This window comes from Pseudorasbora parva, chromosome 21 (assembly GCF_024679245.1).
Source record: "Pseudorasbora parva isolate DD20220531a chromosome 21, ASM2467924v1, whole genome shotgun sequence".
Lineage (NCBI taxonomy): Eukaryota > Metazoa > Chordata > Actinopteri > Cypriniformes > Gobionidae > Pseudorasbora > Pseudorasbora parva.
In genome coordinates this window covers 15,398,148-15,510,306 of record NC_090192.1, presented here as the reverse complement: position 1 = coordinate 15,510,306, position 112,159 = coordinate 15,398,148, and the positions used below count along the sequence as shown (strand labels likewise).

Sequence of the window (112,159 nt, the reverse complement as noted above, 5' to 3'; positions counted from 1 at the left end):
CTGCCCCAGCCCCAAACCTAACCATCACAGGAAACATCTGCATTTTTACATTCTAAAAAAAAAGCATCCTGTATGATAAGCATTTTGAAAAGAGGAGAAATGGCCAATGTCCTCATATTTCCCCCTCTGCTTGTAATACCTGTCATACCCATGTCATTATACACATTTGTGTCCTCATATGTCACACAAAACACAAACACACACACACACACACAATTAGGCTACTAGTATGTTTAATATGCGCTAAAATTGTTTATTACTAGAAACCAAGTTTATGCAATGTTAGGTTCACAATAAATAAAATCTGTCATATTTGAATACTGTGTGTGTTACATCTTTTTATATAACATTAATATCATGCTGAGACAAGTGCCACTGAGAAACTCTGCTTCTTCATACATTGGTACAACATACCATACGTGCCATACCATATATGTGCGCTAGAGCGCCCTCTAGTGCATTGAGATATAAAGTGCATCACATATTCCTCCCCACATAATGTTGTAGTACCCAGTTCGATAGCAATGTTAAATACAGTTAACAAAAACAAAAGGTGTATTTTTTTCTTCTTTTTCTTTACTCTTCTATATATATATTTCCTAACACAATACTTCTATTAATACCAGAAATATAGAACAAATGTGATTGAACATTACAGCATTAGATTAACTATTGTGTTTACTCTCTTAAACCAACTAGTACCATAGCTGTCAAAGCGTATTCAACTTATGGGCTGAACCGTACTGGGGGCTTAATTGTACGTTCAGGGTATCTTTTTGTAGTTTCTTTGCGTGGAGAACCTAACACCTCCACCATTTCGATTGGGGATGAAACCACAGGCTGTACCGACCCAGTCTGGACTGGTTCGGAATTCGGAAGGGATACTACTTCTGGCACGGAATGTTGACAAGGATCTGCCTCACTAACATCCTTGACCTCTGGTCCCAGTTCATCTCCATTGTCACAGTCAGTTAGGCGTGCCAACATCTGCTAAACATGACGCCTCCAGTGAACTGAAAGTCCCACATCCACAGTGTATGACACAGGGCCAGTCTTTGCTGAAACAACCCCAGATGTCCACTTCTTTCCCTTCCGATAATCACGCACCAGTACTTTGTCACCCACAGCAAAAGTTCTTTCTTTAGCATTCACTTGGCGTCGCTGACACTGTTTACTTTGTGCCTTTTCAACCACAGAGGCAACGTTAGACTTCAACATGTCTAAGCGAGCTCGCAATCTGCGATGCAGAAACAACATGGCTGGCGATTCCTTTGTGGTAGCGTGTGGGGTGTTTCGGTACGCCAGAAGAAAGGTGTCCAGCCTTTGTTGGATCGAAGTTGACCCCTTAGAACAACGCAGTGCACGCTTGAATGTTTGAACCAAGCGCTCCGCCAGGCCGTTTGTAGCTGGGTGAAAGGGTGCTGAACGTGTGTGTGTCACTCCGTTAGCCTTGAGACATGTCTGGAACTCATCCGAAGTGAACTGAGGCCCATTGTCGCTCACAAGCACTTCTAGAAGTCCATAACGACTAAACAGTCCCCTCAGTGCCTATATGGTTCTGGTAGATGTAGTCGATTCCATCACACACACCTCAGGCCATTTGGAGTGAGCATCCACTTTGGAGTAAGTCCACATGTATGCCTCTGGCCAGTTCCACGGGTGTAATGGTGATGGACCAGGAGCTTTTTGTGTCTGCTGGCATGAGTGACAGGTTTTTGACAATTGTTCAATTTGAGCATCAATACCAGGCCACCAGACATAACTACGTGCCACTGCCTTCATCCTTACGACCCCCAGATGTCCTGAGTGCAACTCTGCCAGTACCCTGGATCTCAGCTTCAACCCCACATAAGACAACCCTGTTGCATCGTCAGCTCATCTTTTCTGTAAACATATGGGGCAAGCACATTGTTCGAATCTGTGACTTGTGGAAAACGTCCAGTCGCCACCAACTCCATTACCTGGGACATAGTGGAGTCAGATCTGGTTTCCTTACAAACATCTGAACACAGCACTGGCAAGGAATCAAGAAGCTTTATTTGAAGCAACTCCACTGAATCCTGTTTGACTTGGGATGAGGTAGGCAGGGGTAGTCGTGATAACCCATCTGCATTGCAGTGGTGTGCACCATCTTTATACTGGATATCATAATCGTAGGCTGCCAGCAACAAAGCCCAGCGCTGCATCCGAGCTGCAGCCATAGATGGAATCGCTTTTGTTGGACTGAAGATTGTTGTCAGCGGACGGTGGTCTGTAAGCAACGTGAACTTTCGGCCGTACAAATATTGGTAGAATTTCCTTACACCAAAGACTATCCCAAGGGCCTCCCTTTCAATTTGAGGATAGTTTTGCTCTGCTTTACTAAGGGACCTCGAGGCAAAGGCTATTGGCTTTTCCTGCCCATCCCGGAGTATGTGTGAGATGACGGCTCCCACACCGTATGGCAATGCATCACAGGCCAGTCTGATTGGTAACTGTGGATCATAATGTGTCAAAACTCGCTGCGACAACAACAACTCTTTCGCCTTATCGAATGCAGCCTCGCACTCGTGAGACCACAGCCACTGCTTCCCTTTGCACAGAAGAGCATTGATGGGTGCTAACACTGATGCAAGGTTGGGGATAAATCGACTATAATAGTTTATAAGTCCCAGAAATAAACGGAGCTGACTGACATCCTTCGGGGCAGGGGCATCCACGATTGCCCTGACCTTTTCTGGTGACTTATGAAGACCCTGAGCATCTATGCTGTGTCCCAAATTCTCCAGCGAATCTTTAAAGAATTCACATTTCTCACGTTGGACACATAGCCCAAATTCATTCAGACGACTGAGGACTACGTCGACATTCTTGAGCTGTTGCTCGTCATTCAACCCAGTCACTAATATATCGTCCAAATAGCAATGAACATTGGGAAGACCCTGTAAAATCTGATCCATGGCCCTTTGGAAAATTGCAGGGGCCGAAGCAATGCCGAATGGTAAACGATTGTAACAGAACAGCCCTTTTGACGTAGTGATTGTGAGACACTTACGTGAGCTTTCTGTCACCGGAACTTGTAGGTATGCATTTGAGAGATCCAACTTAGTGAAACGCTGGCCCCCTGCTAACGATGCGAATAAATCCTCTATTCGTAGAATTGGGTAACGTTCCACACACAAAGCCGGATTCACTGTCACCTTAAAATCTCCACAAATTCTCAGGTCTCCATTCCTTTTTACCACAGGCACGATCGTCGTGGCCCACTCGCTGCAAGTCACAGGGGAAATGAATCCTAATTCCAGTAGGCGCTTTATTTCAGCCTCCACCTTCGGTTTCAAGGCATATGGAACATTGCGTGCTTGACAAAATCGTGGCTGAAACTGTGGTTTGAGTGATTCAGTGGCTTCGATACCTTTTAGTAAGCCCAGTTCCTATCTGAAGACATTTTTGTATCTTGCTAATACTGTCTCAAGTGTATCCTTTCTCACACTCTTAATTTCACGCCAGTTCAGCCTGATTTTCTTGAGCCACTCTCTGCCGAATAGTGGTGGAGCAGTACCTTCCACAACATAAAGTGGTAATTTCACTTTTTGTTTGTTCATTTTCACTTTGACCTCTATGACCCCAAGTGGAGACACCAACTCTCCAGTATAGGTTTTTAGAATTACGTCAGTTGTGCACTCGATGAGTCTTTCACATTCATTTGATGCACTTTCTTTTTCTGTTGGAAATTTTTCATACTCTTTGGCTTTAACTTTTTGCTTTCAGTAGTGTGTTTCCCTTTAATCCTACACAATCCACACTACCACAATTGTGGCACTGCAGTTCTTTGTAATGGCAGTCTTTCTCATTATGGTTTGTTCTTCCACAACGATAAAATTTGTAACCGTCTTTCTCTTGCAAAGACAGTGTGTTCACTTTCAAAGAGCCACTTAACTGTTGCGATTCCCTTGTCGCTGTTTCCATGGACACTGCAATCTCCACTGCCTTTTGGAACATGAGCGCTGCTTCCGTCAGCAGCCGTTTCTGCACAGATTCCATTTTCAGTTCGCACACAAAGCGATCTCTTAAAGCATCCTGCAGATGCGTCACAAATTCACAGTGTTCGCTCAGCCTTTTTAAAACTGCGACATACTGTGCTACTGTTTCTGTATTCTGTTGACAGCAGTTATGAAACCGTACTCGGTTACTTTCGTAACCTCGGTTCCCTGAGAGAGAGGAACGAGTATTACGTATGGGAAAAACTCCTTTTCTCGAGAATGTGAAGCAAAACTTTTAATAAAGGTATCTATGTAAAGCGCAGTGAGCTGCACGGCCATAGCCCAGCGCGAGGAGCGCTCTGATTGGCCGGGCTGCGGCAACTGCAGGAACCTATGGTGAGGCGGCTGAGAGGAACGAACCAATGGGGGGCGTTCCAGAAGCCCGCTGAAAAAGGTGCTTATATTTGCATACAGGAGGCTATATAAGACCCTAATTCGCCATAGGTGTCAGGTTTTAAGATCGACTGAAGCGATACCTGAGAAGCATAAACACGGCACGGAACGTAATACTCGTTCCTCTCTCTCAGGGAACCGAGGTTACGAAAGTAACCGAGTACGTTCCCTTTCGAGAGAGGTTCCTCGTATTACGTATGGGAACACAATGTAAAGCGCCGTGTGTGCTGACTGACCCAGTATACCCAAAGCACATGTTATAAACCCCCGAGACACCGACAGAGGCGGCTTATAAGGGGAATGAAGAACCGGAAGAGTCGGTTCGTTTGAACAGCTGATCGGACATAGTCGGATCTTATGATGAATGAATAGTGCTTAAGGACTAATGTGTACAGGCCAAAATGTAAGGCAATCTGTTTGCCAGGGTCAAGATAGAGCCTAGATGGAGAGAAGCCCTGCTTGTAGAGCTGGAACCTCCAACTTGTAGAATCTGATAAAAGTGGACGGAGAGGCCCAGCCTGCCGCCGCACAGATATCTTCCAAAGAAATGTCACACGACCAAGCCCAAGATGAGGCCATGCCTCTAGAGGAATGGGCTTAAATGCCTGTAGGACAGGTTAGGTCCTGGACCTATATGCTAGTGGGACTGCATCCACTATCCAGTGTGAGAGACTGTTTCATGACAGCACAAACTTTAGTGCGGCCACCGAAGCAATGAAGAGCTGATCCGACTGCCTGAAGGGGGCGGAGCGCTCTAGATACAATCTCAATGCTCTGACTGAGCAGAATAGGTTTGCGTCTTATTCTCTCTGAGACGCGGGTTAAGCAGTGCAAAGACCTGCATACTGAAGGGGTTGATAGCACTTTCAGCATAAAACCATGCCTCGGTTTGAGCACAACCTTGAAGTTGCTGGACCCAAACTCAAGACAGGAAGGGCTCACGGAGAGTGCAGGTAAGCCACCCACTCGGTTAACCGAGGCCACAGCCAGCAGAAAAACGGTTTTGAGTGATATGTGCTTCAAGCTCGTGTTCTGAAGTGGTTAGGAGGGGGAACCCTTCACGGCCTCCAAAACCATGGCGAGGTCCCAAATAGGGACCGAGGTAGGGGCAAGGCGGGCTGAATCTCCTGGCCCCTTTAAGAAAACACACAATAAGATCACTTTTCCCTAGTGAATATGCCGCGATCGGAGCGTGGCTAGCTGCTATGGCGGAGACACACACCCCGAGTATGGAGGGGGGACGACCCGCATCCATTAGCTCTTGGAGAAAGCGAGCGGTTCCGCCAGTTCGCATGAGTGTGCGTCGATGTTTCGCGTAGCACATTGGTTAGAAAACCACTGACCACTTCAAAGCAGAGCTGCCAGATAGCAGGGGCTCTAGCTTCCGAAATAGTGTTCATAACTTGTCAGAGAGGTTCCCGGATACCGTTGATGGGCCATACGTGGAGGGCCCACAGCTTGGGATTGGGATGCCAGACCTTCCCTTTCATTGGCAGAATAGGCATGGGGCTGTGTCTGACAGCTGAAACAGTATGGAGAACCATGTGCGGTTCTTCCAAAGTGGGGCTATTAAAAAGCACAGGCTGCAGCTGGATCGCGATCGGAGGGAACATATAGAGGGAGTCTGGGCCAACATGGGCCAGGGCATCCCTGCGTTTGCAGAAAAAATATTGGGCAGCGTGTGCTGTGCGAGCTGAATTGTTTGCGGGTAAAGGGACCATCCCCCTGGGGACATGGGTCCTCTGGATAACATGTCCGGACCCTGATTCAGAATACCTGGCACGTAAGCCGCCCTTAGGGAGCTCAGATTGTGCTCTGCCCATAAAAGGAGATGCTTAGCCATGCAGTGAACAGAGTCTGATCTCGGCTGCCCTAGCGATTTTATGTACATTATCAAGACGTGGTGGTTCTTATGCCGTAAGTCTTGAGTCTATGACAATGACTGTACTGATAAGCCTGCCCCTCGAAGGCGAATCTCAAGAATGGCCTGTAGTGGGGGTGGGGGGTTATCGTAACGTGAAGTATGCGTTTTTCAGATCTATTGAGAAAACCCAATCCCCGGGGCGAATGTGCGCGAGGATTTGTTTCACCGTCAGCACCTTGAAACGAGCGTGTCATAAGTGCTTTGTTCAGATGCCTGGAAAATGGGCCTGAGACCGCCACCCATTTTCGGCATGAGGAATTAGCGACAGTAAAAACCTGACTCGCTAGCGTCGGGTGTACTGTTTTCGCCGCTCTCTCCTTTAACAGTCTCAATGCCTCAGCGAGAAGCACGTGACTGACACTGCTTCTTACAGAGGGCTCGACCACGGCTTGAATCGCGGGGTCTGCGAGCAAAACTGTAGCGAGAACCTCGTTTTATATGTTCAACACCCAATATTATATACCAGGAATGGCCTGCCAGGCCTGGGTTCGTAAAGCCAGGGGTTGAATTAGATTCGGGGGCTGGCCGCTTAGTAATAGGGGCCTGTTAGCCGGGTTGCTTGTGCTGTAACACTGCTTGTAACACTGTGGGGATAGTGTTAGTTTTGGCGGTGCAGGCTTTGCAGTGGGCGCACGCCTCACATTTATATTGTGTGTGCGAGAGTGAACTTTGTGAAAAGTGCTTGGGTGCAGGAGTGCAGACTGTAAAGTGGGCACATTTCCTACATAGAAAGCTCTTTTGTGTGTAGTGTAAACAATGTGCAGTGGCGCACAACCTACGTAGAATACCCACGGTGCAAACCAGTGAGCAAATCCACAGGGGTAAACGCACACAGCATTAGTGTGCAGACGAGCGTGTTTAACACAGGCTAGTTGACTGCAATATTTCATCTCCAGTCACTTAACTTAAGGGAACTGGGAGAATGTAAGGAAGTGCGGGTGGTATGTGAGCCATTCCACAATGCCGTTATGCTCTAGTCTAGACTGAAAGCACGCATGCAGACAAGCGTGTTTGACCACAGGCTAGTTGACTGCAATAAGGCTAGTTGACTTTATATGGTGTAATCCGGCCGCGGCGGGATTTATTTGTGATTTTGTGAGGCTGAATTAACAGTGCTTATGTAGGGGTGCACACTGTGTAGTGGACACTTTGTCTACAGTGTAAAAACCTTTCCAGCCGCCTGAATAAAGGGGACTGGAAGTGATAGAGTGAAAAAAAGGGCTTAGCTTGGCAGCCATTTTCCGACGCCCTTATGCTCTGACAGTGAGCGCGTGCTATGACGTAAGCCGCGCTCTAGTCAGCAACGCGCTGTGGAAGGGGCGCGCGCTATCATGACAAGGCAGCCATTACAACTTCCTTGGCAGTAAGCGCGCGCTGCAGCGACATTGTTCTTGACATACCCAACAGCCCGAGCTCGCTCGTCTAACTTACTCTAGTATTCTCTGTCCGCAGCGCTTCAGCACGGCGGCGGTAGAATGAGCACGGCGAGAGCTTCGGCTCGAGTTTGTTTATTCACTCTAGTATTCTCTGTCCGCGGCGACAGCGCGACTGAACGAGAATTGGAAGCGTGAGGAAAAACTCTGTCCGCGGCGCTTCTAGCACGGCGAGAGCTTCGGCTCGAGTTAGTTTATTCACTCTAGTATTCTCTGTCCGCGGCGATAGAGCGACAGGACGAGAGAATTGGAAGCGTGAGGTAAAACTCTGTCCGCGGCGCTTCTAGCACGGCGAGAGCTTCGGCTCGAGTTAGTTAATTCACTCTAGTATTCTCTGTCCGCGGCGATAGAGCGACAGGACGAGAGAATTGGAAACGTGAGGTAAAACTCTGTCCGCGGCGCTTCTAGCACGGCGAGAGCTTCGGCTCGAGTTTGTTTATTCACTCTAGCATTCTCTGTCCGCGGCGATAGAACGACAGGACGAGAGAATTGGAAGCGTGAGGTAAAACTCTGTCCGCGGCGCTTCTAGCACGGCGAGAGCTTCGGCTCGAGTTTGTTTATTCACTCTAGTATTCTCTGTCCGCGGCGATAGAGCGACAGGACGAGAGAATTGGAAGCGTGAGGTAAAACTCTGTCCGCGGCGCTTCTAGCACGGCGAGAGCTTCGGCTCGAGTTTGTTTATTCACTCTAGTATTCTCTGTCCGCGGCGATAGAGCGACAGGACGAGAGAATTGGAAGCGTGAGGAAAAACTCTGTCCGCGGCGCTTCTAGCACGGCGAGAGCTTCGGCTCGAGTTTGTTTATTCACTCTAGCATTCTCTGTCCGCGGCGATAGAGCGACAGGACGAGAGAATTGGAAGCGTGAGGTAAAACTCTGTCCGCGGCGCTTCTAGCACGGCGAGAGCTTCGGCTCGAGTTTGTTTATTCACTCTAGCATTCTCTGTCCGCGGCGATAGAGCGACAGGACGAGAGAATTGGAAGCGTGAGGTAAAACTCTGTCCGCGGCGCTTCTAGCACGGCGAGAGCTTCGGCTCGAGTTTGTTTATTCACTCTAGCATTCTCTGTCCGCGGCGATAGAGCGACAGGACGAGAGAATTGGAAGCGTGAGGAAAAACTCTGTCCGCGGCGCTTCTAGCACGGCGAGAGCTTCGGCTCGAGTTTGTTTATTCACTCTAGTATTCTCTGTCCGCGGCGATATCGCGACTGAACTAGAGAAGAGGAAGACTGAGGAAAAACTCCGTCTGTCCGCGGCGCCTCCTCAGCGCGACGGTATAGTGACGAGAGCTTCGGCTCGAGTTCGCCTATTCACTCTAGTATTCTCTGTCCGCGGCTGTAGCGCGACGGAATGAGAGAAGAGTGGGAACAACTCTGTGGCAGCGGCGGAAGAAGAGCCGCGGCGGTGGCAGAGTGAAGAGAGCTTCGGCTTGAGTGTGCTCATGTCCTCTAACATTCTCTCTTTCCGCGGCGCTATTCAGCGCGACGGGACGAGAGCAGAGGGAGAGTGAGAAGAGCTCCGTCTTTCCGCGGCGCTTAACGACGCGGTGGAACGAGAGAGTCCTCGAGTAGAACAAGCCTGTAAGCTCTAGAAGTGGCGTTGCAGCGGCAACACACACACAAACACATATAACACTCAACATAGACACAGTTTAAAGGATATATAACGCCGGATGGCGTAGCTGGAACGGCAGAGAAGGCGGAGAGGGAGTCCGTCGTCCTCAGCTGCAGGTTCCGCTGGTGCCTTTTCAACGGCGGTGCTTCTTCCGGAGACCAGCGAAGGTATCGCTGAAGGAGATAAAATCTGACACCTATGGCGAATTAGGGTCTTATATAGCCTCCTGTATGCAAATATAAGCACCTTTTTCGGCGGGCTTCTGGAACGCCCCCCATTGGTTCGTTCCTCTCAGCCGCCTCACCATAGGTTCCTGCAGTTGCCGCAGCCCGGCCAATCAGAGCGCTCCTCGCGCTGGGCTATGGCCGTGCAGCTCACTGCGCTTTACATAGATACCTTTATTAAAAGTTTTGCTTCACATTCTCGAGAAAAGGAGTTTTTCCCATACGTAATACGAGGAACCTCTCTCGAAAGGGAACTAAATCTCTCTGCAATCACGATCGGTTTCGGAGAGAAGTGTTCTTTCAAAATAGTCACAATGTCATCGTATCATGTGCACCCGGGTTATCCGGAGCAATTAAGCTTCGCAGCAAACCGTATGTAGATGAACCCATTACACTTAGCAACACCGCCACTCGTTTCTCGTCTGCAATGTCATTTGCTGAAACAAAGTGTTCAAACCTTTCCACGTAGGTAGCCCACTGTTCGGCTGACTCATCAAAGGCATCCATATGACCGATAAACACAGCCATTTTGTCGGTTGTTGCAAGGTCTCTACTATTGTCAGATCTGCCGTATTCAGTAGCCAGTTGTCCCCTGTCGCATTAGATCATGAGTCCGACATAAATAGTCCTCGTCGCCAATATGTTACATTCTTATCTTTTTATATAACATTAATAACACGCTGAGACAAGTGCCATGATAACTCTCGTATTCTTTTTACTGAGGAACTCTGCTTCTTCATACATTGGTACAACATATAAGGGGTGCTCTTGAGCGCCCTCTAGTGCATTGAGATATAAAGTGCATATATCACAGTGTGAATTTGGTCTCTTCTATGAAATTTGCTATAAAATTGTAAACATAAAAAGTAAATATAAAAGTCAAAAATAAATCTAAAGAGACGTATAATATCGCAGCCAGGGCTAGTAATGCTACTGCTAATTAAGGTTGATATCTCTGCAGCACTATAACTTGACATTTTTTAATGACATCATCGCCCTTATTTCTTCTCATTCTTTTGATGCGTGTAGGTCATTTTTTGGATATTTTTACCTCAATTTTTACACATAAAAAAAAAAAAAAACCTTTCCACAGAACACCGTAGATCCAAAGTTTGGATGATTTTACAGACTCGGATCTTTGAATCTCCTTCAGCAAAATGAACGAATTAATAATTTTGAGTTGAATCATGCGAGTTGAGCTAACGTTATAGAGATATAACGTTACTCTAGCGAATATTACTGAAATATGCCAAACGAAAAATTAGAAAAGAGCAAATAATAAGCTACCTTTGTACGTTAACTGACAGGAGGCAGACGTGACGTTCTTCTCAGAAGTCAACCATGCAAAAAAAACTTTCCACAGAACACCGTAGTAGATACAACGTTTGGATCATTTTACAGACTCGGATCTTTGAATTGTCGTGTGAGGTGCAGCAGGTGAGAGTGATCGGTGATGAGTAATCAGTGACCACGCCTCCAACAACACCACACAACACAGACAGAATGAGACAGTGAATTCATGAACTGTGACAGTTCCCCTCCCCCTAAGAGCGCCTACCTGTCGATTGAAATCATCGGGGTTGGGGTTGGGGTTGGGGGGGGAGAGCTGGCGGATTAATGTGGGACTGAAAAACAGGTTTTAATTTAGAGACATGAAAGGCGGGATGAATCCTCCCGTACGCTGGAGGTAGTTTGAGGCGAACTGTCACTGGGCTAATGATCTTAGTGACAGGAAACGGGCCAATGAATTTGGGAGCGAGCTTATTACTTACGGAACGCAACAGAATGTTCTTGGTAGAAAGCCACACTTTTTGACCCACAACGTAAACGGGAGGCTTAGATCGGTGGCGATCGGCTTGGGCCTTGGTGCGTCTACCTACGTGGAGTAGAGTCTCACAGGCTCTATTCCATGTGTGACGACACCTCTGGACGAAGGCGTGTACGAAGGGGACCGCGACTTCGGATTCCAGACTGGAAAAATAGGTGGCTGGTACCCTAAACTACACTTAAATGGAGAGAGGCCCGTGGCCGACACTGGTAACGAGTTGTGAGCTTACTCAACCCAAGAAATCAGTTGGCTCTAAGAGGAAGGGTTCTTGGCAGCAATACATCGTAACACTCGGTCAAGATCTTGGTTGGCTCGTTCAGTTTGACCATTGCTCTGGGGATGGAAACCCAAAGACAGACTAACTGTCGCCCCCAGTAATTTACAGAAATCACGCAAAAATTTGGATACAAATTGGGGCCCCCTGTCGGAAACCACGTCTGTCGGAAGGCCATGTAAGCGAAAGACATGGTCTACGACAGCCACCGCTGTCTCCTTAGCGGAAGGTAATTTAGGCAAGGGAATAAAATGAACCATTTTCGAGAACCGGTCCACGATGGTCAAAACGACCGTCTTGCCCTGAGAGGGCGGGAGGGCGGTAAAAAAATCTAGAGCGATATGGGACCAGGGTCTCTGAGGAACAGACAGCGGTTGGAGTAACCTATCTGAGGAGCGATTGGAAGTCTTACCCATGGCGCAAACTGAACAAGGCAAAACAAATTCCCGGATGTCACGAGCCATACCAGGCCATCAAAACCGTTCCTGTACCAAAAATGTGGTTCTATTGACTCCCGGATGGCAAGCTACATCGGAGCTATGACCCCATCGAATTACATTGGACCGAACTCCCTCTGGCACAAATTAACGATTTGGTGGGGCACCGGGCGGAGGCGTTAACCCTTCTAAGGCCGATTTAACCTTTGATTCGACCTCCAATGTGAGTGACGAGACAATAAGTCTCTCAGGAAAAATGCACTCGGGAGTAGACCGGCGTTTCGGAGTGGTCAAAAACGTGAGATAAAGCATCAGGTTTGATGTTCTTGGAACCCGGGCAGTACGATAGAGTAAAATCAAAACGTCCGAAAAAAAGAGCCCACCGAGCCTGCCTATATTTGAGTCTTTTGCAGATCTGATATATTCCAGATTCTTATGGTCAGTCCAAACAATAAAAGGAACCCCTGCTCCCTCTAACCAATGATGCCATTCCTCCAATGCAAGCTTAACTGCCAACAGTTCCCTGTTACCAATGTCGTAGTTACATTCGGCTGGCGATAAACGGTGAGACAAAAACACGCACGGATGAATCTTGTCGTCCGAGGGAGAGCGCTGGGAAAGAACCGCTCCTACCCCCACCTCTGAAGCGTCCACCTCCACCACAAACTGACGTGATGGATCAGGGGCGATGAGAATGGGAGCCAGAACAAAGCAGCTCTTGAGGTTGGTAAATGCAGTCTGGCTGCATGGAAAGCGCATTTCTCCGCCTTGACAAAAAGCCCATTCGCTAGCAACCTCTGGTGCACTAGTTGAACGTGCTGGACATGTTCCTGGAGAGACGAAGAAACTATCAAAATGTCATCCAGGTAGACATAAATGAACTGATCAACCATGTCTCCCAGTACATCGTTGACTAGTGCTTGGAAGACTGCTGGGGAGATGGACAGCCCGAAAGGCATGACCAAGTATTCAAAGTGCCCCCTGGGGGTATTAAAAGCAGTCTTCCATTCATCCCCCTCTCTTATGCGGACCAAATGATAGGCATTACGTAAATTCAGTTTTGTGAATATGGATGCTCCCTGCAACCTCTCAAAGGCTGAAGACATCAACGGCAAAGGTTAAGTATTCTTTACCGTGATGTTGTTCAGCCCTCGGTAATCAATGCAAGGTCGCAGGGACCCATCCTTCTTACCCACAAAAAATAACCCCGCCCCCGCCGGAGAAGAAGAGGGGCGGATGAACTTGGAGGCAAACAAATCAGAAATATATTTCTCCATGGCCTCACTTTCTGAAATAGAAAGTGAGTAAAGCTTGCCCTTAGGCGGAGATGAACCTGGCATAAGATCTATAGCACAGTCATAGGGACAATGAGGAGGAAGAGATGCAGTCCTGGACTTACTGAACACCTCCTTCAGGTCGAGGTACTCCTTGGGCACGTTAGACAAATTCACAGCCTCCTCCTGTAACACAGAACTAGACACAGACGTACGAGCAGACACAAGACAAGAGGCATAGCACTGATTACTCAAAGCCGATACTGAACCGAGAGCCCACAGTCAACAGTCAACCCTGGGGTTGTGCTTGACCAACCAGGGTTGACCGAGGATGACAGGCATGAGGGGTGTGTCAGTGATGTAGAAAGTGATAGTCTCAGTGTGATTCCCCGTGATCGTGAGTGTGACAGGGTCGGTGGTGTGGGTGATGGTGGGAAGTGTCTGTCCATTCAGGGCGTGTACTGCAATGGGAGTGTTGAGGGGGTGCGTAGGAATCTGGAGTTGGGTGGTCAGTGCACGGTCCATAAAATTACCCTCCGCTCCAGAGTCCAAAAACACCTTGCAGCTGTGTGACCGGTCTGCCCATTGCACTCTTCCCGGCAAGAGAGTTGCGGACAAGGATTTCCTCAGCGACGCTCCATCCGACAGTAGCCTCCTCTCTACTGCCGGGCTTGATCTTTTAACGGATAATTACTGAGGAAATGCCCCGCCGCACCACAGTACATGCACCGTCCCTCTGCTCTCCGGCGCTCTCTCTCCTGCCGGGAAAGCCGAGCACGACTCACCTGCATGGGCTTGGTCTCGCTGGGTGGGCTGACCGTGTCTCTCGCCGACGGTTGGAAAGGCTCAGGAGACTCTCTGACAAGGGTGCGCCGGTCTCGCATCTCCAATCTGGAGTCCACCCGTAGCGCTAAGTCCATGAGGTCGTCAAGGTGATGGGGAAGTTCCAGGGTAGATTCCTCGTTTGACACGATCAGCCAGCCCATGCAGGAATCTGTCCCACTGCGCCTCTTCGTTCCACTTACTCTCAGTGGACAATGTTCTAAACTGGATCATGTAATCCGACACCGAGTCCTTGCCATGGCGTAATTCTGAGAGCTGGCGGGCCGCTTCCCGACCCGTAGCGGCACAGTCGAAGACCCGTCTGAGTTCCGCTGAGAGTGCTCGGAACGAAGAGCAGCAATGATGGTCGTTCTCCCACACCGCCGTTCCCCAGACCGCCGCACGGCCAGACAGTAGGTCGATCACCTTGACAGTAGGTTGAGCGCAACCTTGGCTCTCTCCGTGGCAAACGTAAGTGGCTGGAGTGAAAAGAACAGAGAACAGCGAGTCAAGAAAGGTCTGCATAACTCAGGCTCACCCACGTATCTCACTGGTGTGGGGATGCGTGGTTCCAGATGGTTAGGGCCGGTGGCTGGGTTGGGGGAAATGGATGGCGGGTGGGCGCAGTGGGCGATGTTAGCTGTTTGATTTGTGTCGTGAGCTCGGACACCTGCTTCACTAGTGCCTGCATGGCCCGGGCGTTGGCGGTGACATGCTCCTCCTGCCGCTCAATCCGCTGACTGTGGGCAGTCAAATACTCCTGTAACTCGACCAGTTTCGCTGGATCCATCTTTGGTCAGATCATTCTGTTGTGTGCGCTGGGAAAGAAAGAACAGCAAGATCTAATAGTGAAATACAATGGTTTATTTCTCTCAAGGACGTAGTAAATAACAGTAACCTCAAGATAGGCAGGTAGATCAGTCTCAGGGGATCACAAGGGCAGTGAGGCAGCACAGTCCGTGCCGGGGAACTGGCAGGCACAGATGGTCCGTAAGCAGGGAGGCAAGGGCAGACGAGGTCGGGCGGAACCGGAAGCGGAGTGAAGCAATCCCACGAAGAAACACGAACACACAGGAAACCCACAGGACACACTGCAACGATCTGACACAAGACTGAGTGAGACACAGGAATATATGGGCCCGGTAATGAGGTGCAGCAGGTGAGAGTGATCAGTGATGAGTAATCATCCAACAACACCACACAACAAAGACAGAATGAGACAGTGAATTCATGAACCGTGACATGAATCTCCTTCAGCAAAATGAACGAATTCTAATCATTTTGAGTTTAATCATGCGAGTTGAGTTAACGTCATAGAGATAACGCTACTCTAACTAATGTTACTGAAATATACCAAACAAAAAATTGAAAATATCTCGTACCTTGTACGCCACCCGGATGTGGTAACTTTTCCCGTATGGATTGAGTAAGACGCCGCTTCACTGCAGTCAATTCATGGTGTTTTTTTTTAAAAAGTGTTAAGTCGGGGTTGATGTCACTGAAATATACCAAACGAAACAATCACCACTCACTCATATCACCAGTATTAATATATCCATCGACTTATATATTTCATGTTAACGTTTCATACCTGAGATGTGTTCCTTCTTCCAAAAATGTTCTGGTGCAGTGGCCGCGCCACAGTCACTGTGCTGCTCAATTTAAAAATTCAAATAGTAACGTTAGCAATCCCACAATGCAATGCAGTGGCTGTAAAATAATGCTTTTACAGTATAATTACAACAAAAATACAGCACTATCCATAAATTTCCCATAATGCATTTGCATTTACATTAAAAAAATGAAATACAATATGTTGTTGTAAAATTTACAGTAAAAAATACATCAATTGCTAACAGTGTAGAGCATAAATTATACCTGTAAAATTATAAAGCTCAAAGTTCAATGCCAAGCGAGATATTTTATTTAACAGAAGTTCCCTTTCAAAGCCTACAGCGAACGGCCGGTTTGGACTACACCTTTGCACTTCCTGGCAGGAATGACGTCACTAGAACCGTTTGTTGACTAACCCTCCGCCCACAAGAACACGCAAAATAGGGGGCGAGGTCTTGTTGCTCTCCCACGTGGAGAAGAGCGCGCATTCAGTGCTTGCATCTCTCCGTTATGCTAAGAGGCGGGACCTTTCCGGGCAAAGTGCGCTAAGCTGCTGTCCAATCACAACACGGGAAGCGCTGGCCCAATCAGAACTCTTTACGTAATTCTAAAGGAGGGACTTCATAGAACAAGTAAATCATCAGGCCGTTTTTAGGACAGAGAAAACAGCTCTGTACAGATAAGTAAATTTTGTGAAAAATACTACATGAACTCATGTTATATTGCACACTGTAAACATAATCAAAGCTTCGAAAACACGCGAAGAACGGTTTGAAAACAAGGTTTGAAAACAAATGCGGAAGAGAAGACAAAATCTATTTTCGATGCGTCAAGAGATTCTAACTAACTAACTAACTAACTGATGTCACATGTGGACTACTTTGATGATGTTTTTATTCCCTTGCTGGACATATACAGTATAGTGTGCATACAGTTGCATACTCTCTCGGACTAAATATAAAATATTTTAAACTGTGTTCTGAAGATGAAGGGAGGTCTTGCGGGTGTGGAACAACATTAGGGTGAGTCATTAATGACATACATTTCATTTTTGGGTGAACAAACCCTTTAAGTTAAGCACTTTCTGTCCCTCGACTTACAGTCAATGCAATTACCACTTTGACACTTCAAAAATAATAAAGAGATCAGAAAACCAGATTTAGTCCAAAATTCAAAGTCCAAAAATTGGTTTAGTCCAAAATTCTGAACAGACTCGACTGCTCTGTGATGTATAGATTAATGTAGACTTTTATTCACATATAAACATTAATCAACTAACATAGAAGAAAAAGAGAACTTACTAAACTGCTTGATTAATTTCGACTAGTTTTATGGTGCCTTTATGAAGTTTTTGAAGTGTCAAAGTGGTAGTTGCGTAGCTGGGAATGAAGGGACAGAAATCTCTCAGATTTCATCAATAATAATTTCATTTGTGTTTCAAAGATGAAATAAAGTACAGGTTTAGAACATTAGTTTGAGTAATTAACAGAATGAAATGTTTTGGGTCAACTAACCCTTTAATAAAAGAATGTGTCTTTGGTGTGATTACACCTGTACTTGAATTGTTTACTTGTGTGCCACCCAAGATGAATGCTAATGCCAGGTGTGTGTGGACGGCGCTACTCTGACTATACTGAACAAAGTGATTCCTGAGAGATATGGTTGTCATTATGCTATGTAACTATTTGATGATGAACTTTTTTTTTATTTATTTTTTTTAGATTTTTGGTGAGAAGACCTCAGCTAATTCCTGGAACAGCTTCTCCCAAGACCTTCAAGGACCTGATTGATGAAATCTGCTGTGAAAGAGGATGAAACCAATGATTCAGGTTCGACTATAGTTCAGAATTAGATTATCTGCATTTTTTTGCTGAAGTTGTCACTTCTGTTATTTAGAATGGTGCAACAATCAATTCATCTCCTACTTCATTTGATTCTACCATCAACAAAAGACTGTAAGAGACCTGGAAAGATGTCCTCATGTCAAGCTGTAAAACACCTTGTCATCAAAAAGTTAAATTTGGACATTTGTCACTACCTATTGTCTGACTCAAAATATTGCCATTTAGCTTGATTGTATAGTGAAAAACTAATTTAATGACAATTGAAGAGAATACTTTGAGTGTTATTTTTTGTCTTTGATCTTTAGGCAGAGACTAACATATGAGAACACCTTTACTGAACTGAAGAGACCACACAGCCATACCAGCCATACCCCGCTGATGGGATGAAGAGGTGGATGCCACACAACTGTCGACAAGAAGCTTTCTGCAGTCTTGTTCAAATCTAACTGTCATGTTTGTTAATTTCAAGGCAAATTTGATGATTTTACACGTTTAATTAACTTTTATTTTATTTCTATGCAACACCTCATGAATGTGATTGACTTATTGACCTTTACACTATGAAGTAGCCCCTTTGCCCATTTGTTAAATAAACTTTGGATTTATACATCTGTCTGAAGATTCTTGATTTCATGTCTGATCTTGTACATTAACACCATATAATAGTGTACATTTTTTTGCACTGAACAGAATACTTTATTAATAACACTAGTAGTGTAATCCAACGGAATAAAATCAACACCAAGGGTGTTAAACACCCTGTAGTGTAAAATTTAAACAACAATTGTAAGTGTAACACTACACTCACAGTGTACATTTTCTACACTGTAAGGTGCTAGATTAAAGCCCTATTCTGACTGGATTAGTTTAACATGGGGACGTGGGGGTAAAGTAATTATTACCAGAGGTTCTCTGTGATTTTAGATCCCGTCCGAATGTGCCATCTCGGTAATCATTACGGAGAATGTCAGTAAAGATTACCGAGACTTTTACCTTCTGTAAAAAGGTCTGGAAAAATGACCTCGGGTAATACTAATCCCGTTCGAATAGACCTGCTGTAAAAATGTATGGTAAAATTCCGTCATTTTCTGTTTAAAAGTTAAAAAAGAGCACTTTTTGCGACCATGGAGGCGCTTGAAGCATTCGGTTGCGTTGTAGGTGGTGGGACAAATCTGTGGAAAATGTCCAGTATTTTCCGCATATCATTTAAAGCAAAAAGAGGATCAAAAGCACTTATTAGAGGCACAACACATTTTAGCTCTAGGAAAGTGTCTATTACCAACATAATCCAATCATAATCGTTAGACTGGACCTAACTGTTATTAAAACACATATATATTGGAGACGGAGTTCAGACTGGCGCTCAGGTTGTGTGTTTGCTCACGTTATAACGGTAACGTCATACACAAATGACGTCAAGGAGGTGCGTAAAGCGAGTTACTCCTCCCACTTCTGCTAGTTTTACTGAGATGTCTTATCCCGTGCGAATTGGCCATTAATATTACAGACGTCCTGAGGTAAAATGACTTTACCCCCATGTCCCCATGTTAAACTAATCCAGTCCGAATAGGGCTTAACACTGTAAATTCAACACTAAAAACAGTGTACTTTTTACACTATCTAGATTGGGACCATATATGATCCGAAGGAGTGTTAAAATGTACACTTTATGTGTTCATTTGACACTGCGTTTTTTACTGTGTGCCCGCGATAAATCACACGCTAAAATTATTTCATGAATGGGCTAATGAAACAGGCTAAAGTGCCTTTAAAGATACAATAATGATTGCCTATACACCCAACCCTGTTCCCTAGACTTACCCATGCAAGAAAAATTCTGCATTTTTACATTTTCAAAAAAAACCAGCACTTAGTATGTTTCATTGTTGTTACGATCCTCCCTTCTAGTCTAGGGGCAGGAAAGGAGGGTAACAAAAAGTTGCGGGGAGAGGATGAGAGAACTGCCATCTCCAGGTCCCAGAGCAGACACACACGGCTCAATGACACCAGTTTCAAGATAACAAGATTTATTAAATTAACAATGAGCATTAACAAACAGGACTTAAGGAGGGGAGATGCCAAAACAACAGCCAAAACAACAAACAAAACAGTCTTACTCAAGATTAAGGATAACTTACCTACCAAAAAGGAATAAAAGAAAATACAGAAACAATTACCTAACTCTCTTACTACACCAAAAACAGGAGAATAGGTGGGTCTTAAAGCAAAAGGCTTCCACCTCCCTACAGTGAGAAAATTAAGGAAAACAAAAGTAGATTCTGATGTTCACAGACAGCTCACATTGATTTACACTGCTCAGATTGAGTTAAGGTTTAGGAGTGCAAATATTAGCTGTAACACATAACAGCTCACTTTGCTGTACTGGTTATACACAACTTAGCTGAGACACTTCACAGCTCTTTACCTGACACTACAGGCAAAACACTACACCAGGGGTTTTCAAATCATTCCTGGAGCCTCCCCAGCACTGCACATTTTGGATGTCTCCCTTATTAGACACACCCAGCTCAGGTCATGGAGTACTAAACTAATCAGCAGATGAGTTAATCCAGCTGTGTTCAATAAGACACCCATCCATCATATACAGCACCTTTTACTATACAGAAGCCTAACCCTTTAAGAATCTGAAATCAGATTGGAAAAGTAGTGCAAGTAAACATATTGAGATGCATTTCTTAGGGGGCTGCATATTTAACACAGCTGTATTAACTCATCAGCTGATTAGTTTAGTACTCCATGACCTGAGCTGGGTGTGTCCAATAAGGGAGATATCCAAAATGTGCAGTGCTGGGGAGGCTCCAGGAATGGTTTGAAAACCCCTGCTATACACCATATAAGCACACAACAGCACTGGGCTCAGCAGATGGCAGTCCCTCCCGCAGAGGAAAAACCTCAGTCTCTCTCGCTGACTGGAAATCTCTGGGTTCCTTTGTTCTCCACTTAACGATCTGGAACAGGATTCAGGTGACACTCATGAGCCTGTCAAGCAGACAGTGGGAGGAGCAAGAACAACAGAACAAGCACAGAAAATAGAATCCACACAAATTAAGAAAATAAATCCCTACGTCCCTGTGGACGTAAAACCCCCAATATTAAGATTTTTTTTCTTGCCATTTCACAAAATACAGAGAAAAATAAATAAATACTACAAGCTAGCTCACAGGTATAACATAACATGCCACATTCTTTTCTTAGTACACGAGCAACAGATTGTGAGGCAAGTGAAGTTAAGGGGCTTTGTGAATATAGGAAGGACCACGCTACTTTCATAATTCAATCAAAGAATCACAATATCTAAAATCCTACCAAGAGGAATTTGCAGATTGGTCAAAAGCTGCACATTACACACTGACATGTCTTGACTTATTAAGTGGCCAATAGGTGCATTTGCAGGTACAAGTTTCTGGACATGAAACTGGCACAGTAAATAAGATCATGTCACAACAATTAGAGAAATCACATGGCTTACATTTCAGGAGTATCACACCTCTATTGATGAAACAAGCATTTCTTCCATAAGGCAGTTGTTCACAGGATACTGCTGCATCAGAACATGGCAGATGGGAAAAGGCAGTCACCTGTACTCCACTTAAAGGTGCTTTACCAATGTAAAGTTTAAGTGGGATTTCTCACATTAGTTGATTCACTCATTACAGGCTTAATAGTCTGTGCACATCTCAGATTCAAAAGGGGCCTGCCACAGTGAATCCGCAAGGTCAACAACATTTCTGAACTCGTTTACTTTTAGTTGTCTCTTCTGCATGCACAGGCGATGCAGATGAAGCGTTACCAACAGGACTGTCGTTCACCACAATAGGTCGGGGAAAAACCTGGTCACCTACGAGATCATTCCCCCAGTACCAGCCCATCTCCTTCAAACGGCAACTGGGAACACACAGCAAGGTTAACTACACCGGCCACAAGGTCTGACTTTAAGTGTACCTGATGAAGAGGAACACGATCACACCCCATCTCTATAGCAAGTAACATGTCAGATCCTGTATAGGTATTCTGCGAGAAGGGAAGTAACTCTTTCAGGATTAAGGACTGTTCTGAACCAGTATCTCGTAAGATCACAACAAATTGATGCTCAACGTCAGACAAAGATACAGTACCAGCAAAAATGTAAGGTTGCATGGACTTAGTGCTAATGAAAGTGTGTACAAAAACAACTTTATTTGAGAAAACAGCAACATACTTTTCCCAAGCTTGGCATTCTACAACCAAGTGATCTGGGTCAAGGCAATAAAAACAAGCATGTCCATCTCTCCCACCTGAAGTAAACTTGCCCTCTCCATTACCTTTGGAAATACACAGGGTTCACGTTACAAATCTCCCAGCTCAGCACTTTTATTGGCAGGGAAAATTTTACATTTCAGTGCGTCAGGACACATCTGACAACACAGCTGCATCTGATAACGAAGTTTCCCCTCTTTTCCCCATTTAAATGAACACTCGCAAAGACAAATTTTAAAATCCTCCAGCAAGAACAACTGCCACTGCTAAAAAGGTAGTGACCTTACTGGAGAGTCAATTTCTCAACAACACTTTTCTCTGGCCACTCCACAGATGTCTGTCCTGCTGTTTTCGCACTTTAAAAATATCAAAAGATTGCTCAATCAGTAACGACACGCAAATCAAACTTTACCAGTCAAACTGTAGGAGCAAGGCCCTATGGTGGGAGAAAGGGTAAATGGAAGTCAACCTCCATTTCTGTCACCACAGAGACTTCCCTCCCCACGCAAGAACGAAAACAGCAAAAACAGACCCTTAGAGAGAAAAGAGAAATTGTACTCACCGCAACAAATTAATAGTTTGAAAAAAAAAACGAACGGACGAGCCCCCACTTGTTACGATCATCCCTTCTAGTCTAGGGGCAGGAAAGGAGGGTAACAAAGAGTTGCGGGGAGAGGATGAGAGAACTGCCATCTCCAGGTCCCAGAGCAGACACACACGGCTCAATGACACCAGTTTCAAGATAACAAGATTTATTAAATTAACAATGAGCATTAACAAACAGGACTTAAGGAAGGGAGATGCCAAAACAACAAACAAAACAGTCTTACTCAAGATTAAGGATAACTTACCTACCAAAAAGGAATAAAAGAAAATATAGAAACAATTACCTAACTCCCTTACTACACCAAAAACAGGAGAAAAGGTGGGTCTTAAAGCAAAAGGCTTCCACCTCCCTACAGTGAGAAAATTAAGGAAAACAAAAGTAGATGCTGATGTTCACAGACAGCTCACATTGATTTACACTGCTCAGATTAAGTTAAGGTTTAGGAGTGCAAATATTAGCTGTAATACATAGCAGCTCACTTTGCTATACTGGTTATACACAACTTAGCTGAGACACTTCACAGCTCTTTACCTGACACTAGTGATGTTATGTATGACACTGAAGCTTCGATGCGCGTATTGCGTATGTGAGACCATTTCAAGTGAAGCTCCGTATCGGGGTGTGTATTGGTTTCCAAGAGTCACGTGATCGATGACAAATGAAGCCTCACTTTCTTTCCAATCACGTGCGCATTTCGCTTTGCGTCTCAAGCCCCGTTCACACCGCCAGCGACACGCAGCGACAAAGCGACATGATCCCATTCATTTCAATGGAGCGCTGGCGACTTCCGGCGACACGAGCGACAGTGACCATTGGCGACAGAATGTGGGCGTGTCAAGCGACACGAGACACGCGACAAAAGTTCAGAAATTTCAACTTTATGCAAACGAGAAGCGATTTTCGCGAGCGACAACCAATAGGAGTGAAGTCAGTGGAGTGCACGTGATCCGTCTGCTTTACTGCTGCTACTGCGGTGTCCGGAGGAGTTGTTGATATTAGCTTTTAGCAAGCCCCCTGTTCTTTATAATATGTCTCTGTGTAGCCTACATACAGAGACACATTTAAAAAAGGATGCATGGAAAAACGTGTCTGGGATTGTGGGGATATAAAGTAAGTTTTGACTAAACTGCATGCAATATGGTCTACCTATTACAGTACAGTGTATTCTAATAACTTGCTCTGTTCTGCAAAACACTAGTAATAAAAACGGTACTATAGTACAAATATATTTAATGACGTTTATATGCAACCCGTAGTGGGAACGCCCATTAGCGACATGAATCTCTGGCGCTGGCGACATGCAGTGACAAAATCGCTGGCGGTGTGAACGGGGCTTCAGAAGGTTCGAAATCCAGATCGAGTTGTCGGCTCAGTCAGTCTGATTGATGTATTTGCAAAAAGAGTGCTGTACTTTAAAAGTTAATCAATAAATGTCATTTAGATAACCAAAATGTATTTGTCCCTATTTATTTATTTGTCTCTTTTTTTTTTTGTTGGTAAAACGATTGCTTTTTTTAGGTAATTCGGTGTTAGTGTTTGTATTTAGAGTACGTTAATTGAAAAGAAAAGAGTAATGGCATTTCCCTATCTGGGTATATTTTGAGTTTATAGCTTTCAATGTGTGTATGCTTTACAAAATAAATACATGGGGAACTACTGTTTAAGAGAAGAAATAGACTCTGTAAAACAGCTTTTATGTCTTAATAAAAATAATTCAAAACTTTATCACTTTTCTGTCATTCACTGTACACAAGCATTATCATTCCTAAGTGTCATAAGCACATTTAATGATCATATCACACTATGGCCTTATTCGTTATGTGTGTGTGGAGAGAATATGCCTAGGCTACATTAGATCTTGAATCACATATAAAGCTCATATATTTTATTGTCACACTTTAATTGGTAAATTAATTTATTTAATGGACAAATTAAACACAAACATGTAAGGCTTTTATTTGTACACATAGCATTGAAACGGTGGAGTGTGTTGTGATTGCTTTATCGGACAGAGCTTCGATCTTCCACAGGCTTCTGCCCGCTTTATTTTAAATAAGCACCAGATAGCGCTGTTCTTGACACTCGCGACGCTTCAAATCTTTTCCCGAAACAGTCAGGGTAACGCCTCACTGCTTCATGAGGCTTCATTTCCCCATCCCTACCTGACACTACAGGCAAAACACTATTCACCATATAAGCACACAACAGCACTGGGATCAGCAGATGGTAGTCCCTCCCGCAGAGGAAAAACCTCAGTCTCTCTCGCTGACTGGAAATCTCTGGGTTCCTTTGTTCTCCACTTAACGATCTGGAACAGGATTCAGGTGACACTCATGAGCCTGTCAAGCAGACAGTGGGAGGAGCAAGAACAACAGAACAAGCACAGAAAATAGAATCCACACAAATTAAGAAAATAAATCCCTACGTCCCTACGTAACAACTGTGGACACACACACACACACACACACACACACACACACACACACACACACACACACACACACACACACACACACACACACACACACACACACACACACACACACATAATGGTTTGTTTAAAGGTGCACTATGCAACTTTCCGACCACTGAAGGGCGCCTATTTTAAACAAAGGCGTAGTTTGGTGACGAATAGTGTGAGCCCAGTATCTTGGGACATGTGATCTTCACCTCACAGCCAGTGGAAAATAGGACTCGGACAGAAATCATGTTCATGGATTCGGTTATTAACGTTACTGTAGTATGAAGCAGAGCAGGACCGAGTATTGTGGAGCTGAGCACGGCTGCTGGAGCGATTGTTAAACAAACACATGGCTCGCGAGCACCAGGACTTTTATTATGACGGGACACACTTCTGCTTTTTCCAGTCATGATTATAAGGTAAAACAGCTCTGTTGATCATATAAGATTTAAGTGTGTTTAAAATTTATGTTATCACGTTCCTCTGTGGTTTCGCTCGGCGCTGCTGTGACATGTTCACACTGCTAAGAGAAAAGCGCTTCGGCAGAATAAAACCGAGGGTAACGCAGATATGACGCAATTGACAGGCGACTCGCTCAAACGCTATGCTGAAACATCCCAGTCCTTAGTTAAAATAGCAATTTTCAGTTGAGTACTTAATATATTAATTACTCAACTGAAAAAAATATATAACACTAGCCTAGTGGTTGTTGGATATTTTTTCGCTAAAATACAAAAAATATTTTAGAATACAATAATCTAAAATTATTAATTAGATTATTGTTATCTAAAAATACAATAATCTACGCTTATTGCACCTTTAAGCTTAGACATTCACGCGGAATCACACAACGTATACACATGGATAGCTCAAAATGCGTACAGATAATACGCCACTTGGCTTTAGAAAGTGCCGTGTGTATGTTTACGCAAAGTCATGATGTCATGTTGGAAGATGCTAGATCTTATTTTGAAGCTTCTGTTTGAAAAAAACTAACTAGCGAATGTTGAACATATTAATCAGGATGTTGAGAGCTAGCAGTTTAGCAGAAGAGGTGAAGAAGAATAAGGGAGTGTTCCAGTCTGCAAAAACAGTAACCCCCACCAGCACGATAATGCCCATTTGTGGCCGCAGTTGGATGATATTGCACTTTTTAACCGCCTGCTGCGCCTCACGATTTAGAAGAAGCACTCTGAGCACATGAAGTTGAAAATGAATCAACAACTTAGCGGAAAAACGCTCCAATCAATTATCCAATCAAATGACTGGAGGGGTGGTCTTCCGTTGTGGTGACTGTTACTTTGATTAGACTGACAGGACAGCTGTTTCAGGGGTTTCCTAGTAACAGAGCACTGCTTATTCTAAATTAAAAAACTCCAACCAAAAAAGGCAGTGCTTGCGCCTCGCGTTTTGAACCTGAAAAATGCGTGCTGTGTGAAATCAAATGTGGGAGCACAGAAATCAAATGTGGGAGCAATTACCGTATACCAAATATAAGACAAGGTTTTGTGTCCTAAAAATAGGCTGAAAAGTAGGGGGGTCGTCTTATATTTGCGATATATACAAAATGACATCTATTAAAGGGTCATGAAACCCCAAAACACTTTTTTTTTGATGTAAACAGATATGTATAGGCTGCACATCATTGAAAACACTAAGGGTACTCATTAATGGTATTCATATGTGAAAATAGTTATTTTTGCATTTTTCAGAGCGATTTCTGTCTTCCGGTTTGAAAAGCTTAGTCGGAGCAACGTCACAAATGCTGACGTCGGCACGGCCTTTTCGGCCCATGTATGGGCTTGCTGGGCACATGCTGACGTCGACCGCTCCGAGCGATTCTTGATATATATTCATGACATGAAGCTCATTCAGTCCAATCCCTGCGCTGTAGTATGCATACAAGATAATTTAGTTAATATGCATGAGACAGTCACTTCTGTCAGGCTCGTCTTACATCATTATTGTAGAGATATGGTGGGGAAGTTTTGGAAGCAGCGTGCGGAAAAGTCACGGAGGAAAGCTAGGCGTTGTGCTGATACGAAGTAACGTAAAGGGCGCCGAGCGAGCTGTAACCGGTGCCGTCTGTGGAAGCCTTTGCTACAAAGGCTCGGTAAAGTAAAATTCACCTGAGGAATCGCAAGCCGAACCTGCAAGCGTTGACTATCTATGTCAGGAGTGCAAAATAACCGATCTGTAATCTCTAGGCTAATGAACAAAAGCCACGTCCTCTACGTTTTATTTGTCGTCACAGCCATGCACTAAACCGCATGTGTTCGGGCTCTTAGTGAAACAGCGTGCTGCATATTTGGACAAATATAGATTTAGCTGCCGAGTGATAGACAGCGCGGATCGTCACGGCAACCCAGCGCGCGTCGCTCTGCTTCAGATGCGCGGTCGAGACTAGCCTCAAACACCTTCGCTTTTACCCCGATCTAGAATTACACATCTCTGTCATATCGCATGTTGGGTGGTTCACGTTCTCTTATCACGTCGGCGCGTTGTTCATCTTGCCAAACAGCGTGCATATTTGGACAAATATAGTTTTATCACGTTTGCAAAATATTTCGTCATGCAGAATAACATTTATTTTCATTTCTCACTGAATTATATGCTGGTTTGAACTTTGAAGAGCTGAATGATTTGCGATCTCTGCTGCACGCCACTCATAGCTCTCTCATTCGCTGTACTCATCCCTCATTTAATCTCACTGTGGTAAACAATGCCAACGGGAACCAAGAACATGTCTCAGAACCACTGTAACTGCTGCTGTTGGTATCGCTAGTCTTAATGCACCTACTGACACTCCCCTATTTATGCAAACTTTCCCTCTTTCCACACAATACCATCCCACCTTTTCACAGTCGACCACTCCCCTTTTAACAAGCTTTTTCAAATTGAAGGTGTGAAAAAACACCGCTGCAGCAGGGGGGTTTCATGACCCTTTAAACTGACGATAACAAGGTCACGCTGTTGACGCTCGCGCAGCCTCTCGAGGATAAATCACAACGCATGAACGCCGCTCACACAGAGAAACTGTGCTAAACTTTCAAAATGTTGTTTTTATATTTATAACATGTAATACAATTAAACAACATCACTCAATCAAAAGAGTGTTTTACTGAATACCATCACAACTGAAAATTCGACACTGATTTCATATGACAGTTCCATAAACAAATTAACATTAAGTCACTTACATTTTAGATGCAGTATTGAGTGTTTTTGTTCTATTTCAGCAGTGAAAATAGTTCCAAACAAAATTCTAAGCAACAAAGTCACAAACAGCTTAACGTCTCACAGCAACAGTGTGCGTTACTGAATGATTCAGTGTTTGAATTAATCGATTAAATCAAAGATTCAATAACTTGTTCGTAAATGACTGACTCAATCTTGAATTAATCAGCCGTTTTAATGAATCGTTTGGATGAATCGACTCAATGACTCACTCATTAAGACTCACCAGCTGCCACCTACTGGTGGTTTATTTTTCATGGTTAAACATAGTTTCTAAAATGTCTTATTTATCCAAAAATGCAAATCTCATAACATTATTTAATGCAGTTGTCATTTTTCAGTGTAAATTAGTTAATTTTATTGGTAACAGCCTAGTGTCTTATTTTAATTGAATGTATAGATCAAATTTAAGAATATAAAATAAGATTAAGGGTAAAAATACCCTTAATACTTTAAAAAAGGTAAACATATCACAAATATGCAGTTTTCAATATGCCAAAGCTGACTGAACACTGGTGAGAATATTGCTTCAGAATAAATTATATTTACAACACAAATATATATATATATATATATATATATATATATATATATATATATATATTATTATTATTTTATTTTTATTTTTTTCGAACAATCACATTTTTTACTTGACAAGTGAAAGACCGATTTACTTATCCGAAGGACAAGCACATTAACATGCTTAATGTTGAGCCCTGTAATGAATGGTGTTTAAAAATCCAATCCTATTCATTACGAGTAGAATTTTCAACAACAAAAAAATTCTGTTGAAAACCAGATTTTTTCCACAAAAATCTCTTTCCCCCCAAAAAATAAATCTGAAAAATGGGGGGTTGTCTTATATTCGGGTATACGGTATTAGAAAATGGAAGACATACAAGACCACTGATAATCTCCCTTGATCTGGGGCTCAAGATCTTACCCCGTAGGGTCAAAATTATCACAAGAAAGGTGAGCAAAAATCCCAGAACCACACAGGGGTCTGCAGAGAGCTAGGACCAAAGTAGCAAAGGCTACCATCTCAGTAACACACTATGCTGCTATGGACTCAAACATCATGCTTAGGGGCTGTTTTCTGCAAAGAGACCAGTACGACTGATCCGTGTAAAGGAAAGAATGAATGGGGCCATGTACCGTGAGATTTTGAATAAATACCTCCTTCCATCAGCAAGGGCATTGAAGATGAAATGTGGCTGGGTCTTTCAGCATGACAATGATCCCAAACACACCACCTGGGCAATCAAGGAGTTGCTTTGTAAGAAGCATTTCAAGGTCCTGGAGTGGTCTAGCAAGTCTCCAGATCTCAACCCCATATTAAATCTTTGGAAGGAGTTGAAAACAGCCCCAGAACATCACTGCTCTAGAGGAGATCTGCATGGAGAAATGGGCCAAACTACCAGAAATAATGTGTAAAAACCTTGTGGTGACTTACAGAAAACGTTTGACCTCTGTCATTGCCAATAAAGGGTAAATAACAAAGTATTCAGTAGGGTGTCCCTGACTAATGATTTACACATTCGAATCAGAATTTTTTTTTAATCTCTCTACAGTCGACTGATAGTCAAATCATGGGTGAATGGGTTGGTAGGGGCACGACACTATCAGCAGGAGGGTAAAACTATTTTTATTTTCCTTTACACGCTGCACACAGCAACAACTTTTAATAAAGCGACCAAAACTGCCTGCCAACTGACAGACGAACTGACAATGACTTTCTTATTTAGGTTTAAATAAAAAGTAATCTGGTGGATAAACATTCATAAACCGTTTTCTCATGTTAAAACCGCGATCGAAATACAGAACATCACACAAATATATAAAAGAACATTTCAATAAATAAACCTAAAAAAAGTCTGCCTAGCGAGGAAAAGTACACTTCGAGTGCGTTTACATGCACGTTCTTAAGCCAATTGTGCCTAATTTTAAAAAAAAAGGACCTATATATATGTGTGTGTGTGTTTGTAAATTATTGGCTTCATCACTATGTTTCCTCTCCGCACCTAAGCTGGTGTGTAGTGTGTTCTGGCTCAATATGGCTGCTGTCCTATCATCCAGGTGGATGCTGCACATTGGTGGTGGTTGAGGAAATTCTCCCCTTCTATATGTAAAGCGCTTTGAGTGCCTAAAAGCGCTATATACAAGTGCTGCTCATATAATTAGAATATCATCAAAAAGTTTATTTATTTCACTAATTCCAGTCAAAAAGTGAAACTTGTATATTATATTCATTCATTACACAAATACTGATATATTTCAAATGTTTATTTATTTTAATTTTGATTTTTATAACTATCAACTAAGGCAAATTCCAAATTTTGTATCTCAGAAAATATGAATATTGTGAGAAGATTTAATATTGAAAACACCTAGTGCCACACTCTAATCAGCTAATTAACTCAAAACACCTGGAAAGGCCTTTAAATGGTCTCCCAGTCTAGTTCTGTAGGCTACACAATTATGGGGAAGACTGTTGACTTGACAGTTATCCAAAAGACGACCATTGACACCTTGCACAAGGAGGGCAATACACAAAAGGTCATTGCAAAAGAGGCTGGCTGTTCACAGAGGTCTGTATCCAAGCACATTAATAGAGAGGCAAAGGGAAGGAACAGATGTGGTAGAAAAAAGTGTACAAGCAATAGGGATAACGGCACCCTGGAGAGGATTGGGAAACAAAACCCATTCAAAAATTTAAGGGAGATTCACAAAGAGTGGACTGCAGCTGGAGTCAGTGCTTCAAAAACCACTACGCACAGACGTATGCAATATATGGGTTTCAGCTGTCACATTCCTTATCTCGAGCCACTCTTGAACAGACAGCATCAGAAGCGTTTTGCCTGGGCTAAAGACAAAAAGGACTGGACTGCTGCTGAGTGGTCCAAAGTTATGTTCTCTGATGAAAGTACATTTTGCATTTCCATTGGAAATTAGGGTCCCAGAGTCTGGAGGAAGAGAGGAGAAGCACACAATCCACGTTGCTTGAGGTCCAGTGTAAAGTTTACACAGTCAGTGATGGTTTGGGGTGCCATGTCATCTTCTGGTGTTGTTCCATGGTATCCCTGTTCTTAATTGGCCATCGAACACGCCTGACCTTAACCCCATAGAAAATTTTGTTGGCCAAGATTGCTAAAAATCCTTTCTTTGTATTGGTCTTAAGTAATATTCTAATTTTCTGAGATACTAAATTTGGGTTTTTTTTTTGTTGTCAGTTATAATCATCAAAATTAGTAAATAAACATTTGAAATATATCAGTCTGTGTGTAACGAATGAATATAATATACAAGTATCACTTTTTGAATGGAATTAGTGAAATAAAGCAACTTTTTGATGATATTCTAATTATATGATAAGCACCTGTAAATGTAACAAATTAATCAAATTAATTATTTCACAAATGTTTGTAGAAGCAGTCTGTGTGCCTAGAGCCCCTTTCACACTGCACGTCGGACCTGCAATATTCCCGGAACATTGCCGGGTCGCCTTCTGTGTGAAAACGGGACCGTTACGGGTTGTGTGTGAAAGCGCACATATTATGTTGTGAAATGCTGTTTCATGCATTCTGAGCTTTTTACACTGTTAAAGACTTGGATTCCCATCCTAAACATAGACAAAGTTTCAAAAGCTAAGTTGGACGTTTGATGGAGTATTTCTGTTTTAAAAATTCTCCTTCCGGTTTCTCACAAGTTTCGGAGAGTTTTTTTCGAGTATGGGTCCGCTTGACGTCCCGGAAGGGTGCGCGTGCGCGTGACTGAGGCGAAAGAGCAAATGCACGCCCATAAACACTGCTCTCAGGTGCAGATCCAGTCGTCCGTGCAACACTTCTGTCACACCGCGCTTCAATTTATTCCTATGGGTGATGTCAAGCGACTTAAACGTTTCAGCACAGCATTCTGGGAAGGCAGCGCCGCATTTGAACCGATGCATTTGAACCGATGCATTTGAACGCAGAAATGACGGGAAGTGGCACAACATCACGCTTCAGTCACGTCGCAAAAGTGGATCTCCACAGTCACTTCACGAAATCAACAGTTACCAAAGAAGTGTGTTTATGATGGAGCGGTGACGATAAAGGTTCACGGTCGTGCTTTAGAAGCAGGCGGTGAGTTAAACTGCTTCAAATGTCTATGTTGTTGGCAATCGTCGCATAAGTAAACATCAGTAAACTTACAGATCGTATAACGTTAGTTAATTTATCAATGGAGCATGCGATCTATGGTGTGTGTTTAAATACATTTGTTTAGCTGACCACTATAGGTATCAGTTTGTTTATTGTAAAACCACCCAAACATAAACCTAGCGTTCTCACAAAGCGTGCTTCGTCAGTCAAATGCGCTAACGGTTGTTCTATGTATAACGTTACACTAGTCTGACGTGCAAAACCCTTTTTCTTGCTACTGCTAAGGTTTAGTCGCATACAATAGTCCATAAACCAAATCATGTCCTCATAAACTGCAAGTAAACCCACACAAATGTTGACAGGGCACTAAATACAGTACATACCACAGAGACGGACGTCCTGCTGTTGTTGCTTCCCCTGTTCAATTTATTTCAGCCTCCGGATCTGATTCTGGATCATATATGTAGTTGAATCTGATTTCTCCACGCTTGAGGACGTCACCGCTTTGTGTGTGCTCGGCATTCTTTAGCTCCGCCCACACGATACGCCTCCAGCCACTCGTTTTTTTTTTTCCGGAAAGACTCGGTACAGCCTATCTTTCTTTTATAAATATAATAAAACTAAAGACTTTTCGGAGATATGAAGGATGCAATACTACTCTATACGTACTCAAGATTGACATGAGATTGACTGAAACTGAGTGTTTCACCCCCCCTTTAAGACCTATCAGAATCATCTGCCGGTGCCGGCTGGTAACTCCTGCTTGACAGTGTGTGCCTCCTGCGCTAACTGCAAATCCCTTTCACTGCTCGGATTTTGATTTCGCTAAATCGGTTTGGGCGGATGCAAACAACGTGATTATTATTGCAACATTCAGCCATGCAAAAAAGCATGTACTTGATCTCCCTGAGGGAAGACATGATTAAAAAAGTGAAGTCGTCTTTCACTTGTAAGTTAATGCAGATAAACAAATATTTTATATCAAAGGGATACTTCAGCACTGGGAAGATGAATATGTACTTGGTCAATAAAATGGCTCATTAATGTAGTAGAAATGTGAAATTATTTTTGAATTTGGTGCTTTCTAGACTGAGAAAAGACAGAAAATGTATTTTTGTCTCATGGGGATGAAAGACAACAATTCCCAGAATGCTTCGCTGCCCTACGGGGCCACTCCCAAAACCACAGCTACTGAATGACTGTGACTGGATCACTTTTCCACCATGTTCATTTTCATAAAATCAGTCTAGTTAGAAAACACACACTACAATTAAAAACTGAATGTGTCTGTTCAATATAAGGCAATTAGTCGAATATAGCCTAATCAAGGGTTTCTCCTGATACAAAGCCGTATGTTAATCGGTGTTCATCAACTCATTATTCAAACTTTTAATTGAAAAATATGAATTTTCATTTATTCATACATGGTTGCAATAACATTAAAACAAAATGTAAGAGCCATTGTTTAAAAATAGTTTTTATTGGATGAAATTTAACTGCATATACTGAAAATGTACATTGTGTGGTACAGTACAAATATGTTAATAATAATAATAATAATAATAAATTTTATTTATAATGCACTTTATATTAAACAAAATCTCAAAGTGCTAGAGTGAGTTGAGTGTACCTTATTATTATATCCTTTATTTTCCTATAAAGAAACACAAATGTCTCTTATTTTATTTTCCAGAAGTTGGCAACACTATACACAACTCAATGATATAAAGCTAATAGGCCTACTGTCATAAATACATATACTGAAAGAAGGATTCTAATAAAAAATGAAATAAACGTTATAGTTTTCTAGTGTCTTAAAATAATTATTTTGTGGATGAGGATATAAAAAGGAGGAGGAATTTATCTTTCTGATCCACACTCCATACCAGTGAGTGGCGGTAATGCACCATTTCGGTGTTTGTCAAACGCCATTAGAAGAAGTAAGCCGTCGCATCGCAAATTACGTCACGTCCTCTACTAACAGTAAACAGGAGGAGAACGCTAATGAAAGGTACTTTTATTAATATAAATCAAATAATGGTTGCACCTAGGTATTCAACAAAATGAGTTATAAAACTGGTTTTGCAAAGTGGCGAAATAAGCGGCTCTATTAGCTAACTTTAACTAATAAACTTTGGTTGAGCTTCGATGCTATTTGTAACGTTATTGGTTGTAATACGTTTGGTTGTAACGTTATTGTATGGAGCTGCTATGAAGTCAATTGAGAAATTAGACAGAATACAACATAGAATGTTACAAATATGTCAAGGAATAATGAAAACAACCCAATAGATGTAGTATTAGTGGAAACCAATGAAATTCAATTTTGGATTGCGAAGAAATTAACACAGGCTACAACTGTATGAAACTGTTTGGAATTAAAAAATTAGAAATAGCCCAAGAACTAGTGTGCCAAATCGTCGATGGTGGAATTAACAATATCAGTAACGTAGTGTAGTACCAAAAAATGCATCAAAAACATTTTTGATTTATATATGCTATGCATTCCATTAATTTTGTGAATTGTTAAGTTACATCAGGGCTTGAAGAAATATAGAGCTGAGTATTGTCAGCTTAACAACAATCCTAGTACTAAGCCTTGAGGTACTCCATATTGAATTTGTGATCAATATGGCATCACTTAATTTAATGCTACGAACTGATAACAGTCAGATAAGTATGATTTGAAAGTTGTAGAAAACAAACAATCAATTGTGAGTTTTACTTTATCATTGTCAGAACTTGATAAACACTTGTCAACCAGATGGACATTTCACAAATTACCATGCGTACGAGTTAAAAATTAAAAACACGGACAACAGTTAAAGGTTAAAACGGTTGTAAAGACAATAAATAAATAATAAAAAATAAATAAAATGGTCAGATCAACAATAGTGGTCTGAAATAAAAATAAAACATCCTTCAGTTTACAGTCTACATACATGTACCATCTTAATTAGAACACCTCTCCTTCATTTCTTTCTCAAACACGTTCATAACCTCAAATTTAATCATTATTCCCTGATTTTGAATCAGGAACCTTCTTGTTAAACCCATTTTCACTCATCATACCCTTCCACAGATTTACACATACTCAAACCTTATTGTCAAACTTACTATTTCCATCAAACCCAGTTTTCTCTCATCATATTTAACTCAAATGAACATATACAATAATAATAACCAAAGATAAGAACAAAGGTAAATTAAAACATTTATAAAAAGAATAAACAGATAAGATTTACAGACATACAGTGGCACAGTGCTCATTCAGTAAATGCACAGCTTCAGATGAGTTTTGAGTCTAGATTTAAATGTGGCTACTGTTGGAGCACATCTGATCTGTTCAGGAAGCTGGTTCCAACAATGGTTGGCATAATAGCTAAAAGCAGACTCCTTGCTTTGAGTGAACTCTTGTATTTCTAACTGACTTTATCCTGATGATTTGAGTGATCTGTTGGGTTTGTATTTAATCAGCATATCTGTGATGTATTGAGGTCCTAACTCATTGAGTGATTTATAAACAAGTAGTAGTACTTTAAAATACGACCCTAAATGTAACTGGAAGCCAGTGTTAAGACCTGAGGACTGGTGTGATATGGTCATATTTTCTGGTTCTGCTCAGAATCCTGGCTGCAGCGTTCTGTATGAGCTGAAGCTGTGTAATGGTCTTTTTGGGAAGGCTGGTGAGAAGGCCATTACAATAGTCAACCCTACTGGTGATGAAAGCATGAACGAGTTTCTCTAAATCTTGCCTGGAAACAAAGCATCTAATTCTTGCAATATTTTTCAGATGATAGTATGCTGATTTAGTTATTGCTTTGACATGACTACTGAAGCTCAGGTCTGACTATAAAATCACACCAAGATTTCTGACTTGATTTTTTGTTATTAGACCTTTAGCCTCAAGTTCACTGAGAATTTCATCGTTGTTTACAAATATAGGGATTTCAGTTGTTTAACTAAAGATAGTTTTGGCACATCCAGTTGTTAACTTCATCAATGCATTTGCACAGGGAGTCAATGGGGCTATAGTCATTAGGTGATAGTGCTAAGTAGATCTGAGTGTTGTCAGCATAGCTGTGGTAAGCAATTCTGTTCATTTTCATTATTTGGCTCAATGGCAGCATATACAGGTTGAACAGAAGTGGTGCAAGAATTGACCCTTGTGGGACTCTGCATGTCATGGATGTCCTATTCTCACATAACAGCCTCTCCCTTCTAAGTATGACTTGAACCATTTGAGGACCATCCCAGATAGCCCAACCCAGTTTTCCAGCCTGTCTAGAAGTATGGTCAACAGTGTCGAATGCAGCACTGAGGTCCAGTAATATGCACCTCACAACTGTGGTAAAATGTAATTACAGTCAACCCAAAATTTATTCAGACACCTTCAAAAATATTTGTACATTAACACAGTTTATTCGCTACAGCTTATAACTGGTAATAAAATATGACAGAACTTAAGAATTAAACTGTATCAGAGCAAAATTAATCTTGATAATACCTGATAGCTTTGATAGAAAGGTATGAAATGGATTACAATCAACCAATCAGCTGACAGCTGTTAAAATTTAAGTACACAATAACAAATAAATAATACCAATTTTGGTCAACCAATTACCAATCAATGCTTAATTTTGTTCAGTCTGGTGTAAAAGGTTGGATTAGCAATTAAAGAAAAAAACTTAAGCAAAATATGGTCAGGTCAAAGTGTCTGAATAATTTTTTTTCCCCACATTTTTGTCAGTTTTTAATTTTTTACGTATAATATATCGGTTTACTTTATCCTCACTTACATAAATTACCTATAGTGTTCTGCACCCTCTAGTAAAAAAATATTTCTGGTGTCTTAATAATTTTTGGTTTGACTGGTATTTGTATGAAAAACTGTAGTGTAAATACATTTAGTTTATTAATACATGTCACTGGATCTCCCTGTGCTGGTCGTGTGATCAAGACTAATCAGTGAGTAAGCGCATTCTGCTCTAAGCTTTAGCTGCGCTGCCGTTTAAGCCAAACGGATAAATAGGGCTCAAGTGAGTAGCTCTGTTTAGTTCCGCACAAACATTATATAAAACATTTATCAAATGTGTCATTGTTTTATTGAGGGAAATTATAATTATTATTATAGTAATATAAATTATATTATTATTAATCACAAATTATATTGTGATAATAATTGTCGTTATCATTTTATCGCCCAGCCCTAATTTGTCAATATAAACTGATGGTTCTATATATGGCATTACAACAAGTGAATGTGAGAGAGATGTTTTAAGAATTAAATTTAGAAAAACTTCTAAACTTAATTGTTCTTATTTTTTGATACATGGACAATGTAGTGTTAAACGGAAAGGAAGTAACATAAAAAAAATTGATAAATTAAAAAAAAAAAATGTAGTTGAAAAATTAAGTTACATTTCATTGATCTATATAAATGGCTGGATTCTTCATAACAAGTGAATCCTCCGTGGGGGTTAATTATTCACTACAGAAATTGAAAGTAAAAATTAACCGAGTTTAAGGCATCTGACACTGCATTAAAGTGGTGATGAATTAAGATATCAACTTTCTCTTGAGCTTTTGATGTATAAAAGATCATGGTAATATATGAATACCCTGGCCCAGAAACAAGGCTCTCAAATCAATGACATATTAGACCAGTGAAACGCCACCTCTATGCGTATGCTGCTTCTGTAGCCCCACCCACCAACTCGTGGAGCTAAACTGATCGCGTTACCGAGTAATAAACACGCTGAAGATAGCAATATAATCGTTTGTAAACAAGACACAGGTCGACACTGGATTTGCAGACATATTGAGATTAAAACACAGCAAGTAAACACATTCTGCTCTAAGTAGGGATGCTCATTTCATTTAATTTTCCTGACCGACAACCGATGCTCATTAATTGTTACTAAAAAATGCCTACTGGCTTGCAGAAAGGTACAGAAATATAATAAAGTAATCAAATGTAAGATGACAGCATATTTAACTGTTTCAATTAAAGATTAATCCTTATTAAACTTACAAAAGCTATTCAAAAAAGATCAGCGAGTGATGGCCTTATCTTTTGTTTGACATTAAACAGACAGCAGTAAAGGCTACTGCCCCTTTAAGACCTAATGCAGGGAAGGCATATATACAGACTACAGGTCCTTTTAAAAAAAATAGCATATTGTGATAAAGTTAATTATTTTCCATAATGTAATGATAAAAAATTAGATTCATTGCACACCAACTGAATTATTTCAGGTCTTTTATTGTTTTAATACTGATTATTTTGGCATACAGCTCATGAAAACCCCAAATTCCTCATCTCAAAAAATTATCATATTTCATCCGAACAATAAAAGAAAAGTGTTTTTAATACAAAAAAAAGTCAACCTTCAAATAATTATGTTCAGTTATGCACTCAATACTTGGTCGGGAATCCTTTTGCAGAAATGACTGCTTCAATGCGGCGTGGCATGGAGGCAATCAGCCTGTGGCACTGCTGAGGTGTTATGGAGGCCCAGGATGCTTCGATAGCAGCCTTAAGCTCATCCAGAGTGTTGGGTCTTGCGTCTCTCAACTTTCTCTTCACAATATCCCACAGATTCTCTATGGGGTTCAGGTCAGGAGAGTTGGCAGGCCAATTGAGCACAGTAATACCATGTTGAGCAAACCATTTACCAGTGGTTTTGGCACTGTGAGCAGGTGCCAGGTCATGCTGAAAAACAAAATCTTCATCTCCATAAAGCTTTTCAGCAGATGGAAGCATGAAGTGCTCCAAAATCTTCTGATAGCTAGCTGCATTGACCCTTCCCTTGATAAAACACAGTGGACCAACACCAGCAGCTGACATGGCACCCCAGACCATCACTGACTGTGGGTATTTGACACTGGACTTCAGGCATTTTGGCATTTCCTTCCTTCCTTCTTCCTCCAGACTCTGGTACCTTGATTTCAGAATGACATGCAAAATTTGCTTTCATCCAAAAAAAGTACTTTGGACCACTGAGCAACAATCCAGTGTTGCTTCTCTGTAGCCCAAAGTGGCTTGACCTGGGGAATGCGGCACCTGTAGCCCATTTCCTGCACACGCCTGTGCACAGTGACTCTGGATGTTTCTACTCCAGACTCAGTCCACTGCTTCCGCAGGTCCCCCAAGGTCTGGAATCGGTCCTTCTCCACAATCTTCATCAGGGTCCGGTCACCTCTTCTCGTTGTGCAGCGTTTTTTGCCACACTTTTTCCTTCCCACAGACCTCCCACTGCCTTGATACAGCACTCTGGCAACAGCCTATTCGTTCAGAAATGTCTTTCTGTGTCTTACCCTCTCGCTTGAGGGTGTCAATGATGGCCTTCTGGACAGCAGTCAGGTCGGCAGTCTTACCCATGATTGCGGTTTTGAGTAATGAACCTGGCTGGGAGTTTTTAAAAGCCTCAGGAATCTTTTGCAGGTGTTTAGAGTTTATTAGTTGATTCAGATGATTAGGTTAATAGCTCGTTTAGAGAACCTTTTCATGATATGCTAATTTTTTGAGATTTTGGGTTTTCATGAGCTTTATGCCAAAATCATCAGTATTAAAACAATAAAAGACCTGAAATATTTTAGTTGGTCTGCAATGAATCTAAAATATATGAAAGTTAAATTTTTATCATTACATTATGGAAAATAATGAATTTTATTACAATATGCAAATTGCAAATTTGCAATTATGCAATTTTTTTGAGAAGGACCTGTTAGGATAACTATCAAGGTGGACATGTTGACATTTTTGCAGCGTTTGAGGCAGTCGCCTGTCAATTGCGTCATATCTGTGTTACCCCTCAGTTTTATTTGGCAGAAGCGCTTTTCTCTTAGCAGTGTGAACAAGTCACAGCAGCGCCGAGCGAACGCACAGAGTAACGTCATAACATCATTTTAAATACACTTAAATGTATCTAATATGATAAACAAAGCTGCTTTACCTTATAATCATAACCGGAAATGCAGATGTGCGGGCACCTGCTGACTGTGTCCCGTCCCATCATAATAAAAGTCTTGGTGCTGGTGGTGATCCGTGTGTTTGTGTAACAATCACTCCAGCAGCCATGCTCAGCTCCACAACACTCGGCCCTTCTCTTCTTTACACTACAATAACATTAATAACCGCATCCATGAACATGATTTCTACCTGTGTGATGACAGCGAAAATGACTGGTCATACTCAAACATATGGCAGCACTAGCATGCATTGAACAAAGTTTACAAAGAGGTGAAACAGTATGCTATTTTTATTTACCCGCCACGGTGGCCAGTAGGAGAAGTGAGTTTACCCGCCACAACTCAGAATCACCCGCATTTGGCTGGTGGCGGGTGCTAGTTTCCATCCCTGTTCAGTTGGCAGTTTTGGATTCAGCCTTGCAATCTTAGCTGTGCTCTCACAACCCCCCTCAAACAGTGCCGTGCTGCACCATGTTCCGAAGCAACATATACCGGTATTGCGGTAACATCAAAATTGATATCATAACAAAAAGAAATACCGGTATTCGGTATGAACTGCATACCGCCCAGCACTACCTTATTTGTTGGTTCATTGCAATTTGGGATCAGACTCCAGTGTTTCCCACAGATTCAAAAGCAATGTGCGGTGGTGGAGGTGAGGGCCGGGGAGGGGGGATTTGTTCCAAAATCAAATGGATTGGGGGGGGGGGGGGGTTCACATTTTTCACAATTTCACATTTAAAGAAATCTAGTATTTGACCATGTCTAAAATGTATTCAAATTAGAGTGCGGATCAGGCCGCATTTTTCTGTCCGAGCCCGGCCCGCGTCCGACAGAGCAGTAACCGAACCCGACCCGAGCCCGACAGGCATTAAAATATTTATGTCCGAGCCCGACAGTTAAAATCTATTTTTTTTCCTCATATACTAATGACACGTACGTTTGTTTGTGTGGAAAGCCCGCTTTTATTAAGTAACTGTAGGAAGGCATTCTGAAATATTTACAGACGAGCACATCAGCACGCGCATGGGGCATCAAACGTTACACAGAGCCCAATCAAATAGCCAACTGAAATTAAACGAACAAAGGTCTGCTAAAAATGGCCCTAGCTAACAGAACAAAACATTAACGTAACACAACTGAAATGCTTATTGAAATGAAAGTCATCTTACCAATTCTCTCAAATTGTATGGTTCCTAAACTGCTTCAGCCTTGATTGGACAGCTCATCCTGTTCATTCAGAACCCATTCCTTATCACAGATGTCGGGGAGTTCTCAAAGGAAGTCAATCAATCAATCAATCAATCAATCAATCAATCAATCAATCAATCAATCAATCAATCAATCAACTTTATATATATATATATATATAAATAGCACCTTTACAATCACAGTTGTGTCAAAGCAGCTTCACAGTGTCAAACAGGATAATACTGCATCAAAATACAGTCATTCTGGAGAAAACAGTGATGTTATCAGCTTATTTTAATTGATCATATAGCGACAAACAATGTTGGCAGATCTGTATTGTAGGTTATAGAATTAATTAACCTAATTCACACATTTTATCTTTATAACTAGTTGAATAAATTGATCATAATTTTAGTGTCCCCAACTGAGCAAGCCAAGCCAAAGGCGACAGTGGCAAGGAACCAAAACTCCATCGGGGCATGATGGAGAAAAATAAACCTTGTCACACTGCTCTTCAAGTTGGAAAATGATGGGCCTCTCCAGATGCAACTGGTCGATCTCCAAGCAGATCTGGCCTTGAAAGAGCATTTTGGAAAAACTGATCCTGCCACTTTCTGGCTTAAAATGGTCTCAGAGACCGCTTTCCCAGTTCTCAGGAAAGTAGCCTTGTATATCTTTACCATGTTTGGCTCCACATACAACTGTGAGGCAGCTTTCTCCACAATGAACATTATTAAAAACAAATATCGATCCAGGCTCACCAATGAGCACCTACACATGTGTTTGAGAATGGCCCTGACACCCTTCTCACTAAGCAAGAGAAAGTGTGGAAGTTGGATATAAAAGGGAAAGAAGGAGAAAAGGTGTGAAAGCTGTTCAATTATTAATGTGTTGAGATTGTGTATTTTAAAATGTGTTTAAACTTAAGATGTGAAAGCGAGTTAACAGAAAAATAAAAGGGAAACTCAAGCTATCATTTTTATTTGATTTTTCTAAAATTAAGCACTTTATTTTGAGATGCACTTTTTTCAAAAGCCTCCCTGTTGTGCTTTATTTATTTATAATTTATTTTTAAATGCAGCTTTTATTTTATTTAAATTGATCATTTATTATTAGAGTACTTATTATTTCCCTACAGCTCAATAAATAAACAGACAATAAATATTGTTGAAATATTATTAAATTCATTTTATTTGACAGTCGTCTCTTGACTAGGCTACTTACATATTTTCATACAACTACTAGGCTCTGGCACTGAATGACAAGTTAGTCATTGTGATGTTGCAGACCTTTGGTTGCTTAATTTTTTTCTAACTCAATACCCCTGCTGTAGATCGTGTTACTTTCTACTGGGTGTCAGATAACAACACTGGACTAGTTAACATATTGTTCTTCACACATCTGAAATGTTAAACTGTTAAAATAAGCGGCTTATAAGAATACTGCATAGATGCACTACACGTCTATATCTTGTTTTAAACTTCTCAATGTGGACAGAGCAAGGGGGTAATCTAGCACTCGGAAAGCATTCCACCCATAGAGGCGACCATTGCTAACCAAGCCATCATCTGCTGTTTGGATCTCATTGACTCTTGAGTCACTTTGACAGTGAATAACTTTACATCTGAGGCGTTTAAAGACTCCGTTTGTCCATTGTTTATTTCTAAAGAAACACGACAATGCATAAAGGCTCCATTGCCTTGTATCTTACACTATCACCATGTAAAAGCCCGATTTTGTTGTTGTTGTTAAAATAGGCTAACGATTGCGTCATAACAAACGCGACTCTGTCGCACAGTTGAGAAATTACCGTATAGACAGGAGGAGACGCTCAGAAGCAATCTTTTACTGTCTATGAGACAGTCAGGGGGACGTAGAGACATAAAGTCCGATAAAGTGAAGGGAGAAGCCCATAGTGAGACAAAAGCAAAGGGGACAAAACATTTAAACAACGTTATTCAGATTTTACTTCCCACAACTACTAGAAGACCTACAGCTGTCAGACAGGTTGCTCACGTCACATCTACGTCGTCAAGCTCAGTCTGAGTCTGCGCAGTTCGCTCAGCCATCAGGAAGTGAGTGCTTCTAATTTACCTCACTTTCCGCCGTTGAAGTCTATGGGAACACTGTCCATTTCTTTTATATATGGGATGGAGGCACGGAGCGCGGCGCGCTGTGAGCATGTGACTCCGTGTTGCTTCAAGCGCATCATCCTGCGCACGTGATGCGCATACGCGCTTTGTGCCACTCTATATTATAATCCTTTTGTGCTATGAAAGCCTTATTAATAGCCTTTCTTCTTCTGCCGTATCTATATGTTGCCGCCTCATTAAAAATATGCACTATACATTTAAAATAAATGTAATTTCTTAGTATATAGGCCCTATTTCTATAAATATGTTTACTCGTTGTTTTTCATGAATACATTTTGTGTAACATTTTACCAGATTTACAGTTACACTTATTCACTTTTGTGGTTGCCTTTATTTTCCCCCCACTAAATGTTTAGATTTTATACAATTATTGTGCACTCGTGATTTTGTAACTTTAGCTGCTGAATTATTCACTAATCAAATTTATTCACCATCTATAGTAGTGGGCTATTTTTGTCATAGATTGTGATTTTTATATATATATATATATATATATATATATATATATATATATATATATATATATATATATATATATATATATATATATATATATATATATATATATTATTTGTTGTGTTTCCTTATAATGAAGTCTGTATTTAGTTGATTGTGTCTAACTCACAAAAGAGTGATTTTCAATTCAACACAGTAAGGTTTAGAAATTCTACATAGAATTTTTAAACAAAACTGCATTGGTATTGGATTGGTGTATGAAATGTCCTACGTAGGTCTGGGGTGGGACAAGTGTTAAATGTGTTAATAATGTTATTTTTCATTGTTATTAATTAATCAAAATACATTTTTCAATCTATTTTAACGAAAAATTACTTAAAAATTGTAAAGAATTCAAAAATGTTTTGAATGTTGTACCTCAGATTTGTGAAATGTTCACCTGTTTGGCAAGTGTTTGTCATGTAATTTAAAACCACAGTATAAGTTCATGAAAAATTGTAAGCTCCTAGTGACTCGATTCTGAAAATTCTTATAAAGATGGGCATTTCCTCTTAAAATTAAAGAAAAAATAAAGAAGAAAGTAATTTAGAAATCTTCTTAACCCTTAAAAGAGGTCATAAGGTTCAACATTGGTAGAAGTATGGACGAGGACTTTTAAGAGGCTGAAGAGTTTCTTTAGCAGCGGATAAAATGGGTGAATCTCGGAAGAGAAAGAAAATGTGTTGCACACAATGCAAGAGTGAATTAATAAGACACTACACATTAGATTATTAGACAGATCACTGTGTGACTGCACAGAAATGCCATAGCACCAGAAATGGAAGTAATCACTGCATTAATGTCTGTCACAACCTTCTATAAGCAAAGTCCTAACTGTAATGCACAAATACTGTATTGCCAGTATTGATGTACAGGTCCTTCTAAAAAAATTAGCATATTGTGGTAAAGTTCATTATTTTCATTAGTTTCATTATTTTCCATTATGTAATGATAAAAATTAAACTTTCATATATTTTAGATTCATTGCACACCAACTGAAATATTCCAGGTCTTTTATTGTTTTAATATTGATGATTTTGGCATACAGCTCATGAAAACCCCAAATTCCTATCTCAAAAGATTAGCATATCATGAAAAGGTTCTCTAAACGAGCTATTAACCTAATCATCTGAATCAACTAATTAACTCTAAACACCTGCAAAGATTCCTGAGGCTGTTAAAAACTCCCAGCCTGGTTTATTACTCAGAACCGCAATCATGGGTAAGACTGCCGACCTGACTGCTGTCCAGAAGGCCATCATTGACACCCTCAGGCGAGAGCGTAAGACACAGAAAGAAATTTCTAAACGAATAGGCTGTTCCCAGAGTGTGACAGAAAACGCTGCACAACGAGAAGAGGTGACCGGACCCTGAGGAAGATTGTGGAGAAGGACCGATTCCAGACCTTGGGGGACCTGCGGAAGCATTGGACTGAGTCTGGAGTAGAAACATCCAGAGCCACCGTATGTTGGTCCAAAGTACTTTTTTCGGATGAAAGCAAATTTTGCATGTCATTTGGAAATCAAGGTGCCAGAGTCTGGAGGAAGACTGGGGAGAAGGAAATGCCAAAATGCCTGAAGTCCAGTGTCAAGTACCCACAGTCAGTGATGGTCTGGGGTGCCATGTCAGCTGCTGGTGTTGGTCCACTGTTTTTTACCAAGGGCAGGGTCAATGCAGCTAGCTATCAGGAGATTTTGGAGCACTTCATGCTTCCATCTGCTGAAAAGCTTTATGGAGATGAAGATTTTGTTTTTCAGCACGACCTGGCACCTGCTCACAGTGCCAAAACCACTGGTAAATGGTTTGCTGCCCATGGTATTACTGTGCTCAATTGGCCTGCCAACTCTCCTGACCTGAACCCCATAGAGAATCTGTGGGATATTGTGAAGAAAAAGTTGAGAGTCGCAAGACCCAACACTCTGGATGAGCTTAAGGCTGCTATCGAAGCATCCTGGGCCTCCATAACACCTCAGCAGTGCCACAGGCTGATTGCCTCCATGCCATGCCGCATTGAAGCAGTCATTTCTGCAAAAGGATTCCTGACCAAGTATTGAGTGCATAACTGAACATAATTATTTGAAGGTTAACTTTTTTCGATAAAAAACACTTTTCTTTTATTGGTCGGATTAAATATGCTAATTTTTGGAGATATGAATTTTTGGTTTTCATGAGCTGTATGCCAAAATCATCGGTACTAAAACAATAAAAGACCTGAAATATTTTACTTGATGTGCAATGAATCTAAAATATATGAAAGTTGAAGTTTTATCATTACATTATTGGAAATAATGAACTTTATCACAATATGCAATTTTTTTGAGAAGGACTTGTATAGATGTGTGTGTGTGTGTGTGTGTGTTATGTTTCCTACAGCAGCATGGAGGGTTTGAAGTTTTCTAGTAACACCATGCAAGTGAGTTTTGTTTGTCAGCGCTGCAGTCAACCACTGAAGCTCGACACCTCCTTCAACGTCTTGGACAGAATGACTATCCATGAGCTCACCGGTATGACCATACAACACTACACCACTTTAAACTGGTCTCTTTACACCTTAAGAGAAAAATTTAGTTATTGCATTAAGAAGTAGAATAAGTTTGACTTGTCTTTTTTATTCAGCTCCATTAGTGACAGTAACAGCGAATAAACAGTCGAATAGCAGTGAGAGCAGCAGCTTCCCTGAGGTGAATACATGACACCAGCAAGCTTTCTTTGTGATCTTGCTGGCTCTTTAGTGTACAGGCACTCTTCCATACACACATAGAATGGGGTGGAATGCAGCGGTTGCTTTGGTAATGAAAAATATTGACTGCTTATTAAAAACATCCTGAATCTGAGATTATTACTATATTTGTCTTTGAAAGGTGCCCTAGAATGATTTGAAACAATATGTTAAATTGTTCTCTGATATCTACATAGACAGTATGTGGCTTATTTAAGGGCAAAAATTGTCCAGATACAGTTTTACAGGTCCATTTACAACCCTATAAATTGTCCCTAGGATATAATGCTCTGTTTTTGCCTTATTTAGAAGTCATGAATATTAATGTTGAGCTCTGCTCTGATTGGCTTATTTCAGCAGCTCACAGCAGTTCAGCTGTTCAGCGAAGGGGCTCGTGAGTCCTGACCATCCTGACAGAACACAGACCGACTGAATGACACTTTAAGCAAAACATCTCAAATGGAGATTGATAAAATGCAGCACTGGTTTATTGGTGTTTTCAGTAATTTCAGTAATTTAAATCCCCCTAACAGAGTTTTTCTCTGAAAAGAATACATTCGTTGTTTTACTTAAACATGTCCTCTCTCTCTCGTGTGCAGATGATCTGAAAACACCAATAAACAAGTAAGCAGCATTTCAGCAATCTCCATTTGCGATGTTCTGCTTAGTGTCATTCATTATTTTAATCCTAATTTAGTTTTGGAGTTCCCAACAACAGGTTTAGATGCATCAAAGGTCAAGGAACAGTTTAAAATGATCATAATATACATTGCACCAGTCTTGTGCACAATTCAGAATTGAATTGAATTCGAATTAATGTCAAAAACAGAATCTAGAATTACAATTCAAATTTGAATTAAAGGAAATAAAAATACAAATTAAAATATATATATATATATATAATATTAAAATCATATTCATGTCCATCTTGCCATAGCAGATTCCTCTGCACCTGTTGAGGAGAATCTTGCAGCAAAGCTCTTCAGACCAGAACAGTGCAGACTCAATGATAAAACAAGGTGCTACTGAGAATTAGATGCAACATTCTTTCTCAGTGAGTTTTGCATTGGAATGAATGATAACTGCATTTACAACTACTAATGAAAATAACATTGGGACAAAACTAATTAAACAATATTGATGGGGGGTAATCAGAATTTAATCATTATCTATATTTTAGAACAAAATGTATGCAGGGTTGAGGAGTGACTACACTTAAAATTAATCATGGGTCTAATAAGGTTAAATAAGGGAAATAAGGTTACCTTATTTTAAGAGAATTAGCCCAAGTGTGCCATTTCATTTAGAGACACCATTGCTAGATCCCAGCATGCTTTGCATATGGCTGGAAATGGAGAGTTAATATTGAAATTAAGTGTTATTTAATGTGTTTTTGAGTGAAGGGAAACATTTGTTAATGTTTAACATAAGTTATGTTTGAAAAAAAAAAAAGGTTTCTGTTTTTTGACGTTTTGACTGTTAACCATTGTGCAGAAGAGTAAAGCTTATGGTTAGGTTGTGATGTAAAAAACTGCAAGTACTATAAATATGAAGCCTTTCGCTCTGTTCAATGGGCAATAACTTTGCCAATTCTAGTAGTGCAATCACGATTTTGTGCTTTTCTAGCAGCATACAGTCTATTTAGTTAGTTCACGCAAAAATTTTAATTGCAATTAATGACTCACTAATGTCGTTCCACAGCCGTAAGACCTCCGTTCATCTTTAGAACACAGTTTAAGATATTGATGTTTAGTCTGGGAGCTTTCTGTCTCTCCATTGAAAATGTACGGTATACTGTCCCTTTCCAGAAGGTAATAAAATCATCATCAAAGTAGTCTATATGTGACATCAGTGGGAATCTAAAATACATTTTGGTCTCAAAATAACAAAAACTAAGACTTTATTCAGCATTGTCTCTTCCATGTTTGTTTTCAGTCCACGTTCGTGACTGCGCAGTGACACTGCTGACATGTTATCTTTTACGCGCAAGCTTCATTTATAGTCTGAGGGAGAATGTGCAGTTGCGAACGTGGATTGAAAACAAACACAGAAGAAAAGACAATGTTGAATAAAGTCGTATTTTTTATTTATTTATTATTTTTTGTTATTACCAAAATGTATTTTCAATGCTTCAAGATATTCTAACTAACCCAGAGATTTCACTTTGATTGTTTTTTTATTACCTTTCTGGTCCTTCTGGAATGGGACAGTATACCGTACATGTGTTCTCTTTCATAGGTTCACTCGACGCTGTGTAGTGACACAATAGGGTGAATGCCCTCTGGGTGTGCCGATTGTCTGAAGCCGTTACAGAATCACGCCAATTCATTGGCTGATGGCGCAGTGCCGCCCCCCCCCTCGCTCAACACTTTGAGCCTATACTAGCGCGTGTGCCATCTCATCTCCAGATTATTTTGCCTTTACGAAGCGGTAGCATCGCTCCCTTCGTGTGATTCTTCTGGCCCAAAAACAATCCTGGATTTTACGAGCACACTCAACCTTCGTCACTTCAGCGACAACAGATAGCGGAACTTGTTCTCCTCTTTGTGAAGTGCGATGGAGTTTCGTCGTTGTCCCCTGCCATGCACTCGCTTATTTCGAGTGATGACCATGTCACTTCGAAATGTAGATTTTGCTAGAATCTCCTACTCAAAACCCTCCATTCGAGGCTCGCACTTTTTGAGAAGGAGTCATCCACTCCCCCGAGAGGCCTCGCTCTGATCTGCGGCCTGGGGTTCGGATGTAGAGTGCAAGCAGACGGGCCTTCCCATCTCTATCCCTCCCTCTTCCGAGCACGTGCGTTTACGAGTATGTACACGACTATATGATGCCTAGCGAAAGCATTCGATGCAGTCTCTTTCGGTCTAGATGATGTCGTGCTTACCACGGCATCTGACTCCGAGGATTTTGGGCCTGTTTCCCTCGACAACGCTCTCCCGCCTAGCGGCCAGGAGGCGCGGTCTTCTGCGGCCTATTCAGAGCTTATAGACGTGCTTTTGCGCGCCACAGAGAAGCTCACGATCGACTGGCCAGACGAACCCCAGGAGTCTCAAACTTCTAAACTCGATGAGAGGTTTTTGAGTGCCGCTAACGCTCGCCCAGCGTGGAGAAAGCTACCGTTCTTCAGTGATCTACATCAAGGGATCTCCAGATCCTGGAAGCAGCCATTCTCCGCCCACTTTACTAACGCGGCAGCCGTTGAATTCACCAAACTCGTTGGTTCAGTGGAGCATGGTTACTCTGCCGTTCCGGCAGTCAAGGATACGCTGGCCTTGCATCTTTCTCCTTCCTCGGCCGCCACGTGGAAGTCGGGTCCTCTCCTCCTGTCCTTGCAGGACCACTTCCGCTTTGATCGGAAAGTCCTTCATTGCGGCTGGTCTGGCCCTTCACACGATGGCCATTCTCCAAGCCTATCAAGCGGACATCTTGAAGGACATGGATGAGGGCGGCGGCGTCACGCCCGCAGCTGTTAAAGAGCTCCGCAGGGCCACGGATTTGGACTAAACACACTGCGCGCGCCATTGGACGCTCGATCGCTTAAGCCAGGGGTGTCAAACTCAGTTCCTGAAGGGCCACAGCCCTGCAGAGTTTAGCTTTAACCCTAATTAAACACACCTGATCCAGATAATCAAGTCCTTCAGGCTTATTTGAAATCTAGAGGTATGTGTGTTGGAACAGAGTTGGAGCTAAACTATGCAGGGCTGTGGCCCTCCAGGAATTGAGTTTGATACCCTTGGCTTAAGCGGTCCAGAAGCAGACCCCCTGCTCCGGCTCCCCAGAGTCATTCCTGACCCTCTGATCAGAAAAAGGAGAGCAGCGTCCGATGTATGGGGCTGGGTCAGACCGCACAAACGTTTCTGCCCGCCCCTCGGTTGCTCCCTGAGTCAAGTCCCATCACATTTGCCACCCAGCGCGTCTCGATGTGCGGTGTTGACTCACCCCTTTGCAGTTTGCACCTCCGGCGTTAGAGAAAGGAGACGTTTTAGACCTTCTCCCTTGACATCCGTCGAGCCTAACCGCGGCTGCCGGTTCTATGGGAGACACAGTCGGTTTTCTTCAAGGGACGGCCAACCTTCATTCTTCTACCCAGGTCAGTGAAGTTCTCAGTCCGCATCCGGATGCCAAGGGCTCTCCGTTGCGGCCAGATATGCCCCTTACCGAGGTCCAGCCCATCACCTCAGCAATACAGGTATGCACATTGCACCTCACCACTCTGCTTCCTCTGTCTCACTTCTTTCACAAGTGGAAGCGTCTGCCAGGGGTGTCGCCATGGGTAGTTCACACGATTCTGTTAGGCTACACTCTTCAGTTTTACCGCAACACCCCCCGTTTCAACGGGATCTTCCAAACTGTGGTAAACAGCGCCTCAGAGGCCTCTGTGCTACAGCAGGAGATATCTTCCCTCCTTTTCTAAGAAGCGATAGAAGAAATTCCATCTACGAACGTAGGACAGGGGTTTTTCAGCTGTTACTTCCTGGTTCTGAAGAAGGACGGCGGTTTGTGGCCTATTCTAGACCTGCGTCGTTTAAACTTTTCCCTCATCAGAGGGCGATTCAAGATGCTTAGACTGAGGTCTATCTTGGCCCAGGTTCTTGCAAGGGACTAGTTCGTTTTTTATTGACCTGAAGAATGCATATTTTCATATTCAGGTAGTTCGATGACACAGGAAGTTCCTCAGGTTTGCATTCAGGGGAAAGGGCTTTCAGTACAAAGTACTCCCCTTTGGTCTTGCCCTAGCGCCAAGATTGTTTACGAAGTGTATGGACGCTGCGCTGGCCCCGCTGAGGCTCATGGGAGTCCATATACTGAATTATCTGGACGATTGGCTCCTTCTGGCTCAGTCCAGGGAGCTGGCGAACTGCCACACATGAGACAGGTCTGCTTCACGTGAGACAGTTCCATCGGTGGATGAAGTTTGCGGGGGTTCGATCAATGGGATCACCCTATCGCCTAGTGTCGCAAAGTTGTTCTCAAGCTCTCTGTGTGGGGAGACCCTCTTTTTCTTCAAAGAGGGGTCAACATGGGGGTTGTCTTCCATCGTCAGATGATTACAACGGACACCTCTCTCACAGGTTGAGGTGCAGTGTTGCAGTCCGGCCAGCATGCAGAGTTTGGACAGCAGAGGCTCTAGCCTGGCACATAAACTGTCTAGAGCTGAGAGCGGTCTTCCTGGGCCTTTGGTATTTTCTTCCCCTCCTCATAGGGCACCATGTCATTGTCAGGACAGACAACATGCAGTGGTGTCTTATGTAAATCACCAGGGAGGATCGCTATCGCGCACCCTGGACAGCCATGAACGTCACCTTCTCCTATGGACTCAGGACAAGTTCCTGTCCCTCAGGGCGATCCATGTTCCTGGGATCCTGAACCTCGCAGCAGGCTTTCTATCGAGGCAGAAACTTAGGTCAGGGGAATGGATGCTGAACCCGCTTACTGTAGCCCAGATTTGGGAGAGGTTCGGCAGGGCGGAGGTGGACCTCTTCACATCGGAGGAGTTTTCCCAATGCCCGCTTTAGTTCTCCCTGAGCCCTCCAACGCCGCTGGGACTGGATGCAATCACTCATCCTTGGCCAAGGCTGAAACTTTATGCATTTTCGCCCATCAAGTTGATTTCGGCGGTCCTTCACAGGGTGCGACAGAGCGGTCTCTCTATCCTGCTGGTGGCACCATTCTGGCCATCCCAGATATGGTTTTCAGACCTGTTGTCCCAGCTTCAGGGCAGGATCTTGCATACTCGTCCAGAAATTTGGATGCTGTGGGTGTGACCAATAAGGGGCTGCCCACCATGAGTGTTGGTCTTCTTGCAGAAGTTCAGGAGACCATTGATAATGCTAGAGATTGATAATCCCTCTACTAGAAAGCTCTATTCCTCAAAGTGGGGAGTGTTTTGGACGTGGTGCTCGGCTTGTGCAGTGAATCCAGTGAACTGCCCTGTTGGCTCCGTACTGGAGTTCTTACAAGAGAAGTTTGCGACCGGCATGGAGGCGACTACACTTTGGTGTATATAGCTGCCATGGCTGCTCATAGGGAGATGGACAAGTTTCCTTTGGGGAAACATAGATTGTTTTCATCCTTCATTAGAGGAGTCAGGCGCCTGAGACCAGTATGCCCCCCTAGTGTTCCTCTCTGGGACTTGTCAGTTGTCCTGGAAGGATTGTCGAAGGCTCCCTTCGAGCCTTTGGAGTCAGCACCAGTTCGGATTGAGATGTTTCAACTGTAATTCCTCACCATCAGCATTAACAAGTGTGTGTCCGTCAACAAAACTGTGTGTGTGTTTCTAATTTATTGCGTTGGGGCGGGATAAACGGTTGTCTTTTTTAAACTCCCTCTGCACGGCATGCATGTAATTGGATAGCGCTACAACCAACCAGAGCAACGAAGTTGAATTAATGAATGTAAGCAGAGCTAGTTTACACGCCATATCCGGTCGGCAAAACTCTGAACACATCTTCCTTTCTGCCATGCTTTGTTCTTTTCTCAGAGAAAAGCTTAACTCCAAGTCTTCCAGAGTCGCGGTCAAAGCTGATTTGAAAGACCGCCGTTCGCCAGTTTCTGTGTTTACTAGAAGCACGAAAGGGCAATTCGGCTATCATTATGTTAAGCCCCGCCCACCGACTCTATACACGATGTGATTGGCCCGACCAGAGCTTGGCTTTTACAGCTCAGAAGTGTATTGAGAGTTGCTAGACGACACTTGCGGCAGATTAGATTTGCTGCCGCTAGGGTGCGTCTAGATTTCTAGGCTAACATTACACACTACATGAAAGGTAATTTTCAAAAATACATTAGTGGTGCTTGCTTGCAAACAATTACTGCTTTATATTTTAATTATCATTAAAACCGTATTTGATTATGAAATTTGAAGGAAAAAAAAAAACTATTGGAAAAACTGTTCATGAACACATTCTTATTAGGTGAACTAAATTAGCTTTACATATACTTGTTTACTTGTTTAGTACACTTAACCTACATTTTAAAATCTTTTTTGAATATGGTACCACTTTTTATAGATCCTAAAACTCCTATGAATCCAGCTGTTTAGTTCAAATTTTCTGAAAAGACATGATCACTTTGTGATGAACAGTTTGAATTTAGGCCTTTAGAGTTTCTGAAGCATTATAGCGACAGTTGTGTAGCTTCCAATGGAGCTCAGATATAATCAAAATCTTCATTTGTTTTGAAGAGGAACAAAAGTCTTATGGGTTTGGAGTGACATCAGGGTCAGTAAATGATTACATTTTTGGGTGAACTATCCCTTAAACAAAGTTAGCAACCATCTTACGCATGCGCTGCATGCAGCGTAGATTTCGTTATTGTGTGAAAACATCACGGAAGGCAGAGTGGTAAGATAAATTACCGGTATAAGCTGTATTCAGAAAAGTTTTGATGGCATTTGTTAACATGTACTTGTTTAATTAGTGAGGGCATACATTTTATTAGCATAACATCTTAATTTGAATATGGTTTAACCACTAACACTGAGCACTACTCAGTGTTAGTGGTTAAACCATGTGGTTGTAGTGGTTGTAGCGCTATTGACCCTGGCTACTGACCCTGTAGCCCAACTCTCTGTGGTCCCGTGGCACTTCTAAAAATCCCATGGCACTTCTCGTAGAGTATGTCCTGGCAAAATTCCCCCGATTGGCCCTTACCAATCATGGCCTCCTAATAATCCCCATCCACTGAATTGGCTCTATCACCCTCTCTCCTCTCCACCTATCACTGGTGTGTGGTGAGTGCTCTGGCACCATTGTACTTTGGCTGCTGTCGCATCATCTAAGTGGATGCTGCACACTGGTGGTGGTTGAGGAGAGACCCCTGACATGAGTGTAAAGCGCTTTGGGTCTACAGTAGTATATGAAAGCGCTATATAAATGCCTCATTCATTCATTCATTCATTCATTCATTCATTCATTCATTCATTCATTCATTCATTCAAACTGAAAGAGACCCCTCCCCCATCACCTAATCACTGGGTGCATAGTTATTAAGCATGTTGACATCATCCCAAAAAGGTCAACCCGTCCTTTCTCTTAGCTTAAGATTCCTTTTTATTCCTTAGTAAAAGGTGGTCTCTGCACCTTTGTGAATAGGTTTTAAGAGGAAACTCTTACCTAAGAACTTTTGCTATTTAGGGGAAGTCTTAGTGGTAAGATAAAATATCTTAATGCAGCATGTAGCAGACACTCGATTAGTTTTTACTTTCATTTTCTATAGCAAATAATTGACAGGGATTTGAGACTTTTTCACTGGCGTACCTCCTATGTAAAGTTTCATGGTTTAAAATAGAAAGATGTCCAACATTTTTCTTTATCACCAGTTGCAAAATGACATCATATCTCATTTTCTGTGATAGTAAAAGTTAATATTAAAGAGCATATTGCAGGTTAGAGACTCCAGTGAGTCAGTGTATAGAAAATAATGTAGGACCTAGATTTTCTTTAAAATATACTTGTAAATACGCTAATAAGGCTTTTTGAGTCGTTTTTGTGAGGATTTTACTTCCGCATCTAAAAATGCGCAAACCGGAAGTGACATAACGAAAGGGAGTGCGGTGACTTTCAACCATAGGAAAACAATGGATTGCAATGGCAGTTCGGACGCTGAAGAAATTATAAATGTTTATTAATACTCATATGGCAGACCACAGCCATGCAATTATGACACACAATAAGGGACTGCCCAGGATTAGACAGAACAACGATCAGAAGAGAGGATTTGAATTGTTGTGTGAGGAGAAACAGTGGAAAACATAGCAGGTGAGAGAGTTGGCTCATAACATTATACGCTAACACTGTGCTCAGATTACAATCTTTGTACTATACTTTGCAGATAATTATCATGTATCAGGCAATCGCAAAGCTGGTATTGGTCATCTAGGAGTATTGATACCAATAACAGAAACAAATAATAAGTTCAGACCATCTGGCTTAAGTCACACTCGCCGTCCATATTAGACGTTAAAGCCGGGCGCGGGGCGTAACGTTACCCGGTGCTGTTTTTGCTGACATAATGTTACGAGCTCGCGGACAATGTTTTTCCCTAGCGTGGACATTGTGGATGCTCTTATGGTCGTGGCTCGCAGCATGTGAGGAAAAACACAACGAGCCGAGCACGTTTCTCGCACCTCCCTCTCACGATATTTCTCACGATATATATTTTTTAAACATACAAATTAAAAAAATTTGGGAGTCGGCTTGATTTTCACCAGCATGGCTGTCCCCTATTGCCAAATCATGCACAACAATGTCACAGGCTAGATCTATGAGTATTATGCTATAGCTCAGTTGCTGCAACCATACAGTGCCTTTTTACACACATACATACGCTTTACGCATACATGTGCGCTCTCACTCCCTCTCTGGTTGTTTCTGTTGAAAAGGCTGCTGTTCTATGCTTTTCAACAAATCATTTGCACATAAGTAATGTTTTCTATCTACAGCTAGCAGGAACATTGAGTCTCTGTTTTGAGTCTCCAGTCTCTGTTTAACGTGAACGCTCATGTGTAACGTTACCCGGTGTTCGCCCGGATCGCCTCAGTTATGGTGCTCAGTTCACGCGGACGGATCCGCGACCGGCCGTCACACTCTGCCGCGGCCGAGCCACAGACAGTATAACGTGTTATTGTGATCCTTTATTCACTCATTCTGTGTTATGGGTTTATTTTGTGCCGATTCACCATCGATAGTGTGAGGATGTATGACGTTTTGAGTATGTATTTGAGTGAACGATGTATACATGGCTTGAATAAAATATGCATACATTATCAGCACATAATTCCTGACTTTTTTTTTTAAAGTGTGAGACTATGCATTTGTGTTTATGCAGCCTACATTCTTTGTATTAATAAATGTTGAAATTGATTCATGTAAAAACAATAACCAAGAAGCATTGCGTGTGAGTATTTAATCATTTAATATTATCCTTTAACTACATGAGTATTGCACTGTTAAACTTCATCATATTGCTGATAATCCGCGGTGTAAAATGAACACACACACACACACACACACACACACCACCGGGTGTGTCAAAGCAGATGCAGAAGTGAAGTACCGTCTCTTCACCTGCACAAAACGCCACAATGCAGCTTTTCTAAAAAAAATTAGGTAGGAAACCTGTGGACTCAATGTCCTGACAGGCTGGACACAATAATTTTCCATGACAATGATACATTTAAATAGATAAACTACCGAAAATACACTGATTACTACAGAATACCAACCTATTCTGCACTGAGCCAATGCAGAGCTTGGGAGACGACTCCCTGTCGTGACGTAATATGACGCGATGTTGAGAAAAACAGCGGTTTTTACAAACAGCCAACGAAACGGCTACTTTATCTGCTAAATTTATGCTCTTATGTCTTTTAAAAACATTTTAAATCCTGCATTACCTTTTCATATGGCATTTTCATACAAGGTTATATGTTTATCTCAATTTTTTAACCTGCAATATGCTCTTTAAATAAATGAGTAAATAAGTAAATTAATAAAAGAGATTTCAGATTTCTCTTAGACTATGCTATGGTGTAGACTATGCTACACGCATGTGGAGTGGAAGACGTGGGTAATGCACCACGAACTGGAGTTAAGCAAGAGTTTACTAAATTTCCGTTTGTTTGATAGCTGCTGAACTCCCTCTTTTCATTCCTTTTTTGTGGATGCATTAAAGATGAAATGGTTTAAGTTCAGTTTTCTTGCAGGTGCAGTGAGGGGAAAAAATACTGTGTTTAGGGCGATCTGCTTGTAGCTCTGGACCGTAAGCAACGAGGCAAGGGACAGTGAGAGCGGGCCGGTGGCGAGTGATAATGAGCGACAGCTGCCCGCCACACCGGTCTCGTCTCACGGCGGAGTGACAGGATAAAAGGAGGAGCGAAGACAGTGGAAGACGAGAGAGGACCAGGCCTGGATTTTGTTTTGTTTACGCATTGTTGTGTGTGTGCGGGCAGTCATCTGTGAGGGGCTGCCCGCATTTTATTATGTGTGTGCGGGCAGTTGTCCGTGAGGGGCTGCCCGCGTTACTTTCGTTTTGTTTATTGTTTGGAATTAAAGTTGTTAAACGTTCGCCAGTTCCCGCCTCCTTCCTTGCCATCTACGAACTGTGTTACACTCTGCTTTAACTGTGCAATACCCTCCTGAGGGGTAACCAAAATTTCTGACAGAAATTCATCCGGCCATCTTATTGCCGGTTGGGAGAGGTTAATGGCCTCTCAATTCTCCCTGTACACTGCACAAAAACCAACACGCAACAAAAGACGCGGGACATTTGCCCTGATTCAAAAGAGTCCTATGATTCAGAAATTGGCTCGAAATCAGACGAAAATCTCAAAGTGTATGTCCGGTTTAAGAGAAGCCACTGCGCGTCAATTTCTGATATTAGCAGAATTTCAGTTGAGGAAAAAATTGATTGCAGTGGTTACCATAGCAACCGCCTAGCCAACCACCCAGGAAAAAAAAATATTTTTAAAATATATTAAACTTGTCAAACTAACATCAATGTTTGTTTACAATCTTCACTTTTCTAGTTTTCTGATTTAATATTACCAAAAGATGTGATCTTAAATCTGAAATAATGTGATCTATTCAATTCAGAATTATGTAAACGTGTGTGTTGTTTTAGGAGACCTTTTTGGAGAGCAAACAGGATGGTGTGGCTCGGAAATACATCCCACCTGCAAGGTATGATGACCCTGATGACACCTGTTTTTACACTTCACATGTTCCGGACAAAGCTGCATAATTAACCGTTAAAAGATTACGATCTTGATCCAAACAGTATTGTTTCCCATTGGTATGACATACTTGTTGAGGTAGGCAGCAGTGGTGGAAAGAGTACTGAAAAAGCATACTTAAGTAGAAGTACTTTTACTTGTCAAAAAATGTAGTTCAAGTGGAGTAAAAGTACCTGTCCTAAATACTACTCAAAATAGGAGTAAAAAGAATCCATTTTAAAAGTACTCAATAGTAGCGAGTAGTGAGTATTATCCTATTAATGTTATTTCACCTTATACCCTGCCAGTTAAAATGTAGCTTACTCTTTAATGGATGATTCTCAGTAAGAACAAAAAAACATGAGATCAGTAATTCAATATTTCTTTGACTAGGCTAATTTATTTTTACTTTTGACTGCTAGCACAAAATACAGCAATGTAATATTTGAGAAATCATCCAATAATCTGGTAACATTTATGACAACCATTCTGTAGAGGTTTTTGCGGTTTATTAAAAAAGGTTGCAAAGCGTTGTACATTTACGATTTTACAATTAAAAAAGCAGAGTTTTTTTTATTTTCAAGATGCATACTGCTTTAATTTCAGTGGATGTTTTCTCTGTAAAAAGAATACACTTAAGAAATCTGAATCGAGTAACTCACAATTTTCACCACTGATTATTTTTTACTTGCAATTAAAAAATAAACCTTATTTAAATATAAATCTGTTGTTTTTATTAAAGTTATTTGCTAAAGGCCTATACATGGACTACACTTTTAAATCGCCATGTGAGAACACATTAAAATATGCACTTCAATATGTGAAGTATATTCAATATGTTAACATGTTAAACGAAATCGATGTAAGGTACAAAAATCTAGCAGTGACGATCGGTTAATGAACTTTGAAGCCTGGCAAACAATCAAGCTAATTAAGTGTTTCCAGCAGTTGGCACTGCAAGCTTGTGCAGCACTATCAGAATACGTACAATTTGTATGTGTATTAGAAAATGTAATATTCTGCGGTCAATTTGTAGTAATTTTTTAAGGCAATTTCACGATTTCAGTCAACATACAGTAACCAGCAAAAACAGTCTTTCATAAAGCGCGCGTGCCTCTCTAGGCTGTCATGTGTTGACTGGTGACCCGTGCATGATGCGCATTGACAGGAAAAAAATTAAACATAATTTAGCGACGGCAGGTTTAGGGAAATTAGCGCAGTAAAAGTACCAATACATCACTTAAAATGTACTTAAGTTAAAGTAAAAGTACACTGTTTTTAAACTATTTAATAAAGTACAATTCCTGAGAAAAACAACTCAATTACAGTAACGAGAGTATCTGTAATTTGTTACTTTACACCACTGGTCAGTAGAAAAACCTGGCAAAAAAAGTTATATTAATATATACTATATATTATATAATAATATATATATATAATATATATATATATATATATATATATATATATATATATATATATATATATATATATATATATATATATATATATATATATATATATATACACAGGCCTGAAAAGAATTCTGCCCCTCAAATACCTGTTAGTCTGCCTTTAAAATGTCCACCTCCACTCCATTTATTATCCTAAATTACCAGCAGCCATATCACCCTGCAGCCCAAGACTGGTTTCCCACTGAAGCTAAGCAGGGCTGAGCCTGGTCAGTACCTGGATGGGAAACCAACTGGGAAAACTAGGTTGCTGCTGGTAGAGGTGTTAGTGAGGCCAGCAGGGGGTGCTCACCCTGTGGTCTGTTTGGGTCCTATCACCCCAGTATAGTGATGGGGACACTATACTGTCAAAGAGCACCATCCTTCGGATGAGACGTTAAACCAAGGTCCTGACTCTCTGTGGTCGTTAAAAATCCCAGGATGTCCTTCGATAAAGAGTAGGGGTGTAACCCCGGCATTCTGGCCAAATTTGCCCACTGGCCTCTGTCCATCATGGCCTCCTAATAATCCAGGTGGATGCTGCACATTGGTGGTGGTTGAGGAGATTCCCCCTTCTATGTAAAGCGCTTTGAGTGCCTAGAAAAGCGCTATTTAAATGTAACAAATGATTAAATTAGATGCACCTGTTTGAGGTTAATAGCTACATAAAGAAACCTGTCCCCTCAATACAATCAGTAAAGCTTGGAACGTACTCCGCAAGAACAAAGAAATTTGTTTGTTTTCTTGTTTTCAAGAACAAAGTTCGTTCTGGCAGTACATTCCTTACTTCACGAGAAAAGCAGGTGCCGGTCATCTGTGTTTCTCTGCATTAACCACGCCTACTTTAAATGTGTGACCAATCACACAATAGTTCTCGAACACCCGCAAGAAAAAAGTTCTGCTCAGGCGATGTGTCGAGAACAAGCTGAGAGAACTCCCAAACCAGGGCTGCGAGAACAAAATGAAGTCAAAAACAAAATTGTACACCTCCACAAGACTGGAAAGGGCTATGGGAAAATTGCCAAGCAGCTTGGTGAAAAAAGGTCCACTGTTGGAGCAATCATTAGAAAATGGAAGAAGCTAAACACGACTGTCAATCTCCCTCGGACTGGGGCTCCATGCAAGATCTCACCTCAACAGCAAATGGAAATTTGCAGAACAGCAGAAATTCAGCTGTTTTACTGAAAGCTTCGTAAACAAAGCAGAATCACGCTACTAAAAAGTATTTAATACATTTATATAATATACAGTGGGGCAAAAAAGTAATTAGTCAGCCACCAATTGTGCAAGTTCTCCCATTTAAAAAGATGAGAGGCCTTTCATTTTCATCATATGTACACTTCAACTATAAGAGACAGGATGAGAAAAAAAAATCCAAAAAATCACATTTTCTGATTTTTAAAGAATTTATTTGCAAATTAGGGGTAATTAGCACATGGTTACCGAATAGATCATTCTTTGGGATGCTTTTTCATGAAAATTGAATGTAAAGAGTTTTATCTCTAAAAACAGATTCGCTTATAACTGCAGTGTATGGTGCACAGAATAAGTAAAATTAAATTGCTAGTTAATACCACTAACAAGGCTCAAAATAGCCTCACACTAACACAGGAGCATAATGAGGGTTCCTTCATGCAATCTTGGCCATCTTGGAAAACAGTCTCGACGAGTCGAGCCAGGAACGCTGTGCTAAATGTGTTCGGTTTTTTTGTTAAATTATTTGTATTTATTTATGTTCACTGTTGCATTCAGTTTTTTCTTTCGGAAACAACAGACCATATGAGATTCTAAGTCACAGTTCATCACTTAGCATAGCGTTCGTGGCTCGACTTGTTGTGACAGTTTTCTAAGATGGCTCCTGTTTATATAAGTGTAATGGACTGTCTTTATTAAGTATCTTCTTATTGAACTGTTTGTACATTTACAAAGTTCTCAATGCTTCGGTTTGCATGTAGGGACCCTATTTATGCTACCGTGTTAGTGTGGCTATTTTGAGCCTTGTTAGTGGTATTAACTAGCAGTTTAATTTTACTTATTCAGTGCCCCACTTACTAGTGTTATAGGCTAATCTGTTTATAGAGATAAAACTCTTTACATTCGATTTTCATGAAAATGCATCCCAGAGAATGATCTACTTAGTAACCATGTGTTAATTACCCCTAGGTAAATTTTTCACCGGAGTTGTCCTTTAATAAAAGTAACTCTGCATTCACACCGCCGGTGGCGAGAGCGGCAAGGTGACCGGCAGTCATTCATTTTCAATGGGAGCCGAGCGGCGAGAGCGCCACAGTGCGGCGCGTCTTGGACGATTTGGGCGTCGAGGAGAGTTGAAATCAGCTCAACTTTATGGTAATGAGCTATGACGCGGTTCGGCGGCAACCAATCAGAATGTAGAAGTGCTCCACTTGAGAGAAATCCAGAGAACGTAGGCCTGTAAACTTTGGTTCCGACGACATTAGTTCCTAAGCAAAATGTAAGAGAAGTTAATCATTGCTGTGCGGGTTTCCCTATCATTTATGACGAGATCATTCATAGTGGTGTGTAATTTGTTAAGAAGTCGCGCAACACTATTTTATAGGCGCCAGAACGCTCGTTTTTCAGCGGGTATGCAATTCATTCTTACTTTCACATTTAAACGCTTTCATGAGGTTAATTTATCCCCTACTTGTGGTCAGTTTATCCATCAACATGCTTGTTTGATTTGCGGCCTCTTTAAATACAGTTTAAAAAAAGAAAAAACATTCGATCTACGTCAGAGCGGCAGTGCGTCCACAAAGCTTTCTACAGCGTCGTTGGCAGGGCGGCAAGAGCGAATTTTGACGCTCTCGCCGGCGGCGGTGTGAACGCACGGTAATGAGTAGAGGACAGAGGAGCATCTTAAAGAAGTTACAGGTCTGTGAGAGCCAGAAATCTTCCTTTTTTGTGACCAAATACTTATTTTCCACTATAATTTGCAAAAACAATCTTTAAAAATCAGACAATGTGATTGTCTGTTTGTTTTTTTTCTCATTTTGTCTCATAGTTGAAGTGTACCTATGAGGAAAATTACAGGCCTCTCTCATCTTTTTTAGTGGGAGAACTTGGACAATTGGTGGCTAACTAAATACTTTTTTGCCCCAGTGTGTGTATGTGTGTAAATGTATGTTTTTATTCTGTTTATTCTGTTACATGCATTTGTTGTAAGATCGACATATACTGAGTTAAAAGTAAATATTACAAATGTATGGTGGTGTATTAATGAGTTGTTTGTGTTCTGTAGGATGATGTCAACTGAAAGCACCAACAGTTTCACACTTATTGGAGAAGCTTCAGATGGAGGAACTATGGAGAACTTGAGTCGCAGGCTGAAAGTATGGACTCACATACTAAATAGCACTACACAATTTCATATTTACATTTATGTTCTTGCCAGACACAAAAATGGTGCAATAAAGTATGTATTAGTTTGAGTTGATTTCACTGATGATATATTCAAATATAAAAATTAGTCTGCAGATGATGTTGTTTTACAAGTTTAATATCTTGTTATTATTTAACCTTGTTTAAACCCTTAACCAGCACAAAGCACAACAAAACAACTGCCTGAAATTTTGAAAACTGTATGGCCACAGTGTACTTTTGTCTAAGAAGGCAATGTTAGCAATCACTCCGCTAAGAGCTTTTTTTATTAATAAGTTAGTACTAACAAACTCACCAGTTTGCCAATGTACAAATCCTGCATTTCACTGTAATAAGTTTTGCCTTGATTAAAGTCATCATCCATAAACACCTTATTTACTATATTTTGATCTGCCATTTGGTCTGTATTTCAAAAAGCCTGATGCATGAGGGCTTGCAACGTTTAAAATCAAATAAAAAATTCAAAGAATAGAAGATGATTTTTATAGCTGTTTCCATCCACCTATTTTTATGTGCATTTAGGATAGCACATCAAAAACTGCTGGATGGAAACACCAAGGAGTGTATAAAACAAGTATGCGCTTGAGTCATTTGATACAGTTTGTATCAGATAAGAAAACGTGCATTAATATAAATGATTGAAATATATATTGAAAAAAAATTATTCGTTGCGCATTAAAAAATCATGTGGCTTTGCGTGATAGGATGTCTTAACTGGAGTAACCAGTGCAATTCAGGGAAGTGTTTCCTCAAATGCAATATTCTGTATTTGGCAAAACGGTTGGAGGGTGTTTGTAATTTGAAGGCAGCACTCCTGTCTGGGAATTTTTTTGCCAAATGAGCATTGGTTACTCATTACATTGTATTAAGTCATGTGTGCCTGGCACAAATGGAAGAGGAGTGTTGAAGATATTACGCTACGCCTCTGCAATAGTAACTCCTATGTCTTGCTCCCAGATATCTTTTAAGAGTGTCAGTGAGGTCTGCTTTAATAGAATTTATTAAATTATAAATGACCAAAATTAAATGCCTATGGCTGACATTTAAAGAGAGAAAGTAGTCAATTTGTGTCTCAGGTGGATGTTTAGGAAAGTGAGGGAACTGCTACTGGGGTTTAATTTGAAAGAACAGAAACAAGTGATGACTGGGTATGTTATACTTTTTAGATGCAAAGGAGAAAGAGGAAATACTCCCTCCTCATAAAGGTCATTAATCTTGAAAAGGCCAATAGATAACCAAAGGTGAAATGCAGGATCTGTGCCTGATCAAATTAAGAGCCTTACCAAACTTACCAGCCTAGTCTCCATGCAAAAAAAAAATCAGATTGCCTAAGATAAATTACCTGGCCACAAATTAATGCTTTAAATGACTCCCATAAACTACTAATGTGTGGAGTCTAATTGAGTAAAAACACTGATGTAATATTTAACTGATGTGGAATTTAATTATTGGGTTGATAATATTGAATCGCGTGCGTGCGTGCGAAAGTCACCTTTATTTATATAGCACTTTTTAGAATGCAGACTGTTTCAAAGCAGCTTCTGTTAACAGGAAAGTAATGCAATATGATTTGATTCAGCTGTATAGCCGCTCTGGAGAAAACAATGTTATCCAGCTCAGTTAAATTTTTATTACCACTTTTTCTTTTTATGATTTAACGAGTACATCAGGTGTTATGGGAAGGGTTCTCGGTTCCGCCAGACCTTGTTAATGCAGCCTAAAACAATAATTTAACTGATTTGAATAATATAAATTGCTAATGTTCTATGTGTATGCCATAGTAAAGAGATGTGGTTTTAGTCTAAATTTAAACTAAAAGAATGTGTCTGCTTCCCAAACAATGCTAGGAAGTCTGTTCCAGAGTTTAGGTGCTAATTAGGAGAAGGATCATCCACCTGCAGTTGATTTTGATATTCTAGGTCAGTGGTTCCGAACCACGTTCCTGGGTTGCTTCCCAATTCTTATTTGTGCATCCTCGTTTCCTTTCCTCGGGCCTTAGCTCCACCCCTTCAGGATGCGAGGGAAGGACGTGAGGAAAAGACGCAAGGACGGAGGAACTGAATCAAGTGAAATGATATATCCTCCCTTTAACGTCACATCTCAAAGCGTTGTCAATTAATGATGACTGCACCGCTGGATTTAGTTGGGATTCTTTAACATTAGAGATAACTACTTATATTGTAAGCTTCAACCTCCACAGAATACCACATTTGTCCATATTTTAATTAATATTACCAGTTATTATTAACCACGAATTTCAGTTATTAAGTGCTTTTAATTCTCTGTATAGTATTAGTTTCTATTTGCTTCTTTATATGTTTCTTTCATTTTCTTGTGCTTTGATATAATTCTGCAACTGTCAGGTGTTGTTTCTTGACAAACTTTTGTGACTTGTACATGTAAACATATTAATAATAATGAATGAACTGCGGCACGATGTGAAGGGGGAGGAGAATTAATGCGTGCATCACGTTTATTTGATAAAACACTTCCGCAAAGGATACACCTTTATATCCTCACTCACGACTCCTCAGGAAACCTCCTCACTCCTCGATCCTCGCCTCCTCGCGGTGCAATTAGACAATTGAGATGTCCTACAAGATGGCTGAGCTCCATCAGTTTCCGGGTCATAGGATGGAGGACTGAGGAAATGAGGAGGGATATTGAGAAGCACCCCTGGAGGCCCACCAACTATGGCCTGGTCTCAAATGGCACACTTTATGTCCACTTTCGGTCTTGAGGACTTACAATGGCCATTGTGTGCGCATGTCTGTTAAGTCCACAAGACCGTAGGGTGTCCCATTCGTCTTTTTAAGCTTAAAGAAGGGTGCTCGTGAGCGCCTCTTTTGCGGCTGCTACGCGCCCTTGATGCGCACTTCATCTGAGCCTGCAAGTTTGCGAGCTAAGCAGAACACTTCTACCCGACAGTCAAAGCGACATTACGTCGTGAAAGTGCAGACTCAGAGGAAGACTGTGTGGGTTTAGGGTGCCATTTGGGACAGGGCCAATGCACATTTTGCAAGTTTTCTCAATCAAACACACCTGATTTAAGTCATCAGCTCATTAGTTGTGACTCCAAAATCTGATGTGGGTGTGTCAGACAAAAGAGATATGCAAAATGTGCAGTTGGTGGGCCTCCAGGAATGTGGTTGGGAACCACTGTTTATAGGTATTATCGATTGGCCAGACCGCAATAGACATGATGGAGTATAATGCGTTAATCTCAAGTACTGGGGAGCTAAAACATTTAGTACTTTGTATACATTTAAAATCTTTCTAATTACTTATAATATTTAAAAGGGAGCCAGTGCAGTGTTGACAGAATCGGGCTAATATGGTCATACTTTCTGATTTTAGTAAGAACTCAAGTTGCTGTGTTTTGGACTAGCTGCAGTTTATTTATTAAGCGAGCAGGGCAACCACCTAGTAGAGCATTACAATAATCAATAGTCATGAACATAGGAACTAACAGTTCAGCATTTTACATGGAAAGCATGTGCCGTAATTTAGATATATTGTTAAGATGGTAGAATGCAGTTTTACATATGCTAGAAACGTGGCTTTCAAATGAAAGATTGGTATCAAAGAGTACACCCAGGTTCCTAACTGATGACGAGGACTTCCAGCCTTCAGCCATCAAGTGTTAGACAGTATTCTAGGTTACTGCTTATGTAGGTTTTTTGTCCAATAATATTTTTGTTTCCAGGATTAAAGGGTTAGTTTGCCCAAAAATGAAAATTCTGTCATTAATTCTTATTGATTCTTATAATAATTATTGTCATAAATACCCTCATGTCATTCGACACCCGTTAGACCTCTGTTCATCTTCGGAACATAAATAGAAGATATTTGTGTTGAAATCCGATGGCTCAGAAAGGCCTTCATTAGCACTATTTGCACGGGATTAGTATTATCTAGGGACCTCTATGATTTAGAAATTACTCCCCCACATCTGAGTTTTGCGTGGCGCATTCGCACGGGATTAGTAAGCCTGTGATTTTACCCGAATTTACTGACTTCTCCCAGATATGATGTCAAGACTTCATTAGATATAGCTGTATGAAATCATAAACAGGCATCGATATCATTTTGATTAATTTATAATAATAAATTAACATAATTTTGTTCAGTTAGCGAACAGACGCCATGAACTGAGCTCAGACCAGCGGCAGGAATCAGATTTCATTTATCACGAGTGAGAAGCTGACACACGGCGGATGATTCAGTTTCAATGCTAAATGTAAAAGTGTCCATTTAAACAAGCTTGTCATTGTACTGTTCTGTTCTGTTTTTCATTAAGAACAGTATTGATGTTAATATTAAACACACCATTCAATCAGTTTACTCCCAAATTGATACTCATTAATCCATGTGGCTGCACGGGAATTCATAACGGTGCGCATAATGAATGCAGCCTCCCTTCTTCGTGAAAGATAAAGATAGAAATGCACATGCAAGAAAAAAAAAACTTGCAAAAATGATATCTGATCCGCCTAATCCTTGCCAAATCACAGAGATGTCGATTCACACGGGACTACTATTATCACAGGACATCGGTGTTCGGCGAAATATGGTTGGTAATTTGCGGGGGAATTTTTACTTTACAAATTACAGACATGGCCGATTCGCACGGGATTAAGATCTCAGACAACCTCTGCATTTATTACAAATCACCAGAGGTCCCCAGATAATACTAGTCCCGTGCGAATGGGGCTATTGACACCAATGTAATTTCCTCTCTCAAGACCCATAAAAGGCTAGCCTGGTTAAAACCAGACCATTCTCAGTAGTAACTGAGTTATGGTCTGGCAAAGCTTCATAAAAAAATAATTTCCAAATGATCATTTGGGCGTCACCAACATACGTCCCTCAAACTAACAAAGCTTCGAATAGTTATGAATCAGTGTTTCGAATCAGCGGTTTAGATCGCCAAAGTCACATGATTTCAGCAGTTTGGCGGTTTGACAAGCGATCCGAAACGATACACTGATTTATAACAGTTTAAAGCTTTGTTTTGAAATCGACCTATCACTATATAAGTGATTTATTGATTTATAAATGATTTAGTTTTTTGCACACAAAAACTATTCTCGTCGCTTCATAAAATTATTGTAGACCACTGTAGTGAGATGAGCTTTGTAATGACATCTTTAGTGCCTTTTATGGGTCTTGAGAGAAGAAATTACATTAGTGTCAATTAAGGCCTTTCTGAGCCATCGCATTTCAACAAAAAAATCTTCATTTGTGTTCCGAAGATGAAAGGTCTTGCGGTTGTCGAACAACATGAGGGTAAGTAATTAATGACTGAATTTTCATTTTTGGGTGAATTAACATCAAAAAAAGCTGACCGATTCCCATCTTTATGCAAATGAATATGTTGAATGCGCCGCGACTATCCAATAGAAGTAGAGCACATGGAGACTAGGGGAAGTCTCTCGTGGGTCGTTTGTTTTTCATTCCCCGCTGGCTCAAAAGCACGCCCATAGCAGTAAACTTGAGGAACGCCCATCAAAGCTCAAATGAGAGGAAGTCACAACATCGCGCTTTAGTCGTGTCGCAAAAGTGGATCTCTACGGTCAGGCACACGCGCTCACAAACGAGCTACAGGTGGTGATGATGATTTGGCCTGTGAGAGAGTAGAGAGAGAGGGAGAGAGAGACAGCCAGCAGGCAAAAACCACGCTCACACCCTCAGGGGTTAAGCAAGTCAAAAAAAAGATCAACAAAATAATAAATAAATAAATACGTCCTTGGACGTAACATGATTTAAACCATGCCAATACAAATCCACTAATGCCAGCATAATTTTAAAATCTATTCAAAAGAATGTTATGGTTGATAGTATTACATGTAGCGCTAATAGAGAGATACAACCAAGATTTGATGATAAGAGCAAATCATTTACTATTATACGGTCTAAATCCTGACTTGAAATCCTCACAGATACCATTTCTTAAAAAAATAAAAAATAAAAAATAAAAAGGAGCAGTTGTGAAGACACTGCATTTTCTAGTATTTTTGACAAAGGGTAGATTTGAGATTGGCCTGTAATTGACTAATTCTGTAGGATCAAGCTATTTGCTTTCTTCTAAGAGATTCGAGAAATAAGCAGATCTATCCGTTTTTATGGCCTGTCTACGCAATTACACTCTATTTCCACAAAATCTGAAAAACCTTCAGTTTTGTTTTCTTCCAGCTGTGCTCCATTTTTTCTGCTACTGTTTTGAAGTGCTCGTTGTACCACAGCGTTGGACTATTTTCTTTAATATTCTTTAAGCTCAGTGGAGCAACTGTGTCTAAAGAGCTTGAAAAGGGAGAGTCAATAGTTTATGTTGCAACTTCTTCAAAAAGTTTCTCTAGGCTATCTGGGCTGCTGAGGAGATTATTTACAAAGCAGTATTTAGTGGCAGTGGTGATGATCCTGCCATATTTGAAATCAGGCAAAAATCAGCAAATTCCTTGGGAAAGTCTGTATGGTGCTCTGGTGGCCTGTATACAGTAGCCAGCAAAAATGTTAAACTGGATTTACCATTTACACTACATAACGTTACATAAAACACTAAAACTTCTAAATAATTATATTTGAAAAACTAGACTTCTGAGTAATACTGAAGATATTATTAATATAAATTACAGCAACCCCTCCCCCTTTGCCTTTCAGACGCGGCTCATGTTTATAACAATATTCTTGAGGGGTGACTCATTTAAAGTAATGTAATCGTTTCTGTGATATAATCGTTCCCGGTTTCTGTCAAACACAGCAGATCTAGGTTATGATCTGTAATAATATAATTAACAAACGCTTTTGAGGGAAGGGATTGAATGTTTGTTGGACACCACTTAGACAGCCAGCCTTTGAGGGATGATAGTCTGCTAAGTATCTCATCACTCTGCCTAACAGGAAGGGGGCCAAAACAAACAAAAAAATAGGCAAGAGAAAACTGGAGAACCAGATGCAAGTTTGACAGGCTAGTGAAATGCTAACGCGTTGTGATAGTGATTTAGATTAAAAGTTAGCGATTTCAGATTTGAAAAAATGTGATAGGCAATTTTAGAAAATATATGGTGGAAATTTATATTTAGCAGTAAAAATATTTATACTGAATGATATCAAATAGATAGTCAAAAGCAAAGCTGTATGGAGCTACAGACACAAACACTTAGCAGCGAGGCAGACAGGAGCAAACGATCAGGAGCAAACAGGAGCAATCCACATTCATTAAAATGAGGGATTGGATTAAGTTAGGGGGAATATGTTGTGTCTTTGTTTTATTGATTACTGTCCAGAATATGGCACTATGGGTTGTTATGCTGGTACCTATGTATAAAATGTGTAGAACCTAGGTCTTCAACCCTGCTCCTGGAAACCATACTGAATATGTGGCATGCTGGCGTTGTTTGATGTCTCCTATTGGCTATTAATACATTTCTAAAAATGTAATCTCTGTAATCTTTGGATCTTCATGGTTACAGGACTTAATAACATTTAAAACAACACTATATTTGTTCAGTGCACGTACTTACTTACCGAACCAAAAGACCCATACCAACCTGTTTTGTTACGGATATGTGCACCATTACACTCCTATACTGATAATAGGAATGTTGTTGCTTTGGTCCTCTAAGATCTTAGCTCAGCATTTTATATGGTTAACCATAAAATACTCCTCTCTCGATTGGAAAACTAATTAGGCATCCATGGTACTGTTTTAAATTAGTTTGAATCTTATTTAACTAATTGGAAATTCTCGGTATATATTGGTAAACATACTTCCTCGGCAGCACATCTTTTCTGTGGTGTTCCACAGGGATCAATTCTTGCTCCAACACTCTTTTCACTGTACATGCTTCCGTTGGGATCAATCTTTCGTAAATATGGTGTCTTTTCACTTATATGCCAATGACACTCAATTGTACATACCTTTTCAGCATGATGATTTAAATGCTTCTTCGGTATTACAAGCGTGTCTACAGGGAACAAAATTATGGCTTGCGCAAAACTTCTTGGCTTTAAATGACAGTAAAACTGAAGTGATAATATTCGGTCCAAGTGATTTTTATGACCATGGGAACTTGGACCTTGGTGATCTAAGTTCCCATGTTACTCCCTATGCACTCGGGACTCGGGACATCGGTTTGATAAACAAATTAATTCTGTTGTTAAATCCTGTTTCTACCATTTACGACGCCTTGACAAAGTTAAATCGTTTCTCTCTGTCAAAAATGTTGAAGTAGTGATTCCTGCATTCATCACATCACGTCTCGATTATTGTAACACTGTATTATGGAGTTAACCATTCTTCCATTGAGCGACTTCAAAAAAAATTTCAGAATGCTGCGGCCAGGCTGTTGACAGTTAGTCGAAAATTTGATCATATTACTCCAATTCTTTCTTCCTTGCATTGGCTACCAGTTAATTTGAGAATACATTTTAAGATTTTAGTTCTTGTTTTTACATCTTTAAACAGCCTAGCACCTGGTTATCTTTCTGAAATGCTAAATATGCATATTCTATCAAGGTCACTTAGGTCCGGGAATCTTGGACTTCTCACGGTTCGCAGGTCTAAATTGAAACATAGAGGAGACAGAGCATTTGGAATAGCAGGCCCAAACCTTTGGAATAGCCTGCCGATTTCGATCAGAACGGTGTCATCACTCTCTCATTTTAAATCAGTCCTTAAAGAACACTTATTTACTATAGCATTTAACACTTGAGTGTTTTTGTCTTGTATCTTTTCTTTCTTTATTTATTTTTAACATTTCTCTTGTTTTGTGTATTGCCTTGTACAGCACTTTGGTCAGCCTTGGTTGTTTTAAAGCACATTGCTTTAAATGTGCTTTAAAAAAGAAAAAGAAAAATACAGACAGACAATAAAACCACTAAAAACTACAAACCACCTTTCTTTTTTATGCTTCTTGAAATGATTGAAAAGTCATAAAATACACAAATGTAGGATAGAAGTAATTAACATAAGGGTGACATAACACACAAACAGTTTCTGTTAATCTCATGTTTATCTTGAGTACCTATAGAATAGTATTGCATCCTTTGCTAGAGTAGTACAAATCAGCAGTTGAGCTCCTGGAGACGTGGCATAACCCGAAGGAAGCTTGTGGATGGCCGTGATCTTGCTCTCCTTCTAGTTGATGTGTACGCTCGTTCTACTGGGAGAAGTGCCCATGCAAAGAATTCTGCCCTCTATGAAGTAATACAGGGCCATACTCAAAAACAACAACAAAAATTCTGAAACTTATATGAACCCTGAAGGAGTGTATTTAGCACAAAAATCCAACTCGTTTTTTTAAACTTTGGTAATGTTTAGCATGAGAATTCAACTCTTTTAACAGTGTAAGTCAGAATGCATGAAATAGCATTAGACATCTCCTTTAATTAGTCGTCTCATTTATCAATGTAACCCTCTTTTCCCAGCTGTTAAGCTCAAACTAACGGCCATAACAGTTGAAGTTTAAAATACAGTGCATGCAAGCTCTGTAATCACTCGTGCTAAACTAAAAAGCAAGTAGTTGAAATGTGGCACTATGCATAGTTAGACATTCAAGTTGTTTGGTGTTTATGGTGAATATTATTTAAAGGATCTGTGCAATAAAAACATTTATCTGTGTCATAAATTATATGACATGTATGGCATCTTTTGACATGACAACTGAAGAACTTTCACTCATGCATGTTAATGTGCAGAATAAATAGCAGACTAATATAGCATCCATTAATACATAGATAAACCTTATAGCTTAAAGAGATAGATTTCCAGTAAGGCTACTGAACTTAAAAATGCATTGAGTTTATTTTATCCAGAAATTAAAGTTATGCTGGAGTAAAATGTGTAGAACCTTTTGGCATAAAATGAGTTTTAAAGCTGTCTATGGAACCCTAGGGTAGAACCCTGTACAAGCAGAATAGGTTGGTTGGGTGGGTAGATGGATGTATCAGAATAGATTGTTCATGCTTTGTGGGTTTTTTTTTCTTCTTTCCTGTAGGTGACAAGTGATCTGTTTGACATTATGTCTGGTCAGACGGATATTGATCATCCGCTGTGTGAGGAATGCACTGACACACTACTGGACCATCTTGACACCCAACTCAACATCACTGAGAACGAGTGCCAGAATTACAAGTTAGTATCACTTGCGCTCAAAACATCTCAAGTAACAAACAACTGTTTTTCTTTCTTATTCTGTGTGTGGCATGTGTTATTTGTCAATTAGGCATTATTGGCATTTTTTTGTCATTAAACATTTTTAGTCAATACATGATTGACCTTATTGACCCCAGCGGGTTACTCAATTGGCTTTGAATTGTCAGGAGCTGTTTAGAGCTGCTGTCTCAGTTACCAGAAGAGGAGGAGGCCAGTCTACTTAATGCTCTGCAGCAGTTGAAACAAGAAGAGGAATCTTTGATCCAGGAACTGGAGAGCATTGAGGGTCAGCGTGAAGCCGTGGCCAAAGAGCTGGCCGAGGGACGCAACCACAGCCAGCTGATGGACACTGAAGAACTCCAGTACATATGAATGAAAATATATACAATGTTATTTACAAAGTCATATCATTTTTTTAAATTATAATAGGGGAATCCCCATTCACCAGGCCACCCTTAGCATTTAGTATGCGAGAGGGACAACTTCTGCACTCACAGATGAGCTGCGGATTTGCTACTGTTTTCCTCTTTTAACAGCCTCTTTGCAAAGCTTGTATTGTAAAATGCAGTCCGTACTAAAATGTACTGCTCAAACTGTCAAGATCAGATTGAAATCAGTGCTAAAAAACTGAGTGGCCTTAGGTGAATTAAGCCATTTTTCCTCTAAAACATGTCATATACAATATAGTTGAAGGTGTTACAGCATTTTTGTATTTGCATTGATGTTATTTTGAGAAGAAGAAAAAAGATTCTTCATAATATGACTTTTTGTCAGTTTCCAGGTAAATATTTTTTGTCATCTTTGTTTCTGTCTCAGGTACCAGAAGGAGTACTGCGAATTTAAGAGACAGCAGCTGGAGTTGGACGATGATCTTAAGAGTGTGGACAATCAGATGCGTTACTGTCAGATTCAACTAGACAGACTCAAGAAAACCAACGTTTTCAATTCCACCTTTCATATCTGGTTGCATATCTCTTTATAAAAACCTCTTTTAAATAATATTTTAGAAACATTTCACCATCAAAACACATTGGCCCTCATTTATCAAAAGTGCGTACACCAAATTTCCAGCGTACACCTTGCGTACACCCAAACCCACGGTGACTTTGAGATTTATCAATATGGACGTTGGCATACGGCACGCTCCAATCCTACGCCAGCTCAGGAGGTGGTGTACGCACGTTTGAGTTAGTGGGAAAATGCGCAGAAAAACAATTCCTAACACCACAAAACGCACTGACAAGATATGCTATATGATCCACTGTTAAAAACCACAACAACAACATTTAGTGTTTATTTTTGTTCAACATGAACGTCAATGTTTAATTTTTGTGACTTTACCAAAGCGTTTGATTTTTAGGCATATGTATTCCTCCAGTCGCGAGCCTGTGCGCTTTATCTGACGTTTCAGGCCCGTCTGGCCCGGCAGCTGCGCACGGACTGGGACTAAAATAATTCAGATTGACAAAATAATAAAAATGACCTTCTTCTTTTAAATAATAATAAAATCAATAAAAACGACACTCTTTAAACTCCCAAATAAAACAATTTCGTTTTTTTCCCACTTCCCTGGTGATCTCGATGGGCGCGTCTCAATTATCTCACTAGTTCAGTAGTCAGAGCACTGATCAGGGAGTCTGCCCATTGACTTATGCCCTAATCAGTGCCCTGACTAGTGGACTAGTGAGATGATTGAGCGCGCCCGATCTCCACGTCAAAGTTTCGCTTCTTTGCCGTCTTCTGTTTGTCCATGGCGTAAAATGAGGGCGTGGGGGAGGCGGAGACTTGAATATATAGGGGCGTGTTATTCTAATGACGGTCGTTTTCAGCCGACGCATTTATCAAGGGCAAGTATTGCGTACACCTGGATTGCAGAGGTACGCACAGCTTCATAAATCAGGCGGTGATAGGAGTGTAAGCATAATCTTACGCCAACATATACGTCAGTTTCTACGCAAGATTGATAAATGAGGGCCATTGTGTGCACATTGAATACAATAAAAGCATTTATATGCAAAACTGAATTGGATATATTTGTGCATATAAACATTTTATGATTTCTTTTTTCTACACCTTTTTCAGGCACAGTGGGCAGTTTGGAACAATAAATAACTTCCGCCTGGGCAGATTACCCAGTGTACCAGTGGAATGGAATGAGATTAATGCAGCCTGGGGTCAAACTGTACTTCTGCTTCATGCACTTGCAAACAAGATGGGACTATGCTTTCAGAGGTACTTGGATATATTAAAAAAATTACTAGATAGATAAAGCATGTGGACAAATTTTGATGCCTTTTCGGAAAGTTTAAAATACATTAGTGGTTTTTACGTCAAAACAAACTTTTTTTGCCTACATTAGACCACATCAAACTGCATTAGACCTCAGCAGACTTTTAAGAAACCCATTCAGATCCCATGAAACCTCTTCAGATACAATTAGAGGGCATTTGCACCTGTTTTTGTTTTTCTTTTCATGAAAGCTAATTAGTCTAAGCAGTAAACAGGTAAACATCAGTGTAAACAGACCCTTCTCTTGCTTGATAGTTGTTGCTGGTATGTTCCAACTTCCTAGCATGTTGTTAGTGTAACCTAACATGTTGGTGGCATCTAAGTGTTGTTGGCACGTTTTAGCGTGGCATGATTTTTTCCCCCAAACCAGTAAAGTGTAAACCAGCTGTCTAAAGATTGTATTGGTGTAAGTCAGTCAAGTTGCTGATTGCCTGCAAAAAAAACCTGAAATAAATACAGTCCCTGACAAAATTATTGTCGCTTATCTATTTTCTAGAAATACCTGATATTAACCTGACTTTTAATTAATTAATTGGTGTTAGAAATAGCTCATATGAAAAGCTAAAACCCTCCCAAATTATGTTTAATGTACTGAAATAAATAATTTTCACAGAAAAAATATTTATCATTTAATCAAGACAGAAAGGTCAAATTTTAGCAAGACAAAAGTTTTGTCGCCTATACAGAAATTGAACAAATTTACTGCAAATACAAAAATATGTCAGCAAATTAAGTTGTGGTGCTGTGAGATTCAAATTTAATATCTTGTATGACTTCCATGAGCTTGAAGGACTGCATCCATGCGGTTTGGCAAGGATTCATACAATTTATTGATGAAGTCATCAGGAATAGCTAAGAAAGCAGTCTTGCATGCCTCCCAGAGTTCATCAATATTCTTTGGTTTCGTCTTCCATGCGTCCTCTTTCATCCAACCCCACATATGCTCAATGATGTTCATGTCTGGTGACTGGGCTGGCCAATCCTGGAGCATCTTGATCTTTTTCGCCTTGAGTAACTTTGATGTGGAGATGGAAGTATGCGATGGAGCACCGTCCTGCTGCAGAATTTGGCCTCTTTTATGGTTGGGAATATAAGAGGTAGCTAAGATTTCTTGGTATTTTAGACTATTGATGTTGCCTTCCACCCGGCAGATCTCTCGCACACCCCCATACTGGATGTAACCCCAGACCATGATTTTTCCGCCACCAAACTTCACTGTTTTCTGGGTGAATCTCGGATCCATTCTGGCTCCAGTAGGTCTCCTGCAATATTTGCGGCGACTGTTGTGTAATTCAACAGAAGAATTATCTGAAAAATCCACCTTCTGCCACTTTTCCAGCATCCATCCTTTTAGCAGGCTGTGGGCCTTGGCAAATGCCACACAGTTTTTCAGTTGTCTTTTGTTTAGTGCTGGCTTCCGGGCACTAATTCGACCATGGAGGCCATTTCGAGACAGAATCCGACAAACTGTTCTGGTTGACACAGGCACTTCAGGTGACCAGGTCTCGTGGAGCTCTGCTGCAGTGGAAAATGGGCTGGCCTTGGATTTTCAAGCCAACAAACGGTCCTCTCGAGCAGTTGTCTTGTGGGGTCTGCTTGACCTGGGCTTGTCAAAAACGTCTCCAGTCTCTTCAAATCTTTTTTTAATCCTCTGTACTTGACGCTGAGACACATTGAAGGTGTCTGCCACATCAGCAGCGGATCTGGTCTTCAGCCTCATGATAATCAAAACTTTAGTCTCAGGGTGAATCTTAGGCATGTTTGCAGAGGTCTAGTTGCAGTTGATGTGAAGGTCTAGCGTACTGGGGTTCTTTTTATACACACTTGAGACCTAATTGATCCATTATTAGTCACAGGTGAAGCTCATATGACAAGGTGACAACACTTATGTCTTTGCAAAAATTGACTCAATGGGCTTTATCAAGCTGTGAATATTAGAATACTTTTTGAAAGTTTAGTTTTTCACTGAAACATTATCACAAAAGCTGGTGGGATTAAAATGAGCCATTTCTTGTAAAAAAATATTGATTAGAAATATATTTCAGCGGCACTTTAGGTCAATTTGTACACAAGCGACAAGACTTTTGTCAGGGACTGTACTAAACCATGGCTCCAGACAAAATGATCAATCAATCCATTGGCTCCTATAAAGGAAAGTTAGGTGCCAAATTACGTTTTCAAGTGCCAGTGAATTGTTTGTTCTTTCTCATGAAGACAACATTTTAAGTATATATATACTGTTTTTTGTCTTTCTTGACTTTTTTGCCTGTGTAGAACTTGAAAAAATCATCTCCGTCGCTTCTAGTAAGAGACAAGCATTTAGCCAAATATCTTTATAAAGATTTATTTCCTGCAAGAAAGAGCCACAGTCAATACAGTCATCAGTACCTGCATCGAGTGTGAACTGAAGACATAACAAAGTCACAATCTCTCATACACCCATTGTCACAACAATCCCTCTCAGTTGTTTTTTACACATGGTAAGAGTGTTAAACATAGTACAGAAGTGTCCTGCGCAGCATGGCATAGACGCATATTAGCTCATGTATGAATACAAACACACTCTAAATAATCAATATTCTTCATCAGTGATTACAATTATCCACCACAAACTGAAACACCAACTTAAATCTATGTACCTCTTAAAGGTGCCCTAGAATGAAAAATTTAATTAATTGCCAAAGTGAAATAAGAGTTCAGTACATGGAAATTACATACTGTGAGTCTCAAACACCATTGCCTTCTCCTTCATATGTAAATCTCGTGAATCAAAATCTCCACGGAAAAATAAGTGCTTCTCAACATAACGCAAACCGTGACGCAAGTGTTGGGGATCATTTACATGCACACCCCCAACATTTGCATATGTCTAAACATGTTCATTGTCAGGCGGAACTGACGGAGCCAAATCATCGAGACTGCAGGTAAACAAGACAATTGAGGATAGCAAAAACGGCTCTCATGGAAACGCGTCATGTTTCAGGCTGCGCAGGTGATGTTAGGATTTTTCATATGTCAACAGTCATGGTTGAGTCAACATATGTCAACAGAGGTCAACATTAATATTCATGACCAGGGGCGGAGTGGCCATCGGGAGAATAGGGAGAATTCCCGGTGGGCCGCTCTGTCCGCTCATAAATTGGGCCGGCAGACTCGGCTGCTTCATTTTCTTTTCTCTTAATTTTCTCTGTATGTCTATATGTGTTTAGTTACTGTGTGACTGATATAACAACACCGCTAATTACACTAGATTTGAATTTAAAGCAGCACATGATCATCAGACCGTGCATTAAAAAAATGCCGCTTTCTGTTGTCAGAGCGCTCTCTCTCTCTCTCTCTCTCTCTCTCTCTCTCTCTCTCTCTCTCTCTCTCTCTCTCTCTCTCTCTCTCTCTCTCTCTCTCTCTCTCTCTCTCTCTCTCTCTCTCTCTCTCTCTCTCTCTCTTTAAACTCTAGCGCGTTGGTGTACCTAGCTCGTTGCCATGGAGAAACAAAACAAAATTGTGATTTAATGCTGTGGAGAGAATAAGGTAATCGCGGAAGGATAAAATGGATAGTAAAAAGTTGGGCTTGCGGGCTGAAAATGGGTCCCACTCCGCACCTGTTCATGACTCTTCCAAATAAGGCAGAAACAGAGCATTACATCCTAGGGACAATTTCTAGGGTTGTAAATGGACCTATAAAACTGTATCTGGACAATTTTTTCCCTTAAATACGCCACATAACCTTATATGTAGATATCAGAGAACAATTTAACATATTGTTTCAACTCATTCTAGGGCACCTTTATAACATTTTAACACACACACTCACATCAGCTAAACTTCACTGCAGTCAAATCAACATGATCAAAACCATCCATGGTCTTATTTTTCTTTCAGATAACAAATTAAGAGACTTTTATTACAAATTAAGGAATTTTATTAACTAGCCTATTTAAAATAGCCCTTAGGTAAGAAGCCATAGCCTGGGACATCTGGCTAGCGATTTTGCGAGCCCTGACAGGCAGTAACAGAAAACGGCAAAGAGTAAAATATATTGGAAAAAAAATATCAATAGCAATTAAAAACAAGAATTGTTACAGATTAGTTGGCATCCACACAGCTGACATGTTTATCTATTGTAGTTTATTCACATTGTGTGCACGAAATACTGCCTTCCTGCACTTTTACAGTACTTGGATGTTCATTCATTGACACGTCTCCGTCTCTTTCGATCTCTCTCTCATGCTGGCACAGTCGTCAGTGTTGTTGCTCGATAGAGATGAGGGCTTTGAAAAAGCCTGATATTTTCCAATATGACACCCATTTCTGGCGCATATTTTGGCGCTAGGATTCAGTGAGTTTTTTTTCCCTGTATACTTTGCTGCACGTTGTCTCATTTTATTACATCAACACAACACAATATATGATAGGCTACTCATCAAAAAATGCTACTCAATCAATGACGATCTCAGCAAAAATATAACTCGCAAATTAATATTTTTGGGGACCGTTTTAGTCGCAGTCTGGAGCCTCTAACCTTACCCTGAACCCATACCTTAACCTTAATATTTAGTTTTTAAAGCATGTCCTGATAAATTGCTTGGGACTATTTTCATTGGTAATAATAGAGTGAAATTTGAATTAATATCTACTTAGTTTATTGAACTGTTGTATTAAAAATGAATATTACATTTGCAATCCTGCTGATATTTGGGAAAAAGTGTACTCGTGTGATATTGCTTAACTATATCATAATGAAAATAAAGGACACAATTTCATACAGGGAAAATTCAGATGAAAACAGCTGGGGCTTGATCACCACTTTGGGTCTGGGAGTTTTCTGTTCAAGTGCTTGGGTGGATCCGTCCAAGATTTTTAAATCTGAACTTGATAGCATGATTGAGTTGACAATGCAATTGACGGTGGATTGGAGTTTGGGATTCAGTGAGGCGGCGCTGAGCTTTGCGTCCGAATGTTTAAATACAATAATAGCCTACCATGCGGCAAAAATATATACAGCTCTGAAAAAAATTAAGAGACCACTTAACATTGAGAAATCAATGTTAAGTGGTCACTTAATTTTTTCCAGAGCTGTAACAGTAAAAAAAATAAAAAAATTATAAAAGTGCAAAAGAATTAGGCTATAAAGAACAACAGGTGACAAATTACAATAAGTTCTCATTATTTAATGCATTAACTAAGATTGAGCAATAGCTATATTTGTTACAGAAAGTATAATGTTTTTGGTAATGTTAGTTAAGAAATACTGATCATTGCTAGTTATATCTTAGGTCAATTAAAAAAGTTATTTTGATTTTAATGTTGTCAAACAGAAACTAAGAAATTAACATTACTTAGAATAATTAATTATTTATAAGTATTTTTCATTGTCAGTTTGGTAATAATGAATTAACATGTTAACTAATGAAGTCGTATGTCTCAAAGTTTTACTGAACAATAACAAATAATCAGAACATTTCAATTATTAGGGCATATTGTAGTCCAGATTAAAACATAAAAATGTTTTGAAAATAAATAGCCTATTAAGTCTTTAAGTATTTGGTGCTGTGATGAACAATATGAGAGAAAAACAAATGGCTGTTTTAAAAACTTCACTAGGGCGGTTGCTTTTGTTAGCGGGATTTCCGGGGTAATTGCTGCATTCTGCAGTTCATCAGCGCCCTCTGCTGTCATTGAGCGTGCAGCCGTGCGTTCATTCAGCGCGTCTCCTTCACTTGTTCGTGTGCTTCTCATTTACATCTGAGCGCTTCCCTTTGACGCAGAATACAACAGTGTTGAGCATTTATACGGTTGATGGGCAAAGTATTCTTGAGTGCATTATTAAAAAAAATATAATTGTTTTGTTTAACACATGTTTAACCATGCCTTTAAAATTCGAACACATTCAGTGAGTGTACACACACCGGTGGCGGCATTCGGTGCCCTTCCGCGGTGACTCAGGAAGTTGTTAAAATCCTGCTGCGCCACAGAGCGCCATTTCAAGGTTTTATGTTACATTTATATTATATTTCCCTCAAATAGTCAGTGCACATACAGTACAACATACTGATTTCACCCTGTGCTACAAGATACACCCATCGTGCAGCTCTTCTGCCAGAAGTCGATTTAAAATTGAGCTTGCGCGTATATAATGTGTGCGTCAGGTGGCGGTGTGAGATACCTGAGGCGCGGCGCTTAGCTTTGCTTCCAGTGTGCGACCCCCTTTAGGCACAATCGGCTTAAGGACGTGCATATAAACTCACTCAAATGTGTTCTTTTCCTCTCTAGGCAGGTATTGGTTTATTTATCAAAATGTTATTTTATATATTTGTGTGATGTTCTGTATTTTAATCGCGGCTTTAACATGTTACAAGAAAACGGTTTACGAATGTTTATCCATCACATTACCTTTTATTTAAACCTAAATAAGAAAGCCATTGTCAGTTCATCTGTCAGTTGGCAAGCAGTTTTGGTCGCTTTATTAAAAGTTGTTGCTGTGTGAAATAAAATTAGTTTTACCCTCCTGCTGACTATAGCGTCGTGTCCCTCCCAACCCATTCACACACACTCATAGATGATTCAACTATCGGTCGACCATAGAATGATTCGACAATTCTGATTTGAATGTGTGAACCCTTAGTTGGGGACAGCCCTAATGTTAATAGGTATTGCTAGCATATTTTAGAATGCTGCTAGTTAGGTTATAAGGATGCACTTTGCTCAAGACAAGAATGAGACAATTATGACACTTTTTATTTTTTATTTATTTTATTTTTTTTTTAATCTTAAATGACGAACTATATCACTGTAAAAAGTCTTGACTGAAAGTCACAAAAATGCACAAAAAAGGTGCATTTTGTAATATTTTAACTAATCTAGGGCTGTCACTATCAATTATTTGGTAATTGAGTAATCAGTCAATTATTTTGATGATTGATTAATCATGTAATCAAATAATATATTTTTTATTTTTAAAACCAGACCTATGGTTGACCAAAACGATTAGGCAATAATTGGTTCAAATAAACTACGGCCTGGTGATTGTTGTTGATACACTTTACAGCATGATCAAATCCTTTACTATTGGCCAAACAACATTTACTTAAAATGTCCCCTAAATCTTTAATATTTGGCCACTTTTTTAATGAAAAGAAAACTAAAGAAATGCTACAGCCACTGTTATTTCTTGAGGAAGCACATATGGACTTGCATGTGGACACTAGGGTGCTTTTTCCCCACACTCTTTGGCATGCAGCTTTTATGAGAACGGGTTGGAAAAAGTGGCCTCTTAATTATGTCCCAGGGCTCTGGTGGAGCGTTAATGGTCGCACACCAGTTGGGAAGCGCCGTGCCTTGGATATCTCACAGACAGGCTTATCGCACACTGGTCACATCATTCTGTTATCATGTTCTCAAGCTCAAGGCAGCAGTCCAAAATATTGATTCTAATCTCCATACAGGTAAAAGTTCACTTAAAAAATAGACAAAGTGGCAACGATGGGTTTGAATTAAAGGGATAGTTCACCCAAAAATGAAAATGTGATGTTTATCTGCCCAGTGTATCCAAGATGTAGGTGTCTTTTTTTCTTCAGTAGAACACAAATGAAGATTTTTTTTTTTAATAATGCCAACCGTCATAATGCATGTGAATGGGTAACAACTCTATGAGAGTAAAAAAAAAAACATGCTTAGACAACATGCACAAAAACCCTGCTGCTTGTGACGACACATTAGCCCCATTTCCACCAAAATTACCTGGAACAATTTGTACCAGGAACTTTTTTACAGGAACTTTTCTCCCCCCCAGACCTGCAGCTGTCTGCATTTCCAGCGCGATCTAAAGTTCCGTGAAGATTAGGCAAATTAGTCCAGTGATGTAGGACTGTGCGTGACTGCTCCTCCAAGTCAGTGACAGACAGTAATCATTTTTGTGTGTGTACCGATTGAAAGATTTAGTGGACTGTTTACATGAGACGTTATCTAAACCGATCTGGTGTTTACATGTAATGACTTTCAATCGCAATCATTTTGTCACATGCAGTTTGTCTGCCGCATCAAAAATTTCAATGCTGTTTTCTCCAGCAGCTGGAATGTGTTAACTGTAGCCATAGCAACTCTTAAAGGTCCCATTCTTCGCATGTTTTCGAAGCTTTGATTATGTTTACAGTGTGCAATATAACATGAGTTCATGTTTCGCGTGTAAAAAAACACAGTATTTTTCACACAATTTACATATCTGTATACCGCTGTTTCCTCTGTCCTAAAAACGGCCTGATGATTTCCTTGTTCTATGAAGTCCCTCCTTCAAAAATACGTAACGAGTTCTGATTAGGCCAGCGCTTCCCGCGCTGTGATTGGACAGCAGCTTAGCGCACGTTTCACGGAAAGATCCCGCCTCTTACCATAACGGGTAGATACGCGCGCTCAATGTAATTGCAAAAATGTCTATATTGCCTTATCAATTTGAGTCGGAATCAGACCCAGAGAATATCGAAGAGAATTGATTAAAACCTGCTCAGGAAAGACTTTTGCTGGATGTTTCAGAATGGTAAGCTGTCTATTCAGTAGTTTAAACTGATCATTACAAACACCAACAATCGATGGTGTCTGAATGAATTACTACACTTTTATATGCTAAGTTTTTCGGATTAGTTTAAATTACCATCAAACGTTAGTTAACAAAGCTAAACAGCGTTGCACTTTGTGTCATGAGTTACAAAAACTGTTAAACGGGCCAACTTAAATAATAAAATACACTTACCGGTTGTGGTCCATAACCAACGCCTTCTCCAGACAAAGAGGGAACTGCGTTATCTTTTAAGAATAATCTTTCTGCGAATCCGGCATTAAACTGATTGAGATTGAGGAAGCAGTCCTCAGCAAAATGTGCTGCACATAGTTTTAAATTGTGATTATAATTTTCCGGAATCGAGTTAACCATAAACTGTAGCCATTGATCTCGTACATAGTCCGTGGGAAGGCCAAACAAAGGTGATTTGACTCCGGGATGAAAATAACAGTGTTTTAATGGCATGGCGACAAAAACAATGCTTCCTATTCTCGACCTGCGAGAGCAAAAGGACAACGCCCCCGAATTTGCGTGTTCTTGTGAGGCGGAGGGTTCGTCAACAAACAGTTTTAGTTGCGTCATTAAAGCAGGAAGTGCAGGGGTGTAGTCCAAACCGGCCGTTCGCTGTAGGCTTTAAAAGGGAACTTCTGTTAAATAAAATATCTCACTTGGCATTGAACTTTGAGCTTTATAATTTTACAGGTATTATTTATGCTCTAACAGCAACATTATACACTAACTAAAGTTTGAAAGATGGAATCGCAAAGAATGGGACCTTTAACGGCCACCAGGACTAATACAGTATTATATAAGCTATTTATTTGTTGTAAAGTGTAATAATCATCTCAGGGAAAAAAAAATTCTTCTGTCAGGTGCAGTTAAAAACTGCCTGGGGCAATATACGCTGTGTCATTATTCCAACATTATCTTCATAACTTACAAATAAAAAGTTTACCCCTCAGAAAAATTTACTTTCCTCTCTTGTAAACATGAGCGCGGCGCGGTGTCACGTCATGTAAGGATGCACACTTAAAAGTTATCGGTCAGGTTGTTTACATGGTGAAAAATATACTGTAAAAAAATGAATAACTAGTATGGAAGAGATTCAAGCTGTGCTGTTTTTGCTGGTTATGTATAGGTTTACTAAAAAGGTAATTAACAACGACAGAAAATAGCACTAATATGCAGATTCAGGCTTCAGCAGCATGCAGCATATTCAGAAAGCTTGTAAAGCTAGATTTAAAATATTATTATCAGCTATTACGGACATTGCATGTGAGATGGCTGAGACGAACGCGCGCTATCAGACAGAGAGCAAGACTGATATTTACTGAACGCAAGTCCCACCCTCGAAAGTTCCTGAGCTTTGAAAAAGTACTACCTCGTGAGCAGGGCCGTTTGAAGGGGGAAATATTTACCCCGAACTTCATTTAGACCCTGGTTCCTACGGTCTAAACACACCGAGTACCACCCAAAGTTCCTGGGTAAAGTTCCTGTGGTGGGAACGGGGCTATTGATGTCGATTTCTGTGAGAAACCAAACAGTATTTGTTATTTTTTTACCTCCTATCTAGACGAATCTCATCTAGTGTTCCCCTCTGTCATTACTTCCATCTGGTAAGGTCAAACTGGTGCGATCATATAGATATTATGTAGATGCCTCATTAAGCCGATCCACACAGGCACTAATGAGGAATCTATATAGATTCCTCATTAGTGCCTGTGTGGATCGGCTGTTAATTACATAACCAGCAAAAACAGCACAGCTTGAATCTCTTCCATATAGAGCATTCGCAATGTGCACGGAAGTGGAGTGGCCAGCACGTTGCAGGATCTGTGCAGTGGAGTGATAATTTCCATACTATATGCAGTAACAGGATTCTATATCATTGTCCGATATCTTAATGAATGATTCATTTCATGCATTTGCCTTGTCATTTCATTGCTCCAGCAGTTATCCACTGGCACTAGCACTGTCTCAGTCCTTCCTGTGATGTATGCAATATCGCGTTGCTCTCTCACACACACCATGATGTGAGCTCTTAGGTTCTGTGATATGACTGCCGTGATGTACAGGTGCTTGTCATTTATTAGAATATCATCAAAAAGTTGATTTATTTAATTACTTCCATTCAAAAAGTGAAACTTGTATATTATATTCATTCATTACACACAGACTGATATATTTCGAATGTTTATTTGTATTTTTTATTTTGATGATTATAACAACTAAGGAAAATCCCATATTCAATATCTCAGATAATTAGAATATTGTAAAAAGGTTTAATATTGAATACACCTGGTGCTACACTCTAATCAACTAATTAACTCAAAACACTTGCAAAGGCATTCAAATGGTATATCAGTCTAGTTCTGTAGGCTACACAATCATGGGGAAGACTGTTGACTTGACAGTTGTCCAAAAAAACGACCATTGACCTTGCACAAGGAGGGCATGATTCAAAAGGTCATTTCAAAAGAGGCTGGCTGTTCACAGAGCTCTGTGTCCAAGCACATTATTAGAGCGGTGAAGGGAAGGAAAAGATGTGGTAGAAAAATGTGTACAAGCAATAGGGATAACCGCACCCTGGAGAGGACTGTGAAACAAAACCCATTCAAAAATGTGGGGGAGATTCACAAAGAGTGGATTCAGTGCTTCAAGAACCACTCCGCACAGACATATACAAGACATGGGTTTCAGCTGTCGCATTCCTGGTGTCAAGTCACTCTTGAACAACAGGCAGCGTCAGAAGCGTTTTGCCTAGGCTAAAGACAAAAAAGACTGGACTGCTGCTGAGTGGTCCAAAGTCATGTTCTCTGATGAAAATAAATTTTGCATTTCCTTTGGAAATCAGGTCCCCAGAGTTTGGAGGAAAAGAGGAGATGCACACAGTCCACGTTGCTTGAGGTCCAATGTAAAGTTTTCACAGTCAGTGATGGTTTGGGGTGCCATGCCATCTGCTGGTGTTGGTACACCGTGTTTTCTGAGGTCCAAGGTCAACGCAGCTGTATACCAGGAAGTTTTAGAGCACTTCATGGTTCCTGCTGCTGACCAACTTTATGGAGATGCATATTTCATTTTCCAACAGGACTTGGCACCTGCACACAGTGCCAAAGCAACCAGTACCTGGTTTAAGGACCATGGTATCCCAGATCTTAATTGGCCAACAAACTCTACCTGACCTTAACTCTATATAAAATCTATGGGGTATTGTCAAGAGGAAGATGTGACATGCCAGACCCAACAATGTAGAAGAGCTGAAGGCCACTATCAGAGCAATCTGGGCTCTAATAACACCTGAGCAGTGCCACAGACTGATCGACTCCATGCCACACCACATTGCTGCAGTAATTCAGGCAAAAGGAGCCCCAACTAAGTATTGAGTGCTGTACATGCTCATGCTTTTTATGTTTATACATTTCAGTTGGCCAAGATGTCTAAAAAATGATTTATTTGTATTGGTCTTAAGGTCTTAATTCAGTTTCTGATACTGAATTTGGGATTTTCCTTAGTTGTCAGTTATCATCATGAATGAATAAATATAATATAGAAGTTTCACTTTTTGAATGGAATTAGTGAAATAAATAAACTTGTACAGTATATTTTCACATGCATTTCAGAATGGACTTCACAGGAAGACAGACGGGAAAATGTGCATCTTATTTTTTCTTTTATTTAGCAAAACTTATAACATTTCGTTTTTATTTAGGTTGTACATAAATAAAAGAAGCCATTTTTAAGCTTTGTAAAGACATATTGTTCATGTCTGTGAGGCCAAAATGACGGAATATTTTAAGTTGTTTTACACAGTCATGTGGAAAAATCCAGCAAAACACGCAGGCACGTTCTTCGGGTCCAGGGGGTTAATGAAATATTTCGGAGATAAAGGTTTTCCCATAGCGCCTGCTACTGACACAATGCCATTCCCTCTTCTCAAAGAACCAAGGTTATGTGAATAACTAGAGATGTTTATTCTAAGTTGGTGCTGCAGTTCTGTGAATGATAGTTGTTCTGTGCGTTTCAATATATTCAAATACATTGCTTGATATTTGATATCCGTTCAAATTAGATTTTTCTAAAAAATGACAGCCCTAGCATCCAGTGTAAGCAGCATCATTTCCAAACCATTGTGAAACCTACATGAATTAACATAAAGAGATTCTCTAAAGATTTTTCATGTGGTTTATGTTTTCTTTGTAGATATCGACTAGTTCCTTATGGAAACCATTCATATTTGGAATCTCTCACAGATAAGTCTAAGGTAAGTGCGAAATTTAAACGTAATTAATATCAAGGAGACGTATGTATGTATGTATGTATTTATATATGTGTATGTATGTATGTATTGTTAGGGGTTAACAGCTTATGACCCAGGACCAGTAGTGAAGAAATGAAGACAGAGTCAGGATTGCAATTAATTAAAAGAAAAATTTACTTAGAATAGTTTGCAGTTTCAAAAGCAGAAGCCAGCTTCAAGTCTCACAAGGAGTTCGTAGGCCGCGCTCCCTCTCTCACCGTCTCGTTGCCTCGCCCTATATTACATACAATTGTCCCAACAGTTATACCATTTTCAACGTCTTATCCACGTCCTTACTGCGATGTGGATGGTTATGATTGGCTCAGAGACAATGCACAGTCATGGTAAATTTCCACTCAAGTCAGTTAATCTGATGCACGTTTCCACTGACGTGTCACTTGTTGATGCTTTCACCCCAGAATCAGGCCCGTAGTGACCTTCCAGATCTGGAGCAGGCGCCAGCTTGCCCAGAACAACAAGTCCACCCATCTCTTAGGGTGCCCATTGAACACCATTCTGATCTGTAACATAGAATATTGCGCACATACACAGATACAAAGTCTCTCCAAGGTTGGAGCTGATTAAGCTCCAGTTTTAACTAGTTCTTACCAAAACATACTGATAACATGTGCTTTCCTTTAGTGAGAGGAACACACACTAGTACAGGCAATATTCATCTTGATTCTTTAGTGTTTCAGTAAAAGGAAATATAAAAGGAATAAAATATAATAAATTACAATTGTATTGTATTGTATTGTATTGTAAAATTGTATTTTGAAAATCATTCAATGTATTTAATTTGACTTCAGGTAAAATAAATTCTGTCAGAAGTTTTAGTTTCACAACATTAATCTTTAGGGCTATTTCTCTCTTGATTTAACTTGTCACATTATTCTTTATCAAAAATAGTCAGTCTGCTGATGCACCATGTGATCATTATTGTTTCGGTCTTATCTCTACTGCTCTACAGAAACCAAAATATAATTTTACATTATCTCTCAATCCCAGCACACAGAAAAACTTAGTCACATGCTCCTTTAACATTATTACTAGACATCTAATGTCCTGCATCCATTTAAGGGATGAAAAATAAAAATCAAACTTTTTTTTCTTTTAGAAGTGATCTTTTTGGTCGCCCTTCTGCCTTCAGAAATATGAGGGAATCTCTGGATAATTTAGATAGTGACTTCAGCCAATTTGTCACTTTTTGTCTCTGCCGTCAAGTTTCTAACATTTATGTTTACCATTTCTAATCAATCGAATATTTCAATTTAAACCCTCAGTTAAATTTGGACACGGGTGTTTAACCCATTAAGAAACGGCAATCTTTAACATTATAATTCCACTTCAACTAATCCAGAGATGATTTCAAATCAGCATCATAAATGACACAATTAGTCATAATTACCAGTAACGGACAGAGCTGGATACCAGTCCACTTAAAGCTCGTCCCATGTTCTGGATCAACTTTTCACCAGATTCCTTCAGAATTAGCAGTCTCTTTAAAAGTTGTCGTTTGCCTTAACCCATCTGTAATGATAAACACTCATTCCAGAGGTTAATGACCTCACACACACTATCAGGACAGAACAGTTTCACAAACCAACATACAAAACATAAAGTGCAGTCATCAACAAACACACACATTAAACATATAATTTTGAATTGCTCATTATCTCAGTTCTGACATGGTTTCTTAACCAATTTTCAAATCATGTTTGTTCATTATTCCTTCATTTTTAGAGAAGTCAGCTGGGTTGTTTTGGTTCTGATATCATTTCTTTTGTTTTGTTTCAGCTTTAGCAGGACGATAACAGACAGAGCACCATTCCTCCTTCTCAAGCAGTCTCTCTCTCTCTTACACGGATAGTCTCTTATATTCAATTAATTAACCTTTAACCTTTACAAAGTTTTAGAAATGTAAATGTTTAACTTTCAAATTAGAGCTATATAATCATCACAAAATAAGTTATGCTATGAATTTTTTTCTTCAAGTTACTTTAGTTAAATACCTTTTGTTATCCAGACCTCCTGTTTAAACTTCAACAGCTGTCCTTATCTTTAGACACCACCATGCCTTCAAATTCTCCTCTGCCATATCTAATGACCTGCAGGATTAAACTCATGATGTGGAAATATTAGTTCAATATCACAGTTTTAATGATTCAATTAATACTTTTTTTTTCTTTTCTTTTTTTTTTTTTTTTTTTTTTCTGGTCTCCACAAAAGTTATTGACAATTACCTCATGGTCTCAGCTGGCTCTTGAATGACCTTTACCATCATAACTTTCACTCAGGGTCTTCCCTGGCATTCACAAACAATGCGGTATTTGAGTGAGCGGTATGGAGGAGCCATTATTAGGGCAGGCCCTGCTGTGTCCTGTCTGGACTCTCGGCCCCTACAACCACAGCGTCCCCCCTTACTGATGCTGCTGGCCTCACAGACATCGGTTCAACTCTCATACACACCTCACATAAAACACCTCCCTTCTTGGAAGTGCCCAATGGCGGTGACCCCCATGTCTTAGGTCGTCCCCCGCTGGCCAAAAGAGGATCTTACCCGTCTTCGGCGAATCACCCTCATTCACATTGGTCATCGCTTGAGATCTTTGATCCTTAAAATGGATCAAATGTTTTTCTGGAGCCTTGGGGAAAGTGCATTCAAGAGTCACCAGAGCCATTTAGTCTGCTTACTATAGGTAAAACATGGAGACAGGTTAATCATAACACTATTTAATCACTGATACCATTTTACATCCTTCAAACCGCAACATATTAGTGCGTAGATTATACTCAGTGAATTTAGCCATAACAACTGTCCATTCAATTTAATGTCCTGCATGTTGACTCTGACCTGATCCATTGGTCCTGTGCATGGTGGCGGCTAAGATTAGACAACGATGTTACTGGTCATGGGATAATTTATTTAAAAATTTCAGTTCATTAAAATTCTGTATTTGAAAACATCTTATACCTTTATTATTGCCCTCCTAATGGCACTCTTTCACTCTTTTTAACAAATCACTGTCTCTATGATTTTCAACTGATGCACTGTGCTTTTACTATAAATCTCTTATCACCTAAGACACAGCTCAGATAACAGCACTGAGCTGGTTTTGAATGAGAGAGAGACTCTGAGTTATTCAGGATGGTACACTGTGTTTTCATAAACTTTATGCTACTCACACTAGCTCAGCATAAGATCTGGCTAGAAATTAAAATTGTTTTCAAATAAGACATCAAACATTTCCTTTTAAAACTCTATCCTTAGACAGAGATCACATTTTCAATTAATTAATTTTATATTTGTCTTTTTCCCATACAATTAATTTAGAAACTTTACGTTTCTCAGATTAGGTCTCTGTTACTGTAGCAAGTTTGGCCATAGCACCAGAAACGGTGGGGGCCAGATTCAGATAAGAGAATGGTTTTATTACATCCTTTTTTCAGACTACACCTCAATTCCAGTAATTTCAGACAATTTATTACATTTGGCAATTAGAATATACCATCCCTCAGTAATCTCCTGGGATTTTTCTTTCAGGGTTTAAAACCCCCACCCATTTTACAAATTCATTAATAAGCACTCTTTGTTTGTAGTTAGTCAAGTTGCTATTTAACTTTTCAGTCTGAATTAAAACCTTGCTGCCATGTTTTATTTATTTTTTATAAATATGTTCTGCAAATTTCTTTTAAGTGAGGGCTTCAGAGCAAAGCTAGTTACAGCATTTGCTATCTTTCTTTTCAATATATATTATCAAGACTGATCAAGTTACTGATCATCTCACAATTTATCAGCCATATATTAGTCAAAGTTCATACTCACCGAAACAGCAAGAGATGGAGGTGGCGATCTTTACCCAACACAGCTGTGGCTTCTGCGTGATGAAACTGCAAAGGACACTTGTACGAAAACGTCACACATACTGGTCCGTGCCAATTTGGGCCACAATATTTATTTTCCTCGGGATCGTTCCAGATGCATCCCTGGCAAACAACTCCTGAATCTATTTTTATTTTGTTTAACTAATAACTAATATTTTATTCCCTGACTGCCTGATTCTCTAAGTTCTAAACTCTAAGTTCGGGGTACCCCTGTCTGAGATGGAAGAGATGGAGCAGGTTCACAATGTCTCCTGGACCTTACCAGTTGATCCAAGACAGCTCCTGTAGAGGACGTTACCTCTGCCCCGCAGGCCCTCCCCTTTATTGAGTCTGCTTCTTTGCACTGTCTGCTACCGTTTTTACCTATGCCTTCAGCACGTCACGATGCTCTCAGCGACTTCTTATACTATTAATCTTTAGTATAATTATGCCTCACTCTTCACCAGTGGAATGAAGCGAAGCACACTGCTCTCCTTCTCCAATCTCTTCCATTCAGACAACCCTAACCAAATAATTAAAGCTTTCTACTACCTTATTTGTTGTTTTGCCAGGGGTGTCACCAAGGAATGATTGCCTGCATCCTCCACCAAAACTGTTAGGGGTACTGGACCCAGGACCAGTAGTGAAGAAATGAAGACAGAGTCAGGATTGCAATTAATTAAAAGAAAAATTTACTTAGAATAGTTTGCAGTTTCAAAAGCAGAAGCCAGCTTCAAGTCTCACAAGGAGTTCGTAGGCCGCGCTCCCTCTCTCACCGTCTCGTTGCCTCGCCCTATATTACATACAATTGTCCCAACAGTTATACCATTTTCAAGGTCTTATCCACGTCCTTACTGCGATGTGGATGGTTATGATTGGCTCAGAGACAATGCACAGTCATGGTAAATTTCCACTCAAGTCAGTTAATCTGATGCACGTTTCCACTGACGTGTCACTTGTTGATGCTTTCACCCCAGAATCAGGCCCGTAGTGACCTTCCAGATCTGGAGCAGGCGCCAGCTTGCCCAGAACAACAAGTCCACCCATCTCTTAGGGTGCCCATTGAACACCATTCTGATCTGTAACATAGAATATTGCGCACATACACAGATACAAAGTCTCTCCAAGGTTGGAGCTGATTAAGCTCCAGTTTTAACTAGTTCTTACCAAAACATACTGATAACATGTGCTTTCCTTTAGTGAGAGGAACACACACTAGTACAGACAATATTCATCTTGATTCTTTAGTGTTTCAGTAAAAGGAAATATAAAAGGAATAAAATATAATAAATTAAATGAAAGACAAATCCATATTTCATATCTGGAAGCCGGGCTAAGTGAGCAAACGCTGTTACTCCACTCCTGACATGTTAGGGGTGTGTGATACCTCCAAAATCCAAACACATGACCTTGTTGCCAGTGTTTAGTGACACATCACACATCTCTAGGCCAGACCCTCAGTCACTCCTGAGAGACCAAATACACACTTTAGAAAACAAGAAACAAAGCAAAATCATAACTTGAAAGAATCATTATAATAATATAGGTAATATAGGAAGATAAATATTAATTAAGGTTTTGATTATGAAGTTAATTAGGATATGAATATATACAGGTATATTGAAGCGGCAGTGGATTTCAGAATCCCCCCCTTCACTATGTATGTATTTATATATATATATGTATGTATGTATGTGCACTAAGAGTTTTTGCAAACCTGGTAAATGGTTTCTCTGGTGAATACAACCAGTCTTGGACTTTAAGTAGCATAAAGGGTAATAGGATAGTAACCGAGAGAATACAAAAATCTCAGCAGTCAATTCTAATACCAGTCAAATTTAAAGATCCAGTGGTGTGACGTAGTCAACCTTAGGCGCCTGTGTCTGCTCTAGAGGCTTTTTAAATGTTGTCTTATTTGATCTTGTGACCACACATCCCACAAATGTTTTGCTTTTTGGTGAAAAAATAATAATAATGCTTTTATACTGACGAGATTAGCGCATGGCTGCATGTAATAAACTCTTTACAAGAGAGCATGTGATCAAATCGCCTGTCAATAAGTGAGATTCGTAAACGATGGGAGCAAGTAACTCTCAAGTCCCTACCATCAAGTCTCTAGTCAAATACCAAATAACTTAAACATTTATAGTTTGGTTACCACAATCTTTGTATTTATTTTTCACTCAGAAATGATTAACTTTCTTAATTATGAAATTAATATAATAATAATAAATTATACTACATATATTGTTGTTCAGATAAAAAAATCTTATGACCCTGGTCCGAGTCATCAGATATCAAATCCCAATCTGATACTTGTATTTTGTAGTGCTTAATGGGCACATCAAATACATTTAAAATTGTAAATATAAATCCAATGTATACTTGGCTCTGCAGACAGTTTCTCAGGGGCAGGGGCACAAATGTAAAAAGTACTTAAATCTATAGGTATATACACACACACTGTATAAAGGCATTGGTAGATCTTTTACAATGGTAGACATTGTAAACCGACTGTATGGTTACAAGGAATATGGGACTACTGATATAAATTTCGCATATTTTATGTGTACTTTTTATGTGTACAATAAGCAGAATAATTGCACAAAAAAGTGGAAATAAGGTTAAAAAAGATGAAGCTTGCAGTGTCAAGCAAGCAAGTCTGAAGTAAGACTCAACCCATAACAATGCTTTAAGGCAACAATTTCTCAGATAGTCTAACGATACAAATCAATTGCTTTCAACGGGAGTCTAAGTTTGCAAGATATTTCTAGGTAGACCAAGTCATTTCACAGGAACCGCCTGACTACTCTCTCCAGTTCAACAACTGTGGAAATTAGGAACTTGTATAACAGCAGTGGCCAGGGGATTCTTGGTAGTTTGCCATGCTGATCTTTAAACCGCCCTGGAAGGGCATTCCTGTCAACTTTCTGAAACCATTGCTCACACTCCCCACACATACATCTTATTTGTCACTGCTTGAGAATCTGAATTTTTCAGGGACTCTCTTCTTTTTCAGCACGACAGATCTTGACTTTGCAGGTTTAAAGGACATCCTTTCCCACTTCATCAGCCTCTCCAGCCCTATCAGTATCCACCTACCATCTGTTACTGACTCTGTTGTAACAGTCAAGTCATCCATATAGGCTTGTATGGGTGGTTGGTGGATTTTGGATCTTGATTTTGGGCCTTGACACTCTGGCAGATTTGACCAACATATTCATTGCCAGGCTGAACAGGGTGACTGCAGCCTGTGATGATGCCAACCTCCAATCTGCACCAGTCTTATGTGATTGGCCCTGTTAAGACTCTCAGGTTGAACTCATTGTAATAGTCCTTGATGAGCTTTCTGATGCTTTCAGAAACATGATGATGCTTTCAGGAACATGGTGCTTCTGCAGAGCGCTCTGAACAACTTTGTTGGGAATTGAGCCATAGGCTAAGGGGGGCCAGAGAAAACAAGAACAACCTAGTTGGCCCTTGGTTTCTCTGGCCTCCCTCAGCAGTTGTGCGATGACTCCTGTACTCTGACTCAGGTGCTGAGCCAGCTTTGGCTTTCTTGACGACTTGTTGAAACACTTTGAAGGATGGCTCTTGCAAATCGAAGGCCTCTGTCGGTTGTTGGGGGTAATTAGTCGCATTCTCCAAATTCATCTTCTCTGTATGGGTTGCTGAAGGTTCTATGAAGATGTCGATCCATCACTCTCTTTTGTACATAACAGGACTCCACTTCTTTTCTGACCCAACAGCTGTTTTGTGAAATGGAAGGAGATGCAGATAAATGCTGCTTTTCTCTGTGCACTTCCCCTCCTGAACTTCCAATGTTGTTCTGCTCTTCTCTGGGTTATGAGCCTTTTCCTCAGTATCACTAGTAATTCTTCCAGTGGTGCCCTTTCCTCCTCGTTTGCCAGCTTATGTTGTTTCTTAATGAATTGTAGTTCTTTGCAGATGCTATGGATCTTGTTGGCTCTTTTATTCTTAAAATATGGCTGTTTTCATTGTAATGCTTTAAAATTTTTTGTGAGTAAATAGTATTGCATTGTTATAGATCATTTTGGTAGTGTGTACGTGTCTAACAGAACATACCTTTAGCACGCTGGACTCCGACATGTATGGGCCAAGGCTCGCGAAGCCCAACGTCCCGGGGCTATGTTTTTTCCAGACAGGCTACTAAAACGTAAGCCCGTCGGCAGGCCGATGAATTTTTATAATAATCTTTTCTTGTTCTGCGGAGTTCTCTCTCTCTTGACTTGACATTTGAAGGGCGCGCATGTGTGCGCGCGTGTTTTGCGCTTATATCGACCGATCGTGCGGGTTATGTAATAGACATATAATAGTCCAATCAATCGCCGGTGGATGAGAAATAAATCGTTGTGTTTGTTTGATAAGACGTTTATTCCGGTTGCCGCTTTCAAAACAACCCCTCCCTCATGTGAACTGAACTGAACAGGGGAGCTGAAACTCATTAAATATGCAAATCTTATCCAATCCTGGCCATGGGGGTTTACTTCCAAGTCTCCAGTGCGGCACACCCAACAAAACCCAGTGTTTTGGAGAGAGCCTCAAAACCAGTGTAGAAAATAGTCTATTACTTATTAGTTATTATGTTTTTGAATGTAAAAACCACAAGAACATCATTAGTTGACCTCAGGCAACAGTATAAAAAAATTAAAAAGCCAGTTCATGATTTAATGCAGTGAGAGAGAGAGAGAGAGAGAGAGAGAGAGAGAGAGAGAGAGAGAGAGAGAGAGAGAGAGAGAGAGAGAGAGAGAGAGATTAAGCGTAGGTGAATTATTCAAGTCTGTGCAGTGGAGTGTGCAGTCAAGTCTCAACAGTGTTCGGCAGCTGCATCTCTAGTATTAGCGAAAAATTAGAGTTTATCTGGTCCAAGAACAGGGCAGTTATTACCTCACTAGTGAGAAATTCATGTAGCATTTACATTAAACATTAAACTATTTTACTGATAACATGTTTCTGTGCGATCGCTCCATAATTGTGTGTGCATTTAAATGGGACAGAGAGCAGGAAAAAGAGAGTATAGGCATAATAAAATGTAATTTTGTGGCAAGTTACTTTTGTTTACTATATTTATTTGCTTGACCAGTGTCAAGACCTGCCTGGAACTACTTTAGCCGTGTGTTTCACTGAAAATAATTGGACACCTTAGAACACTGGAGTATCGACTTGATACCAAAATATTAGTACGTTTTATATCACTACTCTGAGTAATTTTAGCTGGTCGTCTCGACATGGCAGCCACCAAGAGAGGGCCTTCTTTTTAGAATGGTAACTGGAGCATTTATATAATGTGAGCATAGATCATCAACCAATTTTCCAAAACTACTATGCATTTCCAACTTTTTACATGAAAGTAAAAGCTAAAAAGCCAAAGTAAAACAAATGTACATTAAAAGGTTATTTGCATTTCATAGTGGAAGTGATTTAATTATGAGATAGACGGTCCTTTAAAAATGTCTTGGACGAAATTAATAAGTCACATCATCATAATTTGTGCTTCTGTTTCTTGTTGTAGGAGTTGCCATTGTATTGCTCAGGTGGTCTGCGGTTTTTCTGGGATAATAAATTTGACCATGCAATGGTGGCCTTTCTTGACTGTGTCCAGCAGTTTAAAGAGGAGGTGGAGAAGGGTGACACAGGCTTCTGTCTGCCATACAGGTAAGAATGACCAGAAGGCTAATTTTTATTAGAAAAATTGCATGTCATTACAGATCAATAGACTGTTGGAAGATATAACTAGCTAGTGCAAGGGAAAGCTAACTTTAATCAGCCAAGTAAGGATAGTTGTTGGCAATTAGGGCTGGGTATAAAATATTGATTTCTCGATTTTAATCGATTCTTACTTTTTTTTAAATACCACAAATCGATTAGTCATCCTGTTTTCAGTTAATGAATTCCAAGTCGAATTCCAATAAATCGCAATTATTTTTGTGCTTTAAGACTACTGATATGAAATATGAAACAGAGTCTCAGATTTGAAATTACGTGTATTCTATATATATATATTTTTTAACGAAATTTAAAAACATAAATACCGTTTTGGCGTTGTGGTGCAAGATTGCTCTGCCGCAGTACACCTCAAGGAACGCACATGAACGAATCTTCTCTTCTCTTCTTAATACAGTGCGAAATAAACATCAATGAGCATCTGAAAGTGTGTTAACAGATACAGGACAATTTACCAAAATCCGTATCATGTCACATATAATAGCTCAATCAGTGCTTCAACTGCAGAAAGACGCAAGTAAAACGGCTTGTAAACAATGTCATGTAATGTCACATTTACCTCAGAAAAACCATATCAAGTTTCCATAAACTCGTTAGCCACTAGAAAAATTTACTCTAGAGAGGAGCATTTTGCACAACATTGTATAGGCTATTCATTGTCATTTTTAATGTTCTTCAATATTTAATACATGTATGTATGAATAAATCTGACAATTTTTATGACAGCCACCATTTAAATGTTTATATTTTTTTAACTAATTGGAGTAGAAATATGATTATGTAATTGTAAAATTATGTAATTGTAAAACACCATTCAGTGTAATTTAAGTTTTTGTTTACAAATCAGTTAATTTAGTGTAATTTAGTGTATGCTAATGTAGTATCAACTGACTCCCATAGTTCACAGCATTAGTTCAGAGATTTGTTTTCCTGGAGAAAATTTGCCATGTATTGTACCAACCTAATGTTTATCAAAAATAATTAATATTGAATTTAATAGAATCGAAAGCTTATGAATCGAAAGCGAAACTTGTGTCAATACCCAGCCCTATTGGCAATATTGTAATCTAAAAATGACCAACTATCAGCCTATTAATCGAGTCATAGATGGTAGTAAACAAGGCCAATTAATCTGCCAGTATTTGTTGATTTTGAGATGTTCAGTTTTATGTACCAGTACTATGACCAACACAGTTTATATATCATATAAGATCAGGATTTTCCTGTTTATAATATTCTGTTTGTCTTTTGTATTTAGAATGGATGTGGACAAAGGAAAGATTGAGGACACAGGTGGCAGTGGAGGTTCTTACTCTATTAAGACTCAGTTTAACTCGGAGGAACAGTGGACCAAAGCCCTCAAGTTCATGCTCACTAACCTGAAGTGGGGTCTGGCCTGGGTTTCCTCGCAGTTTTACAACCGCTAGAAGCCACATGAAATCTTCACAGAACACGCAATGGGAATTTACCCTTTTGAGTGAATTCAACTTCAATCATAATCATTTTGTTAGAAAATGGAAATTGGTATATAATGAACTATTAACACATCACCAGTAACGTGAATGTGTTACTGGTTACTGGTGGTAAACAATATATGTATTTCATGAGCATCACTGGGAGTATTTGAGGTCAGGAATGAGGTGGAAGTATGGTTTTTAGCCTACACCTGAATGTTTTCATGTCTGGAACTCCCCAGGGGTCAAGTGGAACTATAATGGGAGTAACTGGGTATATGTTGTTTATTGTTACTCAGCCATGTAGTAGATAGGTTTCAAGTTCATTAAAATCTTGTTTATATAGGGCTGTTCAATACATTTAAGAAACATCACAAGCTATTTTAAATAGTAATTGTAATCACATCAAAGTAAAAAAAACAAATACTGCATGGATATCCCTTGTAACTATAAAATAACAATAAACATTTTAAAACTAAGTAATTTAATTTTCTTTTTTTCATTGTAGGCATCTGTGAATGGGATTATGAAGCTAACAAAATTAGGAGTAATATATGTAAGAAATATTGGCCAAAGGAACATTTAATTATTCGGGGGGGGGGGGGGGTATACCTTGAGTATAAGCAATTATTTTGCTTATACTCAAGGTACCACACTGCAAGACTAATGTTTTATTTTGAGACATTTGAACATGGTGTTGTATTTAAGGTTAAAAAAATCTATATAGATACTGTTCAGTTTCTCAAACAAACCAATCGTTTCGTGTCTTAAGATATCAATTTATCGCCCGAGCCGCTGTTTAATATGGATTTTTATGTCTGTGTTTTTTTACTCTCATAGTGACTCTCATAGAAATACACCCGATTGACATGCATTATACGGGCAAGAGAGAGTTAAAAATCTTCATTTGTGTTCTACTGAAGAAGCAAAGACACTTACATCTTGGATGCCATGGGGTTAAGCAGATAAACATCAAATTTTTGGGTGAACTATCCCTTTAAGACAACACAGTGAGTAATTAGTAATGAAAAAGCATGGTCAATTACCCATATTTAAATTAGTCATACATCGTGAATCCAATTATTTAACGCCCCCAAAAATGCATGTCTTAACCGGGCTTGACATTGCTGTGATAGAAGCTGCTCGGAGGAGGCATCAGAACAGAGAGAGCGTGTCTCACGGTTATGGGTAACACTTTTGAATACTGTTCCATCATTAATTAATACCTAAACAGGAACAAATGAGTTACTCAATATGAACATTCTAGTAACTACTATTAACTAACAAGAAACTGATTAATAAACTAGTAATTAATAGCACCCAGTTGAATGTGGTAGTTCACTATTAGCTAATCAATAAACACTATTTTTTGCATAACTCCCAGGGGACTATTAAGGATAAATAGAGAAAATACTATATACAGGCTCATAAATAACATGAGTAATTCATAATATATAATTCTAAAGTGAAGGTAATTGTAGCCCATTAGTAATGGCGCGTTATTACATCCTTCTAAATGAATAATTAGTTGGATCAACAAAATTAGATTTATATTTTATAATTAGATCAATATTTTCCTATTTAACACTGAAGCTGCTTTGAAACAATCGTCATTGTAAAAGTGCTATATAAATAAAGTTGATTAATTGATTGATCAGTATTCTAAAGTGAAAAACATAACTCTAGTAATTAGTTGGTTTGACATTTTTGCAAATTTATAAAAAAAAAAAAAAAAAAAAATGTTTAGAAATGGCAGTTTCTCCCATTCTTCTTTGCAGGACCTCTCAAGTCACAGTCATTTTCAGATCTCTCCAGAGATGTAAAATCTGGTTCAAGTTGGGCTCTGGCTGGCCCATTCAAGGACATTGACAGAGTTGTCTCGTAGCCTCTCCTTTGTTATCTTGACTGTGTGCTTAGGGTCATTGTCCTGTTGGAAGATTGTCCTCCACACCAGTTTGAGGTCCAGAGCTCTCCACTGAGGAGTGGCTTTTGTCTGGCCAGTCTGAGTATTTCACAATCTGCTCAGTTACTGGGATTTTCACGCACAACCATTTGTAGGGTTTACAAAGAATGGTGTGAAAGGGAAAAACATCCAGTATGCGGCAGTCCTGTGGGCAAAAATGCCTTGTTGATGCTAGAGTCATGTGCCAGGAAAACCAGAAGTGGAGATCCACTGATCCTCTCAAGATCTCTGATCATATTAATTCTTCATCTGATTGTGGTCTACTATCTGAGGAGTTGAATGACAAAGTAACTGGCTTCTACTCAATTGTATCTATTGTTTTGGACAGATTTGCTCCTTTAAAGTCTTGATCTGTCTCATTTGTACGAAATGCACCCGCACTCGTACACTGATGAACTACGATCCTACAAGGCTCATTGCTGTAAAATTGAACTTAGATTTTTTTTTCTATCTATAAACAAACTCCTAAATAGGAATATGTCCAATGTGCCAGCTTCAGCTGCAACAGGCTTTTACAGTTCTTCAACAGCAAGATTGAGGACATACATAATCATATGGCCACTGTACAAGTGTCATCTGTCAACACATCGAATGGTTATGTATTTACTGGTGTTCCACTTTTCTAATTTGGATTTACAGTCTCTGTGCAACATTGTCTCAAGTATGAAAGTAACCACTTCTGTTGTTGACCCCATAGCAACTAGTTTGTTTAAGTCATGTTTTGGATCTCTCTTTCCTGCTGTACTGAGTATAGTCAATGACTCTCTGAGTACTGGTGTGGTATCAGCTGCACTTAAAATTGCTGCTGTTACCCCAGTACCTAAGACAAAGAACACTGGTTTTGACAACCTTAAACATTTCTGACCCATCTCTCTAACCCATCTCTAAGTTGCACAGTGCTGAAACAGCACTGGTAAGGGTTTTAAATGATTTGTTAATTACCTCAGATTCTGGTTATATATCTATACTGATTCTACTTGATCTCATGCGGCATTCGATACCATTGATCTCTGTACTTTACTCTCACGTCTTGAGCATGTTTTTGATGTTTCTAAGATTGCTTTGAACTGGTTCAAGTCTTATCTCTCTGACTGTAAACAATTTGTTGTATTGTGGGGTTCAAGATCTGAAGTCGGAGTTGTGAAATCAGGTGTTCCTCAAGGATCAATTCTTGGTCCATTTCTCTCTCTCTCTCTCTCTCTCTCTCTCTCTCTCTCTCTCTCTCTCTCTCTCTCTCTCTCTCTCTCTATATATATATATATATATATATATATATATATATATATATATTCATATATACATATATATATATATATATATATATATATATATATATATATATATATATATATGTATGTATGTATATAGTCTTGTTCAAAATAATAGCAGTACAATGTGACTAACCAGAATAATCAAGGTTTTTAGTATATTTTTTATTGCTACGTAGCAAACAAGTTACCAGTAGGTTCAGTAGATTCTCAGAAAACAAATGAGACCCAGCATTCATGATATGCACGCTCTTAAGGCTGTGCAATTGGGCAATTAGTTGAAAGGGGTGTGTTCAAAAAAATAGCAGTGTCTACCTTTGACTGTACAAACTCTTTTGTACTATTTTCAAAACTATTTTGTACAAACATTTTTTTTTCTTTTTCTGGGATTTAGCAATCCTGTGAATCACTAAACTAATATTTAGTTGTATGACCACAGTTTTTTAAAACTGCTTGACATCTGCGTGGCATGTAGTCAACCAACTTGTGGCACCTCTCAGCTGTTATTCCACTCCATGATTCTTTAACAACATTCCACAATTCATTCACATTTCTTGGTTTTGCTTCAGAAACAGCATTTTTGATATCACCCCACAAGTTCTCAATTGGATTAAGGTCTGGAGATTGGGCTGGCCACTCCATAACATTAATTTTGTTGGTTTGGAACCAAGACTTTGCCGTTTACTAGTGTGTTTTGGGTCATTGTCTTGTTGAAACAACCATTTCAAGGGCATGTCCTCTTCAGCATAGGGCAACATGACCTCTTCAAGTATTTTAACATATGCAAACTGATCCATGATCCCTGGTATGCGATAAATAGGCCCAACACTATAGTAGGAGAAACATGCCCATATCATGATGCTTGCACCTCCATGCTTCACTGTCTTCACTGTGTACTGTGGCTTGAATTCAGAGTTTGGGGGTAGTCTCACAAACTGCCTGTGGCCCTTGGACCCAAAAAGAACAATTTTACTCTCATCAGTCCACAAAATGTTCCTCCATTTCTCTTTAGGCCAGTTGATGTGTTCTTTGGCAAATTGTAACCTCTCCTGCACATGCCTTTTTTTTAACAGAGGGACTTTGCGGGGGATTCTTGAAAATAGATTAGCTTCACACAGACGTCTTCTAACTGTCACAGTACTTACAGGTAACTCCAGACTGTCTTTGATCCTCCTGGAGGTGATCATTGGCTGAGCCTTTGCCATTCTGGTTATTCTTCTATCCATTTTGATGGTTGTCTTCCGTTTTCTTCCACGTCTCTCTGGTTTTGCTCTCCATTTTAAGGCATTGAAAATCATTTTAGCTGAGCAGCCTATCATTTTTTGCACCTCTTTATAGGTTTTCCCCTCTCTAATCAACTATTTAATCAAAGTACGCTGTTCTTCTGAACAATGTCTTGAACGACCCATTTTCCTCAGCTTCCAAATGCATGTTCAACAAGTGTTGGCTTCATCCTTAAATAGGGGCCACCTGATTCACACCTGTTTCTTCACAAAATTGATGACCTTAGTGATTGAATGCCACACTGCTATTTTTTTTAACACACCCTTTCAACTAATTCAACTAATTGCCCAATTGCACAGCCTTAAGAGCGTGCATATCATGAATGCTGGGTCTCATTTGTTTTCTGAGAATCTACTGAACCTACTGGTAACTTGTTTGCCACGTAGCAATAAAAAAAATATACGAAAAACCTTGATTATTCTGGTTAGTCACATTGTACTGCTATTATTTTGAACAAGACTGTATATATATATATATATATATATATATATATATATATATATATATATATATATATATATATATATATATATATATATATATATATATCCCCTTGGTCAGCTTTTAAGTTCGCTTGGTCTTAACTTTCATTTATATGCTGATTGATACTCAGATATATGTACATTCAAAATCAGATGTAAATGTTGATATCTCTACTCTGTCCTCTGTCTCAAAGTATCTCTGAGGTAAATAAGTGGATGTCTGAGAACTTTCTCTGCCTAAACAGTGATAAGACCGAAGTCATGCTTATTGGTTCACCACATCAGTTACGTAGAATGGAGCTCCCATCCTTACAGGTGGATGACTCCATTGTACAGTTTAAAGACAAATTCAAAAATCTGGGGATGATACTTGATCCCAACCTAATGTTCGATTTACAGGTTAGAAACACAGGTTAAAGTATCTTTCTTTCACCTAAGAAACATTGCCGGATTGCGCCCAATGTTGACTTTTACTGTGGCAAAAAGCTAATTAACACATTTGTCTCGAAAATAAATAGCCTATTAAGTCTTTAATTATTAAGTATTTGGTGCTGTGATGAACAACATTGAGATTACAAAAATGAATGGCTGTTTTAAAAACTACACGCGGTTTCTTTGTTTGCGGGGTTACCGGGGTAACCGCTGCATTTTTCAGTTCATCAGCGCCCTCTGCTGTCACTGAGCCGCACTTCAGCAGCGCGTCTCCTTCACTCATGGTCTTCTCATTTACACCTGAGCGCGTGTCCCTTTGACGCAGAATACAGCGGTGTTGAGCATTTATAAGGTTGATTGGCAAAGTATTATTGAGTGCATTATAAAAATATTATTAATTGTTAATAAATTATTATTTACGATATTTTAAAGTGCCTACGATAACAATATCGTGCATATTCATTATTGTGATAAATCGCATTATCGAAAATCGGCACATGTCTAATATAACGTTACAGCTTTTAAGTTCGCTTGGTCTTAACTTTCATTTATATGCTGATTGAAACTCAGATATATGTACATTCAAAATCAGATTCAAATGTTGATATCTCTACTCTGTCCTCTGTCTCAAAGTATCTCTGAGGTAAAGAAGTGGATGTCTGAGAACTTTCTCGGCCTAAACCGTTAAAGTATCTTTCTTTCACCTAAGAAACATTGCCAGATTGCGCCCAATGTTGACTTTTACTGTGGCAAAAAGCTAATTAAAACATTTGTCTCGTCTCGCATTGATTATTGTAACTCCTTGCTGGCTGGAATTCCAAAGACTAATCTCAACAAATTACAGTTGGTACAAAATTTCCGCTTCACACATTTTAAATGGAACCATTGCAAGAGAGCACATTACACCTAGTCCTAAATCACTGCTATTATACTATACTGTGTGTGTGTGTGTGTGTGTGTGTGTGTGTGTGTGTGTGTGTGTGTGTGTGTGTGTGTGTGTGTGTGTGTGTGTGTGTGTGTGTGTGTGTGTGTGTGTATATATATACACATACAGTGCCTTGCAAAAGTATTCGGCCCCCTTGAACTTTGCGAACTTTTGCCACATTTCAGGCTTCAAACATAATATGAAACTGTAATTTTTTGTGAAGAATCAACAACAAGTGGGACACAATCATGAAGTGGAACAAAATATATTGAGCATTTATACTGTAGTGATTTTTACTTCTGTCCACCCAAGGACACTAAGTAAGGTAGTGATTGGTACTCACGTCACCGCTGACGTTGTGATTTTTGGATCACACGTCATTTAAGGTGTGGTTATGAGTAGATCAGATGACCACCTTCCCCCCTCTTAGTTTGGGACACTAGTCAAGGCCTTTTACCTTGGCTGTATGAGAACACTCCGCACAGGAGGCTGCCCAGTCATTTATAATGAATGTAAAGGGGGGAGAGTTGGTCAGCTGATTTATCTGAAAGATTGGTGAGATTTCTAACTTGTAGAGCCTTTTCTGCCTTATCAGCACAAGGAAGACACAATTGTAATAAAATAGATTTTATTAACAAAAGATAAACAGAACAATTAACACAACTACTAAATGAATACAATGAATGATAAAGGAATAAAGTGCGTAAAATGCGTAAAATACATGTGAGTAAGTTAAGTGTGGCTATAGAAGAGATACGTTATCTTACGGAAAGATAAACTGTTGTTTCTCTGAAACTAAGGTGAAGAAACTTATTATGTATCAAACAAATAAACGAAAGATTATTTGTTATTAACTAGCATCAGTTATATTACCTCTAATGTAAATTAGAAAATCATATACTGATAATAATCAACAATGCCAAGGTCTCTAGAAAGAGGTTTGGTTAAGTGATATTTACGTTCCACGTGGTTGAGTAAGCAGTCCGATGGTGATGACTTCTTCCAATGGTTTTGCTGGGAGACAGTGCAGTAAAGAAAGGAGCTGGAATCCGTTTCAACAGCCTTGAACACGAAGATCTGTGGGATGCTGATCTCCTGGGGCACCAAAGGGTCCTAAAATCTGGAACACGCAGATGAGGCCCTGAAGTAGGTGCAGAAGGTCCTTAACCTGGAACACGCAGATGAAGGAACCTTGAAGTGAAGGTTTGCTCTCCAGAGCTTAACCTTGTTGCAAATGTCTCTGTGTCTTCTGCCTCTTTGGAACAGACACTCGGAAGTTGGTCAATCTGCTCTGGTCTCTTTAGCATGGAGACTCTGGACGTGCTGTAGTCGTCTCGCTGGACTAAAACTCTGAACGTAGTGTTGGTTAATGTCTCTTTCCTCACAGGCTGGAGGCTCAGAACGTTGTCGTATCTGTTGCTGCCTCACAAGCTGTAGATTCAGATCCTCGGATCTTGTGTTGTCTCTCTGGTTAAACCAGAGGCTCAGAACTTGGTTGCTCTGTCACAGTCTAATCCTCAAGGGACAGACTCAGAACTTGGTTGGAATGTTTGTCACTCGCGTGGAGACTCAAAACCTGGTTGCTCTGTCACAGTCTAATCCTCAGCGGACAGACTCAGAACCTGGTGAACTGTTTGTCTCTCACATGGAGAAGACTCAGAACCTGATTGCTCTGTCACAGTCTAATCCTCAGGGGACAGACTCAGAACAAGGAGTGTCTATTGAAAGGGTACCTTTATCCTTTTCCGAATAGGAGGAGATTGCAATTTGGCGCTTCTCCATTCCAGTGTTGCTATTGGCTGCTGGCATCAGAGAGGGCACACAGTGTGGCCCACCCTTCTTTCCCCTGTGGAACTCATTTGCATACTGTACACAGTTAGAAGTCTTTAAAGGGTCTTTAAAGTTCATCAATGCATTTCTCACTTTCCAAACCACCATCAGAATACCCTTGGCAATATACCAAACACATAGACACCAAACATGATGGAAAAAGATTGAACTGTCATGTGTTCATTCATTTGTTCATTAACAGCTGAGTTTGTGGAAGATGTTGCATTACAAATAGCTGTCACTGAGAATACTTATTTCTCTGAATAAGTATGAGATGGATATGTGTAGTTTACATCAGTCTTAAGGTTTCCAAACATAGTTGTGAATGGATTTGGATGGATCAGTTTTGGTCTTTCTTTGTTTCACCCACTACTGCTGAGGTCCCGAGGAATGTTTATGGCCGTCACAAATCAGGTCATTAGGGATCCATCTCTAGATGGGTGAAGGGCAGAAACTGCATGTGGACCAATGAGAAGTCCTGTCCTTCCTGGGCTTGGTACTAGAGGTCTTCTTCTTGCCCCCAAAGAGGTGTCTGGATGTTGTCCAAGCATCTTTAGCTGATGGGTTGGACATCTTGTTTGTGCTAGTCCAACAAGATCCAATCAAAATGGAGCAAACCTTTGTCCACTGTTATGGGCAAAGAGGGGCCCGGCCATAAACTGGGCCCTGGAATTCTGCTGTCCACTACAATACGGTTGATTGGCAAAGTATTATTGAGTGCATTATAAAAATATTATTAATTGTTAATAAATTATTATTTACGATATTTTAAAGTGCCCACGATAACAATATCGTGCATATTCATTATTGTGATAAATCACATTATCGAAAATCGGCACATGTCTAATATACAGCTTTTAAGTTCGCTTGGTCTTAACTTTCATTTATATGCTGATTGATACTCAGATATATGTACATTCAAAATCAGATGTAAATGTTGATATCTCTACTCTGTCCTCTGTCTCAAAGTATCTCTGAGGTAAATAAGTGGATGTCTGAGAACTTTCTCTGCCTAAACAGTGATAAGACCGAAGTCATGCGTATTGGTTAACCACATCAGTTACGTAGAATGGAGCTCCCATCCTTACAGGTGGATGACCATTGTACAGTTTAAAGACAAATAAAAAAATCTGGGGATGATACTTGATCCCAACCTAACGTTCGATTTACAGGTTAGAAACACAGGTTAAAGTATCTTTCTTTCACCTAAGAAACATTGCCGGATTGTGCCCAATGTTGACTTTTACTGTGGCAAAAAGCTAATTAACACATTTGTCTCGTCTCGCATTGATTATTGTAACTCCTTGCTGGCTGGAATTCCAAAGACTAATCTCAACAAATTACAGTTGGTACAAAATTTTTGCTTCACATATTTAAAATGGAACCATTGCAAGAGAGCACATTACACCTATTCCTAAATCACTGCTATTATACTATACAGTGTGTGTGTGTATATATATATATATATATATATATATATATATATATATATATATATATATATATATATATATATATATATATATATATATATATATATATATATATATATATACATACATACATACATACATACATAGAGTGCCTTGCAAAAGTATTCGGCCCCCTTGAACTTTGCGAACGTTTGCCACATTTCAGGCTTCAAACATAATATGAAACTGAAATTTTTGCCCATTCCTCTTTGCAGAACAGCTCGAGCTCAGTGAGGTTGGATGGATGGAGAGCGTTTGTGAACAGCAGTTTTTAGTTCTTTCCACAGATTCTCGATTGGATTCAGGTCTGGACTTTGACTTGGCCATTCTAACAGCTTGTTATGTTTATTTTTGAACTATTCCATTCCAGATTTTGCTTTATGTTTTGGTTCATTGTCTTGTTGGAAGAAAAATCTCCATCCCAGTCTCAGGTCTTTTGCAGACTCCATCAGGTTTTCTTCCAGAATGGTCCTGTATTTGGCTCCATCCATCTTCCCATCAATTTTAACCATCTTCCCTGTCCCTGCTGAAGAAAAGCAGGCACAAACCATGATGCTGCCACCACTATGTTTGACAGTGGGGATGGTGTGTTCAGGGTGATGAGCGGTGTTGCTTTTACACCAAACATAACGTTTTGCATTGTTGCCAAAAAGTTCAATTTTGGTTTCATCTGACCAGAGCACCTTCTTCCACATGTTTTGTGTGTCTCCCAGGTGGCTTGTGGCAAACTTTAAACAACATTTTTTATGGATATCTTTAAAGGGGTACTTCAGCGCTGGGAAGATGAATCTGTATTTAAACTGGGTTATTAATGAAGTAGAAATGTGAAATTATTTTTGAATTTGGTGCTTTCTACACTGAAAAAAAGACAGAAAATGTATTTTTGTCTCATGGGGATGAAAGACTACAATTCCCAGCATGCATCGCTGCCCTGTGAGGCCATTCCCAAAGCCACCAACTTGATTACATTGACTGAGTTGGAGAAGACACTACAATTAAAAACTGAACGTGTCTGTTCAATATAATGAGTGAGTCACCGCGCGAGTATCACAGCACTGAGCACTAACTGCAGGAGTCAGATAAATGAGCTGAGCTCTCATGATGAGGTCTGAGGTAATCGCGACTACACTCGCAGCATACATTCACAACGTTCAGTCTGGCGCGTTTCAGTACATGCCTTTGCAAGCTTAAATTTCATAGAAATTAATTTGAGAAGTTAAAAGACTTACATTGCTCACCATAGCTCCGTTTAAATGAGTGCCTGTAGCTGCGAGCTGAGCTGTGAGAGAGATCTCCATCCCTCATGCGTGGGTTCAAAACATGCGGAAATGGCTCCCTCTGCTGGCTGTAGTCTTTAGCCTCTGGCCAAACATTCCTCCTATGATGCAAATATCGTCAATTTGCATCAAAGGAGGAATTTTTCCAGAAATAAAATGCATAAATCTCTTGTCTCAGGGGGATATGAGGGGGGAAAGCACAATCATTTGAATATACTCCAGGGTTTCTACTGATACAAAGCCATATGCTAATCACTGAAGTAACCCTTTAAGAAATGGCTTTCTTCTTGCCACTCTTCCATTAAGGCCAGATTTGTGCACTATACGACTGATTGTTGTCCTATGGACAGAGTCTCCCACCTCAGCTGTAGATCTCTGCACTTCATCCAGAGTCCAGAGTGATCATGGGCCTCTTGGCTGCATCTCTGATCAGTCTTCTCCTTGTATGAGCTGAAAGTTTAGAGGGACGGCCAGGTCTTGGTAGATTTGCAGTTGTCTGATACTCCTTCCATTTCAATATTATCGCTTGCACAGTGCTCCTTGGGATGTTTAAAGCTTGGGAAATCTTTTTGTATCCAAATCCGGCTTTAAACTTCTCCACGACAGTATCTCGGAACTGCCTGGTGTGTTCCTTGTTCTTCATGATGCTCTCTGCGCTTTAAACGGACCTCTGAGATTATCACAGTGCAGGTGCATTTATATGGAGACTTGATTACACACAGGTAGATTCTATTTATCATCATTAGTCATTTAGATCAACATTGGACCATTCAGAGATCCTCACTGAACTTCTGGAGAGAGTTTGCTTCACTGAAAGTAAAGGGGCCAAATAATTTTGCACGCCCAATTTCTCAGTTTTTGATTTGTTAAAAAAGTTTGAAATATGACAAATAGCCAATAAATTTCATTCCACTTCATGATTGTGTCCCACTTGTTGTTGATTCTTCACAAAAAAATAGTTTCATATCATTGTTTGAAGCCTGAAATGTGGCAAAAGGTTGCAAAGTTCAATGGGCACTATATATATATATATATATATATATATATATATATATATATATATATATATATATATATATGGCACTGCATAAAAATTAAAGAACAAAATACAATTTCCTAAATTTCAAGGTCACTGCTTTTTGGAACAAAAGGGCAGTTTTTAAAGGGGGGGTGAAACACTCAGTTTCAGTCAATCTTGAGTACCTATAGAGTAGTATTGCATCCTTCATATCTCCGAAAAGTCTTTAGTTTTATCATATTTATAAAAGAAATATGGGCTGTACCGAGTCTTTCCTGGAGGCGTATCGTGTGGGCGGAGCTAAAGAATGACAAGCGCGCAAAGCGGTGACGTCCTCAAGCGTGGAGAAACCCATCTAT

At 40.1% G+C, this 112,159-nt stretch overlaps 1 protein-coding gene across 2 annotated transcripts; it reads left to right on the top strand.

Moving 5' to 3' along the window:
* Positions 1–34,283: 34,283 nt before the first annotated feature.
* becn1 (beclin 1, autophagy related) lies at positions 34,284–100,328 on the top strand. 2 transcript variants are annotated; one of them, XM_067429878.1, is made up of 12 exons: positions 34,284–34,409; positions 46,588–46,715; positions 46,828–46,892; positions 58,553–58,611; positions 63,354–63,444; positions 73,492–73,628; positions 73,817–74,011; positions 74,466–74,612; positions 75,732–75,881; positions 88,690–88,750; positions 98,184–98,326; positions 99,654–100,328. In XM_067429878.1, the coding sequence occupies exons 1-12, from the start codon at positions 34,300–34,302 to the stop codon at positions 99,820–99,822; spliced, it is 1,455 nt and encodes a 484-aa protein (XP_067285979.1). In that variant the 5' UTR covers positions 34,284–34,299; the 3' UTR covers positions 99,823–100,328. The 2 variants fall into 2 exon arrangements, with proteins under 2 accessions (XP_067285979.1, XP_067285978.1); XM_067429877.1 differs by having other exon boundaries at positions 34,291–34,409; positions 46,585–46,715.
* Positions 100,329–112,159: the final 11,831 nt, after the last annotated feature.

Bases quoted from the DNA above. Each gene is read 5' to 3' on its own strand.
- becn1 (XM_067429877.1), top strand. From the start codon at position 34,300: ATGCACCATTTCGGTGTTTGTCAAACGCCATTAGAAGAAGTAAGCCGT. The intron at 34,410-46,584 runs GTACTTTTATTA...TGTTTCCTACAG, and splicing joins GAGGAGAACGCTAATGAAAG to CAGCATGGAGGGTTTGAAGT. The intron at 58,612-63,353 runs GTATGATGACCC...TGTGTTCTGTAG, and splicing joins AAATACATCCCACCTGCAAG to GATGATGTCAACTGAAAGCA.